Consider the following 139,609-nt stretch of genomic DNA (forward strand, 5'->3'; position numbering starts at 1 on the left):
TTCTGTTACTCATGTGTGGAACTTCTTGCCTTACGTCACAAAGCAATAAACAATATTAATTAAAAGATCTATGAAGACTTTGTGTATTTGAAATGCTTTAATGATGAGGTAGATTGACTAATGACTGCTGTCATGCTGTATTTAGTAACCAAAGGCTACCTTTAGAACCTCCTGTATTTATATCTGGGTTGCAACAGATGAATGAACCTTTCTGCCATCTCTCAAAAAGGCCACTGTGATACCTGTGGTCGCCGTTAGAGGGCAGACGTGGGCAGATGATCTAAAAAAAACACGTGCATGGGTGGGAACAGAAGCACACATGCAGTCTCCTCCACAAGAATGTAAGAGAATACCATCCATTATGCTAACGAGAGGCATAAAACCAGTCTTAAATGGGTTATTAGGAGGGCAGTAGATTTACGGCAGAAACAGCCTTTCAGTGTCATCGTCATCAGATTTTCTAATTGATTTTCTAATGGCTCAGTTTAATACTTTATTTTATGGAAAAATCATCCTTCAGCTATATGAAGAACATGCAGACATCCACAAATGAAAGTATTTTACATTTCCTGTACAAACTCTAAAATGTACTCCGTTCTGCTGACAGTGCTTGACCTCTCCACTCTCTCTTTCTACTCATCTCCATCCCCTCCGTTCCTGAGGGGATATAGTTTATCTGCATGACTCGAGGACCCAAGCCTCATCTGCTATTAGTCTGCCAGAAATCTGCCTGTTGTCAGTCTGAATTAACAGCTGGTCATTGCAGGCATTACACCAGGAAAACCTTGATGCTATGCTGGATTTAACAAGCACAACAGACTGTGTTAAGCGTTTTTGGATCCCCATACCCATGTCTGTTCACTCAGAGGAGGGCAGAGATTGTATATTTATGATGTCCTAAATTATATATAACCATCCATATGGGATATTCAAGTGGGCACAGCAGATGATGCCTCGGGTAAACATTGTTTGGCTGCAGTTACTGAAGACAGGAGGAAACTGTTTATGGTATGAAGTTTGAAAACTGATTATGTCTACTAGCCTTAGTAGAATTTCATTGCCCTGTCTCCTTTTTTTTTTTTTGCAATCAAAAGCTCTCATTACATTTGCTTCCACACACTGTGTCACTCATGTCAACCTTTCACCCAGACATTTAGGTAACCAGGGTTTTTTACTGTGAGCCCAGACCTCTAAAGTGCTTCACTTTGTGAGATGCACTTATGTAGAGTGGCTCTGATTTGTACCTAAAAGGATGCTCGTTCATTTGCTGCTCTTTGCATCCATCTGTTCCTATAACTGCGTACAACAAATAGAATTGTTCACCCAACACTTTATAACACTGTATTTGCTAAATTCATTCATTTAATTTGAATCCTATACTAAAATGCCATTATATGTCTTTAGAAAAAGAAAAAAAAATATGGTGATTTTAGAAGCTGGCAGGGGCAAATGAGATTATGAGGCAGCCGACTGAGCCATATCTTGGCTTGAGTGTGCTTTTTTGTTTTCTTTCAAGTTATCAATTGTTCCTAGAACCAGAAGACCTTGGTTAAATCTAGCATGCCTTTGATGTCTGCCTCATTGAAGCCGAATCTATTGTTCAAAGTCAGGTATATAACTATTTATAAAGCTGACAAGCTGATGGATCAGATGTTGAATCAAAGTTACAGCTGTGCATAAAAATAGCACCAAAATGACCTCATAGTGTCGGTTCTATTTATTCCTTTTTGTTATATATGTATGGTTTTGTTCAATCCATCGCATGACTTGTTAATGTTTAGGTGTCTCACTCTTTAAGTTATGGTATACAAAATATCTGTAAAGCCTGAAATGTTTTTATTGTGGTCTGTTTGCAAATCCAGACGAATGCTGCATTGATCGTATATTTTCAGCCCTAGAATAAGCATTTTCCAGGCCATGTTGTAATATCGAGGGTGCTCAAACTCAGTGGCTCTAAAGCATACAGATATTTTCCAGATTGCATCTCTCTTCCTGTAGACCCTCCAGGTGTTTCAGCATATCATATTGATGAAAGGCATTCCAGGGACATTTAACGAGGCCCCTGTGCTGATTATTTAATGATCCTGATAGGAGATTTCTGATAAATGAACAATTAAGCAGTAGTTGTGCAAAATCCTTTCTTGGGAAAGTGCTTTTATTTCGTCTGTTTCAGTGTAATGGTGTAATGGCAGGAAAGGAAAAACCGCTGTCTTTGTCTTCATTGCTTCAGAGGACTCTGCAGTGGAGGTTCCTCTCTTTTTAATGTAAATGATTATTTACCAAAAAATAAATCAAAAAAACAAAATAAAAGGAGTGGGAGTCAAATGCAACATTGACATATTTCATCTGGATGTGTAGGCCTGCTGAAGCACCGTTTTGTGACAAATGAGTGTGGGATGACCTCAAATGTGCTGCATGTTCTCCTGTGCTTTATATCAGTGACACAGCCGTAAACAAAAGGGAATGTAAATTGTGGCCTGAAGGTAGAGGCAATTTAAAAATGCTATGAAAACAGCTTTAATGTGTGTGCTTTTCAGCTAAAACACCCCCATGCTTAGCATAACGCATAATAACACTTACATAGCCAGGATGTTTTAAGGTGAGCTCTACATTCATCTCAGTTGCCGATGGTCAATATTTCCTCAATTCCCTTCTGCAAAAAAAGATTTTAAATCATCCCTGAATTTATTGCTTTCACCTGTGGCCCCTTCTCCCTGTTTCTAACCTTGTTCTCTTTTTTACCTACAAGACTGTTGCAGCTGCAGCTAACTGCAATAAGGGACTGCAGGGAAGGACAGAATATTAAGCTGGCCAAGCCATACAGCCAACATGTTGATTCGACCCGCCCATGAAGGCTACAGTGATGCTGCAGCAGCTGTTAAAGGACACGTCCAGTGAATGATCATCTGTGAACATGCTGCTGAAAGGAGGAGAATCTTAATGAGCATAGAAATGCCTCATAACAAAGTTTGGACAAAAGCACGTGGAAAGGGAAACAAATGTGCAAATGAGACACATGGGGAAAATAAATGTATCATTGCATCATTTATAGCCTAATAAGCATTCAGTAGATGTGCAGACAACAGAACTGTTTACTTCCACATCAAATAGATTATTTCTCTTGCCTTGAACAGTTATAGCAATATTTGTGAAAATGTCATAACATATTCTATTGTCTTTCAGAAGGTGCTAAATTAAACATATTATTAATCACTGTGGATTAATCAGGAGACCCAGCTACGGAAACAGTTGCATGATGTTGTTTGTGGCTCCAATGGGTATGGGCATATAACCCTGACAATGTCATTATACTCAGATAAAGCACATGATTTGATTGGGATTATTTTAAATTTGGCTCTTAAAGGCTTGAGTAGATAGTTTCAATGACTATTTTGTGAATGGGATTTGAAAGACCTCTGCAGCTACCAGACTTACCTAAAACAAGACTGCCGAGTTACATCGTGGGAATTGTTGATGTCCATAGAGCTTGTCCTTTAACTTGGGACTTAAGTTCAGATCAGATATGAGTAATTTGTTGTCAAATCCTTATGTATTCCATACTTTTTCAGCCTTTTGTTGTCCCTGTTCCAACTTTTTTGGGATATGTTGCTACTACAAACTTTAAAATGAGGTAATATTTTACATGAAATGGAAATTTCATGTATTTGGAAAAAAATATGAGATTTGCAAATCAGATTACGTACACATTGTCCCATCTTTATATATATGTATATATCAATAACAGTTGTCATTTGCCTATTTACTGTACAGTGAGTGAAAATAACTGATTCAAATTTCCTGTCCTGTTTGACCTGACTTGGCTAAATAAACATGATTCTGATTCTGCACGTTACTATGTGCACTGAATTCCTGGAAAAACAACTTTGGTGTGGCTTTCTGTTTTTTTTTAAGGGGACCTATTATGGCATCTAATACCTATTTTAAACAGGCCTTGAATGTCTTAAAAACAAACTTTTGATTGTTTTTGCTAAATAAATTAGAAATTCAGCCTCTGAGACATGTCTTTATCTTCCCATTCTCTAACCTCATTATCTATGAGGGATTCTGAGTGGGCGGGGCTATGATAATGAGGCTCTGTGCTGATTGGCTGCCTGAATGATGCGATACACCACTACGAAAAAAAGGCGGAAGCTCCGGCCAGCGGAGTTAGTTGTGTGCGTGGTTTCACGCATCGGAGGCCAACTGATGTAAATCGTTCCCGTCATTACGTAATGACGGGAGCAGAATCTGAATGGCTCATCCGGGCGCCTGTACAGACACTGCAGAATTTGGTTGCTTTCCTCCTTCTCTGAGTTGGCAGGCTGAGGGGAGACCACTTTATATATGTTAAAGCAAGAAAAAACATGTTTTTCATAATAGGTCCCCTTTAAATGAAGCATGAGTGTGGGGGCTTTCCCACATCTGCGCCCAACCAGTGGGGGCCCGGCCCGTGGTTGATCCGTCCATGTACACACATCCCTCTGTAAAAAAAAAAAAAAAAAAAAAAAAAAGTGGACAAGTTATTTCATTGGGAGAAAAACAAGCGATATCTTGTGGTTCTAAGTCCTCCTTTGTACACGTTTAGCTTCACTGTGAAAATTTACAGAAAAAAAAAAAAAGAATTCCATGTACAGTAAGCATCCGCTCCAGTAACGAGGGTTAAAAAGTAGCCCTTTCACGGAGTGAGAAAGGACACGTGTGGAGGCTGGGAAAGCACACAAAGAGTCAGTGTGTGGCCGCTGGAGCGGCGACGTCAGTGTCTGTGTGTGTGAGCTCTGAGCGGAGCCGGTCAGGGCAGCAGCGTCACTCCCCGACGGCGGCATCGCAGCAGCGCGGACGGACTCGCTCGCTCTCCCAGCCCGGCGGAAGGACACCTCGCAGGGCAGCAGCGGTTCTCCGGTGCGGGGGGACTCAGCGCTCCTGGAGCTCAGGTGAACCCGCAACTCTGCTCAAACGTAAAAGCTTTAGTTCATTTTTTGTTTTTGTTTTAATTTCAACAAGCAGCGTGGAATCGCGCTGGTACCAAAACGAGTAAACAATGACTAGTAGCAAGCTGTCCGTATTGTCCTGTAGCCATTAAAGCCTGAATTATGGTTCCGCGTTTAAATCGACGCAGAGGCTACGCCGTAGGGTTACGGCGTAGGTTACGCGGCGACGCGCTCCGTACGTTGCGCGTCGCCGCGTACCCTACGGCGTAACTCTGCGTTGGGGTAACGCGGAAGCATAAATCAGCCTTTAACTGTGTTGCCATGGTGCTGCCGGGCAACATCCCACCTGCTGCTGCCGTGACTGTGTGCATTTCTCACACCTGTCAAACACGTAGGAAATGTATAGAAACAAAGCCTTTACGCGTGCTAATCAAACACTTATTTTAAGAGGGCGTGATTTTGTTTAATTTATTTTAGGTTGTGCTGTTTGACTTGAATCATCGTGACTCTCAGTTTATCTAAAGTGGCTCATATAAAGCTGTACAACACAGTGCCATTTCCACTGGATCACACGACACGCCTGTCTTACAAACTGATGTCTCGTTTGTTCTCATAGCCTGCAGGTGATACCCAAGACCTCAAGACTTGAACAAACACATAATGGTGATTTCCAGAGTGGCATCCCTCAGAAGGACATCGCTGGCTGTGCACACAGAGATCAGATGTTTGCATTGAAGGTGCCTAGTGCTTGACAGTGATTTTCTACCCTTGGGATTGCATGCCGACACCAGGTCTTGTGTACAGAGAACTTCCATTATTATCCTATCTCTTGTCTGCTGCGACCGAGAGGGAAACCACCATGCCACGCTTTCGTCAGACCAGGAAGGAGGGAGCTGTATGAGTCAGAAGAGAGGAGAAAAAGAAAACTGTCCTTCTTAAAATCCGCCTATAAACTCTAGTTGACATGCTTATTTTAAGAGCAGCACTAGATGTCTCTTTTTCCCTTGCTGTTCATATGGCATCTACAACTGTAGAACACTAAGGAGATCTGGCATGCTCTCACTCTTCATAAATTATTACCAAAACCTTTTAAACCTTTTACGTTAACTGTGACTTGTGTAACAATTCTTATATTACACTTGACGTTTTGAGTGAGCGCAAATGTCAGGAGGGAGCTGTACCCAAGCAAGGCTCTGTTTCTTGTATGTTAGTTTACACACCTCCTTATCTGAGCTGTCAATGCAAGGGGATTCTGTTCTACAGTAACTTACCCAGAGCAATATGGATAGATAGTGTCAGGGAAAGGAGGGGAGGGAGGAATGAGAGCGACAGAGAATGACTGTGAGGGAGTGAGTCTGCTGAACCCAGCCTTTTGGTGACTCTCGTGTCCAAGGACAAAGGTAGCAACGCATCTGAACGCCGCTCTTAGCCCACGGACTGCTGTGAAGAAATGAGACGGACATATAGGCTCTTTGCAGCGCTCATGTAGACTCAACAACCTGCTGGCCCTGCTTCACAAAGCCCTTGGGCTTTGATGCATCTGTCTGGAGTGGCAGGGCTGATGACTGAGCAAATCATGACCATGGCTTATGTGAAAGTCATAGGATAGAGTCATGTAGCTTGAATGGGAGTTTCTCCCTTTTTTTTTTTTTCAAATGTCAACTCATTCAAACAAACCATAATAACAGTTGTTTTTTGTTTTTTAAATTTGGTCTGTGTCATTGCACTTATATCAGCCCACGTTTGCTGTATGTATTTGGCAGAGGAGCACACGGGAGAGGAGGTAGTAACAGGTGCCGCGTTCCAAGGTGAATTTGGAGGTGTGGGAAAGAGCTGAAGACCATGGGTAAATCAAACAGCAAGCTCAAGCCAGAGGTGGTGGAGGAGTTGACAAGGAAGACTTACTGTGAGTATCTAATTTCACTTGTTTCTACAAAAAAATAAGAGAAAACTTCCAGAAACTTTTTTCAGCTTTATACATGTTAGTAATATTTTGACTACATGTACAAAATTGTAATAACAATAACTAATTTTGGTTTCTAATCACATTTTCCATCCACTGTGCACCACTGAGGTTTTACAGTAAATAGTTCTGCCTGTTGGGACTCAAAACCTCTCGATATTGGTAGAACAAAGCTGCATCTAAATGTCAGCAGATGATAAGTTCCCCTTTTGGTTTTAATTTACATTTGAATGTTGTGTTGCAAATGGATATTAATTAAGGTCAGGTAGAATGTTGCAATAAGCAATGGGGGTGAGGAGATTTATAAATATGGATGTGTGTCAGCTGACATGGATGATGGGGTTGGAAATGCTTGTCCAATGACTTTCTGCATGTGTAATATATTGAATTTGTATGGGTTCTTACCAAAATGATAAATTACATTGCTGAGTGGTAGAAATGTACAGCAATGGGGACATGAGGGAATGATGCAAAATGTAAGAACTTCACTGAGTAAATATCGCTTTTAGTGCATCTTCTTTGCCAGCTTGTTGATATCTCCCACAGAACAAAAAAAAAAAAAAAAATGTTTTTCTTCTCATTTTTTTCTGAAAGGTTTGAATCAAATTTGAGCGGAAATGACATTTATAACAACCGCAACGGATGTCATATTGGAGAGACTATTTTAAACATTTGCGTGTTATTTTTGCAGCCCTGTGTATTATTATTATTATTATTATTATTATTATTTGAGCAGTACATTTGGCAGGTGTGGGTGGGAGTTGACGTCTATTTGCTGCTTAATGACAGTGTTATTTGTGTGGTGGGTCTCTCCCCAGCAGAAGCAGGGAAGGCTGTTCTAGCAGCAAATTGCTGTGGAGGAAGATTAGGCATCATGCTGGGTTGGAGCGCTTGCTGCTGTCCTTCTCTTTGGCTCTTACCCTTTCACCCCGTCCCTCTTGTATTACCCCCTAATTGCCCTCTTTGAGCGAGGAATGGAATAGTATAATTAGGATCCTATCTGCTTCACATCGCTCAGAGGGGCTCCACGCTTTCTCTCCCCGTGTGATCAGTCTCCCTTGTTCTGTTGCTTAACTTCAGACGCTGTCATTTGTGCCTATTTTCTTCCTTTTGCATCTTTCTCTTACTCTCCCACGAGATGCTTTTTCTGCCATTTTAGTCAGTGCTTTCTTTTGGTTCTTGGCAGATAGGGGAGCTAAATTTTTCTGTGTGGAAAAATGTCTCTTTTTCGGTTAGTGGGAGATTAGGCATCATGTTTTTTTCAGCAAATAGCGCCTTACACGTTAACAGACAGCCATCAAGGCCAGGCCAAAACTGAGGCCTGGTCATTTCAAAAGACTGCAAGTGCGGTAAATATATCTCTACTGCTTTGTTATTATCTTTCAAGGCTTCTTAACCAACTGAGATTTTATATTCTAGATGCTACATTTAGTAAGTAAAGGCTGTACGAATGCAGTGGCTACTAGCACACAAAGACTTTCCTTATTTATAGTAACCGGCACTTTTTAAAGAGCTTAGTTTCATCTTGAAATGCTTCCCCGAGTGACTGCCTGGCATCATATGGAGAGGACAGCAGTCACGCTAAGAATCTCTGCAGGACGCAGAGGAGGGCCAGAGTTTTTTTTTTTTACAAGTTGTCAAAGAGACGATGTCACTCACAGTGACAGAGTCACAGGCTGGACGTGTTCTTGCAGCCCCTGCGGGGCCAACAGGCTGAATGGACCCCGCACTCCAGCGCAGTGGGCTGATTGCTTTATTGCTCATTGCCTCTGACTGAGTTACATAAGACTTTTTTTCCTTCTTTTTTTTTGTTGCATTAAATCATGACCATGGTAAATTGCCTCAATTTTTGACTGCATTGACATTTGAGGGCAATTTAATGGTAGCTTGGCTCTGCAGAGCGTCGTGAGATTGACCTGACGTTTATTGCCCAGGAAGAAGTCGCATGATGGGTTTCACGGGGGGACGCTGAGAAGAACAACCTGAGATGGAGATGAAATGATCCATGTAATATATTTTTAACCTTCACAATAAAAGGATAGTTTCTGTTTTTGATAAATCTACTGCAAGATAAGCCTTTTTGGATAATGGGTATTGAAAAGTATTTTTCTCTTCTTCATTTCTAATATGTTTACCTTCTTCGTAGCCATGACTAAAAGTGGCTTGAGGTTAAACATTACAGTAGATTAAATTAGTGATTAACTGACATGCTATGTGCTGTGTTTATAAACCTCTTGCTTTGCTCCGGGCTCAGTCTGGTAGCAGACAAGATACAGTATGTGCTGAGACTTCAACAGCAGCAACAGCAGGGTTTCGCAAAGAATCTCTCTAAGGACCACCTGGTTAAACTAAAGTTATTGATTTTAAGGCCTCGTTCTCAGTAGTAACCCTGGAGGCCAAAAGGCTGAAAATTGCTTTGGTTACTTTAGAGAATGTAAAGAGTCAAGGGAGAGCCGTGTGGGATTGGTTGATTGGATACCAGCGGATAGCGGTGCTTGTGTGGGCACGATAGCACAACATGCTGCCTGAACTGTTTTCCCTGTTAAGTCTGTGGTTGGCCTTCATCCTCTCAGTCGTGTTTGTCTTTTACTGTTTCCCACTTGTCTACTAAAATCCTAGCCAGGAGAAGTGATTCTTAGTCTCCTTTGGTATATTAGAGTCTATTACCTTTTTTCTTCGGTGAAACAGTGCTTCTTTCCAGGAGCTGCATGTTGACCCTGCTGGATTTTTGTTCAGAGTTTATGTGCTGGAAAGGATTAGGTCAAGATGATTAACTGCCAGGCTGCTTTTTCTAGGACAAACAAAGTTTTCCTCTGAGCTAATGCCACTCTTTCCATCTCTTATAGTTACGGAGAAGGAGGTGCAGCAGTGGTAAGTATGTACATCCATATTTATTGAGTATTTTCTCAATTTTTTGATATACAAGAAAATGTGTCTTCACTGATAGAATTTACACGCTGTCATATTGATCCACTTGCAAAAGCCACCTCAATATATTTTCCCTTGGAGGTGGTTTCTTGAGTCTGTCGACGGCGTATTTGCAGTGGTTTCATAGATGATTTGAAACAATCTTCTTCACACTTCCCTGAAGACAGATGAGTTCTGAAAATAGAACAACTTTGAAGTCTCACTGAGACCAAATGACTTTAAGGGCTGATAATACAGATACAAACATTTCCATGATGCATTCCTCCAAACCTTTTTGCTCTATTTGCAAAATGGATGTCTGATAAGAAAGGAATGGTGGTGGTGGTGGTGGAGGGCAAGATTGCTTCACTTTCAGGCTTTCATGACTGTATGACCGCGGAGCCTTCACAAGGCTGCAGATTAGTAATCTTTCCTGTCAGATTTCATACCTATTAGTAAGTGTGACTCTTAGCATCGTGATGCAGAGACTGAGCCTTTGTTTCACGTATAAACACGATGAATATGATTGGCATTAAACTGGATCTGTGTTATCTGGAACATCGAAAAAATCTATGACAAAATGAGTTGCCAATTAATTTAATAATTGATTATAAGTTGATTGCATCTGTTATATGCTGTGGATTTGAAACTTACAAGACCTTTTCAAGGAGTACTGGTGTGCATGTTTCTTTTAATATCAACAGTCACAGTTAAAAAAAAAAAGTAAAAGAAAAAGCAGATGTTTTTGTCTGTTTCAAGTGGTTGTCGCAAAATATTTTCCGACGTGCTCTCTGTCCGCAGGTGGGAGTTTACTCACGCGTGTGTGAGTGCGCATTAGGGCAGAACTCGGCCGCGAGCGCTACAGAGAGCAGAGAAAATTGTAAACGCGTGACCGAAAACACGTTTGGCGTGTTTTTTCTGAGACTAAGGCCCAAATATATTAGTAACAGTTCTCTAAAACTCTCCAGAACCCTGGGTCGCCCCGGGGTGCAGTTATGGTAATGTCTAGTGAACCATACGCTCCACCATTGGAAAACTCTTTTTTTTTTATAACTTTCAGAACCTGTTTAAATATTTGAATTTGCACCGACCACCTAGTAGTAACTGTAGTAACAAGCCAACGTTACAAATGTATGAGCATAGATTATAAACACGCTGGTGAACCTTGTCTGTGGTTGTACTTCAGAAGTCCTGGGGGGGCTGTATGGATTCGTATATGCGCATAAAGCTCTGTTTCTCTGCTTTCCCGTCTTTTCTTTACGGCTGCTCCTTTCAGGGGTCGCCACAGCCAATCATCTGCCCCCATCTAACCCCATCCTCTGCGTCCTATTTTCTCACATCAACTAACTTCATGTCCTCCTTCACCGATGGCAGTTTTTGAATTTTCTCTTAACTGGTAAATTTAAGTCTTAATATCTTAAATGGTTTAGGACTTATAGTTACGAGAAGTAGCCTACTCTGCCGAATCTGGTGACAAGGGTTTGATCATAAACGGGTTTTAACTTGACCCAACTTTGTTTAATTTTTATAGTATGAGCAGCAAAGTTTGTTTATCACACAAGTTAAATAAATCCTGTAGTTTTCACTCAGTATGTTTACATACACCTACAGAAAGTCGAATTGTTGCCTTAATTTGACTGATGTCGAATTTTTAAAGGCCATGTATACACATTAGTCGGGCTGTAGTCAAACAGAACTGAAGCTTTTGAGATCGGGCTTTTAGTGACAGATAACGCGGTCCTAATTTGAGTTATTTCGAACGCACCTCACTCAATAATCGATTTCCTTCTCGTGCATGTATACTCAGATTTATCTGAAACTCCAGTTTAATCCTTAGCTAGATTGTTGCCAGTAGCTTGATTTAGATATATATGTAACCGCACTGATTGACTAGATCACTTTTCTGATTTGTAACTTGCTTTAAAGAATCTTAGGCTAATTTTTAAACCTAATAGCTCAACAAAATGGTTTAAATTATTGGACAATTCTTAATCCGATTATTGGATTAATCATTTCAATAATCGATGGATTAATGCATTATAAATGTAGTTGCTAGTTTCAGCCATAGATTAAGAATCTTTTGCCCGGGTAACTTACGTAAATTTAGTGAGAGTGATCTGTCCTGCTGCAGTTTGAATTTATGGGTGTTTTTCTGAAGGGACACCCTTATATCCCCTATTACATTGGCGAATACCCAGCGTTTAACGACGCAGATCTATCATTAACAATTTACATTGACCAACGTGAGGTGTCCTGTCGACCTGCCCCACGAATAACTCGCTTCCGAGGGTAATCTTAACCGAGGGTCAGGTCTAATGTAAACAGAACTAACGCGTGGTGGCAGGCCGTGGGAGGGTTTTGTCGGTCACTTAACCTGAGTACAACCCACCAGGACAGTTTTATTTAAATGTATTTATTATTATTATTATTATTATTATTATTATTATTATTATTATTATTATTATTATTATTATTATTATTATTATTATTATTATTATTTTATAAAATAAGGAAACAGGTGATGAAAGTAACAGTAGCAGCAGGAAGTCACAGGTAGGATCTATATTTACATGATGGGTAACTGGGGAGACAAGGAGACCTTCAAGCTGCTCAGCCTCGGAGCCGAGGACGCCATAAACCAGCGTATGTCCAGAACCATAAACGATGTTCCATTGTTTGAACAACTGGACACAAAAATGACAAACCAGGGCTTTGCAAGAAGCAAAACTCAGCCAAAAACCGCTCATCCCGATGTTCACCCATCGTTTTGAAAGCTATACCTGTCTGACTCTGCATATTACCCTGTTGATGTAGGGACAATATGTCATTCTACATGCCCACACAGGTTACGTTATGTTACGCGGATAACGCCTCCTGACTGGCCTACCCTCCCCTCAACTCGCCTTCAGGCACGAGGTGACAAATAACACGCCTTGCGTTTACATTGCTAACGTGCGTTAAACACGTGTTCATCACCCAGCAATAATAGCGGGATCCAATCTGAAAACGCCTAAAGCATCCTCAACACGATGGACAGTCTTTGCTTTTCTTTTGTGGTACTCCGCTGTTCAAAGAACAATGAGGGACCTCCGTAATAAAGTGATCACTTTTTCATGTTCACACTTGAGTTCTCCTGCTTTGGTTTTGCATTTCACAGCTTAATTCTGCATGCATGAGAGGAGCGCTGCCTCAAGAGCTAGCTGCTCTTCTAGCTCCCTGTTAGGAGCTTTAATGGGAGGACTGAGCCAGGGTACGTTTCACAGAAATATGCATTGGTAGTAGCGCTATCATTAGATATCACTAACGGTTGGCAAGTGCAGAGTCTTGGAGCTCGCCTGTCTCTGGCTGCACTTGGAGTGCACTAGGGCGGAATACCCCTCTATTACCCCTGTTGAGCCACTACCCGGTCAGCTGCACATCTAGCTTCCAATCACTCTCACTGGCTTTCACAGGAAAGTTAGCGTGAGTTCTCACTTGGAGATGAGCGGCAATCAACACAACCGAGTGTGAGGAATGGGAGGGAATTTTACCAGGGGAAATACCAGATGGCGTGTAATTAGAGCACAGACACAGAAGAATTAGCAGGGTTAGATAAATGCCTATGTTGTGCATTAAATGTGTTCCTCTTTCTAATTCTCCTCTAAGGGAACATCATTAGTATTTCCAAGGCCTACCTGAAATCAATAACAGAATCCCACGGCTCAGTGATATTCCTGCCAGTGAGGCAGGAGCAAAAGAAACGTCCCGCACAGCTCTTTAGCGAGCTACCGTGGCCGATGCCAAGAAGAGGTACCCAGTGCCATTGATAAGTACTTTATCATCATGCCAGCTTGGCACTGTGCTCTGATGTTACATCTGCCATGTCCCTGCAAGTTACAATATGACACCACTTTAAGCACAGGCTGACCGTGAATCTGTTACCACGGAGATCTCCTGTACATGATGTGTTGCTGGAAAGTGATTCTGACTTCAGATCTGAAGTGCCTGCGGTCCCCACCCCCGGTCGTCCCGTTGCTGCTTCCACCTGCCTGCTGTGCTGTTGCCGTCCCCGACCCACCAGTCTGGCCCTCGGCAGGAGGGTCCCCCCTGATGAGCCTGGTCCTGCTCAAGGTTTCTTCCCTCCTAAAGGGGAGTTTTTCCTTGCCACTGTTTGGCTTAAGGTTTTTCTCCCACTAGGGGAGTTTTTACCTGCCATTGTTTATGTAATAACTGCTCGGGGGTCATGTTCTGGGTATGGGTCTCTGTAAAGCGTCTAGAGACAACTCTGTTGTATTAGACGCTATATAAATAAAATTGAATTGAATTGAAAAAATTGAGTGTGGCTAAGACTGCAAATCTGTTTACTCTGTGGTACAGTGCTTATTGTACTCACCATACCGGCCGTGTGAGAGTGTGCTCTCTATCCAACTTTCAAAATCAACAAGCAGATTTTTTTAAATAGCCCATGAGGCTGATCAATATATATTTACTTCAAAGCAAATAATGTTGTTGTTTACTGGCAATAACCATGTCTGAAAAATAAAATGGACTTTTGAAATATGCAGACTCCAGAACATAAACTGCGCTGAATCATAAAATGTATTGAAAGAAAAACAATATGGTGTTGGCGAGCCTTTACAAGAGTGGTATTATTTTACTGTAAAGCAAATAGCCAGTCTGGGGTTTATAGGTCAAAGTCAACGGCACCAAACTGACACCCAACAGTCTCCTTACAGGCCGTATAGTCAGCTGAACACATCTATGTGAGCTGTGTACTCAAAATGAAAAGTGCATAACTGTCTCCAGTTCTTTTGATTACTATTATTATTAATATTATTACTTTATTATTATTAGTGTTATAAAATACATCTTGTGAAACAATGTTGAAAGCAATATCTAATTCACTATATATGCTTTTACATAAATAGTCCTTAGGTTGCTCTTAAGATACTATGGAAACAGAACTCAGTAGTTTGGATTAAGGGAAAAAAAGGGAATACTTGAGTGATTTAGCTCTGCGGTTTGGTGAAACTCATTAGTAGCAGAAGGAGTCGCCAAAATTAAAGCTGCACACAGCGATTTGTCTCTACTTTTCCCATAATTTTTCCCTCCTGCATATTTTCTGCTTTTTTTAATTACAAGTATGAGTCTCAAATTGGCCAAAAGAGACTTTATACATAAAAAAAAAAAACAAGTTTGGCAAACTTAAAAATGATCCATTATGTCCACAAGAGGGCACACCGGTACAGTGGGCGAAGTGAGTAAATGTATCGCTATATTTATTCATATATATGTGTTATAATAAGGATCTACATGTTGTTGCTCTGGTACTAGAGTGTAGTCATTTACACACATTCTTTCTTGATGTGCGTTAGTTTGCTAACAGGTATGCTGGGTGAATGCTAGCTAAAGTGGTTTGCACACAGCTGTCGCTCTACAGCTTCAGCTCACCCAAACCAAAACTAAAAAGGTCTGGGTTGTTTTTTTGGGACTTCGCAGAGTTTTTGTAGGCCCACAGAACATTTGTTTTCACAAACTAAGAAGTGATCCTCATCATGGATGGAAGCCATATGTAAAATAGCTTTCATTTGATGGCTTCAGATGTACACCATTTCACAATCAGGATGCTACTAGCTGTCCTGCTTGTATTTTCATATGGTCTGTGTTGTATTTCTAGGAATTTGATTATTCTCTCATTATTTTTTTACATTTTTTCTGCTCTAGCTGTTTCCCCTCACGATTTGATTTTCCATAGTTGCGTATAAAGAATTCAGGTGAAATGGGCTGATTGTGGTTCACAATATGTTTTGTGTGTTCCTCTAGCCATTGAATACCAATAAGGTTTCACTCTGCATTAGTGTGAGCTTGACTTTCACTTCCCTGCATATCTCAAGGTACTTCAAATGGGAGAATTACATGGTTCTGCTGTCTTCTAGCGTCTTTTCGCTACATTTCTTTTTTAGCTGTTGCTCAAAGCCAGCTCCCATCTCTGACTTTAAGCAGCTGGCTTTTTTTATAATCAAGGCAGATTAAAAGTAAAGAGTTTAAGGGAAGTGAGGAGCCAGCATTTGCACTGAGAAGCTCTCTTCTGTCTTTCAGTCTTCATCAGAACACTCTCCCTCTTTCTCTCTGGCCTTAATTATAGCCCAGCCCTTTCCCAAATAGCCTTAACTGAATCTGAGATGAGCATGCTGTGTCCCCTTGTGAGTACTTGCATCATTTTTGCAATAGCTCAGAAATAAGACTAGAAAGTCTTTATTTCTGTGCTATTTACTTCTTCTTCTGCTCCTCCTCTAGCATGTATTTTCGTAGAGATGAACATCTCTTCCCAGCTCCCTGGCGTGTTAGTTAAACCCCACAATGGCTGTGTTTTCGCTCCAAAGTCGTATAAGGAATACGCCTACCTTTGAGTGACTGTGTTTCAAATTGCTTCAGAGATGCTTCTATATTTAGGTTAATAGAGATGTTAAGGCGCTTTTTAGATACGGCACTTCCAAGGCACGAGGAAACTCGCAGGCTTATCAATCAGCTATGCATATTATCAGAAGAGAAGCAGAGGAATTTGAGTTAACCACGCTAGGCTTTCTATTGGATTGCGGCGATCATCCTGTTTGCGAATGAGACAAATAGCTTTGCACCTCATCTTTTTGATCATGCATGCTTTTTTAAACTGAATCAGGAATGGATACTGAAGAGGAGAGAGAACTTCAGTTTTTCATCTTTCCACACTTATATTTATGACTTTCATAGCACTATTGATTGTTTGAAACTTTTTAAAAAAAAGAAAAAAACACTAACTGAGATTTTGTTTTTTCAGGTACAAAGGCTTCATTAAGGATTGTCCAAGTGGGCAGCTGGACGCCGTGGGCTTTCAGAAGATATATAAGCAGTTTTTTCCATTCGGAGATCCAACGAAGTTTGCTTCATTTGTCTTTAACGTTTTCGATGAAAATAAGGTTTGTAATGAAGGTTTGTACGTTTACTGACTAGTAAGTGATAGAAGATGTGTTGAGAGTCAGTGTTTGAATGCAGGAATGAATCTGAAGGTCTGTTTCGGGGTGAGGTCAGTTTGTGGCAGCAACGGTTCGTTTGATCAGTCAGGGTTTAAGTTAAACCGCAGCATCTTAAGGAAATCCCATTCATTTAAGTTTGCTATCGTTCTATTGACCATTTTCATTAGATTTTTTCCCCAAGACTGGCCTCTTGGGTTTGTGTGTGTAATGTGATAAATTCAGGCCTCTTTTCCAAGGAAGCAGTTTGTTTAGATTATTAAAAATGAAACTAATTCTGATGGAAAATGTAGCTATAATTTACTGGCTTACAGTTGTCATATCTATTTCATTGTAGGGCTGTCATGATTTCTCCCTTTCATTTTTTGTGGCCAAAAATTGTACTGATAATCGTGTCATTGCATGAGCAGCACGGTGGCTGGATGGTTAGCAATGTTGCCTCGGTCCCTGGTTCAAATCCAGGCAGGGGCATTACTGTTAGGCCTTTTTTGTAGTATTTTGTCTCCATTTGAGCAGTTGTGAATCATAGCATCAATTGTAACATATAATTGCAACCCTTAGATGTGTGCACATCTAAGACTTTGCCAAATTTTTTTTCCCACGTGGTTTCCAAATGTTTGTATGATATTTGTTGAAATGAAAGCCTCATTTCTTTTATGTGGGCTCATCCGCTAAGAATTTCAGAGCATGATGGCAGAGCTAGTTTTATACATTATCCTTTTGTCTGAGGTAATCTCCCTCATCGCAGCTGCACACAATTACTCAAATGAGCTCTCGACAGATAAACTGTAGGTGAGCCGTTCCCGGGACATGGGTGAGCTCCTGGATGTTTATTGACTTCAATTAAGGGGCTTTGTGTCAAAAGGATCAGACAACCCCCCCCTCTTGTCAGATGTTTATCTGTGACCCTCATTAGCATCAGGCACCCCATAGTTAGAGAATGCATTGATCTTAACTTTTATCGCTTATGTAATCGACAAAACGAGGCGTCAGCATTTTCTGCCCTCGGCAGATGTCTGGTAGTGGTAAATTTAGCTGACCCTGGGAGCCAGGAAGAATGCCTGGCCTTTCTTTCTTTTTTTGAAAGAAGTCTAACGACCAGCGGGGGTTTCAGGTAGTCACCTGTTGTATAAAACCTGAAACATATGATATCTGATGATAATATAAATTGATCTAAACTCGGATGGCCGACAGAATATCAATTTATATTATTTTATAGTCTTTGCTTCTGCTCCACAAACTGTTGTTTTCCCTTCGAATTTGAGTGGAATTTCTTTTATAATGGGTTGCAATTTATTTGTTACATGCTTTTCTGTTTTTTTGAGTCCTAACTTTATGAGCTGGTTTTAATCAAGGACATTGCAGTCAGATTTCGTTTTATATATTTGATTATCTTTCACGGCATCAGACTTCTTCATGCACAGTGTGGCCTCCCAGAAAGAGACCGGCGCACACGATTTTGGGACGTTAGCTAGAAATGTTGGTGCGCTTCAGTGCACTGGATTCTAACAAGGAGGAAATGATGTCAGAATGGAAAACATTTGCACCTTGTTGGACAGAATTATCTATCATGCCCATTTGTGATGTGAAATGATTGGAAAATATGAAACGCAGCATGCGTGTTGTGGTTGTGTTTTAGATGATGAACCAGTAGCATCCATCTTACTAATGACTGGAGGTGACATATTTCAGCCTCCGAGAAAGCCAGGTGCAGGGCAAAAATAGCACCTCACTTGAAGCAAGTGTGTGGCCCAGTTTTCAGAAGAATACAGCAAGGGTATCACGAAGGAGCTGGAACGAGTTCATGAAGCTAAAGCTACAGCGATTGTGAAGTGAGATGGCTTATCTTGTCTCTTTTTCTCTCCCTTTTCCTTAGGATGGACGCATTGAGTTCTCCGAGTTCATCCAGGCCTTGTCAGTGACCTCCAGGGGAACTCTGGATGAAAAACTGAGATGTAACGACACTCTTTTTGAACATTTAAACGACAGAAATTACGTCTGATTACCATGCATTCCACATGAAAAAGGACAGGAGGGTTCCAGAGATTACTAAACAGGGGTATTATTAACAGAGTGCAGCAGCAGTCTTCTGCTAACAAGAGTGACCAAAATGTTTGACAAAAAAATATGACAAAAACATGTCATTTAAAAACATTTAACTTAAGCGTCCTTTGTAACAAATGTATCAACCGTCTTTTTTATCAAGCATTACCACTGGCGTATTTTCAAATCCCAGTAGCTTTCTGACCTCAGCACCATGCTTCCATGCCAGGAACATTTTTTTGTCTAATTAGCAGTAAAAGCCCTATGTTTTCCTATTTTGTCTCGTTTACAGGGGCTTTTAAATTATATGATCTTGACAACGATGGCTACATAACTCGTGATGAGATGTTGAACATCGTCGATGCCATATATCAAATGGTGGTAAGTTTTACAATACTTATCAAGTATTGTCCTGAAATATTTGAATGGTCTGCAATCTTAAGGATTTGATATCTTAGGGGAACACTGTGGAGTTACCAGAGGAAGAAAACACACCAGAAAAACGTGTGGACCGCATTTTTGCAATGATGGACAAGGTGAGCACCTGACGCAATAAAGACAAAGATAATGCTGTAGATGATGTCACATTAGATATGAGCGACAACAGTTCAACATGAAACTATGCTCGACTTCACCACAACTGCAGTAATAATTGCTAGTTTAGCTGTAAGAGGGCAGAGTTTCCTTTGTTGCTGCCCTTGGAGCTTTGATACAGGCCGTGTAAAGTTTAGAGCTGTTAGCCATAATCATTCCAGCTTCACTAATGGTGCCTGCAGTCTATGAACTTGGGTTATAATCACCTCCACCACTACACCTCAGTGCACGCTGCATCAGCTGTGTGAAAGATGAGACGCAGTTTGCATCAGTTTACTGCTCCATAGGACTCGCTGTGCAGCACATAGTGATTTGTACTCGTACAGAAGGGCCATCTTCTGACTGCACTGAACCAAGGATCGGCGCAGAAGAGAAGGAAGATGATACAGCCGGAGAACCTTGTTTGCCCTCTGCTGGTAAATCTGCGTCAAATATCACAAGGCCTCAACTTCGTTTTGCTTCACGTTGCAGAATGCAGATGGGAAGCTGACACTGCAGGAGTTTCAGGAAGGTTCAAAGGCAGACCCCTCTATTGTTCAGGCACTGTCACTCTACGATGGACTTGTGTAGACATGTCAGGTGAGTGGGACATTAGTGAGCTAGTACATGCACACTTCTCAGTGAGTCAGTGAGAGTCAGTCCCAGGTCCATTCAGCTCCATATATCAATGCTGTGTAATTCTATTTCATCAGAACATAATGAATGAATTTTATGTGGACCAAAGCGTGGAAGCCACTTTCTGTTCTCAGTTTGTTTGTATGAATTATTCAAACTGCCTTCTTGATTACTGGCAGCTTGGTTCTGCAGTGCTGAATGAAGACGGCCTAATGTAATTCACTGGCTGCTGCTAACTGTTGCTGACATCCTGCTCAGTGTTTTGTCAACTGTGAAGTGAGCTCGTGAAGACATATGTATTCTAAGTAATCATCTGTTTAGTTGTTTAATATGCTGTGAACTCATCCATGTACTCATTGTCTGCAGTTTAAATGGTAATCACTCTTATAATTTCTCAGATGAGTCCAGTTCAGCATCCTGTTGCCAGTCAACATCATCACACCTGTTCTGGGAGGAAGCTTCATGTATCCCATCGCCCACAAGTGGACTACAAACCTGTGCCGCATGGCCGTATGACATCTGTGTCACTTCTTTGTTCATGCATATTTCCAGTAAGGACAGTGAACGAAATCGTTACCTGATGCTGACGGAGGACTCAAGCGTGTCATCTATCTGTGCTTTGTCAACTATGTAGCACACCATTGAGTGTCGTGGACAGTGTTTGAACAACTCTGGTGTTTCACTACTCCCATCGACAATCTGAGGACATTTCCACAAAAGGTTTTCATTCGCAACTTGTCCATATGCTGCAAAGCATTAGATGCACGTGACGTGCTCAGAGGAACTGCTGCTTCTTCCCCACATGGAGAGTTTTTAAATCCCTTTCTGCAAAATGTGTAACTTGGTGGTAATATGAACAGTGACGAAAAAGTTACAAAGCAGTGTAGTGTACATTATACCATGTAAAAATAACGGTAATTTATTTTTTGCTTTGCTGCATTTATGAGAATTTCCTCATAAATATGGAATTGAGTTTTATTTTTTATCAAAAGTGTTGAAATGTATTGCACTGTATTTTTTTCATTATTGGATTCATGATTGGGTTGTTACTTTTCTCCTATCATGAAGGTACGTTTTCTCGAGAGAATAATGCTTGTTTGAAGGGGAATGTTTAGATAGTTTTATATGGATTATTTTACTACGTTTGCGCCCCCATTGTTGTCTTCCCCCTTTTCGCATGAGTGTGTAGTGACGGCCGCGTTGCACAGTTACATCCTGAACGACACGACCACAACACAGCAAATTCACAACTTTACATCAGAATTGAGGCTGAGGGTTTGTTTGAGTGTGTCAAACAAAGCTCCGGTCGCTGAGGCTCTAACGCACATCCGTTCAGGTTATAAAGCTTTTGCAGGTGATGTGGTCGTGGCTTTTCTGTAAGGTATTTGCCCTATGTGAGGGCAGCGCATGTCATGATGCCATTTCTATTTTTTAATGGATTATTTGTTTAGATGTTTATAATCAGCTTCATTGATATTTCATGCCTTATGCAATCTATGATTTACTTAACTTAAAAGTGTTATCTGTTTAACGGTATAAGAGCACAGATTAAAATGCATTTAAGTGGTTAACATTTCTATTACTGTATTTTTAGTTTGATAGAAAGCAGTGTGGCATTATTATAATTTTTTTTGTATAACAGTGTTTTGGATCATTTTAAGAGGCCAGCTTTGTAGAATAAGTATTGCTCACATGTTTCTTTGTAAAATTGGACACTTCTCTGAAGATAAGTTGCACAGATGGTCATACATTATACTATAAATGAAATCTTCTCTCAGCCCAGTGTTCAAGTGTCATACACCACTATTAATGAAAGGTGTCATGTCAAGCTGTAGTGCCTGTAAAGCTTTGCAACACAGAATCTAACTGGCCATCTTGCTCTGTGGTGTAAGCCTGCACTGTATGGATCTGTAATGAACAAACTACATGAAACTGTGACGTCTGGGCATCGATGGGAGACTTAATGAGACTGGAGGGCATGTGAAGTCGTGGGACTGACTGATCTGCCCAGACCTGCCTCTCCTTGTCTTATCAAGGACAGATGCAAGTGATATGAAGAGGACGCATCCAGAGTTTTGACCGGAGACTGTTCTGTCCTTTGGGAACAACCTTGATTCTTTTTTGTATCTGCAGCATGTGCTACTAAAAGTGCAGTAAATCACAAGTGTGTTTTGAAACGAGCCACCAACTTCTCGTCTAAAGGTTTTTTTTCTTGCCCTCTGAAGAGGGTTATTTACATTTATAAACACAATTTCAAGCTCCACTCTTCTCCACGAGATGTGGTTGATGCTCAGCAACGCTTGTGTTCAGATGACCAGAAAGCACAGTGACATTCATAAACCAAGTGGCTGATTCTCAACACAGTCTCTTGTGTAAAATTAGACTGGTGTCATGCTGAATATAAACCACGGTTATTTATAAAAAGGAGGCTGTTACTGAGACAATGTTGTCAGCATGTCCGAAATACAGACTGCAGTCCCCTCTTCTAGTGCGGACAAAGCTGTTGAAAATCTCCGTCTCCAGGGGCCCGACGCGATCACACACACTGGGAATCAAGTGAATGGGGGGATGTTGGGCAGGGTTAAAGCCCCGAAGTCACAGTGGGGTCGAGTTACACACATTCACACGCGCAAAGAAAGGAAAAAAAAAAGTGGTCGGGTCTCGGGAACCTTTTAATACCCATCTCCGCCCCTGTTTGAAGCGTCAGAGCACCAGCTCTCCTGGGGTCCTCCAACTCCGAGCGAGTCCACACGCCGCTCCAAGCTTTTACGCACGGATGTGCTCCTGTGGAGTTACTCACAAGTTTAGTTTCATCTGTCTGAGCCGAGTCGCCTTGTTCCAAATTACTTTTCTATCATCTGGACGCTTTCCCAGAATTCCTTTGAGATTTATAGTTTAAATTTTTTTTTTTTTTTTTATGTCATTCGACTGATTCCAGCAAACAGATGCAGTAAAAATCTGGAGGAGAACTATGTCGTGTGCCTTATTGAAGTGCTTCGTCCTGGCGCTGTGGATGAGCGCGCACAGGCTGCTGGCGGAGCCCCCGGTGGCCCCCCGGGCCGGGCAGGGGGATGGATCCGGGGACAGCGCCTCCACCCTGGCCTTTGTGTTCGATGTCACAGGCTCCATGTACGACGACCTGAAACAGGTGATTGAGGGAGCCTCGCGGATCCTGGAGAAGACCTTGAGCCGGAGGACCAGACCCATCAAAAACTTTGTCCTGGTTCCCTTTCACGACCCAGGTACTTTCTGACTGAAAACCAGCTTGTTCAGCCAAGCTGTAGAAGAAAGCTTTGCTGGGCATGTGTGACTAAATTCATGATTTGTATGAATGAGTACTTATTCTTACACTGCAAAAACTCAAAATCTTACCAGGAATATTTGTCTTATTTCTAGTTTAAAATGTCTCATTTTCAGTCAAAAAAATCTCATTACACTTAAAACAAGAGTCATTACCAGAAAAATAACTTATTTGACCATTTTCACCTGTCTCACGTAAATTAGCACTTGAAATAAGTAGAAAAATCTGCCAGTGGGACAAGATTTATCTTCTCATTACAAGCAAAATAATCTTGTTCCATTGGCAGATTTTTCTTATTTTAAGTTAAAATCTACTTGAAACAGGTGGAAATTGTTGTTTTTTTCCAGTGATGAGTCTTGTGTTAAGTGTAATGAGATTTTATATTACTAAAATAAGACATTTTAACTAGAAATAAGACAAATATTCTTTTGAGTTTTTGCAGTGTAACATTTATGGCAGTAGGGTATTCATTCAGACAAATATAAATAGATGTTTTGGCATCTCCAGGCCTAGATTTTTATTTCACTCCTTCCTTGACTACAAAGTCAACATAGTTTGTTTTTTTTTTAAGTTTGAAACAAAATAAATACTGTATATCAGGACTGTAGCACATCTGGTACTGCTAAAATGTTTCAACAGAAGTCCACTTCTCTGTAGCCACACATGAAAGGTAAAATGATGCAAGGCATCAGACAGGAATGTGGAAGCTTGTAGACAGTAATCTATGAAGCAGGTAAGCTGCTCTACCTGCCAACCTCTGTCCTTCTTCGTGGTAAAGGTTCAGCTTGAAAATAAGATCACCCCAGTGGTGTTTGGGCACTGATGAGAAGCATATGCTTTCTGCTTGTGTGTAATTACCCCAATCACCCCTCCATAGTCACCCCACCGCTCCTCCTTCACCCTCCGGAAAACCCTTACAGCCCCCCCGGTTTAGCCGGCCTGGGGTGGGGGGAAGCTAACCCCACACATGTTGTCTGTGTTTAATGTGCCCTGCCCTTAGGGGACCTTGTAAACTTCCAAGATTGCAAAGGAGCCACAGTGGGTGACAAACAAAGAGGCGTGCCGGTGCTGTCAGTGTTTTACAGGCACCAGTGAGGAGGAGACGAGGGGCTTTGAAAGGCACTACTGGAGAATAGATTGAGAACAAGTGAGAAATGTCATCGGCTTGACACACGTCTGCGGGCTCTGTGTCATTTGTCTAGCAGAGATATATCAAAATGATTTGACAGTTAGAATAACTGTCAAAGACATGCTGAAGTCATGCAGGGCTCCATCCTACCTGATGACAGTAGTCTTTATAATAGTCCAGAATAGTTCATATAGTCCGTGTGTGTATGGACAGCAGCGTTCTGCAGCAAGAACAATGCATTCCCTGCATATTGGTTTATGTTGACTGATCTCAGAGGAGTCAAAGCAAGTCTCAGGCTCTGACATGTTCCTATCTGTCATGCTTTGGATGGTCGCTACTTGAGATCCAAAAGGTCATCCAGATGAAAGTACTGAGCACAGCTGCACAGAGTGATCAGTCTATCATCATCCAAGCTCTGGCTTAATTTATAGAACTTGCTCTAAACAAAACCTGAATGCGGTCATTCTTTTCCATACATCCGTCTGCTCTTGCTGTGTGGCATGCACAGTTTAGATTCATGTCTTGCACAAAGGCTACAGGGCATGATTTGGATCCAGTTTAATTGGAGTGGCGACTTGTCACGGGAACTGATGATGTAGATCCTCATTACCGGACGCTCAGCTGCTGGGAGACGGCAACTAAATCCCTTATTCTGATATAAGTGTTTTGTTAAAATTGAAGCAAAATCAATCATGTTACTAAAACAATTCATTGTTGGAGGTGTGCACGAGGAACCAGGGCAGAAGCAGACCATACTGAGCAGATCTGATCTCATTTCTTTATCTTATTCTTCATTTCTTATTGAACTCTTTTCCAAGAGCAGTTTGATAAAATCAGCAGCCAAGAATCCTCTCTGATAAAAGAAAGAAGATGAGATAAAAGAAAATAGCTCTTTAAATGCTTGTGATATGCACTTGAAATCTGGCAGATATTGGCCCTGTGTCCATCACCACCGACCCAGAGAAGTTCCAGAGGGATTTGCAGGAGCTGTTTGTCCAGGTGGGAAACAAAACACACAAACTAATTCATCTTTACTTGCAGAAAGTCTGTATTGTTGCATCCTAATTCAGATAGTTAGACTACATATACTGCTGCGGGTTAATAACAGCTACCGTTTCCACAGAGAGCAGTTAAGAGATTACAGTAAATTCTTGCAAGACAGTTGGAGATGAAGTCAAAAAACAGTCAGTAATATTTTAACTTCCCAAAAAGTTTCTGTTTTTCTTTCTCCAAACGTTACCAAGTGTTGCTTTGATGGTCACTATATTTGAAATACTTCTGTGCAACATGTGTCCGGGATGGTATGATGTTTTCCAAACTACTGTCAGTGTTGTTCAAGCACTCCGCAAACCTGAACCAATATGAAAAACAGATATTTAGAGTCTATTTCTTCCCTCAGTGCTTGATCATGTGAGCTTATGTCACACAGGGCGGGGGTGACTGCCCCGAGATGAGTATAGGAGCCATAAAAAAGGCCTTGGAGGTTTCCCTTCCTGGATCCTTCATCTATGTCTTCACCGACGCCAGGGCCAAAGACTACCGCCTGAAAAGAGATGTTCTGCAGCTGGTGCAGCTCCGTCAATCACAGGTACGGGACTGTTGCAAGGTTGTGCAGGATCCGACAGATTGTGGAAAGATTCATGCACGCATTTGCTAAAGGTCAGGGCCTTCATGATGGAGATCTAAATTTATAGTATGGAATTTGCTACATAAGCATTAGTTCTGGTTGGAGTTCATTTCATCTGTAATGATGTAGATGCTGCGTACCTACCAGATGTGATCAGGAATTTAGTTCAATCCATTGCCATAATCACAAGCTGCAACTTGCAGAGTTTTGAGTACTGTTTTGTTTATTACATGCTGTAAAAAAAAAACAAAAAAAGGAATACAATGGGAAGCTATAAAACATCTACATTCCAGTGACGTCCACAAAGTTACCTCAGTCTCAGTGCCTACAAGAAGCATGACAATGAAGATTAGTGTTACCTTCCAAACCAACTGGAAACAAGTCAGCGCAACGCAAACACAGAGTAGTAGCAATCATCTCAGTTCTTTGCCCTTTTTCTTTCCAAGGTTGTATTTGTGTTGACGGGGGACTGTGGGGACCGCTCCCAGCCCGGTTACCGGGCGTACGAGGAAATCGCCGCCACCTCCTCTGGACAAATCTTTCACTTGGACAAGCAGCAGGTCAACGAGGTGAGACAACGTCATAGCGGGCTGCAGTCGCAACCAAAACTTTGTTAAATACGTACTTTTAAGGGAGATGATGAAGTTAAAGATGACATGTGTCTTCCAAAGCATGACCAATTTGTTAAAAAAAGTAAAAACGTAAAAAAAAGGCATACTCACAGATAACTTTAACAAGTTGTAAGGACTAGAGACATTTGAGACGTTTACAAAGATCAAATATAATCCTGTCATATCCAAATTATGTTCCTATTTAGTCTGATTGATTGATTCATGCCTAATCCAATTCATTCCAATTCATAATCCACCTCATAGTTCAATTTATTCCAAGTAAATCCAAAATTCTTGTTTTTATAATTAATTTACTATTTATTTTTTTAGTTATATTTTTCTTGTAATGTGAGTTCATGAAAACAGTCTAACCTTTGGTGCAATCGCCCATCCTGATCAAGCATGAGGTGTCAGTGAAGAGGAAAAAAATACTAACAAGTGCAAAAAAACCTGCAGCAGAACATGAATCAGGGAGGGAAGCCATCACCCTCGACCAGTTGGGGGTCTGAGACGAGTGCAAAGAGACACAATAACAACATAAACATATTAGAACAGTAGGCACCTTTCAACAGTGAAGTTATCCTGAACTAGAAGGCCTGTCAAAAAAAAGAGCTATTTTAAAAAGGTACAGACGGCTCCTGCTCCCAAACACTGACTGGGAGCTGGTTCCATAAGAGAGGAGCCTGATAGCCGATGGCTCTGCCTCCCATTATACCGTTCTAGGAACTACTGTACAAGTAAGCCTGACGTTTGTGAGTGAAGTGCTCCATTGGAATCATAAAGAACTACAGTTTAAGTAAGATAAGAGGGCCCGTGAAATTTTAGATTTCTACCCTGAATTTGACAGGAAGTCAAGGATGGGATGCTAAGATCGGGTAAATATCTCTCCTGCAAATCCTCGTCAGAACTGTGATCGCAGCATTTTGGATCAGCCAGAGGTAGTTCAGCGCCATCTTGGTACAACCTGCTAACAAGGAATTGTCGTGGTCCAATCCTGAACTAACAAAGGCTTGGGCTAGTTTCTCTGCATCTGAGATAGGATTGTCCTTGTTTTTACAATATTACAAAGGTAAAGGGGGCAGTTCTGGAAACTGGTTTTATGTTGGATTTAAAGGACAAATCCTGGTCAGATGTAACTCTGAGGTTCCTAACAGTACGACTAGATACCAAAATAATGCTATCCAGAGTTTCTAAATGGCTAGACATTGTAGTTCTGAAGTATTCAGGTTCAAATACGACAACCTCAGTCTAAGCTGAGTAAAGTAACAGAAAATTAGCAGTCATAATGGTCTTTATTTCACTAAGACGCGTTTGCAGTCCAGTTAGTTTACAGATCTGGATTCATAGATAGCTCGCTGAATATCATCTGGATAGCAACGAAAGTTTATGCCACACTGCTTAGTGGAAGCATATGGATTAAAAAGCAACAGCCCAAACACAGAACCCTGGGGAACACAAGGGATTGCTCTGGGGTATGAGGAAGACGCCCATTAGCATCAACAAATTGGTTTGTGGCAGATAAATATCACTTAAACCAAACTATTTCAGATGTTTTAAATCCCAATAACATGTCCACGCCTTTGTAAGCGAGTGTGATAAATTGTGTCAAATGCTGCATTTGAAATAAGAGGAAAGGATTAGACGCAAGTCCGCCGTCTGAGTCCATGAGGAGATTGTTGGTGACTTTTCCCAGTGCTGTTTCTGTCATCCAAATCCTTCTTGTCATTTCTGTGAAAACGATCAATTAGTTGACTTGCGACAAGTGAAGTTGAGAGGTTTGACTGAAGTCACGGTGCACTGTTCTAGTGTGCAACACCACCTCGGAGGTGCCCTATGATGATGTGATCATCATAGAGGAGTCATGTTCTTTCATTCATAAATGAATAAGTCACAAAAATCAGCGTGAAAAGTTAGAGAAAGAACATCTAAATACAATCTATTTTGGAAGCACATCCTGTGGACTCATTCAGTTAAAGAAAACGAAGGTATCTCTAGAGATGGAAGGGTGGAGACTGTGCATCAATCTCCTTTTCCTTTTTGTTGTTTTCTAAATGTGAAAGAAAAGTATCATGTTTATCTTGAAGCATTTTAGGAATCTGATGACATTCTATTCATAAGGCTATATATAGTAACAAAAGCTTTTAACAGGCTTTTCCAAACTTTACGTGGCATTTCCTTAGCCGGGTGAGGAGCAAGAGCAGGACAGTCACAAAGGCTACTTGACCCGCTGATCTAATAACAACGATTTCATTTAGTGCAATCAGACGATTTCAGGGCTGATATTCAACTTCCTGTTCATACGGTACGGTCCAGTTTACTGTCGGAAGCAGCATGTAACAGAAGCCCTGCTTCAGAGGCCAAAGACAGCGGGGTTCACTTCCCAAAGTAGACGTAAAAGAAGCCAGAGTTTCCTCTGGAAGAGACACTGGTATCCTGCATGTCAACACAGGAGATGGCTGGGCAGTGCTGAGCCAGAGCCAGCAGCTCTGCACGCTGGTGGCCCACTGAACCTCTGAACCCAAACGTGTGTGTGTGTGTGTGTGTGTGTGTGTGTGTGTGTGTGTGTGTGTGTGTGTGTGTGTGTGTGTGTGTGCAGGTCTGTTTCCTGTCAGATCATACTTGTATGTAGTGAAGTACACCCTGCCTGTGTGTGGGGCAGCTCAGTTCATTATCACTCCATAATCCTGCCAGCTGTTTAAGGGGAGCTCTCATGTCATTTGTTTGTGATGTTTTAGAGTCAGTCTAACCTCACACATCAACTCCAGACGGCTTTCTATAGCCTTACTTGTTCTGGCACATCCTCAGCATACAGCTACTTCTAATCATTCACAGTTTCATGAAGGTTTTCTTTTTAAATCTATGATTTATACTCAGCTACTATGTGTTGCTTCTTCGTACCTCTGTTACCAAAACTCTCGGATGGCATACTTTTTTATTTTCATTTTTTTTTACAAATAATGCAAATCCCCAGGAGTGGCACAAACCTAACCAAAATATTCTCATTTTATATCAGTTTAACAATGTGCTGCCAGTTGAAATATACATTTTTTTTTCTTTATGGTCTTCAGGGGCGAGCTGAGAGAAAGCAGACTGCTTATTTTGCTCTCTAATCCCAGGATATGATCTGTCATAGTTTCCCGTCTTCCAATGCAGCTGCCCAGTTGTATTGGCGCCAGCTCCTCATACAACAGCTCATTGTCATCTCTTCGCATTTTACCGATTGTGATCAGTAGTGTGAAGATGAGAAGACGAAGTTAAGGGGGAGATAAAACTATATAAGTTTGCCATGGTTGAGAGCATGTATTTATGTGTCTGAAATGGTAACCAAATCAAAAACGCTGGCATAGTTTGTTTGAAGCAACCTGATTCTGAAACTATGTAATTCAGTCAGCCCCCGTAGCCCCCCCAAACTTCACACCATGGAGCATTTGCTGCTCCTTTGGAGCGAATGATGCCAAACTGAAATCATTTTTAAAATCGTGCAGGCTTACTACTGTACATCATCCCAAAAAAAGCAGCTGCTATGAACAGAGCTGTCAACACATAGTTTTTAAGGGAGCTGTTGTACTGTATCTCTGTGGTGTTTTGACCAAATACATGTCAAAGACAGTTCATTAAGGCTTCAAGATACTTTGAACAGCCTTTGAAAAAAAGAACATAATGCGTGTTCTGTTAAGTGCTGTCCTTCTTATGATCTGCAGTCTTTGTAGCAGCAATACCCGTGTTCATTAGGAGTCTAAATTCAGAAATAAGGGCCGCAATGTTTTGGCTTCCAGATAACGGCTGCTGTGATGTCTGCTTACAAACAGAAGTGAGAGCTTCAAAGACGCCCAGAATGCCATGTGGGCAATATGGGTACAGAGCTGCAACCAGCAATTCCTCCTTATTATTGAGTATAATGAGTTAATTCATTCTGTAAAATATTAGACAACAGTCAAATAGGGCTGTTCGATTTTGCCCAAAAATAAAATCTCGATTTTTTTCTCTCAAAATCCGATTTTCGATTACGATTACGATTATTTTGTGAATTGACAAAAGGCAAAGAAATGATTTCAAATATGCTGTTTTTTATTGAACATTTGCCCCATTGGGCTTTAAGTGCAAACTTTGCTCTTATTAAACCAAAAATGAATGAATAAAGTGCAAAACTCTGTAAAATAAGTTGAAAAAAAGTTTTAAAAAATATAATAAAATATAAAGTTTTATCTCTGAAAAAAAAATCAGCAAATCAGCACTTACAAACATACAGTAAGTTATATTTCCAATTAAATAAAACAAGACATTTTCTAATTAAACTAAACTGGGTCTTTGCATGCTAAATAATAATGCAACCCATGAAGGAGGTAGAGGTGTGTAATGTCAGTCATTACATTTGCTATTCACATTTGCAAGTTTTTTGCAAGGAACACGAGCCGGTCTACCGCATCTGGCTTGAGGGATGCCCGGTGGCATGTTACAACGCCCCCTCCTACACTAAAGAGCCTCTCCCATGGGGCACTTGTCGCAGGTATTTCCATCAATCATTAATATGTGTGCAGACAAGGTAAAAAAAAAAAAAAAAAAAAAAAAGTGAAAAATCGATTTTACGAGTTTCACGTTTTAACATCGTTCTAATTACATAATCGGGATTACGATTTAAAATCGATTAATCGAACAGCCCTACAGTCAAAACGTCTTTGATTGCCAGTAAAAATGTGAGTCTATAAGCTGGACTCACTATGAGTCGCCCTCCTGGTTTCCTCATCATGTGGATTCAGTAGCGGCTTAAGGGGGTGGTAATGGCCCTCAAGCATAAAATGAAATGTAGGTAACGTTCATCCTCAGTCTTCCTCCTGAGTGTGCTAAACAGATGCATTTCCTGTGGCGTAGCTGCGTCCCCCGAGTAAGGACCGCTTATGACCCTAAGAGCCTTTGTGTTTGGAGCCTTCCATTGAGAAGGAGCAGGGGCTCCATCTGGTACTGGGCAGAGGTGGGTAGAGTAGCCAAAACTTGTACTCAAGTAAAAGTACTGTTACTTCAGAATAATATGACTCAAGTAGAAGTAAAAAGTAGTCATCCAAATAATTACTTGAGTAAAAGTAAAAAAGTACTTGGTGAAAAAACTACTTAAGTACTGAGTAACTGTTGAGTAACGTCTGATTTTTTTTTCAACACAACCATTCAAACAGACAAAAGTACAAAATAATCATCTTCAGGCAAATTAAATTAATAAAATAATAAAATTAATTAAAATTAATAAAACATAAAAAAATAGCTTAAATTAAAATAATCTTAAAGTAAATTCAAGTACTTTAATAAATAATAAAATAATAACAGAATAAAAAAATTAATTACGCACAAGTAGCACAAAATTTCAAGCCTTTGTACTTTTCTTTTCTTTTTTAACCAGGCAGAACTAGAACAAGCCCATGAACTCATAGAAACTCTGTGTTTGAGTCTGTGTAAATGTGACAAAACATGCAAAAACAAACATTTTCCCCAAAGAATCACCCAGTGATTCCATGAGATTGATGCGTACGCAGATAAAAGGGATAAAAGAAAAGTAACAGCTCAACGTAGCCTAATGTAGCGGAGTAAGAGTAACAGTTTCTTCTTCACAAATATACTCAAGTAAAAGTAAAAAGTATAGTGATTCAAAACTACTCTTAAAAGTACAAAATTTCCCAAAACGTACTCAAGTAAATGTAATGGAGTAAATGTAACTCGTTACTACCCACCTCTGGTACTGGGCCACTCTATTTGTAGCGGGACATCCAACCGCATATGTTTGTGTTTGCAGTGTTTAAAGCTGAAAAAAGACTGGGCTGACCCTGGCCCACTGGGACGTCTGGAGTCTGGGCTGCTTAATCTCAACATGTTTCCTCTTTCAGGTGGAGTAATGTAGCTACCTGGAGGAGTTTAGGGAATGCAGCATCACCCCAGTCTCTGCTACTGCTCCTTCTCATTCCCATCCGTCACGCTTCTATGAATAGCAGAGGGGGGCTGGGAAGGGGTCTTTCCTGTCAGAGCCCCGTGAGCCTGTGCATATGAGACTCGCAGTATGAGGTTTCATAGGACTTTAACTGTGGGAGTGGCGGCGGAGCTCAGTGTGCTCTTCCAGGCTCACGGTGGCCAGGACGGTGAGGCGTCCCCTCTCGGCACTTAGCTTCCTTTCATCTGTGCGCCGACACCAGATGAATGCCTGCTCCTCGCTCCTCTCTTGCATAAGAAACAGACGCTATCCTGGAGCAGACATAGGTCACTCTGTAGCAGTTTCCTGCTCTGCCGGTGATGGCTGCACATGTGGCAGACATTACAGCTGTATCCAGTTGTAAAACAGCGAGAGGAACCAGCTGCTGTCAGCACTCGGCGGTATTGATAGATGAAAAGTGCAAGCTGAATGATTAAATTTAAAGGTTTTCCTTGTTTCTTTATTCGTAAATGTCTTTAAGTGTGTTGCTGTTGGCTCCTTCACCAAAGGGTCCCTTGTTTCTTCGCAGACGCAGCTCAACCATATTGCCTCTTCATAGTGTAAGAGGTCAAAACAAATACTAGACAGCAGTTGCTTGCTAAACATTTGGAAGTTGGAAGACATTTTCTTTTCTGTTATGGTCCCTGTGGTGAGGTTCAATGTCAACGGCCTTTGCTGCTCGTGCTTTCATTTATGAGAAAACAAAAGGTTTACTGTATTCATATTCAGTGCCATGGTAATGGTTATACATAGGAGGTTAAGCAGCTGTCAAAACTGAATGCCTATATGCTTAGACACGTCTCCTGAGAGCCACTGAGTGATTTGATCTCCTAAGTAATGACTGTTTTTACCATTAAGCATGACCAACCTGTCTGTGGTTATTCCAGCCTTTCGGTAATCTCTCTGCTCGGAGTTCTGCAGTGACTAATAAGTGAGCGCCATGCAGCGTGTCACCATTTGACCTCACCTGGTTGCTTATTTAACCCATTCCACAGAAAAAGTGTTACACATCCAGCCATTTTGGTTCCTGAATTATCTTTGCTGATAATATTTAACAGTTTAATTTATTTAAAAAAATAAAATTAAACGATTTAATCAAATTCAAGACAGCAATAACAATGTACAAGGCACACAACCAGATGCTCCCACACTGTATCCTGGAGTTGTTCCAGGTGAGGGAAAGCAGGCACAACCTAAGGGGCTATGGCATTTTTGAGCAGAAATGGCCAAGAACAAAAAAAATGTCAAGGTGTATCAGTGTCGAAGGGGTGAAACTGTGGAACCGCCTGGATGAGGAACTAAAAAAAAGTAGCTCAATTTATAAATTAAAAAAAAATTATAAATCTAAAATAATGGATAAATATAGAACACAAATATAAATTCTCTTCATATTAAACTGTCTAAATTATGCAACTTTCCTCCTGCAGCTATCCTCAAATCGTGAGTGACCACATTTATTTTCTTCTCTTCTTTGTTTATTTTCTTGTTTTGTTAGTTCGTTTCGTTTTCTTCTTATTAGTATCTTTTGTTTCTGAAGTCTGCCTTTGTTGAAAAGGATAGGCAAAATAAGCCATGAGGCTTCAGCCTATACCTTTTTGGTCAAAAAAAAAAAAAGGAAATGTGTACATATATATAATATATATATTTATACCTGTGTGTATGCTGTACATATACAGTGTGTATATGCAAACATCTTAAAATGTAAATGACCAAAACAAAATAAACTAAACTAAACTAAACTAAAATTTTGAAAACAGTGCAAATAATACCGCCCCCACATCGACTTTGTGATCCCTGTTCTGAGGAACAAGCTATGTGATTCATGAAATCTGTGCCGTAGAAGCGAGACTACTGCCTGACGAGCTTCCACTGTGAGAGACTCTTCTGGGAATATATGCTTGAGGGTGCAGAAAACAGTATGTTATCAGTTTGACAGTTGATCTGTTTCACATTTCCTTTGTTTAGGCAAAGCCCCTCTGAGGAATACTTTTGCAATGAAGGAATAGCTCAAAGACAAAGAGCAGGGGAGGATAGGCATGGCAGGGGCTTTCAAGGACAGCCAAGAGTCAGGCCGTTCCTGCCACTGTCTTGTCTTTCTAAGTCGGGAAGCGATCCTTCAGTTTGCCCCACGAGCTTTTTGTGGGGCATGTGTCTCTTACAGCGTGACGTACTGCATTTGTTTGACTCACTGTTGCTGTTTTTACTCCTCATTGCAGGTTTTGATGTGGGTAGAAGAGACAGTTCAGGCGATGAAAGTCCACCTGCTGTCCTCCAACCATGACAGTGCCCAGGAAAACAAATGGGAAGTGCCTTTTGACCCGAGCCTGAGAGAGGTCACTGTGTCACTCAGTGGACCGGCGCCACAAATAGAGCTAAGCGATCCCTCTGGTAGCCTCGTGTTTTTGCTGTCGCTCATTTTTACATGAATGAAATTCTACAGCGTCACTGCTCGATCCCCAAAACCAACGGAATAAACACCATAAACTAAATGATACGTTTGTTGTCCTTTCTCAAGGTCAAGTGGTTGGTCTGGAGCAGGGACTGAAAGAGCTATTGAATATTCCTAACTCTGCTCGTATTGTCAACCTTAAGTTTCCCCGACCTGGAGCCTGGAGACTCAAGGTATTTCTCCTGGAAATAATCCATGAACATGTTTCTGTAATTATTTAATGGCAATTTGATGAATGAATGTACTCTCTTTCCTCAGGTAAGCTGCAGTGGGCGTCATACTCTCAGGGTTACAGGGGTCAGCAATCTAGACTTCCGGGCTGGCTTCTCCACCGTTCCCGTTTCAGAGTTCAGCCACACCAGAGAGAGACCAGTTAAAGGTGAAAACAGGTTTCGGCCAGCTTCTCGAGTCTTATTTGATAAACAAACTCAAACAAACAAACTTTCTTTGTTCCTCAGGCCTTCCGACTCACGTCATGCTGAAATGTACAGGCCTGAAGCCGCCTGGTTATCTGAGCAATGTGGAGCTGATGTCAGGCTCAGGTCGTTCCCTACGCACCATCCCCGTTCCTCTGCCCTCTGACCTCGGCCAGCAGGGGTTGTGGAGTCTCCCGGAGTTCCGCACCCCTCCGCAGAGCTTCTTCATCAAAGTAACGGGCGAAGATACAGAGGGCTTCCGCTTCCAGAGGATGTCCAGTGTCTCCTATACTAACATCGTCCCAGGCGAGACAGCCCACTATTCCCTGCAGACGCATCCCACCGAAACCACTCTGCAGTCTTCCACGCACCTCATCAATCTCCCCTGTAAACTTTAACCTTTGTTTCCTGCCTTGTGTAGATCCCCCAGTTGTGAGCATGCCTGACACGGTGAAGGGCTTTTACATGCAGCCTGCCGCCATTGGCTGCTCAGTGCAGAGCGACATTCCCTACAGGCTCCGATTCACCAGGAGCGGGATCACGCTGGGAGAGGAGAAGCTCTTTCAGTGAGTGTATTCCCTTGTTTGCTCAGCACTCTATTGCATTTGGCATGCCTCGCTTCAGCTTCCTTCAGGTGCTCCACCCATGACCTGCTACAAAGACACTAACTAAGCCGCTCACGACTCTTTCCAGTGAGCACATCTGTAAAGCATTAACACTGCCTGACTGCTCATCTATCTAGAAACTAATCAGGTAGTTTAGGAGACATTACGTATCCATTGCATCATTTAAAAAAAGTAAACTAAGCATCTATTATTTTGCTTAGAATTCCGTCTACCACGGACTATAAATATATATAAATATATAAATATATATACCGTATTTTCTGGACTATAAGCTGCACCTGCACATAAGCCACATCTGCTCTATTTAAAAAAAAAAAGATATGCAAGCTGCAGATATTTATGTTGTTAGATTAGATATTTACTACATGTACAGAAGATTTTGAACTGTAAATGAGGTACATGTTTGTACCTAAATAGATCCTTTCCTAACAGTTTCTTTTAACACGGCAGAAACTTTGCTGATTTAAAACGAGACAGAACCAAGAGAAAATAACCGGTATTTATTTATCTATTTATCTGTTTGAAATCTGCTTCTACCTACTTCTATCTGCTAAAGAAGAAGTAGGGTATTCTTCTTTGCATTTATTTTGTCTTAGTTTTTATTCTAATTCCGGTTAGAGCGCCCGAGCGGTGGAAGAAAAATCCACAGAATAGCCGCACCTTTGTATAAGCCGCACGGTTCAAAACCTATGAAAAAAGTAGCGGCTTATAGTCCAGAAAATACGGTATTTATAAATATATATAAATATTCCAATCCTGTAACTTTTGTACAGACTCATATCCGGCACTTTAAAACCTCATATTGTACATTTCTGTTTATACATTTTATTTTATCTCTTATATATTTGTTTTCATATTTGTATATTTGTATTGTATTGCACCAATCACCACAACAAATTCCTTGTGTGTGTTAACAAACTTGGCAATAAACCCTTTTCTGATTCTGATTCTGATGTTTAGCAGGTCTTTGGTAAATGTGACAATAAATATGACCATGTTGCATCTCTGCTTCAGGAACTCTGCCTTTGCATCATGGGATATTGCTCATGCGTCAGGTGACGATGAAGGTGTGTACGAGTGTATAGTACAGAGCAGCGTGGGACAGGGACGGGCCTTAACGCAGCTAAGTGTTCAAGGTACGCCACACACGCCGCCTCATTCTGTTAGCATGCATTCACGTCTGTCTGAGCAATTTTCCAGTCCTCCTCTTTTTATTTCTTTTTCGTGACCAAAACATCAACTCAAAGCAAGCCAGAACAAACATTTGGTTTAAAAGGTAAACTATTTCTGTCCTGTTTTGCGCACTGCTGATAACAGGGCTTTGATGTTTTGGTCGTGTTTCCACAAAAACAGACCCCCCTCCGGTCCTGAAGCCTGCGGCGAATGTGACTTCCTCCGTGGGCGGTGTGGCGGTGCTGTCCTGTCAGCTGGAAGGCTCCATGCGTCACAACTTGACATGGCACCGAGCGGGTCGTACCATCCGGGCCCGCGCGGGGAGAGTGAGGCTGCTGCCCGACTCGTCCCTGCAGATCGGCGGGGTTAGGGCTGAGGACGGCGGAGAGTACCAGTGCGTGGCCACCAATCCCCACGGCGAGAGCAGGATCACGGTGTGGCTTCACATCCCAGGTACGGCCGGACAATGCCCTGCGAATCATCTGCTTAAACACTTAAGCTCAGCGGGGCCTCATGGCTCCTCTCAGCCCCCTGTCATCTGGTTTCCATTACTGGCTTAACCTCCTCACAGTCAGATTGAGACACTTCCTCCACATAACAAAATCTCATCAGAACAAACTTGATGTCTGTTGAAAGAGCGGCTTCTTTTTGTGGGCATGTCGTCAGATGTTTGTAACGACTTCCCAAAACAGCTAAACAAAAGTGAAGCCTCTCTGCAGTGTGCCATGATGTCAGGCATGAGGTGCTCAAAAACAGCAACTAGTTTACTGGTTTTAATCTCGTGATAGCAAAGTTATAAATGACATCACACGGCCTGGACAAGGGCCCGAGTCGTCATCTGCTTCTTTTTTTTCCTTTGCTGATGTTCTTCCCCCCACTTTCAGAGGCTCCTTCTGTGGTAGTCCACCCTCAGACTCAAGTGTTCTCCCGCGGGGATGAGATCCGCTTGGTCTGTTCGGCGTCCGGCTCCCCCCCTCCCCGACTCTCCTGGAGACATGGAAACATGCTCCTAACTAATCGGCCGAGGTAAGGGAAGTCTCAGCCCACTCAGCACCTCTGGCACAGACGGCTCGGAGAAGCAGTGCATTCCACTTTTACAGCATGCACAGTTGCCATGTCTTGTTTGTGTCGGTTTGGAAAGTTAAACCCGTTCATGTTACTTCCTTTTGCTAAACAAAAAGTACCCAACAACAGAAGTAAGACTTGTTCTTGTTAAGTTATGGATATCTACTTGTCATCATAAAGCATCTTAAATTCTGTGGATTGTTTGATGCAGGTTGAGTCTAAACCATTACGGAGATTTGACCATTAGAGGGGCCGTCCCAGAAGATGCTGGGAACTACACTTGTCTGGCAACCAATGAGGCTGGGTCTGGCTCCCAGTCTGTGTCGCTGACTTATACAGGTAGTCTGCCCATGCAGTGATCACAATCCACTCTATCTCACAATATGAGACATTTCTCTCCTTGTTTTGTAAGCGCAGGCAGTTGTAGACATGAAGTTTGAGTCAGAGCTGTCAGTCAGCGCTCGAAAAAAACCTGAACATTGATGAAGAATGGCATCCTCTTCCTGGGGTGCTCTGGTGTTGCACACACTTTTGTCTTCAAATGTCATTTTTAATAACAACGACCTGTCAAATCAGAGACAAGCTTGGAAGCTCGATGAACTCATCTGTTCAGCTCAGCCCAGTTGTCAGAGTGAAATTTAAAGCATTTTTTACTTGCATTTCCATCTTGACATCCGTGCTGTTTGACAATTTGGTATTTTACTGTGTAATTCTTCCAGAGGTGCCGAGACTAACGGTGGCCCAGCATGTTGTACTTGTATCTGTTGGGGGTGATGCGACTCTGGCATGTCAGGCCACAGGTATTCCTGCTCCCCTTGTCCACTGGTTTAAAGGTAAGTTAAGACCAGACACATTACTCAGATTTAAAAGAACATGGAAATGTTCTTTAAAAAAAAAAAAAACACGCCCCCTCAATTTTCTTTTTTGTGTCCAGGTGAGCTCGAGCTGGGCTCTGCTCCTTTTGTGGAGCAGGATGTACACCGGGGCACCTTGCACATTCGAGGCGTGCAGGAGGTTGACGCCGGGCAGTATAAGTGCGTGGCGAGCAGCTCTGCCGGCACCTCAGCTGGCACGGTCAGTCTGCAGGTTGGAGGTGAGACCACCCTTCAGTGTTTCCACACCAAACCTGTTTTTCTCTCAAGTCTATACAAAGGAAAATTCATCTTGTGCCCTTCATACCCGGACAGCGGGGCCATTGTTCTCCGAGGCGCCAGCTGATGTGACGGCTAACATAGGGGAGAACATCACCCTCCGCTGCAGCCCCCGCGGTTACCCGCAGCCGACGGTGACCTGGCGCAAACCGAACGGCAGCCAAACCCTTGCCGGGACAGACAGCCGCAGCAAAACAATACAAATGGAGAGTGGGCATCTTCTAATTCAGAGTGAGTTTTCTACTATTTATGGCAAAGAGCTACAACCAAGACGGCTTCATGATTTACTTGCACATGACTCAAATCTAAAGTGAGTATTTATAGTAGAGGTGCAGCCTCTCACAACAGGTTCAGCTAACATTTTCTTAAAAGTGGGAAGCAACAGAACATCACAGTCACTGGTAGAGTTATAGTACACAGAAGACAGAAGTATGCATCCTGCTAAAAGTGCAACTTGTGGTCAAAAACTCTGCTTTATGTCTTAGATACAGTTTATCACCGCCTAAGTTGATGTACTGCGTTGTGAGACTCAGAGAAAAGGGAATACACTTAGCCCTTTCAGCCTGAAATATGTCTCATCTTGGCCAGCCTCATCCTTTGTTCTCGAGAGACTAAATGTTTACAGTGTGTAATATAAGACTTGACAGCTATGGACATATTTGCATGGGCTGCTTCTGTCACTGTTGCAGTTTGTGGCTCTCTTCTGACCTAATTATTTTAGTATCTCACACATGGCTGAAGCTTTTACTTGCCATTGTTGCAAAAACAATCTCTCTGTCTATATTGTGTAACACACAAATCAACCCGAGCCTCACCATCCTGCTTGTAATGTTTTCACTTTAATGTTTTATGTCTTGTCATTACCTATTACAACATTGGCCGGACTAGCTAAACACAAGAATTGAATTATAGGTCGATGTGCTCCGGGGAGTTCACTGAGTGGGACATGTGTGTCAGCTGGCTGGCAGCTGAACTGAAACCATTAATCCTGTTATTTTCTATTTTTAACTTGTAATTACAGGGTACTCAAACCAATAATACCACACGATATTGAAAGAGGTCTTAACTGCTATTAGCATGGACTTTAATATTCGACATAATCAGTTTTCTTTATTAACATCATTGTAAAGATGCTCTTCTCCTGCATGCGATGTGCTTCTTCTGATGTGTGTTTGACTGTAGGCGTATGGCTGGAGGATGAAGGACTATACATCTGCGAGGCCAAGAACCAGTTTGGGGCCATCGAAGCTGAGGCCAGAGTTAGTGTCATTGGACTGGGTAGGCTTGTCAGCTTTTTGTGATCTCATATTTAGTCATGTGAAACAGAAAGCATACTCGTTTTATTTCCAAGGCTTAACACATAACTTGACATAGTGGAAACAAAAAAAAAAATCAATTAATGACATATTGCACTGTGTCAGTAAAACTAAGCCAAAAATGCAGAAGCAGTATGTGAAAAACTATGGCTGCCTTTACTGGTTCTGTCGCAGAAAAAGAAGATAAGAAGCAGCAAGATGCTGCTAATGAGACACACTTGATTAGTTGATCATCAGCAAAAGTCTACTCCACAGGGTGGGCCTGCCTGCTCGCCACTTGTCACAAACTACAGAGTTCACGCCGAGGTCAGACTGTGCAGTGCTTAAAGAAATTGTTAAAATCCCAGAGAGATACACATACCAGTCAAAAGTTTAGGCACCCTCGTCCATACAAATGAATGGGAACGTGTGTCAAAACGTTTGGCTGGTAGTGTGCATATGAGACTTTATAGGCCTCGTTTTTAAATGAAAAAGTTAGTTGGAGTTAAAGACACGAGTGTGGCTTGTTTGGAAGAGTTGGCAAGGGAAAGCCTCTTCTCTCTTAAAAGGACATGGCAACATACTTTAGGTTCGAAAAGTTGCATTAGAACAAGCGAAAGACAAGTGACACCAAAGTGGATGCAAAAAGGTTGGCGGTAACCCAAACACAGCAAAAACACCTATCAAGCACAGTGGGGGAGGAGTGATGATTTGGGCCTTTTACCTTGGAATCAAAACCTTTTGTAACCCCTCTGTATGTCAAAGTATTCAAAGTCAAATCAAATGTGTCACAACAAAAATAGCTCAAGTTGACTGAAACTTGGGCCACAGCAGGACAGTGATCTCAAACAGAACACCAACTCCACATCGGACAGAAATGAAGGTGTTACACTGGCCCAATCATAGTGAGACCTCAAACTGATTGAAATGCTTCAGGGGACCTTACGAAAGCTGTGCATCAACATATGTCTGCAAACGTCAATGAAATGTAACAAATATGTGAAAAATAGCAAGCCAGATAATAGCAGACCCATAAGTTATTGCAGCTAAATTCAGTTCTACAAGCCAGTGAATTATGAGGTGCATGTAGTTTTTCCCCAAACTGTTTCTGAAGTTTGATCTCATTTCTGTTAAATGAATAAAGACAACTTGTAAAATGTAATATGTTTTGTTCATCTAAGGTAGTATTTACGTTTTTAAGACCTGGTAAGAATGAGTGTTAATTTCTTTCCTGATACATAACACCTTAGAACTGGAAGGAGATGAATGCATGTAATTTAGAAGCAGGTACACCATCTCCATTGGCAGAAGTGCCTTGTAATACTTTTTTTTCTTTGCTTCTCCTAGTTATTGTTTGATTTTATATATCTTTTTCTTGCAGAGCCCCCCGTTTTGGCCCAGGCTCCCCCAATCATCACCACTGGCATTGACCAGTCCCTCAGCATCCCTTGTATGCTGCTGGATGGAATACCTCTTCCAGAGAGACACTGGTCCAAAGATGGAAAACCGGTAGGCCTGGCTGTAATTAAGTGAAATGGCATTTGTGAAATGGATCCACCCTCTGGTCAGTTTGTAGAAGAATATATATATGCATATGTACAATGTTTTTTATTATCTTTTTTTGTGTGTGTGGACAGGTCCAGATGAATGGAAGGATGTACCAGAGGAGTGATGGCAGTTTGTACATTGAAAAAACAATCCCAGAGGACATTGGGACGTATGTCTGCACTGCAGTGAATGTAGCAGGCTCCATGAACATCACTGTCAGCCTGGAGGTCCACGGTAGGAGACTAATGAAACACTTAACCCTTTACAAAGCTTATTTATTTCCATACCAAGAGCAACAACCATACTGTATATGAAGCTAGACCCACCAGACAGACACCAGCAGACCCCCAGCAAATGAATGTAAACTAAAGACTGTAAAGCACAGGTTTAGCAAATATGTGTGGAATATAATTCCTCAGAAAAAAAACAGGTTCCATCTGATATGTAAGGTTACTGATTAAAACATTCAGCACCTGTCACTTTGCATCACACACACTTCATCACACACTATGATTATCCAGGTTTGCCATTTCCCCTGTGTCCACGTTTTATACTACCGGTACCATAATAAGATCATATTTCCTTGATCTAGCATTTATATCCACGTAGGCTAAAACAACTCATACATATTTATTTATTACAGTTAAAAAAACAACATTGTTCCGAAGTTGTTAACGGGATCCTATGAGCTGTTGAGTGCAGCTTCTCATTACTGGACTTTGGCAAGTTTGACCGCAGAGTATAGGCCACAAAATGTGCTGACTCAGCATGGAATCACAACGACATGTTGAGGATTTGACCACCTGCTCCCATCACGTCCAAGGAGTTCATTTACTCCATGCTTTGATGAATGGGTGATTCTGTTCGTGGGCACATAATAACAGAAAGGCCAGATTAAGGCTCATCATCAGTTTGTAATGAAGACATGCCACAGACGCTGATACTGTTGGCAGATTTTGGCCAGTGCACACTTTGTGTTTTTTTCACGTTCAGTCAGACAGCTGTGTTTTATGACCTTCTTCCACCTCAGTGCCCCCAGAGATCGGTGATGGTCCATACCACTATATTGCCAACGAGGGTGTAGCCATCACACTGGCATGTGAGGCCAGTGGAGTTCCCAAACCAAATGTTGCATGGTCCAAGGTAGGAAATCACACTCACCGACCAAATCTATTTTTTGAACGATTGCAAATGTTGCATCTCATATACTCATGCGTGCCCAGCTGGCTAGTTCTAAATCCGGCAGCATTATGTAAAGAGGGTCACAAAGTATTATGACTGCTTTGGAAATAGGTGTTTGATGGTAATAAAAACAAGGTAGTTACAGTCAAAGACAAGTAAGGATCTGATCTAAGGCAACTGAAGCCAGCAGGGTAACTATAGCAACACCTGTATGTGTATATATATATATATATATATATATATATATATATATATATATATATATATATATATATATATATATGTATATATAAATAAATGTCATCTCCTTTTAAAAGAGTTGAATGATTTCTTAAACTACTACTACTGTCATTTAGCAGACACTTTTATCCAAAGCGACTTACATCTGAGAGAACAAACACACCACTTCACCCTGGAGCAAGTAGGGTTAAGGCCTTGCTCAGGAGCCCAGGGTGCTTCATCTTGGTTGCCATTTCAGGGCTTGAGCCTGGGTCCTCCAGGCCCCGGCCCCCCTCTGTAGCCACTAGACTACCACTCCCCCCTACTACTATTACCTTAATATCTCATAAATACCCTTTTTATAAATGCAGTTATTGCTTTGTTTATTTTCCGGGACATATTTTGTCATAAGGACAAATCCTAAGGATTATCAAACTTGCATTACAATTGTACATTGTAGCATGAGAGCACAACCCAAACATGCATCCACATAAAACATGTGCCAACATGACCACGGTGTGCAAAGTGTAAATGTTATCATCTTATCATTATTCTCATCACAATGACTCCTGACTACTTCGTTGTTTCTGATAATGACAGCAATGTGAGCAAGTCATGAAAAGCAGTGGCTCAATTATGCCCATAAATAACCAGAGAGACCCAAACATGTTAGAATGAACCCAGCACTTTTACTCTTACTCTGTCTACATTCTATGTGGGGTCAAATAAAGCTGTTCTTGTTGCTGAACTGATTTGCCTTCGTGACTTTTTCCTCGGAGTGGTACCCTCATGTCAAGTGAATTTGTTTTCTCGCCAGAAATAAGTGAATCTTCAAGTAATTTTATGTTCAAAGCTTGTGCTTACAAAGCAGGGGACATTCTTGAGCGCTCAGATTGCATATAGACAGCATTTCAAGGGGTGGTCTGTAATTACATTAGACATCAAAGGCCGAGTTGTAAACCTACAGCTAAGCTTTGCGTCTCAGCACTGTTGTGCGGTTAACATTTACATTCTAATACTGAACGGTCTTCTGTCTGCCTTTCTTCCAGGGGAGGCAGCCTTTGCTAAATGACCACTCCTCCCTTCAGCTTGATTCTGACAGACACCTGCACATCCCCCACCCCACTGCCCTGGATGCAGGCATCTACATGTGCACTGCCACCAGTTCTGCAGGCTACGCTAGCAAGGAGATTCAGCTCAGTGTCAACAGTAAGCAAAATAAATCAAAAGTTGCCTGAACATGTACATCCCCGGTCCCAGGAAGGTTGGGACACTGAAAGATAGTGTCAACGAAATCAGTTGCCAAAATCTGCAAATTCATACTTTATTCACAGTAGAACACAGAAAATAAAGTAATTATGAATTTGATGGCAGCAACTCAAAATTTCTCCCATCCTTCTCCTGTTAGCATGTCTTGCTGAAAGATGCAAAGCCTTCCCTGAACAGACTTTTCTTCATGGAAGAGTATGTTGCTGTAAAAGCTGTATTTACACTGTTGCTCATGAACCTGGAATCATTTTGTTTTCAGGAATGTTCTTTTCATTTGCATCATTTCATGAGAAGAGGTGAAACATGTTTATTCAAACTTTATGGGCAACAGTTTACATTTCTAACATTGACTACGTCTTTCCTTTCCATATGTGCAAGCATCTCCTTCCACATTGCTGTATATATAGTATATATAAGAGATGTAGGCTTTGGAACTGAAATAATAAACTGGATAGTCCTGTCTTCTCCGAAGGTATAAGAGGATGATAGTCTGGAGGACATGACATTGGTGCTAAAAAGATCAAATTTCTTTGTCACACCACAGGAAAATTTCATAATTCAAGAGCTTTGGCCCAGAGAAGATGGGGGCTTTTCTGGACTGTGTTGACATATGGCTTCTTCTTTGCATTGCCGAGCTTTGACCTGCATTTGTGGTCGATAAGATGAACTGTATTCTTAGCGATTTCTGCAAGTCTTAATCTGCCCATGCAGTGATTTTGAATACAGAATTATTCCTGTTTTTAACACGGTGGCATCCAAGAGACCGGAGATCACAGGCATCCCATACAGACTTTTGCCTCGTCCAAAGTGCACAGAGATTTCTCCAGTATTTCAGAATTATTTGATATTATGTATCGCAGATATTCAAAGTATTGGCAAATATATAGACGGACAGTATTCAGATTTTTTTTTTTTTTAAGGTTTCGTAGATTCAATTTTTCACATCTTTGTAACCTCATCATCTGCTCATCATTACCTCTGAAATGCTCTGCTTCCATAATATGCTGTTTTTATACCCGGTCATGTCACTGACCTGCTGCCAATTATCTTAACTAGCTGCAAGATGTTCTTCCAGGTGTTTCCAATTTATATAGTACCACTTACTTTCAGGCCTTTTGTTGCTGATCCCCTATTTTTCTTTTTTTACAAATGAGTTGTTGCCATCAAATTAAAAATGACCTAATGCTTTTCATGACATGGTTAAAACCTTACTTCCAACATTTAATATGTCTTCTTGGTTCTATTGTGAATCAAATCCTGTTTTATGAGTTTAGCCAATCGTTGCATTCTGTTCTTACACCGACCCAATTGTTTTTGGTTCGTGGTTGTAACACAATACTCATGTCCAGACGGTGCCGTGTGGACATGACATTCGACAGTTTCCTGTTTTTACGCACAAAAAGACTTCATGGTTTTCTTATAACTTGTATGTCTTTTCTGCAGCAATGCCAAAGGTAATGGGTGTGAGTGGCCATGACAACGTTGTAAAGATGGCTGCAGAGGTGGGAACTGAGGTGGTTCTCCCCTGCGAGGCTCAGGGAAGTCCTTCTCCTCTCGTCACTTGGAGCCGCAACGGGTATCCCATCCCCCCCGTCACGGCTGGGTAAGAGGAAGTCTTAGCTCACTCCGGTAATCAGCATGCAGTAAAATGAAATATCAAGAGGCAAATGACAAAAGTTCTCAGCATTACCATACTCCTGACTAAGCCAACATCTCACTCAGCTTTTTACAAGGGATGGCTGCCATTCAAAGCTGCCATTTGAAGTGTAGTTTAGGCAGAGGCGGCCGATTCTGCTGACAAGCTCATGTGCCGGCCTCACCCACGAGTTAGACTGAAGAGGAACATCTGGTCCTACGTCCTTGTGTGGTCACTCAAGGTGCAGACAAGCTGGCTGATCGGAGAGACGTAGTGGATAGATAACACGCAGACTCCCGTGGCTCAACACCAGACAGAACAGTTTAGGACAGAAAGGAGATTGACAGGGGAGTTGAAAGCTGTGGTGACTCAGATAGAGCATGACGTACAGTGTGTGAGGCCGAGAGGAAGGAATTAGCGGGGATTGAGTGGGGGATGCCGGGAAGAGGGGTGGAATATGAACTAAAAGAAAAAGTGATACAAACCCTGTCTGCCTTACATTCGGACTCCCTGCGGTGTTTCGGTAGTAAAACAACATGTTGACTCTTTACTAGTCCCGTTTGATGAGAATACCACATCTCCGTGAGCTACCCCCACGTCTCACGCTTTGCATATTCAGGACCTGACAACAGGCAGCCCGTGTAAATTAATTCTCTCCAGCTAAACCCCGTGGGTCAGAGGAAGTGACCAGGTGGTGCCGATTGTTGAGACAACCTGAAACTGTGGGTGATAAGATCAGTGTTGCAGACGGAGGTCAGAGGTGGACAGAGTACTCGACCCCAGTACTTGAGTAAGAGTACAAATACTACTGTTCAAAACTTACTCCGTTACAAGTAAAAGTAGCTCAGTCAAAATATTACTCGAGTAAGAGTAGAAAAGTACTTGCTTTTAAAGGTACTTAAGTATCCAAAAGTAAATGCTTTGAAATTTACTTTAAGTAAAAGTAAGAGTAAGAGTAAATTTCAATCAGTAAATTACTATATTTTTTCTAAACTAATTTAAGGATCTTTTAACTCTTGTTTCTGAGAATTAACTCTTTGAAACCAGCTGCACTGATGCGCTGCTTTTAGAACCACAATGTTATATAAAACCTGCAGAAACACCAAAAACAAATCAAATGAATGGGATCATAAGAGGACAGCAGATGATGCAGTTTATTAACAATCATGAACTGAAACCAAATGAACCTGCACCATCCAACTAAGTCTTGATCCCCCTCAGAGACCACTGCTTTGCAAAAAACTACATCTCTGCTTTCAATAACTCAATGTTGTAGCCATTGTTGCGGCTCTGTCTAGACTTGTTGCTCAGTCTTGACAAACGCAGGCTACTTTGGCGGTATCGTTTTGAGGAGGCTTGACGTATTTCCGCTTTACGTACATCCCAGTGGAGAGCGTGCACTGTGATAGGTCTCCTCCTTTGACAAAAACAGCTTGTGTCCAATAGGATTTTAGGGAAGAAGAAAAAAGAGCAGACCTGAAAGTAACGAGTATTTTTCAGCCTTCCTAGAAATTTACTCGAGTAAAAGTAAAAATATTTGTCTTGGAAATGTATTCAAATAAGAGTAATAAGTACCAAAGAAATCTAATACTCAAGTAAAGTACAAATCCTCTGGATATGTACTTAAGTACAGTACTCAAGTAAATTTACTCCGTTACTGTCCACCACTGACGGAGGTTAGTGAAGACACAGACATTCAGCACCAGCTCAATGGATGTGTTCAGTCTCAACCTAATCCTGATGAGGACAATTTGTCCCAGTTAGTCTTTGTGGCAGACTGTGTACACACAGAGCGCTTGACACCAGTGTGGGGAGTGATGGATGAGAGAGAGGGTTGGTTCTAGTCTAGTCTGAGCGCTGAGTGCTGCTGAGCAGCGCTGCTGCAGCCTGAGCGCAGACGGACCAGTGCAGAGGCAGCCATGTGGTTCATGTTGGATGTTTCTGCTGCTCTTATGGCTGTAGGGTGGTGGGGGGAGTGACATTACACCATATGGGTGGCTGAAATAAAGAGCTCTTTGTGCTTCCAGCCCTTTTCCACTTTCATGAACATGTTATTGTTATAATTCAGTTGCTTAGCAGATACACTTATCTAAGATAAATTACAGAGGTGTGTTTACTTTTCTGTGTATTATGCAGCTGCATATCTCTGGTGTAATTCACTTTGCTACTTTGTTTTCTTTCTCTTTTGCATCACTGACCTAAATTTAATTTCTGTAACCTACATTTAATTGCTCTTGTAGTTTTTTGCTACAAAGCATTTTTGGGTGGAGCGTAGTGCTTGTGATTGCCACCATCTGTCGACTTGTTTGTGACAAACACCCATAAAAAGACTGGTTCTGCATAAACTTTTCTTTGTGTGGGCCTCTTCTCCAAGAGACATGCATTACATCACTTTCACTCCAGCCAACACTCCGATTTTCACCCCTTCTCCATGCTCACCCCTTATTGATTGAGGGGTTTTCATTCCCCACAAGAAAAAAACCCACTGACCCTCATTTTTTATTTATTTATTTTTTAGTCTGTGACTTTTCCCTCAGTGATATCATCAGGTCAGACCTCGCATAACCTTTCACACCGCACCTACTCCAGACTATCGTAATTGTTAAAGTTACTGTTCACTGGGGAGGTTTTTAAACCCTGGTTATGATCCAGACTAGCTTGTAACCTTAAGCCCTCACAGATCCATTCTTCATCATAGCAACAAAACAAAGCAGTGAATAAGGCAATTACCAACTGTTTGACACCATAATTCAGCCCATATATCCTCCCCGCATTCTGTCGAGCTTGTTTATATTTAGATTCCAGCGAAACACAAAGAATGTTTCACTACACCCTAATCTGTTGCATCTTGAGACCAACGACTACCGAGGTTGACATCAGTGTATGCATTCGCATCAGCGTAAGGCATTTCTGGCAGCTCAGTACTCGTATGAATCTCAATTTATATTCTTCTGTTTATGTTCTCATTTCAATGTGTGAATTGCTCCACAAAAAGTAAATAATAAATGAACCAAAACTTCAAATAGACCTGCAGTGACTTCTAAAATGTTTTTTCTCCATCTCTCTACCTTAAATCCACCCCCACCCCCAGGTTCACTGTTTTGCCTTCAGGCTCTCTGAGGATCACTGATGCTCGCCTTATTGATAGTAAACTGTACACGTGCACTGCAGAGAACCCAGCAGGCAATGTGTCCCTGAGCTACGATTTACACATTCAAGGTAATTCACTGAAGCTTCAGGAGTAAGTTCTAATGAAAATGGAAAATGTTTTTTTTTTTTACTATTTATGCGGTTTTGTCGCTGTGTTCTATTCAGTAACATTACTAATGTCAATTAATATGTAAAAAAAAAAGGGCATGTAGTAGGGATGGGCGGTATGGACTAAAAAATGTATCACAATAATTTCTGGCATTTATCCCGAATAATAAAATAAAATAAAAATGACGATTAAAAAAAACCAATTCAATTCAACTCCACCTTTGTAACTATAAATCTATCACCATATTCAGTCTTTGGAGCCCCCAAAACACCGCTCTAAAAGAATACTAAATACTACTAAACTACACCAATTACATTGAATTAATAAAAACCAATTAACACGTCATCAACAGGAATTGATCTTTCTTTCTTTCTTTCTTTCTTTCTTTCTTTCTTTCTTTCTTTCTTTCTTTCTTTCTTTCTTTCTTTCTTTCTTTCTTTCTTTCTTTCTTTCTTTCAGGCTCAATTGTTTCTTTCTTTCTTTCTTTCTTTCTTTCTTTCTTTCTTTCTTTCTTTCTTTCTTTCTTTCTTTCTGGCTCATTTCTTTCTTTCTTTCTTTCTTTCTTTCTTTCTATCTTTCTTTCTTTCTTTCTTTCTTTCTGGCTCATATCCTTCCTTCCTTCCTTCCTTCCTTCCTTCCTTCCTTCCTTCACGTACATTGTGCGTGGATTTAACACAAAAACGTCATCAACGGGAATTTATCGTTTTTACCGCGAGATGACAAATTCTTACCGTGGGGAATTTTTTTGACGGTATATCGTGAACGGTAAAGTATCGCCCATTCCTAGCATGTAGCTGAGTTGTAGTTCACTGTGCTTGTGTTTTCAGCAAAGCCCAGGATCCAGCCAGCCCCCTCCCTCCTGAAAGCGCTGCTGGGACAGGCCGTGACTCTGCCTTGTGTGGTCCAAGGAGAGCCCAGCCCCGAGATCAGCTGGTTTCACAATGGGCAGCCTGTTGGCGTGAAGAACGTTACGCCCCTGAGGATCCAGAGGGTCAGCTCGGCTGACCAGGGAACCTACCAGTGTGTGGCCAAAAATAGTGCCGGACAGGAGACCTTGGAGATACTGCTAGAAATTCTTGGTGATTTTTTACAACTTCAAGTCTTTCAAACCTGTTTTATTATTTTAAGAATACATATACACAAAAAGAAACAACACTTTCCTAGTTTTAGGTTAGAAGTGGATACCGGGCCTGTTGTAAAAAGAAAAGATTGATATATTTACGTGCTTATAGTAAGTACTCTCCTTAAGAGAAACACTTGAAGGCAGAGTGATAAGTTGTCTGCCATAAAGGGTAACTAAGTGACATAAGTAGGATTTAAGGAGTATTGCATCTTGATCTGGGCTGAACATGCGAGGAGAACATGTCCAAAGCTGGTTTACCTCATGACAAGCTTAAATGGAGGAAGATAAGCATAAACATAAACAGCTGTTTAAGCTATCAGATATGGTGAACCACAGGGGCTTATTCTTGGTCCTTGACCAATTACATAAAAATAAATGTTGTTGTACCTTCTAGTTGGAGATAGTTCTCCTTTTTTATTTATATGCCTTTCTTCCTCTGCAACTCCGGCTCCTGTGCATCCTCAGCCTGCCTTTGATACTTTTCAGGATACCCACATAATCATTTACTTGTTTTTAATGCTAACGAGGCCAAATGTCTGACATGAACTTTGGCAGAACTTGTGTATGGCTTTCAAAAGGAGGGAAATTACAATTATTTTTTACATCTTCTCAAGATTTCTAGTCTTTGTTATCTGTTTTTTTTTTGTTATTTCCATGACTATTGTAATTCATGTGTTAATTCTGTTGATCGGACCACTGATGCGTTGTTCTTTTGTGCAGATGGTCCGAATTTGTTTTCTGGCCTCTCCCAAAAAAAAAAAAAAATCAATGTTTGATTTAATAAGGTCCTAATGAGCTCAGGCTGTTTTCTGGCTGATCTAAATACACACAGAGTACTTGCAAGTTGTCAAACTTACATCCTGAGATGTTGCTCAGGTCCCCTGAAGGCTCTGTCTTGCTTCTGTGTTTCCACATTATGAAATTCAGATGAATTCTCAAGACAATTAGTTGCTCTCGCATATTGAACATCCATCTAACATGTTCCCCTGTCCTCACAGAGGTGCCGTCCTTTGCAGTGCCTGGAGATACCATCATGGAGAAAACAGCAAACAGCAAGGTGATCATCCCTTGCCGTGCTGAAGGTATGACATGATTTGTCGATTGACTGAGACAGATTGAAAAAGCTCAATTTCCAGGGTGTAACTAAATATTTTGGAGCCTAAAATTAACATCTCTAATTTTATGGTTGAATTTGCAGCATGAACATGTATTTGGGTACCATCGAGGGGATGTTTCTCTGCTTCCGGGGCTTTGATTTGATAGGATCTTAGTCATCCTACAAACTCATCAACTGTGCTAACATGGTAGCATTCATAGAGCTTAAATATCAGTGCTTCCATTGTGGATGGACTGATGGAGACTTACTGTCTGACAGCCCCTTGCAAACAGGTACTGTTTGTGTTTGGCTGTACCATGGAAACCAGCTCAGTGAAAGAAGGTAAGGTCTGTGTCTAATATGGAGCAACAGCTGGAACATCAGTCTGCCTAGTGCCGCATCGCGCCACATCTGCTTTCCTCTGCATCGCAGCCTGCTGGGAGAGGAATCCTAATTACAGGCTGCTGCTGGCAGATGAAGGACAGAGATGTCTGAGTTGCACCATGAGGCAGAGGAAGAGGAGGGTGAAGCCACACTGCTCCTCTTTTCATCCAGGCCATGCGGGCAGACAGACAGACAGCACCCTGGTCATAGAGAAATGCTCCCCCCTTCTTTTGACTCTCTAGCCACAGTCAGCAGCAGGAAATGAGATTCCCCTCACCATTCCCGCGAGTGAGAGGAGGCAAGCCTCTGCCAGAAGGATATTATTAATTGAAAAACAAGCACAATTCTTTTGATGGAGGTAATTATTTGAGAAACACATGGAAAAGATAATCTCTTACCCTAAGCAAAGACAAAAATCAGTGAGCTGATGAGATTTGTTAGTGTCTAAACAGAACATCTGCTTGCATTTCTCCTCATCGATGAGATAATGAATTTACTTCAGAGCTTTATAACTGCAAACATGTGTTCAGAGGAGCAAGATGTGATGACACTACCGGCAGTGTGATTGCACTGGTCTCCTGTGGTCAGCCTTTCATGGGTTGGGGGAGTCGGCGTGTTTGACTTCCTACCTCTTGTGTGTTTACTGTATGTAACACCTCTGTAAATAGAGAGGGCTGCGTTTCCCTCAGGACTGCTGCTCCGTCATGGCGACTCACTCTCTTGTGTTTTGGAACAAAATCCTTCAAATGTCCCCCATCCCACCACCTGGCAGCTGGTTATTTCAAACTATTTTTCCACCCAGTAATCCTCAGCACACATCTGTTTCAGGCTCAGGAGTGAAGGTGCCCGCGCCTTTGAACTGCATGTTCAACCACTCCTCTTCTTACAACTCAAGACTCTCATTTCTGCTTTTGGCAGTAAATCTTGAGGCCTTGCGTCTTAAATAATACATCTCGCGTCACTTCAGTGAGCTGTGTATTCTTTTTTTTATGTGACTTTTATGCCTGCAGGCCACAAGGACTCTTAGCATTTTGGCATTCACTTCCCTGCCATCCTGCGGATCAGCAAAGAGCTGGCATTTTTTAATCCGGGCTGCTTGCCCAATTAGTTGTCCTACAGAGAATCTGAGATGAAAGTAACTTTTCTTTCAATGAAGTTTTTTATTTTAACTCTTTCAGAATCCTTTCTTCATCCCTACTTCTGCAGGTTCACCTCGTCCCAAGATACGCTGGTTCAAGAATGGCTTGGAGATACACCCTGAACATTCAGAGTTCTCCGTGGCGAGGGACGGAGCTCTTGTAATTAGCAAAGCATCTGCCAGCCACAGTGGGGACTTCAAGTGCGTGGCAACAAATGAGGCAGGCTCTGTAGAGAGAAAGACTAGGCTAAAAGTAAATGGTGAGAATGTATTTATAGCCATGCAGCTACTTTCTGTTCTGTGGCAGCACAAGTATACATAGTGATGACACACATCCCTTTCTCTTGTTCTCTGTCAGTTCCCCCAGAGATCCAAGATGACGGCCAGCCACTGAATCTCACTGTCACCTTGAAGCAGCCTCTCACTCTGGGCTGCGACGCCTTTGGGATCCCCTCCCCATCAATCACCTGGACTAAAGATGGTCATCCTGTGAGTGTGCCGAGTGTATACAGTAATCTCTGGCTGTCCAATGCCACCGTGTGGCTATGGTTCCAATAACATAGCACGACGAGGATTTACTGAGGTAATGGCTCTGTGTCCAGGTGGACAGCCCTGGGGTGTATGTGCAGAACGGGAATAGGCTGCTCAGGATCTACAGAGTTCAGCCTGAACATGCAGGACAGTTTGCCTGCACGGCTCAAAACTCAGCGGGAGAGGCACGGCGACAATACAATATCGTGGTGGAAGGTGAGCTCCCAAACCCACTTTCATACTTTCATACTGGCAGTTAAACAATATGAGAACATAGGAAGTAAACAAACCAACCACACTACATCTTTTGCACCTTCTGTTTAGTGTCTGCACCAAACTCAGGTCATAAGACACAAGAAGGATTTAAAGTGTCTTTTTTAGCTCCTGCTCCAGACGACCACCTTTGCTACTATCAGGGAAACATCTGTGACACAAGTCTGTGGTGACTGGTCAAAACAATATACAGTTTCAAAGTTTATTGACGGGACAATGCATATTAATTCACACTACATTAAGCAGTGTAAATACACCAGGTTTTAGCAGAATTGCTAGTTTCCACCCGCAGTCCCCACAAACAACCAGACACACACACCTACGGGCAATTTAGAATCACCGATTAACCTAGCATGCATGTTTTTGGACTATGGGAGGAAACCTGAGTACCCGGAGGAAACCCACGCAAGCACGGGGAGAACATGCAAACTCCACACAGAAAGGTCCTGCTGGGCCTGGGAGTCGAACCGGGAACCTTCTTGCTGTGAGGCAACACTAAGCCACCGTGCTGCCTACCGTATACTGGGTGGTCCAGAGGATGTAGATGTACAGTAAGCACAAAGGAGTCTTTTCCATGCTAAAATACCAGTTTCATTCAAAGAATTATCATCCATCATCAATTATCACTCTTTATAGTATTATGTCACTGGCTCAGGGAGCTCCTGTGAACATCATGGCAAATGGTACTGAAAGATTTAAGAGAGAAATGATGGAAAAGAAAATCGAGTTGGAGACCAAAATAAAACTAAATCTTGGACAGTGTTTGTAAAGTGACTTAACCTCCATGCCTATATGGTCCCTCTGAGCTAAACATGGCTGAAGTTCCTTTGTGTCGCTTCAAACATGTGAGCTGGAACCTGGCATGGCGGGAAACAAAATGTTGTAAACATCTGCAAAATTAATTATGATTTATGGTGTCAGTTTTTGAAATCCTAAAAGAACACAGGAGAACGGAGCGGGTGTGAAGCCTCGGAGTCTGGGACTGAAGTGATATGGGACAGAGAATACAACATGACTTTTACTTGTGCGCCACCACAGCTGGCTCTTACATCACTTCAGCATTGCTATCTGTGATGTAAACAAAACCAGCGAAAAAAACAACTAAGATGAATCATTCTTCTTGGAGCTCTGCAGTTTACATCGCCTGAACTGTTTGATCTGAATACACTTATTAAAGGGAATATTTCATCGTCTCAACAATTCACTGGTGCATCTTTGTTATTGATGTCAAATCTTTGCCACACTTTGCTCGTTTTGGATTTGTAAATTATTTAATAGTTACTGCATACCTGATTTGTTTTTTGTTTTTCTTCCTCCCTCCAGCTCCACCAGTGATCTCAGGAGCATCCCAACTGCAGGAGCTGACTGTGTTGCAGGGCCAGGAGGTGGAGTTCCTCTGTCGGGTTCAAGGACGACCAGTGCCCCGAGTGGAATGGAGCCGTGATGGAGAGTAAGGGTCACCAGCGGGGCATCCATGGGATATTTAGCAGTATGCACACTATGGTGTATTGGTTGCATTGATGGGATGATTAACCTTTTCTCCCTCCCTCTCCAGGGTTCTGTCCCGTGATGGGGACCCTCATGTGGAGTTTCTGGAAGATGGCCAGGTGTTGAAGGTGAAGTCAGTCAGGCTGAGGGACCAGGGGCTTTACCAGTGTCTGGCAAGGAACAATGCAGGGACTCAGATGCGCCAATTCAGACTCACAGTGCAAGGTGACACACACACACACACACACACACACACACACACACACACACACACACACACACACACACACACACACACACACACACACACACACACACACACACACACACACACACACACACACACACACACACACACACACACACGCGCACCATACTACGACGGAGTATTAGGGCCAAACTAAGACAATAAAATTACGAGAATAAAGTCATAATATTACGAGAATAAAGTCGTAATATTTTGAGAATAAAGTCGTAATATTACGAGAATGAAGTTGTAATATATTATAAATATATAAATATAATTTACAAGATGCTCAATATTCCTCATTTTAACACAGGGAGAAGAAGGTCTTCCTGTTAGAGTTCTCAGAAATTACCACTTTATTTTCATAATATTACGACTTTATTCTCATAAATTACCACTTTATTCTCTGAATTTTACGACTTTATTCTCATAAATTACCACTTTATTCTCGTAATTTTACGACTTCATTCTCGTAATATTACGACTTTATTCTCGTAATATTACGACTTTATTCTCGTAAATTACGACTTTATTCTCGTAATTTTACGACTTTATTCTCGTAATATAACGACTTTATTCTATTACGACTTTATTCTCGTAATTTTTACGACTTTATTCTCGTAACTTCCAATTTTTTTTTGTCTTAGTTTGGCCCTAATACTCCATCGTACCATACAGTGTCAAGTTAGAAAAATAATTTAACATTGTATTCATTTGTTATTTATTGATATATATTGATTCTACACACAGACTGGTGTGTGAACACATTGAATTCTCTTTCTATAGGACTCCAGTGACTTCTCTGTCACCTGAAGTTTATCTGCTGTCATTTCCTACTGCAGTATCGTGCAATTTATGTCTGTTTCATAGGGTCTCCTGCACAGAACAGATCAAGCCACCTGGGATCTATTCGATCTGTGCTTTGGTTCAGTAAACATCCTAGCAAGGTTGTTAGACATTATGATTATTATTATGTTGTATGTCTTTTTTTCTAGATCCCCCCACCATCAAGGGGACGAACAAGACCTCGGACATATCAGTGGTGTTGGGATTTCCCACAGTGCTCCCCTGTGATGTTGAGGGCTCGCCTACTCCTAGCATCACATGGCTGAAGGACAATCAGCCCATCGTGTCCTCTCCCCAGCTGACCTACAGTCGTGGTGGACAGGCGCTACGCGTGGGCTCAGCACAGGGAGACAGCAGCGGCCTCTACACCTGCAGGGCCACCAATCCAGCCGGCTCGGCAGTTAAACACTATTCTCTCAGTGTTTTAGGTAAAACATGTCTTCACCACTCAGACCTTATATTCTCCTTTACACACACACACACATATATTTAGTCATATTTCCCTGTTTTCTTCTTCTCCTCAGTCCCACCACAGATAGAAGGAGACTCCTCATCCTTTACATTTGCTGGTCAGGAGGAGAAAGTGCGCATAAATGGGAGTTTAACTTTGTCCTGCTTGGCCAAAGGTTTCCCCGAGCCTGACGTTAACTGGTTCAAAGATGGACAGGTTGGTGTGCCGTTCTTACAGACTTGTAAACCACTCATTTCTTTTGGGGTTTTTCATAGAGCATGCTTTGAACTCTGTCAGCCTCTACTGGCAGCTAGTGTGAATTACAGCTGTCTCGACAGGAAGGGATTATTCTGCACAAGCCACAGCCATGCTCCGGTGATGAGTAAGAAAGTTAATTATAGCAAAGCCATACTCAAGAAGGATCCATTAAAATAACCATAACAACATTCCCGTATAACACTCTTTTTTTTCTATCCACCTACAGCTTAATATGTTGCTGTTCAGTATTCACATTTAGCATTTACCGAATGTTGCACATTCTGCTTGATGCGGTTGATCGTTTTATTTCTAATGCACAGCACAATACATTTGGGGGATTTTTCTCTGAAAAGTCTTTTAAATTAAAGTTATTTGTCATTTAACCGTTCAAATCAGCAGATTGCTGTGACTCATATTTCACCAGGACTTTTAAATGTGACATATTCTCTGTGCTTAGTTGCTGACTGGAAGCAAGCATGCCGGCGTTCAGGAGAGCGGTTACTTCCTCCACATAGAGAATGCCATGCTGTCCCACGAGGGGCAGTACACCTGTGTGGTCACCAACTCTGCAGGAGAGGACAAAAGAGACTTCCGTGTTACAATTCAGGGTGTGTTCACATATTTTTTGACTGGTTTAGACTTGAGTGAAACCCTGTTATACAAGACCTTTATTGTTGGGATTTAACATATTTTTGAGTTACTCCAACATGATCTAAATGGAGAGTAATGTTTTCTTGCCAGTGCCTCCAATCTTCCACCGACTGACCAATAGAGAAGCAGCCTGGAGTCTGGGACACGAGGGGGATGAGAACAATGACGAGATGGTAGAAAAACGTGAGGTTGTCTTGGGGCATTCAGTGACGCTGACCTGCGAGAGCAATGCCATTCCTCCACCGAAGCTCAGCTGGTTCAAGGATGGACGGAAACTCACCTCTGCGAATGGAGTGGTGTTACTTCCAGGTCAGCAGCAACTTCTTCGTGTGTGATCCCAGTTTTAACACATTCGCTTGGTTTTTGTATGTGACTCGGACCTAACTGAGTATTTTCCGTATAAAGTTGCTGTCATGTGCTCTGGCTTATCCCGTCAGGAGGACAAGTGCTACAGATCTCTCGCGTGCAACAGGAAGATGGTGGAAAGTATACGTGCCAGGCCGTTAATGAGGCAGGGGAGGACCACATGCATTTTGAACTGGATATTCTTGGTAAGAAAGCACATCTACTTCTTTCATTTGAAATCAAAGCAATAAAATATATAGACTGAATAATAGGGCTGGGCGATTAAACGATCTCGATTTGTGATCGCGATCAAATTAAGTTCGATCACGGTGATCAGCTGTGGGTATACTTTCTCGATCACGTGCAAAACATGCTGCAGCAAAGTGCACGACAACCAATCACAACCCGCTTTCCTGGCACCGCGCTGTCTGCATTAATTGATCGTGCGCATGACATGCCGCGGCAAGTTGCATGACCATAGGAGCACATTTTCTTTTAGCCTCTGGCGTACCGGGACTTTTTACGGCGTACCGGGACTTCTCATGAGCTCACAGTACTCTGTTCTCTCCTTGCGATTTTGCTACAGTGGCGTCGCAACGCGACTGCCCCTCGTGAGACGTTCACTCGTAAAGCCTGATTTATGGTTCCGCGCTAAATCGACGCAGAGCCTACGCCGTATGGCACGCGGCGACGCGCAACGTACGTGCGCGTCGCCACAACTAATCTCTGGTTTCTTTCTATTTTATTCCAGAAGGGAGGGGGGATCTTCTGATTTAAAAAAATCGTGATTAAAAATCGAGATCATTCAATATGGGAAAAAAAATCGTGATCACTTTTTTTGCCATATCGCCCAACCCTACTGAATAATAAACAGTCCTCCTGTTAAATGTTAATCTTTCCAGTCCCTCCTGTGGTTATGGGAGCATCGGATTTTATGGAGGAAATGGGATCGGTGGTCAACAGCACTGTGGTTTTACACTGTGACGTGACGGGATACCCAGCTCCAGTCATCTCCTGGCTGAGAGACGGGCAGCCGGTACACACAGACTCCCAGCATCGCATCAGTGAGGACGGGGCTCAACTCCAGGTTAGTTTCTGCTGGCATGAAGACCTTTACCGGGATGTAACCAGATCACACCGGGATGTTTTCTGCAGGGGAATAACACTTGTATCCCAACCCTCAGCTCCTACATGTCCAGGTTTCAGACATGGCTGCGTACTTGTGTGTGGCTGAGAATAAGGCTGGGACAGTTGAAAAGCTGTTCAGTCTGACTGTGCAAGGTGAGAAACCACTTCCTGTGTTCACTCAATTTATCAGTTCTAATATATGCTACCTAGATGTTCTCCTATGACACAAGATGTGATGACTCATGCCTTCTTCCTGCATTATCCAGTGCCTCCTAGAATAACAGGCTCAAAAGAAGAGGAGGTGAGCGTGCTCGAGGGCCACATGGTATCCCTGCTGTGTGACGTGCAAGCGTATCCTCCGCCAGAGATCACCTGGACCAGAGATGGGCAGCTTCTCCATTTCAGCACAGGGATTAATATCCTGCCAGGTCAGCCTCTTGCCACCTGCAATACCCACATCATTCTTACATCAGCAGCATTTCCTTTTTTCAAATCTAATTCTGTCACTGCTATTACATTTCGTATATATACATAATGTATCCAAGGTGGCCAGATTTTGCAGTTGCCTCGGGCGAGACTGGAAGACGCAGGGCAATATGTGTGCACTGCCAGCAACTCGGCGGGGCAGGACCAGAAGAGCATTCTCCTCAGCGTTGTCGGTGAGCAAACACGATGACCCGCAGTTCAGCTTCATATACAGATGATCAAATCTTAACACAGTGTCCGCACAAAAGAAATGATGTTTATCCCGAGCAGCTGTGACTGAGGACAGTTATGAGGTGAATCATACCAATTCTAAATATATCAAACGTCCCACTGCGTGTGTGTGTGTGTATGTGTGTGTGTGTGTGTGCACACCAACAGTGCTGCCCACCCTAAAGCCCCTGCTTGACACCGAGTCAGACTCAGTCACCCCTCAGGTCGGCTCCTCTGTCACCTTGCGGTGTGAGGCCCGCGGCGTTCCTGAGCCGGAGGTCACTTGGTACAAGAATGGGCTGCAACTAGCGGCAGGGAACGGGCTGAAGATGGATCATCACCAGCTGGAGATCATAGGAGTTCAGGTTAGCGAAAATTCACGACTTCATCCCTGTGTCAGGCTGCAAACAAAACAAATCCTTCTAAGGATTTCAAGTGGCTCTTAGCAATAACAAAAACCAAACACACATAGCTCATGTCTGGCCAAGGCCTTCCTCACCACGGGCTTCTGTCTCCCGTTTCCAGACCACAGATGGCGGTACATACACTTGCAAAGTGTCCAATGTGGCTGGACAGGTGGACAGGGCGTTCAGGTTGATGGTTCATGGTAGGAATACACCTGTGATGCACGTCAACATTTTAAACAACTGTATTTGAAAGGAAGTGGTCTGCATATTTGGACTTCCCACACAAATTTATTTCCACAGTTCCACCGATTCTTGACGGGCCTCCGCGGGAGTTCGTGAATTACACTCTAGGTTCCCATGTGGCCCTTCTGTGTGAGGCAACGGGAGTACCTGTCCCCAGCATCACTTGGCTCAAGGATGGAACCCCCATCGGTAATTGATAGAGGGATTATTAATGGACTTTTATGGACTTAGTATGGACTTTTCTTATGTGACAGCGAGACTGAGTAAGCGTTTGCCTTGCAGAGAGCAGCCTGCAGTGGCAGTGGTCCATTCGAGGTAACAGGCTGGAGCTGGGCCCTCTCAGTCTTTCTCATGCTGGGACGTACACGTGTGTGGGCAAAAACAGTGAGGGCCAAACACAGAAGGACTACACCCTCGTGGTGCAAGGTAAGGTGTAGGAGCAGTTTTCTGCTCATTCCTGGGTTGTTTTTTTTGTTGTTTTTACTTCATTGATGTAGGGCTGTGCGATTAATCGATTTTAAATCTAAATCGGATTTATTAATCAAGACGATGTTAAAAAAAGGAAAATCGATTTTCCTTTTTTTGCAGCTGGCTGCATTACAGACAGAGCTCGTCTAGTCATCTTTTTTTGGTCAAGAAAATTGTAAATGTTGTCACTTTACTAAACTCAAGGAGGATTTACAGTATCTTTCAATTGCACTTCATTCCCAATAGGGAAATTTGTTTGCTATTTTTCTTTAAAAATAAAGATGAAATATTTGAAACAATTTATTCCATTGTCTTTTGTAGTTTTACCAAAAAAATCGAAATCGAAAATCGGGTTTTCAGAGAAAAAAATCAGGATTTTATTTTTGTCCAAAATCGCCCAGCCCTACATTGATGTAACGAGGAATGGTCCTGAGTGTAACTTTGCTGCTCCTAGTATCCCCCACCATTGTAGACTCCGGCCAAACATCTGATGTGAGTGCACCCACTGGGGAGCAGCTGACCCTGGAGTGCAGAGCCAGTGGCATCCCTACGCCCCATCTCAGCTGGCTGAGAGACGGAGCCACTCTCAAGGAATCAGACACCCGTCACATCTCGTAAGTCATTCGCAGTCCCACAGCATGAACTCTTAAGTTAAGTATTCATAAGTATTCATGATAATGATGAACTAATCTTGATAGCACCTCTGTTCATTGAACATGTGTAAGAATCTCTTAACACCATTCCCTGAAGGTTGGAAAAAAATGACAATATTCATCTTTATGGAGGATAACAAGCATGACGGAGGGATGCGGGACAGACAAATGGTTTATAGTCTGTTGTCTAATTTCATTATGAATCCCAAAGCAGCTGTTTTACAGCTGTTCAGAGGCTGATACGGTCATTACACCCGCATCAGCCAGGAAAGGCAAAACAACACAGATCACTGTGTGTTTTATGTGTGAGAAAGTCGGGGGATGATGATGATGATGATGATGATGATTATGATGACAATGAGAAAATCTAAAATTCTGAGTGTGGTGGTTTAGAAATGAAAATGAATGATCAAATATTAAGAAAACTCTTAACCCCTGCAGTGCCACCCCTGATGGAAGCAAACTGACCTTACTGAAGCTTAGTCCTGAGGATTCTGGGACATACACGTGCCTGGCCGTCAGCCCGGCGGGCCAGGAAAGCAAAATCTACAATCTCTTTGTTCTAGGTCAGTTTTAACATGCCGTCCATCTTTGTTCAACCTCAACGCATATCTTATGTTTCACCTGTGATCTGTGGTCTGACACAGTTCCTCCATCAATTTCTGGGGAGACGACGGTCCCCAGAGAGGTGCAGGTCACCCAGGACAGCGTTGTAACGCTGGAGTGTCAGGCGGCAGGAAACCCCCCGCCCCAGATCAGCTGGCTGAAGGACGGCCACCCTCTGCTGCTGTCTCCTCGCACACGTCTCCTCTCCGGTGACGCCCTGCTGAGGTCAGTGTGGATAATTGCAGCTGCTTTGTTTGCACATTACTTCTTCATGTGGGAGGTCATTTATGATGCCTTTCTGTAAAACAGGATTTCTCCGGTCCAGCTGTCTGATTCTGGAGTTTACACATGTGTGGCCCGCAGTCGAGCTGGTCTCGCTGAGCTCAGCTACGATGTCCAAGTCCAAGGTACAATCGCAACAGCCTTTTCAGTGAGGGTTCAGATGGACACAGTAGGTTAATGTTCAAGTGTGGGTGGACGTTGGAAATAGGAGTGGGGTTTTTCCACAAGATTAAACAGGCAATCAATCTTCTTTTTGCCTTTTTAGTACCTAGAGGCATTAAAGCCAACGGCAAAGCTCTTCCATTTTGATTTCTTCTTGGCTAGTTTCTCAATTTCCTTTCAGCTGTACCCCATTTGTCTTGTGTCTGCCCGGGTATGTCACTGCCAGGTGTTCTTTGGCCTTCCTGTGGTTCTGTCATGGGTTTCCACAGACTGTGACCAATCCACTTCCCCTTCCACCTAAGGATCTCAGCCTTAGTTGGGGCTTGTTCAGCTCTCCATAGATCTAGATTTAGGACGTAGTGGCTCCAGCGTGCACAGCACCACTATGTATTTATAGCACCACTGACAAATGCTTGGATGTGTTTCATAACGGTTTTTTACACTCCACCATGTCTTTGGACCGCAGATTAAGGCTCCGCTCACTATTGTAGTTCAGCTTTTTCAGCAAAAAAATCATGTATTTAGTACGCTTAGCTAGAAGAAAGTCCATGCTCACTTGATGTCCATGTTGTCTCATCGACATCAGACTTGAGCAAAAGATAGAGAGGAAATGTGGAAAAGGTCTAAACCTGATTGGACAGATTAACTCTTTTATTTCCTGTTTTCCAAGGAGATCCTTCCTTTGGTCTGTTCGTTTGCACAACAAGGTTTTGGAGGAAAGGTTGGCACGTGTTCAAGTGAATTGCACCATCAGGACAGTCACACCAGATTTGATTGTACCAAACATGTTAGTTCTGAATACTCCTGAATAGGGCTGGGCGATATGGACCAAAAGTCATATCTCGATATTTTCTAGTTAAATGGCGATACTCGATATATATCTCGATATTTTTTCTGTGCCTTAATTGGGGTTTCCCCCAAAGCATTATAGCATAGCATCTCTGTTAGCTTCATGTTTTTCTGAGGCAAACCCTTAAAAAAACAGTCAGTTTTAATACAAAGCCTCGTGCCAAATGTCACACAGGTACCTTTATTAACAGAGGTCTGCACAATATCAAAATGTATAAAACAAATGAAATAAAAATAAACTGCCTGCATATATAGAATAAAAATGCTTCATGAATAAAATAAAACAAATATCCCTTTCCTGCATAACAATTAAATTAAAATACACTGTGCAATTAACACAATGTAGACAGTAACAGGCAGACTTTTCCACTGAGGTTGACAGTTGTGCAAATAACAAAACATTTGTGCAAATCTCAAATAAAACATTCAAGTCAATTTGTCACAAAATAAGCTATATCAAAATCATTAAAAAAAAAAATGTAAAAAAAAAAAAAGATTTTTTTTTTTAAATCGATATAAACGATATTGTCTCATACCATATCGTGTTTGAAAATATATCGATATATATTAAAATCTCGATATATCGCCCAGCCCTACTCCTGAATACTCTTGAATACTTTCCCAGTCCAATTCCCCTTCAACATCAAGACCTCATCCTCAATTGAGGCACTCACAACTACTCAGGCAATTTCCGTGGCAAAGGCCTGAAGCGCAGTACATGTGAAACATAATAGCTGAAGCGTTCATTGAGCGTGTGTTTCCGGTCTGCAGTGCCCCCTGGCGTGGATCACGTTGAACCAGTGGAGCCGGTTACAGTGGTCCAGGGATCCTTGGTGACGCTGACCTGTGAGGCGCGTGGTGTTCCCCCTCCCACACTGACCTGGATGAAGGATGACCAGCCACTCTCTCTTCACCGCAACCTGTTGCTGGATGGACAGGAAACGCGTCTGCAGCTGCCTGACGTGGCTCCTGCAGACGCAGGCCTCTACAGCTGCGTGGCCAGTAACCAGGCTGGAAGCAGCACCAAGAGCTTCAACCTCACTGTGCTCGGTAGAATGATGCTTTCTTTCTTTCTTTCTTTCTTTCTTTCTTTCTTTCTTTCTTTCTTTCTTTCTTTCTTTCTTTCTTTCTTTCTTTCTTTCTTTCTTTCTTTCTTTCTTTCTTTCTTTCAGGCTCATTTCTTTCTTTCTTTCTTTCTTTCTTTCTTTCTTTCTTTCTTTCTTTCTGGCTCATTTCTTTCTTTCTTTCTTTCTTTCTTTCTTTCTTTCTTTTCATTTACCTTTATCAATCTATCTCATAGTAATGATGTGCTTGGTAGAATCTTTCTTTCTTTCTTTCTTTCTTTCTTTCTTTCTTTCTTTCTTTCTTTCTTTCTTTCTTTCTTTCTTTCTTTCTTTCTTTCTTTCTTTCTTTCTTTCTTTCTTTCTTTCTTTCTTTCTTTCTTTTCATTTACCTTTATCAATCTATCTCATAGTAATGATGTGCTTGGTAGAATCTTTCTTTCTTCTCTCTCTTTCTTTCTTTCTTTCTTTCTTTCTTTCTTTCTTTCTTTCTTTCTTTCTTTCTTTCTTTCTTTCTTTCTTTCTTTCTTTCTTTCTTTCTTTCTTTCTTTCTTTCTTTCTTTCTTTCTTTTCATTTACCTTTATCAATTTATCTCATAGTAATGATGTGCTTGGTAGAATTTTTCTTTCTTTCTTTCTTTCTTTCTTTCTTTCTTTCTTTCTTTCTTTCTTTCTTTCTTTCTTTTCATTTACCTTTATCGATCTATCTCATAGTAATGATGTCAACTCCTTGAAAAACTCTGTTGTGCTTTATGATCTAGAACCTCCAAAAGTAACCAGCTCCAGCTCTCCAGATGAACTTACCATAGCAGTAAACAGTGCTCTTGAGCTGGAGTGCTCTGCTGTCGGAGTCCCACTCCCAACCCTCAGCTGGCTCAAGGATGGTCGCCCCTTGGAGCAAGCTGACATCGTACAGCAGGATGGACACTTTGTCCGGATCAGCAAAGTTCAGGTATATCGCATATGCAGTTAAAAACAGTACGTTTGTGGAAGAAGAACCTCTTCTTTCTTCATTAAAACAATCATGCTTCAAAAGTGTTTTTTCAATTATGATATACATCTGAGATATAAGATATAAAGACAAAACCTAATATACAAAATGTTAGTGAGTGTATTTATGTTGATAAATTTGATGCTGAATGGGAGATGGAATATTGAGAGCATCAATCCAGACAAATTTGTCACTTTTATGGCGGAGCCACTCACACTGATTAATCCACTCTCTCTAAAGGTGGAGGACGCAGGTCTGTACACCTGCTTGGCCAGCAGCCCGGCTGGAGAGGATGGAAAAAACCACTGGGTCAGAGTCCAAGGTGACACAGGCTGCCCTTGTTAGATTTTCAACACACGCAAAATATATCATGTCCTTAACTTCCTCCTCTATGTGCACCTGGGACTTGATGAGTAAAGCTCTGTGCACGTTCAGGGGTGAAACGCTGTAAAAACAGACCTCCACAGCATTTTTACTCTGCTTGCTGTTGCAGTATGCACGCAATATGATGGACATGCAGTATAAGGTAATTTGTGGGTTTTTGACTGGTGACTAAAGTTTGATTTATGGCACACAGAGCAGTGCACATTTATTCAACCTTTTTTTTCCATGCTATAATAGGATGTCACTTCTTTAAATGTAATTACAAAGTGCTCTTCAGAACACTGAATAGCTTACTTGGAGAAATGCTCTTGGCAAAGTAAAAACACTCTTTTCATCACGCAAACATATCCAGCTCAGCTCAGCTGGATGTGAATCTTGTGCAGCAACAAACATTTTTGCAGCACATCCATCTTCCTGAATGCTGAGTAGACAGCTGAGCTGGTTTTTAGTGCAAACACCTGCTTTTTAAAGATGTTCCAATTTATCTTCTGATTTTGTTGGGTTTTTTGTGCTATTTTTATTTACACATTTTTTAAAGGTTGTATTTTTTTCTTGTCACACGCCTTTTAGTGTGTACGGTGGAGCCTAATTGTTGATATGAGATGCTTTGAGGGATTGATCTCAGTGAGAACCATAGAAGAATAATCGCTGCTTGTGTTTCAGTCCCACCGATGCTTCTTGGCTCTGGTGATGTGAGGACATTAACAGTTCCAGTGAATGGACACCTGACCTTAGAGTGTGTGGCTGACAGTGACCCCCCCCCTAACATAGAGTGGTACAAGGATGAAGTCAAACTGCAGGTACAGAGTCTGAAAAATAAACAACAAACACAGACATGTTTCTGATATTGTTTTAAATTCCTCTGACAACACTACGTTTTCTTCCCTCCTGCTGTTGCTTCAGCTGGGCGGTCGTATCCAGCGGCTGGCTGGAGGTCAATACCTGGAGATCGAGGAAGTCAGGCCTGAGGACAGCGGGCAGTACAGCTGCGTGGTTACCAATATGGCCGGGAGCAACAATCTCTTCTTCACTGTGGAGATTGTCTGTAAGTCCATATCTAAATACATGTTTTGTATTTCATCTTTCAGAAATATCTTTTTTATTGATATTTGGTGGCAACTTATTCCACTTTCCATTTTCATTTTCTCCTGAGTACGGGGGTGTAGAAGGCGGGACGATTTTGCATTATCTAGAGATCATGTGGTGCTCCATTCAGCTACTAGATATTCTGAATAATGTCAAGCGAGGATGTTTTGAGCATTTTAATGTTCCCCAGTTGCGTGCATTAAGAACTCATCGATCATTCTTGCGGTCTGTTATGCAACTGGTTTGCTTTTGAAAATGGAGAAGGGATGATGAATGGAATAAGGTGAAGAAATAATAGTTACAAACTGGAAACTGAATGTAAAGTCTGCAGAACGGAGCCAAAGGAATGTTAGCTTGGCGTGATTTGTGCTCGGGATAATTACTGTAGCAACGTAGGAGAAAAGTATCCAACAGATGGTTTTTTCTTTATCCACCCTCATGATAATGAAGCTGTCATGTATATTTTTTTTTCTTCTGATAAAATAATACAATACTACTGGCAACTGTACTACTGGAAGAGCTTTTATTTCCTCTTTCAGACCTCCTCCCTTTATTCCACATTAAGAAACAAACATGTTAGTAGTGTCACTTATTTATTCAGATAGAAGGAACATTATTAGCACAACACAAGTTAGTTATATGTATTTTTTATGTTGTTTTTTTTAGACCTGAACTACGAAGTCCATCTTCTAATTTCTGATATCCATGTATTCACTTGATTGAGGGTTGACTTTTTGGCGCGGCTAAACTTTAATACATTTATGACTTTTAGGGTTATTATTATTATTTATTATTACGTTTATTGAACAGGGACAAATGTATCAAACATTATTTCATAAAAAATACAAAACAGATGTCATACATACAGGTTTCTAGCCAGAGCTAATTTGCAACCCCTGTCCCTGGTTAGGCCTTTACTTAAAATTCGAAAGCAGAGTTAAAACAGTACAGAACCATTAAAATACAAAACATGCAAAACAGAATAAAGACAATACAAAGACAAGAAGCAAAAACACAAACCAGAAGGACAGAAAACTAAAATAATACAGTGGTACAGTATGTTAAAGTCAATGTTCATTGATAGGGTTAGGGTTAGAGAGGCTGAAAAAAGAGCTGAGATAAGGTTTAAAACAAGCTGAAAATTAAAATCTCCCTAAGTGCTCCTGAGAACCTGTTGAAGGTGAAGACAGAACTTTTGTTTGGTATTACTGAATTAATTCAGTTACATTTATTTGTGAGACTGAACAATTTGATCTGAATTCATGTCACTTGTGAATGATAAAAGCACTTGACTTTGAAAGTCCTGAAATCTTGACTTTGCCACTTTATTCCCAGTGCCACCAGTAATAAAGGACAGCTCTTCTGTGGTGACCGTACATCTCGGCCAAGATGCAGTTTTACCTTGTGAAGTTGTAGGGGACTCATTGCCTGCAGTCATGTGGAGAAAGGACGGCCTCATCCTGCCTAAAGATAACAATAAGTATGCCCATCGATAACTATGAGGCCCCCACATCATGGCACATTGCACACTGGACTGGCCCAAACGCACAGATACAGTTTCACTCTGATATGTATATATTCTTTGAGTTTGTTCACATTTTCACTAATGAATTGTTTCAGGTTCACAATGCTGTCAGAAGGCTCCTTGCAAATACACGGAGCCCAGGTAACTGATGCTGGCCGTTACTACTGCACAGTGTCCAACCAGGCTGGCTCCGATCACCGGGGAATGGATCTTCGTGTATTTGGTACTACAGCTTTTCTTTGGATTAAAAGCGTCCCTATTTATATTTTATCCATAAAATGGTTAAGCTTAAACATAGACTGTAAACACAGCGGCCATTGTTTAGGTTGATCTCAAGCTGTTCTGTCTCTTCATAGTGGGTCCTTCAATCAGTCCAGGTCCATTAAACATCACAGTAAACACAGGGATCAGAGCTGTGCTGAGCTGTGAGTCAACAGGAATACCGCAGCCTAAAGTATCCTGGAAGAGGAATGGCACTCCACTTGATATTAGCCAGCAGCCTGGTGAATATAGGTGAAGACAAAGCTCCGGCTGTGCTCTCTTTTGATGCACAATAAGTATGGAACACATTGAACAGAGCTACACATTCTGACTCTCTTTCTGCTTCTCCATCCAGGTTACTGTCCTCTGGGTCTCTGGTTCTTTTGTCTCCATCCAGTGAAGATGAAGGCTACTTTGAGTGCACTGCAGTCAATGATGTTGCAGAGGAGCGTAGGGTCATCACAGTCATCTTGCAAGGTATTGATTTGGAGTTTTGTACCATAACCAGGTTGCAAACATTTATTTCACACATGGAGTCTCTGAGTTTGCTATATTCTCTTGTAGTTCCACCATCTATAGAGGATGACATCACAGCGGTTAAGGCTGTGAAGATGTCTCCTGCAGTGTTGCCTTGTCACGTACAAGGACGGCCTCACCCCACTGTCAGCTGGACAAAGGGGGGAGCCAAACTGAACAGCAGAGGAGGAAGTTATCGTGTCCTTCCCACAGGTGAAACAGTTAGTTGAAGGAACTGTAGACGTTTCAGGGTAAAATATGCCGCTTGCTCACCGAATGTGATATTATACTTGTACATTTTGCTACATTTTCTGCAGGAATGTTGGAAATTACTGCTGCCTTGCCAAGTCATGCTGGCAGATACACGTGCTCAGCCCGAAACCCAGCTGGAGTGGCCCACAAACACATCTCTCTCACAGTTCAAGGTATGGTCTAATGAATGTAGTGGAAACATTTTTCCAGTTATCATTTGCGTGTCTGTAACATATGAACTCGCATGAATAAATACATGCTCTTTCATCCTCTTAGAGCCACCAGAGATTAGGCCAATGGCAGAGGAAGTCCAAGTGGTGCTGCATCACGGAACCGTACTTCCCTGTAATGTCCAAGGCTTCCCCAGACCTTCAATCAGCTGGCAAAGAGAAGGAGTTCCCATAGCAACAGGTAATAAACAAATCGCTCAGTTTTTTTATTTCTGCATGCATCTGCTACTGATATCTGTAACACACATGGTAAAGTGAATGTTGACACAGTGACTGAAGTAGGCGAGGGAAGTTTATTTGTACAGCACAATTTAATAACAAGGTGATTGAATGTGTTTTATAGAGACATTAAAACAGCACATAGGAGAAATAAAAACCATGATTTAAAATGTAAAAGAAAGAACGCACAATAGTTAAAACAGTAGTTAAAATGTGATAAGTTTTGAAACTCAAACTTAAAAGTACCAGTGCAGATTTGGAACTATGTTCAAAGGCTGCTGAAAACAGGTGAGTCTTCAACCTGGATTGAAATAATACTGTTTCAGCTGATCTGAGGCTTTCTGGGAGTTTATTCCAGACATGTGGAGCATAAAAGCTGAATACAGCTTCTCCATGTCTGGTTCTGACTCTGGGAACTGATCCAGATGACCTGAGGGGCCTGGAAGGTTCATACTTGGTCAGGAGGTCACTGAAATGTTCTGATGCTGGTCCAGGACCAGAATACATCAGTCTATCCACTGATTCTTTTTTTTGTTTTTTTTTGTTTTTTATAATTTAAAACATTTTTTTTTAGGTAAACCTGTAAAGATGCTCTTACAATAATCAAGCCTATTAAAGATGAATCTATGGACTAGTTTTTCCAGGTCCTGCTGAAACATCAGATCTTTTATCCTTGATATATTCTTGAGGTGATAGTAGGATTACTTTGTTATTGCCTTAATGTGTTTATCCAAATTTAGGTCTGAGTCCATCAGTACACGCAGATTTCTGGCCTGCTTGGTGGTCTTTAGATGTATAGATTGAAGCTCTGTGTTGACCTGTAGTTTTTTATATTTAGCTCCAAAGACAATTATCGGTTTTTTGCTGGAGAAAGTGGTGGCATATCATTAAGATTTATTAAGATTTTATCTATTCATTTCAGACATGTCAAAACCATTGTATAGTGCATAACAACGTTAACACTAGTATGAATATATGTATCTATATGCATACACATATACTACACACACATTTTGAACATATAGAATCCCTTTGCACATACATTTATATAATTAAATGAATTTATTTTAACGGAATTTAGATCGAGTCATTAATCTCATCAATGTATTTACTGACAGCCTGTACAGGGCCTCTGTCTCCTGTTGACATTTTAAAATACATCTGAGTGTAATCTGCATGGCTATGGTAGTTAATTTAGTTGTTCCTTATAATCTCTGCTCGTGGGAGCATGTAGATGTTAAACAGAAGAGTCCCCAGGACTGAACCTCGGGGAACTCCACATGTAATTCTTGTCTGCTCAGATGTGAACTTGCAGATTGACACAAAGTACTTCCTGTTCTCTAAGTATGTTTTTAACCAGTTTAGTACAATTCTGGAAATTCGAGTGATCTTAGGATGGAAGAAATGGGAGATTTGAGATCGTCCCGTAGTTTGTCATTTGTGTCTTGTTAAGCACAGGTTGAATTACAGCTATTTCAAATGACTCTGGGAACAAACCTGACATTCAAGACAAGTACCCGATCTTTAACAGCTCTGACTCCAAAATGTTTGAGAATTTTTCGAAAAACCCTTCTGGCAGGATGTCTTAACAGCAAGAGGAGTTCAGTTGACGTAAGATGTCCTCCAGTTCTTTGCTGTTAATGCGATTAATCTGTGTCATGGTGTTTAAAACGGTTTTTGCTGGATGCATTACACATCTTAAACCTGCTGCTGATGATATGCCAACTGCTTGTCTAATATTTTGGATTTTGTCTGTGAGGAATTTGGCAAAGTCATTGTAGGCCATGGAGAAACGAAGTTCAGCTGCCACTGACACAGGGCATTTGTTACCCTGTCAACTGTAGCAACTGTTTTTGGTGATGATGTCAGAAAAGTAGGACTTCCTTGCATTCCCCAGTTGTAAATTATAAGAGTGAAGTTTCTCTGCGCAGTATTTTCAGGGCCTGTAAACATTAAGAAACAGGACTCTTGACGAGGCCTTCCAATGTTTAAAAGACTGAAAAGTTCCAAGAGAAAACTGCTTACATAGAAAGGATTCATTAAAGAAGACCACGACCCCTCCTCCTCCCCTGCTCACTCTGGCCTCACTGATAAAACATCATTTAGGAGGGGTCGACTCCATGAGAACGGCAGCACTGTTATTTTGGTCTAACCAAGTTTCAGTTAAAAACATTAAATCCAGGCTGTTCAGTGATAAAATCATTAATTAAAAATGTTTTCCCAGCTAAAGACCTAACATTTAATAAAGCCAGCTGAAGTGTTTTAGAGGTAGTTTTTAGGTCCCCCATGTTTGGAGCATGTTTTACTTTATTTGAAAATCTTTTAGGATGCATCTCTGTATTTTAATGGCTCACATTTCTCCTTCTGTCACCTAAAAGTACAGAAATGTAAAAATCGAATAAACCGGGTCCAAGCTTATCCTGGGAAAAGTCACGATTTCCGTAATCCTTGCGGCCAGGACCCCGCACACATCAGACTGAAGATAGAACATGGTGATGGTGTGGAGGGACATGAGGGGGTGGGGAACCATAACTTCAGCTGCTCTGGTGGGGGCAGATGGAGTTCTCAAGGTTTCCACTGGACTCTATGAGATAATGCCCCATTTATCTCAGCCTTGGCACCGAGCAAAGATGGATGACACAGGAAGTAAAATATGTTGGAGGTGAAGAGTTTCACCCCTCACTTGTTAAAATTAAATCCATTTGGCTTAAAAAGATGCCTGTGTTCCCAAAGAATGTTAAAATTGTTAATAAAATGCAAGTGGTCAGCACATTTTGATAAAAGCCATTTATTCAGTGCCAACAACCTGCTGCATCTTTCCTCTCCTCCCCTGACGGATGGATCAGATCTACTGATAAATACAACTGCATTCAGAGAGCTCAATGTGTTTAATAATCCAATAGTCCTGTTTCACAACTTCAAATGTTTGCTTGGACACATCGTTTGAGCCTGTAAGCAAAACGACGTTTGTCACATTTGGATATTCAGCCGCAATTTTAAGAATTTTCTCCTTCGAATCTCGGACCACGTCTTTAGGAAAGCAGAGGACTTTGGTGTTCTTATCTCACATCTTTTGCACATCATTTATGGCAGAATCACTCACAATTAGTTCCAGGGCCAGCCTTTAGCTTTCCCTGTGGCCTTGTTTTGTCTTTTGACACGTCTTCAGTCCTTGCCTTTCTTGCTGGGGATGGATGGTCGTCTGGAAGAGATCCAGGGTCTTTCAATAGTGGTGCAAATCTGTCCTGCAGTTTCATACTCTTGTTTTTGAGGTTCGTTGTTAGCCGTCCCATTCACCGTTGCCGTTACAGTCCGGTTTCCTCCCATGTTAAGCGGTATGGAGGACCAAAACTGACATTGGCTAATTAAAAATAAAAGCAGAAATATAAATATATTTAGTTTTTCCTTTTCCTTTTCCTTATACGTGCATTCCTTGTTTTTACATTCTCTTTGTTTCTTCTTTTTACTTTACCTTATGCATTTCTGCCTGATTATGCAAATGAGGATGGCTACCCTTCTTGGTCAGCTCCTCTACTATTGGTCAATAAACAGGAAGGAGCAGGATAGAGCCAAAATTAAGACTTTAGCACCGCAATCTTCTGCAGGAGGCTGTGACAGTCATCTGTGGAGAGGGGTGGCATCTTGCTCCTAGTGAGCCTAACGGTTACCACCTTTCCAAGCTATTTAGCTTTAGATCAGGCTATAGCTGTGTGTAGGCCATGTGGAGCACTCGATATAAAAAAAAAAACTATACAAAATGTTGTGTTAAAAGCAAGTGTCCAGAAACTATCACAGAATCAATTAAAGCAGCAAAGCAAGCAGAGGAAGCGTCCACGCTGTAAGGAAGCAGGAAGTATTTTTTTTAAATGACCAATGTTGTGACCAATAATAAATGGTGTTGCGATAGAAAAAGCTCCAGTAGGTCTCCCTCCACCATTTAGAAGACTGATTTTCCCGCTCCTCGATCACTACAGGTCACAGGATGGCTGTACTCTCAAATGGAGCTCTGAAGTTTTCTCGGGTGACACTTGGTGATGCAGGGACCTACCAATGCTTGGCAAAGAATGACGCCGGTGTAGCTGTAGGAAGAACCAAGCTGATCCTTCAAGGTAAAGTATACTACTGAGCTCATATGGCAACAGAGTAGTGACTTTGACAGGAAAACTGTGACTGAGGTGCATGCAGAACTCCAAGTTCCACTGTGATGAATGGTTACTCCAAATTCCTAGAACTTATTTGGGACATATCTGCTCGCCTCATGTCTTTCCAGTTCCACCGGTGCTGAGCGTGCCTCGTGTGGAGTACAGTGCGGTGTTGGGCCTGCCCGTCAGTCTGGAGTGCATGGCAGATGGGCAGCCTCAGCCTGAAGTTACTTGGCAAAAAGAGAGGAGGCCTATTGTTGATGGTGCTCACATACATGTATTTTCCAATGGAACCCTGGCAATCACTTCCACCCAACGCAGCGATGCAGGGCTGTACACGTGCACTGCCAAGAACCTGGCTGGCAGATCCAGCCATGACATGAGACTGCTTGTTCAAGGTAAGCGAAGACTTTGTCATTTTAATTCAGGGTCACGGTTTTGGTGACTGTAACATATTTGCACTTGTCATGTTGCTGAATTTCAGTCCCGCCCGTGATTCCCCCGGGGCAGACAGAACTGTCCGTCATCCAGGGGTTTCAGGCCCTTCTGCCCTGCGCTGCTCAGGGTTCACCAGAGCCTCGAGTGTCATGGGAGAAAGACGGTGCCATTGTGCCCAACTTCCCTGGTAAATTCACCGTTCTACGATCGGGAGAGCTGATTATTGAGAGGGCTGAGGTGAGTCTGAGTTTTTACCTCACCGGAAACTAGGGATGGGCGGTATGGACTAAAAAATGTATCATGATAATTTCTGGCATTTATCCCGATAACGATAAAAATTACGATTAAAAAAAAATACCAATTCAACTCCATCTTTGTAACTATAAATCTATCACCACATTCAGTCTTTGGAGCCAAATCACTGCTCTAAAAGATACTAAATACTACTAAACTACACCAATTAAATTGAATAAATAAAAACCAATTAAATAAGTTACACCTGTATCCGCCATGTTTGTTACACAAACAAGTATCAACGGGAATTTATTCTTCTTTCTTTCTTTCTTTCTTTCTTTCTTTCTTTCTTTCTTTCTTTCTTTCTTTCTGTCTTTCTTTCTGTCTTTCTGTCTTTTTTTCTTTCTTTCTTTCTTTCTTTCTTTCTTTCTTTCTGGCCCATTTCTTTCTTTCTTTCTGTCCCATTTCTTTCTTTCTTTCTTTCTTTCTTTCTTTCTTTCTTTCTTTCTTTCTTTCTTTCTTTCTTTCTTTCTTTCTTTCTTTCTTTCTGGCCCATTTCTTTCTTTCTTTCTTTCTTTCTTTCTTTCTTTCTTTCTTTCTTTCTTTCTTTCTTTCTTTCTTTCTTTCTTTCTTTCTTTCTTTCTTTCTTTCTTTCTTTCTTTCTTTCTTCCTTCCTTTCTTCCTTCCTTCACGTACGTTGTGCGTGGATTTAACACAGAACCATAAATCAGCTTTACACAAAAACATCATCAACGGGAATTTATCGTTTTTACCGCGAGATGACAAATTCTTATCGTGGGGAATTTTTTGGATGGTTTATCGTGAACGGTAAAATATCGCCCATTCCTACCGGAAACCACACCTGCGTGAAGTTTTGGGGCTGAGGTTCACTTTTGGCTGCTCTCTTCACTCAGCCAGGAGATGCTGGTGCGTTCACATGTGTGGCCACCAACCCTGCAGGCTCTGTCAGACGAGATATCCGCCTGTCAATCAACATGAGGCCTGCCTTCAAAGAGCTGCCAGGTGACGTGACCCTGAACAAAGGACAGAGCCTGGCTCTACCCTGCCACGCGCAGGGAACACCTTCTCCCATCATTTCCTGGACTGTCAACAACAGTCCTTATGAAGGTATTGCTTTCTGTTTTCCAGTTTAATAACTGCTCAACACTGTCTCCTTTTACTTCTGTAACGTAGAGTTTTTGTTTTTTTCTGTTTTTCTTGTGAATTGGTATCTAATCTCGACAGTAAATTGGGATAAACTGTTTATTATTCCACCTTTTTCAGGAGCTACAGTAGATGAGGCCGGCAGGAGCTCAGTCCTCATCGACAATGTGACCCTGAGTGATGCCGGGATGTACGTGTGTGTAGCAGAAAACAGCGTGGGTTCGATTAGAGCACTGTCCTTTGTCCGGATCAGAGGTGTGTATTCCCTTTTCATTTAACCATCGGCACTGGTGATTACTGGTACATCATCTCGATGCATTGCATAACACAAATACATGTGTTCTCTGCACCTCCAGAGCCTCCGGTATTGAAGGGTGAAGCCCACATGTCCCAGACAGTCCTCCAAGGTGGCTCTGCAAAGCTCGACTGTCCAGTCCATGGAGATCCCGCCCCCGTCCTCCGGTGGCTCAGAAATGGGAAACCCTTGCCCCGGCTGCTCCGGACGCAAACGCTTCACAACGGATCCTTGGTCATTTACAGCATCACTGTAATTATAAAAAAATTGTTTTTATCCCACTACCTTTTTGAAAAAATCTCTATTACTGCAGTCTAGATAATGTTGTTAAGCTGAAGACGCGGGTTTGATCGATTAAGCCCATCTGGACAAACGGCATCGGTAAATGCTTTATGTTGGGTACCATGGAGCAGCTTTCCTCCTATCCAAGCATCATCTGCAGTCCCCTTGGATGGAGGGACAATGCGTGACTGACCCACTCCGTCCTGCTTCCTCCCAAATCAGATTGAGCTGAGCCGCACAGGCTAACAGCATTAGCATCAGAGGGGAGAGACGGACAGAGTTCTGGATGTTCCCAGACTCTGCTCTTCTTCCTTCTGCCCGTAACCTTGTTATGGTCGCTAACCGCTGCTATAATTGCACAGCCTGCAGCTGAGACTCAGACTGATGTCTGTCCTTCCCACACAGCCATTTAGAGGGAAATCTCCTCTCTCTGTCGCAATAATGTCTATCTACCATGACAATTCAGGGGAATAAATCAGCTTCCCTGTTCAAATGTCAACTTTTTTGTGATGATATTAGCGTTTTTTTTCTTTGTTAAAAATTATTTGCAACTTAAAGAGTTTTTCCACAAGCTTTGCGATGCAACTGTTAGATAACGGAGAAGCGATTAAGCCAAAGTCGTGTCCTCCTAGGCTGCAGATGAAGGAGAGTACCAGTGTTTGGCTGAGAGTGAGGCTGGAACGGCTGAGAGGACCATTACTCTCAAGGTCCAGAGTGAGTCTGCTTTCATAATTACCCTCATTTCAGTCGGTTATGAAGTAAGTATGAGTAGCAAAATGCACTTCTCCTTAAAACCACAGTGTAAGATTAGTGCAAGACACCAGTCCCCCCTCCCAATCTACTGTACACACATAGTAATACATTTTATTTATTAACGGATAGCCCCTTGAGATGAATCATCTCGTTTTCGAGGGCGTCTAACATAAAACATACAACACAGTACAAAACAGTCACATACAACATACATTATACATAAGGCTCTCACACACAAACCCGCCCATACACCAAGACCTACCACACCTGAAGAGCACAAGTAAATACTGCATATAACACAGTAATAACAACAAGAACAACAATATTAATAATAGTCATTGTCATCATCATTATTATACAATATATGAAAAAATAGATACATTATGTATTAAAAAACTAATTTACTTTGTTTAAACTGAGATGATTTCTGTAAAACAATTGAACTCTTTAATTAATTCTTCCACTCTGCATCAGTCAATGGCGGTTACTCTAACTGGGAGGAGTGGGGTCCCTGCAGCAGCACCTGCGGACAAGGCCATCAAGAAAGAATCAAATTCTGCAACGATCCAGAACCGGCCAACGGTGGGCGATCCTGCAGCGGCCCGAGCGCTGATACCAGGACATGTCAGTCCGGTCTGTGTCCAGGTACGGCTGCTTGACATTTCTTTTAAACATAATTTTTAACTTAATCTGCTGATGTTATGTTGTGTGGGGAAATAAATGTATAAAACTTCCATCTGTGCTATACTTCTGCTGTCAATCTATGATGTTCCCTGTTCCCTCGCTGGTGAAGGTGAAGTTCCACGCAGAACCAGAGGCAGTCTGATAGGAATGATGAATGACAGGGAGTTCGGCGTGTCTTTCCTGGAGGCCAACATTACCGACAACATGGAGGAGGGCAGCAGCACTCTACAGGGACGCCTGGATAACGTCCCCCCCACTGTGGGTGAGTGATTGTCCAAATGTACTGCATGGTTAATATCTTCAGAGGTGGGTTCAGTAAGTCAGATTCAGTTTTTCTTTTTAATTTGTAAAGCGTGGGTTTAGAAAACCTCTAAAAACAGTTAAATGTGTTAGAAGGCACACAGCAGACACAGAAAATTGTGTTTTAAATATGGAAAATAGCTTAAATAAATCAATTTTGACGGTTTTTCCCTTTTTCAAAGCTAATGTTTATTCAGCACTTCCATAAACAGGTTACAGATGTAAATTCAGGGTGAAGCTGGAGATATGCCAGTCCATTTTAGATGTCTTTACAAGCTAAAAAGATTTTAGATTTACGGCTGTGTGTTGCTCGCTAAGATCTGAAGCGCTGTCTGTCTTGTTGCAGGTCCCCTGCTGCGTTCGTTGGTGTCTGTGTTTACGCCCATCTACTGGACCACTGTGCTGCAGAGCGGAGCCGCCAGAAACGGCTTCTCCTTCACACAGGGCCAGTTCAGACAGGAGTCTCAGCTGGAGTTTGACACTGGTGAGATTTGCCCCAGATCAAATTTCCACACGTATGCATCGTGTACACAGGTGCCAGTCGTTTGCGAGGATAACTTTATAGCATTTAATATTTAACACTTGGAGCTTCACAGTTTGCTCAGTCATTTCTTTCATGATGAAAATACGAACTCAATGTAGGTTTTGCTGATCATCAGATTGTTCTTTTTGAGTACTTGAGTACCTTTTTTCCGAGTACTTGAGTACTTTTTTTTGAGTCAGTGTTCCTCTGTAAAACAGACACCAGATGGCAGCACTAACTGTCACTGCCATGCACTAGTTTGCACATGAACCACTGCTTTTTTCACTTCTCACAGGGGAGATCCTTCGTTTGACCCACGTTGCCAGAGGTCTGGACGCTGAAGGAGTTTTGCTAATTGACATTGTGGTAAACGGATTTGTTCCTCCATCATTGGCATCATCTCACCTGAACCTCCAAGTGAGTATGGTTAAGTAATAAGAACGTGTGTTTAACTGTGTTTGACTTTTATCAGGACTTTCTCACAGGTCACCCAGAACAATTTGTTCCTGTCATACTTCAGGTGCTCTTCTGTCTCTCAAATGTGATTTCTCCTCTGTCCCGCAGGAGTTTGATGAGTCATATCTGCAGACAGGCCAGGGGCAGCTGTACTCGTGGTCATCGCAGAGCCATCAGAGAGGAGCAAGTCCCTTAGTGCTGCGCTGCAATCACACCATCATATACGAGGGCCAGGAGGAGCGCCAGGGCCCTGCGCTCCAACTGCTCAAGGTTTCGGGAATGAAGAATGTCTACAATATATTTACCCTCACTCTGGACTTCCATATTACTACCAACCTTCTAATACCAGGTCTGGGGAAAATTATACCTGTTTAAACATCACAGGATTTACAGGATGCAAATGTTCCTACAGCTAACACTGATTGGGCTGTTTACAGATGGTTATGAAGACAGATGCCCTAAAGGTTTCAGTCTTGACGAAGTCTCCTACTGCGCCGGTATGCCGTTTACCTCGTTTGTCTCTCGTTTGTCTTCTGGCAACACTTACAGGAATGTTTGTCACTGTGCCACCGCTTTTATTACTGTAACAAAATGTGCTCCTATTAGATGAAGATGAGTGTGCGTTGCAGTCCCCCTGCTCTCATTTATGCAACAACATCATGGGAGGCTTCTCCTGCGCCTGCCCATCTGGTTTCACCATTTCTACAGACACCAACACGTGCCAAGGTGAGCCAAAATACGGCTGCAGGGTTTATGATTTTAAAACCAAATATACAATATCCGAGGAAAAAAAACCACCATCTGTTTAAGTCCTCATCTTTGTCATTGTCATGTGATTTGTTGCCTCAGTCTCAGATATCATATAACCTGGTTTCGCTTTAAACTATTCAGACATCGATGAGTGTTCCCAAGGCTCCAACATGTGTCACTACAACCAGCAGTGTGTCAACACGGTGGGCACTTACCGCTGCCAGGCCAAGTGTGGAGCAGGATTTAAGCCCAGCATCACAGGAACCAGCTGTGAAGGCAAACCCCCGTCTCAAATTAAGGAATCCATCTCCATGGTAGCATTTTTAAACAGGAAGATTGATAGGGACACACGTGCCCACTTTGTGTTTCAGATGTGGACGAGTGCCAAGAGTCTGCCGTGTCCCCGTGCCAGCATCAGTGCCTCAATACTCTGGGCTCCTACCGCTGTATTTGCCATCCTGGATACCAGCTCTCTGGAAATCGCTGCATTGGTCAGTCAACTCACCATTTCCACTTAGAAAGGTTCAAATGTGTGTATGAGGGTACATGTTTTCGGACACACACTCCGACTGGTCCATGGATAACTAGCATGCAAAGCAGCCCGTTGGAATTATACTTGTTTTATTAGTAGCTCTGTTGTAATATTTGCACTTTTACAGACGTCAATGAGTGCATGAGGAATGTGTGCCCGGCTCACCAGCAGTGCCGCAACACAGAGGGAGGATACCAGTGTTTTGACAGTTGCCCAGCTGGAATGACCACAGCAGAGAGCGGAGCCTGCGTGGGTAAGTGGCTGTCCTACTTTCATTATTTAGACTCTGTTAAATTTAGCATTACACACATGATTTAGATATACACAATATAAACTCATATCAAGTGCTCATAAGTAAGATTTCTCTGAGGACTTTGTCCTTCATCATGTGGGGACATATTAAATGTTTTGTTTGCATTTGTGCTGAAAGTGAAAGGCAGCATTGAAGATTTTTAAGCTGTGCTGAATTTGACGGTACTTTGAGGACAAAAAAGGATCCTGTATCTAACAAAGAAGTTTGAAGCCTAGAGATGAACGCTGCAGAATGTTGATGGCAGGAACTCCAGAGTTTCAACATCACAACAGTAAAAAAAACTGACGCGACCACGGTTGATGCTGCGTCCATTTCACAGAAGCATTAAACTGCGCTTTGGAACCTCTCCGGGGCTCACATTATCCGTCATCACGGGATGCCAATCTTCACACATCTTTAGTGATATATATTTTAACGCCTTTCCCAGGCGTGCAAAGCCACAGTTTTCCACGGCTGCTTGCAAAGGCAACGCTCCAATGAGGTTCCTCCCGCCTTCCTCTGCCAGTTCAAACACTGCGTTTAAAGAGCTCACAGCAGAAGTCACAGAAGAGCAGTGAATCAAAGACATAAGATGCTGTTTCCCATCGGATTCACAGCGGTTATGTTCTGCAGCACGTGAGGGCACGTCCACACTCCTGCACACTTCTACACATCCCTGCGACCTTGGTTACTTATCATTCACTCATACAAGTGACAAGTGGATGAAAAGCTAGACAATAAATAAAGACTTGCTAGCAGAATGCAAATGCATTTTCAAGATTGGGAGGAAGTAGTGCAGGAAATTTTATGGGACTTTGAAATGAAATGGAAAGCTATGGAAATTAGAAAAGCTGTTTGCAACTTGTGTCTTTTGTAATATCGTAAGGTATACATCAATTCCAGATAGATTAATAATTTAAGGATTAAAAACTGCTATTTTTATGGTTTGAAATCATTACTTTCCAGTTTAGTGGAACAGCACCTTTTTTTGTGCTTTGATTGGTGTGTGTGGGGTTACTTTGTCTTCTTTATAGTTTGTTAGATAGCATCAGAGATTTTCTACCTAATTCAAGAGTTTTAGGCTTCGCAGGAAACTTCAGAAACAAATATGCAATTTTGTGCAAAAATTGTGTCATCCGTTTGTTTATTCAGACATTGACGAGTGCCAGGATGGAAGTCACATGTGCCGCTACACGCAGATCTGTCAGAACACAGTCGGAGGTTATGGATGCATTTGTCCCAGAGGTTACAGATCTCAGGGTGTCGGGCTTCCCTGCTTGGGTAGGACCTTGTTTTTCTCTGCCTGATAAAACACTTCAACAGACCGCTAACGGGGACACACATAATAACTTGAATTTTGTGTCACTTTTCAGACATTGATGAATGTCTGCAGACGCCAAACCCTTGCGCCTACCAGTGCCGTAACGTGCCTGGCAGCTTCCGGTGCATGTGCCCTCCTGGGACCTTCCTGCTGGGAGACGGGCGCTCCTGTGCGGGGCTGGAGAGAGGCCAAACCTTCATCAACGGCACCGGCATCAGGGCCAGGCTGCGTCCCCAACTGGTGTCAACTCGCGGCAGGCCAATCCTTTCCCGTTCTCACGGGGTATCTCGAATCACCAGACAGAGCTGTCCTGCAGGGTACACCAACAAAGAAGGCACTTGTGTCGGTAGGTTTTGGTCAAAACTACGTCACAAATAGATTCAATATTTCAAAAGAGTCTTTGTCAGAAAGCGTTGTGGGCATCATGTTGACATCGCTTCTTTATTTTCTGCACAGATGTGGATGAGTGTCTGTTCAGAAAGCCATGCCAACATGAGTGCAGAAACACCATTGGCAGCTTCCAGTGTCTGTGTCCTCCAGGATACCAGCTCCTACCCAATGGCAAAAGCTGTAAAGGTAGAGGTCACTTTCAAGAGTCTCCAAACCTATCAACTTTGTACCTTCCTGTGAATAATTACAACCATGCTCCCTTTCTCCATCATTAGATATTGATGAGTGTGTTGAACAAGGCATTCAGTGTGGACACAATCAGATGTGTTTTAATACCAGAGGAGGCTACCAGTGTCTGGATACACCCTGCCCCGCATCCTACCAACGTGGAGGAAGCCCTGGGTAAATGACATGACTAATGAAGATTGTGAAGTGTTTGAAAACAGTAATTAGGCTGCAGATAGTGCTGAAATGCAGAGGTGTCAAAAGTATTCACATTCATTACCTAGGTAGAAGTATAGATACTAGAGCTTAAAAATACTCCTGTAGAAGTTGAAGTATCATCTCAAGTTTTTTACTTGAGTAAAAGTATAAAAGTACTGGTTTCAAAACTACTTAAAGTATAAAAGTAAAAGTAATGTAAGGGGGGAAAAAAGCCATTAAGGACAAAAGCCATTGAAAATGAATGCATCTTAGTATAATGCAAATATATTAAAGAACCATATATGTGTACTATTGAGCATTAACATGTGTTTCAGAGAGCAGGAGAAATGATGACTAGTTGCCTATAAGTATTGTAATGGTGCAAAAAGTCAAACTTCAGAGGCATGTTATCATTTATCCTAACCTTTATTGGAATGTACATCCAAGTTTAGTTGCAGAAATCTGAGGGAACGGATGTAAGAACAAAACTGGACAAGAACATCTGTGCCACAAACACAACCAAATTCACTCTATCCGGATGGAGCAATTTAACTGGATAGTGGTTTTTTTAAAGGCCCAAATGAAATAGAGTAACAAGGCTTTTTTTAAATGTAAGGAGTAAAAAGTACAGATAATTGTGTGAAAATGTAAGGAGTAAAAGTTAAAAGTCGTCTGAAAAATAATTACTCCAGTGAAGTATAAATAACCAAAATTTCTACTTAAGTAAGGTAACAAAGTATTTGTACTTTGTTACTTGACACCTCTGCTGAGATGCGAGTGAGCTTTTTGTGAGTGACATGTTTTCTCTTTCCGGTTAACTTTTAAAGGACCTGCTACAGGCCCTGCTTGCGGGACTGCGCCGCTGGCTCTCCTCTGCTCCTGCAGTACAAGCTGCTGACGCTTCCCTCCGGCATACCGGCCAATCACAACGTGGTACGACTGTCAGCCTTCTCTGAGTCGGGCATCCTGCAAGAGCGTACATCCTTTTCGATACTTGAGCAAGAATCAAAGACGGGAGTGATGGGCAGAGTGTTTGGCATCAAAGACGAGGCTGGGAGGGGAATAATCTTCACTGTGCGGGCTCTAGATAGAGCTGGACTGGTGCGGCTCAAGGTGCAGGCCACCACTATGTCACTACAGGGTCGCATTACATACCAGAGCATCTTCATCATCTACATCTCCATCTCAGTGTACCCCTACTGATATGACACGCTACTTTGTAGATGACTCTGTCCTCCTGAAGCGTTTGGATACCTCTCCTTCACAAGACACAGGCACAAAACTCTTCACCTTGGACCAATTAGGCTATGCAAAAACCTTCAACGTACGAGATAAGGTGAAGAAGGACAGTGAGTGGATCTCATGAAGATATGTTCTCTGGTTTGTGACTCGCATGTCAGAGTGAGAAAGAAAAAGTCCTGAGGGATGGTTGATTAGATTACAGAGCTGAGCATCCATTAGCGAGGACACCTGAACTGAAAAACTTGCAAAATCCTTTGATCAGAATCAGAGTCAGAATCAGAGTCAGAATCAGGTTTTATTGGCCGAGTCAGGTCAAACAAGACAGGGGATTTGACTCGGTTATTTTCGCTCACTGTACTGTATTGATTTTTGGGGGAGTAAAAATGGCGAGAGTGAGTCTTCCTAATACATGTCTGAAAAATGCAGAATGGTAAAAGTATATTGAATACCAAGCACTGAAGTTATTTAGTGTTTATCAAGAACTTTAAGGTTTGTTTTGTTCAGAATGGTCTGCTACTTGCCATGTTGTATTTTTTTTATTCTAATGCCTCATCAATTTTGGGACTAATATTTTTTATATACATATATATATATATATATATATATATATATATATATATATATATATATATATATATATATATATATATATATATATATATATATATATATATATATATATATATATAAAAATGTATTATCGCTCACACATGGAGATATTAGTTCCCTGCAAATCTTTCCACAGCTAAAAATTGTACAATATTTCCCAGTATTATTTATTTAAGACATTTGGACACATCACTGGGTTAAACGAGCTCCTGTTACGGGGGGGTTGAGTTCATGTGGAGCTGCTGTCTCGATACTGGCACATCATTAACAGTAGTTTGTGACTATCTAGCTCGTGTGAAACCCTGTTTATTCTATTTCACACCTTTTCTTTTTGTACTCCTTATAACATGTCTTGTCACATTGAGTGTAAAAGGTGCTATTGTGAATGTAACTGAGTGTAATGAGCCTGTTCGATTGATTCATGTTATAAAAAAAGATAAAAAACACAAAAAAAATAGCTAGGTCTTTTACAAAATTTAACCGCAGAGTTGAAACTTGTTTCAAAATAGCATGTTTCTTCCCTTGATTCACCATACGGCACACAGTCAAAGTTCAGTCGCCAAATATGAGCCACCAATGTCCGAATCTGAGAGCAAAATTGTGAATTAATCATAATTGCAATAAGATTTTAATCTCTAAGATTAAACAAGCGTGTTCACGTTGATATACAAGTGTTGTATTTTGTACAAATAAAATAACACCTTTTGCTTTTGTCTGTAACATGATTGTCTAACTCAGTCTTCCCAAGGTATGCCTTGCTGCAGCTTAACATTTTGTAAATTAATCTTGCAGCTGCAAACCCATCTTGCTGTAGACATTTATTAGCCCAGGTGGGAGCTCACTGACAAGCTGCTGTCCTCACCTCAGGCAACAGTCTGGCGTTCACATTATTTCTGTTACTGTGCACTTTTACACAAAACCAAAAGAGAATCTGTGCAAATCAACAGATACAGTTAAGTCCAGACATATGTGGACATTGACAGCTGTTTATTCTTTTATAATTTTGCCTTTATACATCAAAACATTGGATTTTAAACTAACCAATATGTGACCAAAGTGTACATTTTAAACTTTATTTTAAGACGTTTCGTATAAATATTAGAAATTACACCAATATTAAGCAAAGTGCCTTATTTTTCAGCAGCTGAAAAGTATTTGGACAAAGCAAGCAATAATAAATACATTCTTACGTTACTTGGATGATGATGTGCCTGATATCTGGAGCCCATGAGCATCACCAAAGCAAACGGATGTGGCCATTGCAGAATATTTAATTTAATTTGGCTTTCCTGTTATTGAATGCCACCAGTGGGTTGCTCCTCTGTATTTACATTCATAACGGCGTCTCTTTATTGTTTTCAAAGTTATATTCTTGTCATCTCCAGAGTATTCTTGACTTCTGTTAATGTTGTGAAGGGATTTTGTTCACCGAGTAAAAGATTCTGTGATCGTCCACTTAAATTGTTTTCCGTGGTTCTCCAGGCCTTTTGTTGCTGTTTAATAATAAATAGTTTTTCCCCTCAGAGATTTCTATTGATTACCTCGGTCACTGGGAGATCTCCTTTGACCTCATGTTGGTAACTCCAGTCAGGCAAGTGCCAACTTGCTTTGATTACATCTTGATTGTTTTGTTTCAAATCCATTGTGGATAAAGTATTATACAACTGTTTTTAATATAGTGTGCTAATGTTAAGAACTTAAGTCATATTCACCCTGACCTAACCTCCACGACTTCACCACATCAGGCCAGCAGGCTAATCAGGCAAGAATTACCGAGCAGCTGTCATCTCTGCTGTCCAGCTCAGGGAAAAAATCAGCTTTTAAATCTGTTGAAACTTTCATATCTAAGGATCTGCAGACATATTTAAATGTCAAGAACGCTGGGTTTTCCAGCTGTTAAAGAGCTTGGAGCCTTGATACAATCCCCCATCATAGCCTGCACGTCACAAGGATGGCTTTATTGGTGCTCGTGGGCCAAAACTAAATTCCAGGTAACAGACTTGGTGAGAAAAAACACAAACTTGCAGAGCTGTAGCGGCTTTGGATGTGTGGCGTTCTTTGCTGACTTTTTGTGTAACATACAGGATGGACAGATCGGAGGTGGGTCAGTCGGATACTCGTACTGAAAACATGACAATTTTACAGGAAGTAATCGATCTTCCAAAGAAAAATACAGCTAAATAAAAATAGAATTTAAGTGTGCAGTTATATTGTCAGTTGAGAGTAAAACATTCATATGTATCTTTAGAAAGATTAAAAGGGAAATTGTAAATAAATGATGTGGCCAAAAGAGAGCCATATGTCCAGTCTGGTGTACTGATCAAATTAATCCGAGATTGAATAAATCAAACCTATACTGTATATGTAAGCAGGTTGGATGTTATAGTTAGTGGTTAGTACATCAGTGTTAGTTTAAAATGACAACTTTAAAGAAACTGTTTATATATTTAATGAGAATTCCTTATATTCAAATAAGGGGTTTATACAAACAGAGAAAGCAGAGATGAGGAAGCTGATTTTATTTCACCTTCTTTAATTTAACAGGATTATCTAATACGGGTTCCAGTGCTGATTTCTTGCCCAATAAACAGCTGCATTAGACTCCAGAAGCCCAGGAAATTGAGCAAGTCATTAACATTTTTTTTTTGTTTTTTATCTTTGGACACAGGAAAGATGGAGCGAACTCATTGCCTCAGGTAATACCTCAGCTCCTCAGTAGGGGGTGCAGGTCTCTTTCTCTCTATCGCTCTCTCATTCTCTCTTCTTTTTTTTTTTTAGCTAAGAGATGATGTATGTCTGATTCAGACACAGATGAATCCTCCTGTGAGCAACTTGGCTGGGAAGTGATAGTTTCTCAGCTGTCACCGCCGTTATTTTTTTACTCCTTAAGCCAGTTATTATAACCGACAGGATCAAACTTCAGAGAACCAAACATGTCTGATTATTTCTAACGCCACGTGTGGCTATTTAATGAGTGAAGAAAGAACGTAAAAAGATTGGAAACTGTTACAAGAAAGATTCTTTTTTTTTTTTGTCCATTTCCCTGAAATGAGTAAGAGAGGAAAGTCTACCGGGAAATTATTAGAACGTGTGTGTGTGTGTGTGTGTGTGTGTGTGTGTGTGTGTGTGTGTGTGTGTGTGTGTGTGTGTGTGTGTGTGTGGTTGTCTCGTGTCTTTTTTATTCCACTGACGTGGACAACAGATACTTGTGCACTTTGGGGATTACTTGTGAGAGCACTTACTGTAGTGTAAGAGATTATCAATGCGTTATCAATGCGTTATCAATGCGTTATCAATGCGTTCTTCTGGTAGTCTATATATACAGTATATATTTACATCCATATGTGAAACCTGTGTGCAGATTTTGGTACCACATGAATTTTATATTAAACGCTGTTACGCTGTATGACATAATATACTGTTAACCCTACTGACCCTCCTGAATGTATCATATTTATTACATGAATTACTGAGACCTCCTAACCACCCCCATAATCAATAAAGGATAAAAGTTTAATAAAGGTTTAATAAAGGATAAATAAAGGATAAATACATAAAATTAATCACAGGAGGAAAAATAATTATTTAGAGTTTAAGTACAAAAATTCTTCTTTTCAATATATTATCAACACTTCAAATAAAAAAAAAAGGATACTTTTTTTGGGGTGTTATTGCATATGCCAGGCATTAAAGGCATTAAAAATGTTGTGACTAAAGATGATATCAGCATTTGATGAAAAAGTAGCATGGTGTTGAAGAGTGAGAGTTGAGGGCCGAAGAACATAACCTCCTATCTGCAAAATTGTCTGACTGGTGTTTTTCACTTTAGATGACATCACAAGGTGGGCTGCACCTATTAAGCCTGTCTGTACGTTATTTTCACCCATATGTATAGAGGTATCCTTAAAAAAATAGCATTCTACAACAAAACAACACAGTTTTTTGTGTTTTCCCAAAAAAGTGACATTTTCAGATACGAGGTTATGTTCTTCGGCCCTAAGCTGCTGATTGGATTGTCAACAATGTGTGTTCTTGTCGTGACAAAAACGGACCAATCCGTCATTGTTATTTGTCCAAAGACACTGTCTTTTGTACTCTTAAGCCATGACAGGTAGTGATTGCTCTGTTGTCAATTGTAATGTCTCTTCACTTGGCTAAGAGGTTGTGTCTCTAGAAAAGCGCGACACTGTGTGCACAACTATTCGGCAAGTGAGGATTTTGACCATATCATCATTTTTATGCACATTTTCCAACTCTAAGCCGTATAAACTTGAATGCTTATTAGATTTAAGTCTATCAGGTGTTGTGTATTTGTATCATGAGGGAGTGAGTGGCGTAATGAGATCAACACCCTATTTCAAGGTGTGCATAATTATTAGGCAGCTTCTTTTCCTCAGGCAAAATGGACCAAAAAAGAGATTTAACTGAACTGATTTAACAAGAACTATATGAAGGCAGATTTTTCAAAAGTTTGATGTACTGATGAGATGAAAGTGACGCTTGATGGACCAGATGGATGGACCTGTGGCTGGATCAGTAATGGGCACAGAGCTCCACTTGGACTCAGATGCAGCTAGGAGCAGGTGGGGCACTGGGGCTGGTATTATTAAAGATTAGCTAGTTGGACCTTTTCAGGTTGAAGATGGACTTAAAATCAGCTCCCAAACCTCTGAACAGTGTCTGAGAGGCTATGGTTGCACAAAACGTTGATCGTCAACAGATGAATAAAACGACAGACTCTGGAAGGCTTGTGACTGTTACTGAAAAGAAGGGTGGCTATATTGGTCACTTCTTTCTTTCTTTTTTTGTCAGAAATGTTTGTTGTGTATGTTGTAAACTTTGAGGTGTTTATTATTCTCACATTAACAGATGAAAATAAACAAGTGTGATGGGGATTTTTGTTTTTCATTGAGTTATTCTGCATACTAATAGTTGCCCAATAATTGTGCACACACACATCCTCCTAAGAAAGCCAAAACCTCATTTTTACTCTTTTAAATGTCCAGTTTTGAGGGTTTATAACATCTTGGATTGACTGAAAGCCCTGTAGTTGTTCAATAATAAATGAATCCTCAAAAATACAATTTGCCTTATAATTTTGCACACAGTGTTTTACGGGAACGGAGGAATCTGACCTCGCTCCTGAGGCTGCCAGAAATGACATAATTTCTCGCAAGCCTCGGTTGGGGAGTTCCTGCAGCTGGTTTTTGATGCATCATCTGGACACGTGAAGCATGTTTTCTTGTGTACGCCACACTGAGAAATGTTGTGTCATTGGTCATAAAGCCGAAGTTGGCGTGGATAATACGGAAGAGCGGAAACATCACAACCGCTTTCTACTGGCACGGAAGCTTGTACAACAACATAAACCTGTTCATTCTGTATGGCAAATTTCACACACACAAATGTAAATACTCCAACATTTTACTTATTTATTTTTTCATCTACTTTTTTTTTCTTGTTCATATTTTATTTATTCAGTCATTCTCCCTACTTCTGTTTAATTGGAATTTTATATTGGGGGGAGCACGGTGGTTTGGTGGTTAGCACTGTTGCCTCACAGCAAGAAGGTCCCCGGTTCGACTCCCAGGCCCGGCAGGAGCCTTTCTGTGTGGAGTTTGCATGTTCTCCCTGTGCTTGCGTGGGTTTTCTCCGGGTACTCTGGCTTCCTCCCACAGTCCAAAAACATGCATTTTAGGTTAATTGGTGATTCTAAATTGCCCGTAGGTGTGAGTGTGAGTGTGCATGGTTTGTGTGTTTATATGTGGCCCTGCGATGGACTGGTGACCTGTGACCCTGAAAAGGATAAAGCGGGTATAGATGATGGATGGTACATATTGGAGCACTTGTCTGATGTTCTTTGTATATAACTTCTTCTCAATAAAAAAAAAGGTTGTGCAACAAATCTTTTTTCCCATCTCCTCTGCAGTCTTAAATAGCAACAGCAAATCTTCCTGCTCTGAGTGTTGTTCCCTTCGTCCTCCACCGACTCAGGAACTTCCATCTCTGCCATTGTGACCGTGTGGTCATTGTGTTGTTTCTGTCAGTGTGTGTGCTGCAATGGGACAGGCCTGTAAGAAGGTCCAGGAGGCCTGCGCTTGGGTTTCTCATCAAGTATGAGATGTACTGGCCAGAACAAACTTTGTTCTTGTTCTCGCTACCTCAAAAAAACCCCCCAAAAAACAAATGTATATCCTTGTTCTTGCAGAGTCTGTAACAACATTAAGTCATAAGTCATCAAAGAAGGTCAGCAACAGCTATTCTATCAAGCTAGCTCATAAAAGTACTGGTGACATCATGGCAGAACCAACTAAGAACCCCCCCCCACCCAAAAAAAAATATATTTCACTATATACACACACGTCAAATTATTTTTTATTTTATTATTCTTGATGGGAGAAGCAAGTAAAACGAGTTTAATATGGTGGCTGTTCTCCAAAATGTACTGTAAAGGGACATCTGTTACTAGGATTTATGTGTCGCTGGCTTGACTTACTGTGTGGTTTGTGTTGTTTTTGATAGTCAAAGTTCTTTTGTTGTCCCCTTGCTTCGACTGTCAGTCGTCATGCTTGCAGCTACAATCCACTGGTACAAATACCAGATCCCTTCACACTACTAAATTATAAATAGAAAGAAATAAATGTCTGTCATACAACAATAGGGCTGTCAGCATTTTACAATGCATTCCTGTAAATCTTGTTTTATTATATAGTTCTGTAAATGCTATACAATCGTGTTCTTATGTCAATCATGCTGCTTCCTTGAAACAATTTTTAAACAAACATCTATTAAGCTTGATTCTTTCTGACTGTGGATCTTGTGCATTTAATGAAAACAATGTGTGTGCCGCATGTACATGTTATATACGTGTAAATAGAATGAGTAATTGCCTATAACTCGTGTAATTAAAAAAAATTGAAAAAATTGGAAGAAACAAGCACTACACATTCTGAGAAAAACAGCAGGACTGAAAGAAAAACCTGGAGGCGTTTCACTCATTAAGATTTCATGAAGCTTCACAAATTCCCTGTAACACATGCAAAGTACTGTAAGGCCGACTGAAAGCTGTTTCCCCTTTTCTATAAAAGACAAACTATTAGTGGAAATTAATGCTTAAGGCTTAGCGATGGCTACAAGTACCATCTCCCCTACTGCTTTACACAGTCAGGATGTCAGTAGAAATGGGGACTTGCTGTGCTCCACTCACTAATGAGCACAACACTGCTGCCTATTAGTAGGTATAAGCAATAGAGCTCAGAGCATAGCCATCATTAACTAATTATATCTGCAAACAAAAGAATTCTTCAAGTCAAAGTCTAAACATTTCACTTTGTTCAACATTCAGCCTCAGAAAGAGTGCCAGAACCATTCGTGTCCAATCACACAGGCTGCTCTGACATCACCAAACATAAACAAGCTAAAGCTGCACATGTCAATATTTACATGCAAATAATGGCATTGCAGTTAATAATTTGTACGGCTTAGATTCTGGTAATTATTAATGCCAGATTATGCAAAGTTGATCATTCAGCTTTTGTGACCCGCAATTTCCTTTTTGCTCGTGAAAATTGTTTCCAGATCCAGGCAGCAGTAAAAGCTGGAAAAAACAAGAAATATATATAATGTTCTTAATTACCTGACAAGTATGAAATAACCACAAACTGTAACCAGTGAAACATTAAGCAGTTAAGGAAACATATATTTCCCTTAGGAGTGAGGAGACGAAACAGCAGCTAGAAGGAGAGTGAATAGTGGGCTTATGTGGTCAGGAGGTCAGAAACCTGAAACCAGATACATGCCACTGGGTGTGTGGAGAGACATTGCTCTGTTAAAAGTAAGACGTCATTTCATAATCTCTCGTATGTCGTTGCCTTTTACATTTCAAATCAGAAGCAAATCCAAAGAGAGAGCGAGAGAGAACAGGCAAGATAAAAATGTTTTAGTTCACCCAAGAAGTTGACATTAATTTCCCTAGAATTCTCTCTTTAGCGCTGCACAAAGTGGTTTCAATAAGGAAAAAGAAAGAAAAGGATGAAGGCATAAGTGTAATTTTTTTCAAACAATTCCAAACCAGTAATGACCATGAGTAATGCCCAATTTCAGACAGCCATAACTCTCGCCTGTCTGAGTGGGGAGATTGAGTAATAGTAAGATGTGGTGACCGAGAACAACAGTAACGATGAATGTGTGGCGTGAGCCATCTCAGAAGTACGACTCGTGCAAAACTGAGTAGACGTGTCGGGAGAGATTCTCTGGACCCGAATCCGTTACTGAAGTTAAAACAAGCTCAGACTCCTGCTCCAGTCCCGTCGCTAATACTTTCGGCTCCATGCGTGAAATCATAAACTGAACCTACTTAGTTTACACATGACGGGGGTCGCCAAAAATGCAAATGTAATCACGTTGCGCACATTAGTAAATGTTTGAATATAAAGATGCTGGCAGCATGTTTGGAAACCAGTAAAATAGATTTTGCTTGTGCGCTCTGGTCAACAGAAATGTTGAGACAAATTTACAACCATGAGGTATATTTTCCAGATGTAGTTTTTAACTTCAGATCTTCCTCCTGCCAATAAATGTGATAATTAATGCACATAAGTGGTATATTCCTACCTAAAACATTATCCCATGCTCTGTTGGAAATAAGTTGTTCACAGTCGAAAGGGATGAGGTGCCAATATTTATTTGTTACCATAGCAGCAAAGTGAAAATAGTGTGAAAAAAATAAGGGGGGAAAAGTGTGGGCTAAGGGAAAAATTTGCAGATAACTTGATGATAAAGGATCTCACATCTTCTTCCTTTTGAAATGTGTTCTGCATATAATATGTATTTGTGTCATTACATTTTTTGTCTGACGAAGAAATGTTAAAAGGGTGGAACCTCAGCAAGGATTAGTGCCTGGGACAGAAGTGTTGGTGCGTGCATGAGCTCATGGAGAGCAGAATTACACAGCCCGTACCGACATGAAAGACTTGTTAAACCCAGTGCTGCCCTCCAAACCGTCAACCCTCTCAGAGGGGCGATAAAACACGAGCATGCTGTGCGGCAGATTTCCTTGACATCATTCTTTTCAGCCAGCTTGACAATATTTCCTGCATACGTAAGGGAACAGCATTGCCAAGAACATCAGTAAGTTTTGGACTGGTGTTTACCTTTGACAGGGTGTCTGGAGAATTTGCAGTCAGTGATATCATCACTGGGACGATGGACTCTAAGAACCACCCACAAAGCTCCCTTGTTTATCATACCTGCTTCCAGGAAGTTCAAAAAGACATCGGCTCATCTGTGTCAAAATAACGCCTTCATGTGCTCTAAACATGGTGGCAGGAATGAAGCTGTTGTGCGAGTGTATATGCTTGGTTCAGCTGAAATGTACGCCAGACACTGACTTCATCCCCACAACGCTCACCACAGTAGTTCCATCAATCCTGCTTCCCAATCTGCCAGCCAAGTCCTGTTTCCTACCATTACTCCCTGCAACAGCAGATGGAAGAGGGGGTGTCGGTATCAAATCAAACACTTGTAGCTACAAATGGAAAGAAGTAGAATGACCACCGCATGCACAGCTCTCTGCTTGCAAATCCATGCAAGTCCCAGAGCTACTGTTTTGGGTTTGGTTTGATATTTCATATCGGTTCACATCAGCCCAGGAGCTACTGCAGCACAACAGACACTGGATTTACTAGCTCCAAATCCTCACACTTACGTTTTGTTCCAATGAAAACGACTTTCCAGGCTTATGTGAATAAAAACTATTATGGAAACATTTGCTGAAGTCGTCTAGCAGAAAGAAAATAAAACAGCACACTGCTGAGTTTGAATATGTTAAATTATACTCATTTTACCTTGGATAACTGTACGAACTGAGAATTATCCCTCAGAGTTTGGCATACAAAAGAAGTTAAAGAAAAGTGAAAAATGGACTTGACTTGGATCATAACACCAAACAAATGCTAATGATGCCCTGTGTGTGAAGATCCCACAGTAAGTCCTTAAGCTGCTGATAATAAGACTATATTGTCTCAACAAGTGAGCTGCTTTCCTCTCCACCACCAAGATAAACATTTGGCAGAACGAACCGTCTACTCTATTAGGGCACAGCTTCTGTTTGCACGACCCACAGTTGTTCACTAATCACTCTGGTGAGACTTAGAGCCCTGAGAGGACAGGTTATTGTCAATCTTGTGATCCCCCTCCGACACAACCCATGCTGCGAAGTACTGATCCCACAAAAAACATTTCTCATGCAAAAGCTACAGCAAAGGCAAGGTGAGCAGCTGAGGGTGTCTATTCAAAGAACAAAAACTTGAAATAAAAGCATATTCTACATAAAGTAAGTTGTTCCTCCTGTGTGTCATCTTTTTTTTCCTAAAAAAAAATAAAAAACCGTTTTGGCATGGTCTATGTAACATAATGCTTTGTCTTAGATCAATAATCACTAATTGGATAATAGGAAACATGACTCTTTTGTGAAACCTATTCAGATGCCAATAACATGTCCTACTTTACAACTATAGACATAGAGACATCAAACTTCACTTTTGTCTCTCATTTTCAACCAGATGCCCTGCTAACCCACATCTGTAATCACACAGCTGTAATCTGACTCCTTATAGTTGGAGTTGTTTGCACAGCTGTTCTGCAATCTCCAGAAATCAGAAAAACTGAAGCATCTCAAGCCTAAGGTAAGATTTAATGCACAAACATCTAAAATGCAATCGTCATCAGCAGGCTGCACCTGACAGAGTGGAACCCCCTCTCCACCTCATAAATTCAAAAAACGCCCTTCCCCTCCCTCCTTCCTTCTTATTTTAAGCACGGACACACCTGTAGACACAGTACATATGCCATTAAAAAAGAGAGAAAGCTTCTGTGACATCCACAGAAATCTGAATGTAGGTATTGCTTATAGTTTTTATTTGCAGCATAGGGAGAAAATAACCATACCATACCCATTCACCTCACAAAAGTCTCATGAAATGGGTTTGGTACCGCTCCCCTTCACAGCTATTCCCAACCAGTACAAAACGTACCAGACCAAATGCAATGGAGCAGGTGTGGCTTTAAGCAATGGCTCATATTCAATTCAATTTTATTTATATAGCGTCTAATACAACAGAGTTGTCTCTAGACGCTTTCCAGAGACCCATACCCAGAACATGACCCCCGAGCAGTTATTACATAAACAATGGCAGGTAAAAACTCCCCTAGTGGGAGAAAAACCCTAAGCCAAACAGTGGCAAGGAAAAACTCCCCTTTAGGAGGGAAGAAACCTTGAGCAGGACCAGGCTCGTAAGGGGGGACCCTCCTGCCGAGGGCCAGACTGGTGGGTCAGGGACGGCAACAGCACAGCAGGCAGGTGGAAGCAGCAACGGGATGACCAGGGGTGGGGACCGCAGGCCAGCACGCAGCTCCCGAAGCTCCGGCCCAATCATCAAGTCCCAGGTTGGGGTGCAGGGTCGGGGAAAGGTTGAGAAGGGGCAGGGCCAGGGAGAGGAGTCTTGAGGGACGAACCTTCTCCCCCGCCCAAAAGGGGCCGTTACCCTGCCCCCCTCACTCCCACACTGCAGGTTCCGGTGTCCGGCAAAGGATGCTGCAACATGGACAAAAGAGAGAAAAGGGAGGAGAAGGGGGGGCCAGCACAAGAAACTACAGGAGCGACTCTGACACACTAGAGTTTACACTACCTAGAGATTTACCAACACCAGCTAGAGGTTTACTAAACACTAACTATAGGCTTTACTAAACAGAAATGTTTTAAGTTTAGTTGTAAAGGTGGAGGTGGTGTCAGCCTCCTTAACCCAGATTGGAAGTTGGTTCCATAGTAGTGGTGCCTGATAGCAGAACGCCCGCCCTCCAAATCTACATTTGGATACTCTAGGAACTACGAGTAAACCTGCACCCTGAGAACGGAGAGCTCTGACAGGAACATAAGGCACTATCAGGTCTTGCAAATAATGCGGAGCTAAGCCGTTTTGGGCTTTATACGCAAGTAATAAAATTTTAAATTGGATTCTGAATTTTACGGGTAACCAATGGAGCGATACAGATCTCATACAGGAGCCTCCAAGAACCACTACTCAAAACAACTGAGATGGCTGCAGCTCTGACCGGAAAAATTACATTATGGGATATAGGATGTAAAGTAGGCTGGTCAGTTCAATGCTGGAAAATGTCCCAATACATTATTCAGTTAAGGTAAATTAAAACTGAGGTGAGAAGGAGAACAAGCTTTATGTTCAATGAAGCTATTAAACAAAATAATTTAACGTTTACATTTAACCCATCTGAAGGCAAGGTAAGGCAAGGCAAGGCAAGTTTATTTATATAGCACAATTCAACACAAGGATCAAAGTGCTTTACATCGACATTAAAAGCGGCAAGACATAATTAGACGGTAAATAACAAATAAAATGAACTAAAATTATGAGAAAAGAAGGTAAAATTATAAAAAGCACAAGTTGCTGATTTAAGAGTACGCTTAAATAACAAATAAATGAAATAAAATGATAAGAAAAGAGGTAAAATAATAAAAAGCACAAGTTGTTAAAAAGTAAGGGCAGTAGAGTACAGCAGGTAAGTATTTAATTTAAGAGTACGCTTGAGTAAACAGTAATGTTTTTAGGCCGGATTTGAAGGAGCTGACAGTTTGAGCAGAGCTCAGGTTTACAGGAAGTTTGTTCCACCGGTGAGGAGCAGAATAACTGAACGCTGCCTCACCTTGCTTGGTTCTGGTTCTTGGGAAACAAAACAAACCAGATCCAGATGAACCTCAGGGGTCTGGGAGCTTCATAGGGAACTAACAGATCCAGCATGTATTTTGGTCAAAGACCATTCAGGTCTTTGTAGACCAGCAGTAAGATTTTAAACTCTATCCTTTGACTCACTGGAAGCCAGTGTAGCGATTTCATGACTGGTGTAATATGGTCCAGTTTCCTGGTGTTTGTAAGGACTCTGGTGTCAGCGTTCTGGATCCGCTGCAGCTGCCTGATAGATTTCTTGTTAAGGCCTGTAAAGATGCCATTGCAATAATCCAACCTACTGAAAATGAATGTATGAACAAGTTTTTCCATGTTCTGTTTGGACAGAATCCCCTCAATTCTAGCAATGTTTTTCAGATGGTAATAGGCAGATTTAGTGATAAACTTTAGATGGCTGTTGAAGTTCAGGTCTGAGTCAATAATTACACCAAGATTTCTGGCTTGATTCGTAGCTGTCAATGACATGGAGCCAAGGTGAGCGCTGATATTTTCCCTTTCATTTTTAGGGCCAAAAATTATCACCTCTGTGTTTTCTGCATTTAGCTGGAGAAAATTCTGGCACATCCACTCATTGATTTGGTGAATACAGTTACTCAATGAGATCAGGGGACTGTAGTCATGTGGTGACACTGAAATATAGAGCTGTGTGTCACCGGCATAAGTATGGTAGGAAATGTTATGATGTTCCATAATCTGAGCTAGGGGTAGCATATAGATGTTGAATAGAAGCGGTCCAAGAATAGACCCTTGAGGAACCCCACATGTGATCTTGGTTCTCTCAGACTCATGGTTTCCAATTGACAAAAAAAGGTCCTATCTTGCAAGTAAGACTTAAACCACTGAAGCACAGTGTCGGTAAGTCCCACCCACTTTTCCAATCTGCTGAGTAGTATGTTATGATCAACTGTGTCGAATGCAGCACTGAGATCCAGTAATACCAGAAGATTTGCCTGCATCATTATTCAGATGAATATCATTTAAGACTTTGATGAGTACAGTCTCAGTGCTGTGGTGTGGCCGAAATCCAGACTGAAATGTGTTAAAAAGATTGTTTTGCATCATAAAAGCATGGATTTGCTGGAAAATTACCTTTTCAACGATTTTCCCCAAAAATGGCAGATTGATATGATTTGGCTTATAGTTATTAAGTGTTGTAGCATCCAGATTTGATTTTTTTAGAAGAGGTTTTATTACTGCAGTTTTCAAGGCCTGGGGAAACTGGACTGTTTCAAGAGAAGTATTTATTATCTGCAATACATCCGGAGCTATTCAGTTAAAAACTGTTTTAAAAAAGTTTGAAGGCAGAATATCAAGACAGTATGTTGTGGGCTTTAATTTTGAAACTGTTTCCATTAGGGTTGTATAATCTAAGAGGCTGAACCCAAGCTATCTGAAGGTATCAACATCGACCACCGGGTAATTTAAACACACATAAACACACGGCCCCAAAGTAATGAGGAATTATAATGGTGGTGCTGAAAGAGCAACAGGGGAGGCTCTGTGCCTTGTTCAAGGACACCTCAGCCATGACTGGGAACGTGTGTCTGAGTTTATTTAAACATGTTTATGGTTTCAAACAGGTTATTGCCCTGATTTAACAAAGACAATTACAGAATAAGTTAGATAAAAGGTTATAGTTCAACATTTCAAACTGGTTCCAGGGTTTCATGAAATTGTTCAGATGTGTTACATGCCGCAGGTTTGACATTAAACATTGTAGTATCGATAAAATCCTCAAGACACCCATCTCTATTGAGCAATGATAGGAGACTAAAAGAAGGGACGGCATGAGTGCAATCACTCACCCGTGTAACTGCAAACACATTATTGCATGACATGAAAAAGAACGGGCCTCATATGGGTCCAATGAAAGCATGCTACACCACATCTTAGAGTCAGTCAACGCTGTATGTTATTTTAGAAGAAGACTGAGGAAACCAAAAGACAGTATCCCACGCTGCAAGTGATGTTTCTCTTGGCAGCATCTTCATTTAGTTATCTCCAGTCCCACATTCACATTTTGTGCTCTGGCTCCATTGGAGGGTTTATGTGTGCGTTCGATGTGCCGGATCAGAGTTTTTCTTATTAGAGGTGGGAGTGCTGGTGGCTCACTTTCAGAGAGATGTGACCTCTTATGTTGTGACCCCAGGAAATCGGGGGAGTTCTGGAGGGCTGAACAGCCATCCATCAATGGTGGCGCTCTGGGACTCATTGTGTGTATCACGGTTACGTTGTGCTCTCTGGCTTTCCTCTCAACACTGACCGTTTCATGCTTCTTGAAATCCAATACAGACTTATATTTAGCCTTTCCTTCCTATATTTTACTACATGCACAGGGCCAACAAATAGTCATGACTTATGAGATCTGGCAGTTAAAGGTGGCTACAGGAAATATTACTGCACACACATGGCAATCAACTGGAGTTTTCTTTGTTGCAACACTGCAGGAGCAAGTTGTCTGATTGATGCCCATCCGTGAAAGAGTGATACATGATTGCTGGTTTGGATAATAAGTCAGCACACCCAGATAATTATATTTTAAAGGTTCAGCTACAATTGCTAATTTCCAAAGCCTCTCAATGTCAGCCCACAAGCACATATCCCCTGTAAATGTTTTTCTTTTTTAATAATTAACAAGCATAATTGTGAATTTTGTGAAAAGAAAAAAAGCAACAAAAAAAACACACAAAGACATAAACAATTATGCAATCTACAGTTTTCCAAATCAGCAATCTACACTACTCAGATAAAGAGTGAGTTTGAGGCATGTCGTTAATCCCTGAGGATAATACATGGAAGGTTAGGAGAAACAGTGAAGCTAAACATGAAGGTACGGATTTAAATGACCTATTTCCAATAGGTCATTTACTGTACGTCCGTACCTGGCCTTCTTCCTCTTAAATGCTTCCTCCATCTGCTCTTCCCAGACAGCAATCAATTCGAGCAGGACCACGTGCACTGATGCCCCTGACACCTACCTGTACGGCAGGTCTGAACATGTTTGTAGCTATGATGCCTCCCAAGGTGAACCTTCAGCTGCCAATTCTGGGTTGTATCCAGAAACCCCTTGCTGAGCTCCTAAGATATTGTATTTTGGCTTTTTCCCAGCCTTTATTAATTTAATATCACAGCATTGTGATGCTAATAGTTGCTAAAAAATGATTTCACAAATAAAGATGCTGCAGGACCTACTAGATGATTATTCTACTCTGATTGAGCTGGACTTTGACACGTGTCCTATTTATTGTGCAGCACTGACAATACGTTCCAGTCTTGGACCAGACTGGGCTCTTTGTTTTTTTGTTTTCTTTTTGAGTGAAACCACCAAGTTAACGTAAGAGTTGGCTTCCTTAGGCACCTGGGCTCAATTTCTCTCAACAAGTACATATTCTTTTGGAAGAACATTTTGAGTCAATGAAGACTAAACTGCACCTCTGGTTAGACTTTAAATCGTGTTTGTTTTTATGATTACCTCTTGGTTGTTAGTCCAAGAGGGAGAGAGAAGGGTTGGAGGAGGACGGAGAGAGAGAGAGTGGAAAAAGAGCAGAAGCAACTTGATGGAAAGGGTGGGAGGAAAGATATTTATCATGCCAAAGCAATTTCTGATTCACCCACGTGTATTGTAACTGATTCCACAGGATTCACATGACAAACCATCATAATCATGTAGCAAATTGTCTGAATTTGAAGACATCACAGTTATTACACTCTGTTTTCTGAGTGGTTGATAAAGGAGGAGGAGAGAGGAAGGTGAATAACATCTGCCTGTTATTTCCTGCATGTGCATCAAATAAAAGTACATAGTTAGCCACCCTTTATCTTATAAAATGCTGTTGCATGCAGCATGTGTCACATTTTATGTCCAACATGTTCAGTACATAAATCAGTACATAAACACATCAGTATTTATAATATATGTTGAAATGTTGTTTTCATGAAGATTTAAATTCCTTTCCCACAGTTTTTGCTTCTACCACATGTTTCAGTTTGAGCAGCAACTGCACGACAGTAGCAGGAGCAATACTTGCTGTAAGTAAGGCATGTTCATGTAGCAGATTGGGTGGCACATTTCATGCACATGCAGGCCTTCACAATAAAAATATGTGATTTGAGTAATGAGGTTCCTGTGCCCCAGTAGAGTTATATGTGTAGCAACACCCCTGGTACATCTGGTAAGCATAGCACATATCAGCCTGATATGCAATGTGACAGCCCAGAGATACTTTAGTAAATTAAATCATAGTGGATACTGGTAAATAGCCCGGCGATGATTTCCAAAACATGTTTTCAATAGTTAGCCCCCCCTCCAGACCAGATTTCCTGGCCAACTGAAGACGTAACTGCATGCTTCAATTTCTTCTTTTCAATAAAGTCACCGTGCCACAGACATTTGGCTAATATCTTGTCATCATTCAGCATTATCCCAAATACTCTGTACAAACATCTGACTCACATCTAAGCTTCTGCCAGATCCTGTACAAGTTCAGCTAGAAGAATGATCTCATTGTTAGACACTCTTTAATATAAAAACAAACCAAGATTGGAAATGATTCGTCAACATTTTCATGGATTTTTAGTAAATGATAGTCTGGGAGAGGCTGAAACATCATCATGGAATAATTGATCGGTAACAACTTTAGAAAATCTACACTGCAAATAAGGCGAGGCAAGTTCATTTCTATAGCACGATTCAACAACAAGGTGATTCACAGTGCTTTACAGAGACAAAAAGCATGTTTTGGAATTTAAAAAAAGACAAAAAGAAAGGAGAACCATAGATAAAAACAGTATAAGCTAAGTTTTCAAACTCAAACTGAACTGGAGCTTTATTCAAATGCAGCAACAGGTGAGTCTTCAACCTGGACTGAATTAAACTGAGTGCTTAAGCTGATCTGAGGCTTTCTGGGAGTTTGTTCCAGACACGTGGAACATAGAAGCTGAACGCATGTCTGGTTCTGAGTCTGGGAGCTGACAAAAACACCGGATCCAGATGACCCGAGGGTTTGGAAGGAATATATTGGGTCAGGACGTCACTGATGTATTTTGGTCCTAGACCATTCAGAGCTTTTTAGACCAGCATCAGAACTCAAAAGTATATCCTCTGACGGACAGGAGGCCAGTGTAAAGACCTCAGAGCTGGAATGATGTGGTCCACACTGTTGATCTTAGTGAGGACTTGAGCAGCAGAGTTCTGAATGAGCTGCAGTTGTAGAACTGACCTTTCAGGTAAACCTGTAAAAATGCTGTTCCAATAATCACGCCTATTAAAGATGAAACCATGGACTAGTTTTTAGTACATGTCCATAACAAAACAAAAGTAAAAAGGTGTTTAAGTAAGTAAGTAAGTAGATTCTGTAGGAAAGTTGACTTCCAGCAGTCCCATCTAACTCTGAAGATAAGACTATACCAATTTTTACATATTACAAGATAAAGATTCCACATGATATTTACAGTTGCATCTTCCCGTGATGCCTTACAGACTCTAGAGGAAGAAAGTTTGCCATCGTATTTATTGCTGAGAAATAAAAACAACTTTAAATTGACTGGAGTTACAGCCAAGTGCATTATCACGAAGTTAAGCCGTTCTATTCTCAGTGTATCATAAAACCTGGCAGACTCAGGTAGGTCTGTAAAATCTAATACAGAGGTGTTGTGGCCAGATTTTAAAATGCCATCCCCTTAACAGTCACTGAGTCACTTTTATAGCCCTAATTAGTTTTCACTTTTGCAATGACGGCATCCCTGAAACTGGGTTTTCTACAATCATTTGATACACACCGTGTGTGCTGACACAAGACCTTTACAAGTTGCCTGCTGATTAGCGCTCCGGTGAGCTCCAGGAAGGCAGAGAGTCAAGACATTCGAGCTGCTTTTCTTTATGTTTATAGGAATGGAAAGTTTTTGGTGTGAGAGTCAAAACAAAACAGGTCAAGTACTCTGACCTCCGTTTTACTTTACTCTCTGGGACATTCCTGCAAGATTACCTCATAGTGGACAGCAGGCCTGGATAGCAATAAAATCTGTCTCTACAGAGATGGCTTTTCCATCAGCTCTTTTGTTTCAGTGCAGGGTCGGGGTTCAAATTTGCAGTGTAGGACCCCCTGTGGCAGCTTCACCGGGGAAATAGGTTCGTAATAACTTAAAGTGCTGTGGAATAGACTCTCACATCTCATATTATTAAAGCTTAACTGTGTCTATGAGTGCAATTTAGACTGCTGGCTGGCTAAAAGGTCATCATCATTTTGGAGCACAGCATATCAGAGAAAAGTAATGGCCTAACAACTTCTCTGGCTTTAGGCTCCACCATCACTCCTTAATGACAAGCCGAGACTCAAATAACAGAACATCTGCAAGTTCTCAAATTTATTTGATTAAAAGATAGTGCTGTTTAAACCTCAGATTGTAAACAATTAACAGTGTGTTCACGCACAAACATTAAATAAAAAAGTGCAACAACTGAAAAATAGTTTCAAAAAAAGTATTTTTAACAAATAGCTTTATCTGATTTTAACTCATTGAATATGTAACAAGCACTGTAGTTGTAGAACTATTCAGTAACCTAATTAGGTCAATTAATTTATCAATTACAAAGCTGACTTAATAATCAAAACATTTCTTTAGACATTCGTAACGTGACAGAATCTACTACTACTACTGTCATTTAACAGACGCTTTTATCCAAAGCGGCTTACATCGGAGAGAACAACACAATCAATAAATCACATAGGAGGGTACAGCTGGATAAGTGCTGGTCAGACTGGTCAGAGTCCAGTTGGACACAGGTGCTGTCACGCCAGTGCTAGAATGTATTTTTTTTTCCCGCCCAACCCAACAGTCCCTTTATACAAGAAAGCTACCTTTAAAAAGACACCATCATGCGATCATCTCGTCACAAGTGCATGCAGCTTACTCAGTGCTGAGTCCTGCAAAAAGTTGGATAAATCTTCCAACTAATTCTGATGAGCAGAGAGGTTTACTAGATGCAGAAGTGCTCCTTAAAAGGCTGAGTCTTTAGCTTGCTCTTAAAAGTAGGTACAGACCCTGTAGATCAGACATAGTTTGGTAGGTCGTTCCACCATCAGGGAATAACGGAGAGGAGTCTAGCTACTGATTTCACACCACGTTGTGGTGGAAGCACAATGTGTCTTTCACTGGCTGAGTGGAGCTGTGGAGAGGGAGTGTAGCTCTGGATGAAGGAGTGAAGGTAGGCAGGAGCTGTTAAGTGTTTGGTAAGCCAGAAGCAGAGCTTTGAACTTGATGCGAGCTGCAACTGGAAGGCAGAGCAGAGAGATTAGCAGCGTGACATGTGTAGAGTGACATGAGCTCTCTTGGGTTGGTTGAAGACCAGACGTGCTGCTGCATTCTGGATCATCTGCTGAGGTTTAACTGAGCACGTAGGAATGCCGACCAACAATAAATTACAGTGGTCAATGCGTGACATGACCAGAACCTGAACCAAGAGCTGTGTTGTATGTTCTGTCAGGTAGGGTCTGATTTTCCAGATGTTATAAAGAGAGAATCAGCAAGACCGGGAAACCGAGGCAACATGGTCCTCAAAGGTCAGCTGGCTGTCTAATGTGACACCAAGATTCCTAGCAGAAGATGTCTTCGTCGGATTATCTAAGGTTACACCACACAGTACACACACATGTAACTACGTGGACATACACACTACGAGTCATTTCTGACAATCACATATTAATCACAGATCCCGTTATCTAGTACAAATATCAAGTACCGTTCAAGGAGGCTGAACGCGAAGATCTTTGAAAGTGAAGCCAACTGTTGTGTTATGTCTTTTTTCCGTGGCATTGTGGATCTAGGAGCTTTATGAGCTCCATGAGCCACATAGGCGGGCTGATAGAGGAATTTCTTCAGTCATGACACAAAAAACAAAACAAAACGAGGTTACAGATTTTAGCTTCAGGTTCATACCTGCTGTGGATGGAGCCGCACTGTCCATAGACTTTTATTAAGAGAATGTCCCTGCCTTTATTGTGGTGTTTAGTTTGTAGAAGAAGTGAATAAGGTTGATGTAAAAAAAAAAAAAAGTGACAAAAGCGGGCCATCCAGAGCTTCTATCAGTGATGGATGGCAAAGCAAGCCCCTTGTTACAGCTCTGTGTGGCTGAGGAAATAGAGAAAGTCACTTTAAGAGACATCAGAGAAATAAATCAGACAGCTTCAGAAGCAGCAAACGTACATTATAATAGAGGAAAAGACTGAGCAGAAAAGTGGAGGCACTTTATGAGGCAGCTGTAAAACATACAAAGGAAAATTGTCATCCTTGGGATGTTTGCAATGATTAGAAGAAACACACACTGCATTTCATCCATACATGAGTGACTTTGCCGTCAGTACCGATCAAAAAACCTACACAAACATTTAAAAGGGTACATATTAACACAAGACTCAGAAAGAAACACTCAGTTCTGACGTCATGCTGGCATGTTTGGCTGGACAGACCAACAGACAGACGAGTGGAATAATGTCTGTCTGGGGTTTTGACCTTTTAAAGGTAGCGTTTCGCCAGGCCAGTGGAAATTACTGATGAAATGTTGGAAAACCTTTCAGGACATAATATCACCACTAAGTACATGGAAGCTATGACCAACAAACTTTCATATTTTGTAACTCTTACAACTTTGACAGAGCTGTAACACAATACAAGCACATTGTTCAGCACTTAAAATAATCTGCAAGGCAACAGGTCCAAAGCCATGTTGTCTCAAATACAAAAACTAATTAACACGAAAGGTTCTTCTTTTCAAAACTTAATCAAATGTGGTATCTCCCATAAACAATAATGCAAATTCCATTTTAGGCTGATTAAGTGTCTGGCTTGAGTAATGGGCCCAAACACAAAGCAGTTTTGAAGTCAACATAAATCTAAGTGGTACCTTAACATCATCCAGGCAGTGGTGCAACAAGAGGGCTCTTGGAAAAGAAATCTGCAGTATTTTTTTTTCTGGAGGAGCAGCTTATGTTATAAACTTTTACTTGTGAGACAACTCATCTGACAGGCGCCCTATTGCTCCAGAGGGAGACTGCCCGCCAGCTCCATGAGGAGAAAGCAATAAATGCTTTCATTTGTTGCCAGATGAAAGTAACTTTTGAGCATTTTCAGCAGACACTTTATATCACATCATGGGGTTCTCAGCAGTGACGTGGTACTATACAAACATCTAAATGCCAATGATCATGACCACGTCCTCTGCTACCAGGAGGAAATTAAACACTTGACATTCTAAAGTGTGTGCTGTATACGTTAAGCTGCAGAAAGGAAGTTGGTGAAACAGCGAAACATTTCAACAGTGAATAGTGCGCAGTTCAAATTTGACCCTGGCTTCACATCGCATCATACTCTGATGAATGTGCTTTTGAGTAGTCATGGTAGAAGGCGGGGTGCAATCAGGATGTTCCTCCTCAACCCGAGGGTCATCACTTAAATAAATCAAAGCTGCAACAACGAAATGGTCAAACGTTCATGTTCGGCAATGTTTCCACGGGGAAATTTCCATTGCCCATGTCCAAAATCAAAGTCCAGACCAAGTCTTATGTGGTAGTCTGAACGTACAGTACAAAGAGCCTGCAGACACGAAGCCAAATTATGATCTCAGCACTGGCCTCTGAAAGCAGCCTGTGCTGAGAGGATACTAAGTGCATACATGTGTTTGTTCAGAAGTGTAGGGTTATTAAGCTTGTCTCGTTTTCTGATGTGGTCCAACAAATGCCTCACTGGTCTACTCAAGCTATGTTTAGGTTGCAGCAGTAAACATTTTGTTGCCAGATTTCACCAGAACTGTAGGACTCACGGTATTAGTCCTTATTAAACCTTTCCCTAAGCTTACTCATTAACTAAGAAGCTTATAATCACAGCATAGGATCACTGAAAGATGTTGAATCCATTAGACTCATATGATGAGCTCTGCATCTTACTTAATTACTAAGAACTTGGCGTCATAAAGGGATGACAAAAGTATCAAGCAGATGTGTTAAAAACTGAAATAAAGCTCTTCCTTGGCAACGGAAGCGCAGCACAACAGATTTCCGTGGTCCATTATCTCATGCAGTGGAAAAAGCAATTCCCATTTGTGGTTCATTTGGTTTTCTCCTGTGAAACTGGGGTCTGTCATTGGAGTGAGGGCGAGGAGCGTGCTTTAATCTGGAAAATATTATTGGGGGTGGAAGAACATGGGAAACAATAACAGTAGAAGGATTTCTTCTTCCATCCTCCGGGTTTTGTGATTCAGAAATTTCCTTTAGTCTGCAATTTTAACTCACCACAGCTACCCGCTTGGCCCCCATCCCGTCCTACTCTTTTTCCATGTCGCTCTAAAGTGGACTTTTGTCCAGGTCAGCCCAAGAGGTACAATGGCTGAACGAGAGCTACAGATAGCACTTTTAGAGGAGTTCATCTCCAGCTAAAAAAAACAGTGCTTTTCCCAGATCATTTGTAAAATTTGAATTCATTCAGCTTTGAGCTGTCAGGTGACTCCACAATCCCCCCGGCAGAACAATTGCACTAGATGATAGCTGTGTTTCATGAGGTCTTGGTCAGGTATGGAAAGCTTCCTGTCTTCAGTGAAAAACGTTGCTCTTAACACATGGAGAAGTAATCACAATAAATGGAGAAGTGGGTCTTTCTTCAAAGCAGGATGATTCCCCTCTGTTTTTGACATTGAGGCAGCCAAACCTTTCCGGCTCCCGATTAACTACTGTTTTCACAAAGGAAACCATAACAAATGATTTGTAAGCTGTTGTCTAACAAAAATTACCTCGGGGACACCAACCTGAAAATCTAATCCACATTTGTTTCCTTCAGAGAAAAAGACGAGGCTTCTGAGTGAAAAAAGAAACGTGAACTGGATATAAAGGAATGCATAGTTTGAATTATACTTAAATAAGATACACACAAATCTTACACAGATGCTACACGTGTTTTATTTTGAAGCAAACCTGCATGCAACTCTGCTTTAATCAGCTTTCTTTTGTGAGGATCCTGTACACAAAAAGTGGGCGTTACGTCCTTAAATCCAACTCTGGCAGATTATTTCAGCAAGGAAGATCAAAGCCAATCTGCATCTTCAAAGTACAGCTACATTCACTGTGTGGTCTTTTTCCCATGTTGCTGACATCACAGGATATATAAAAATTCTCACATACAGGCTTTTAGTGTGCACAAAACACAAAAGCCACAAATGTGTTTATCACTGCAAAAACCACATAAAGTGTCAGAACAATGAGAGGATGTAGGCAAACCTCTCCTAACATGATTCAGGCTGCGGGTGAGACGGGTAACCTGTATTATGGTTGTTACTTAAGAAATAGAATATGGGATATTCAGATTTAGGTTTTAATTAACACCTTAGATGGGAGTAAGTATGGAAAAGAGCCTGTGGAAGCTCAATGATCCTTAATGTCTTAAAGGAGTTTAAGCAAAACCATTCTTAAAAGTCAATTTCACCAGGAATTGTACTTGTTAGTCCACTTTCTAGCAGTCAGTGTGAAAAGGCTTAATATTTTGAGAAGGATGCTTATTTAGATTGCAGTGGGAAGATAGACAGCTCTGAGGTTTCACCGCCCAACACTTGCCAAATGCGTTATCATGGGGCATTACTGGGTTTTCTCTCTGTGACACCGTTGGTATTTGGCCATGTAGATTTTAATCGCTGTTTTAACATGTAGTCAACCGTGAAGTTTGTTTTCATTCATTTTAGTGTGAAGCAGTCTGAGCATCCGAGTCCTGGTCCTTTGCAGCTCAAACTGTGCAGAGTTTGAGTGAGAGCTGCATGCGCTCTGCAGACCTTTCCTGATGTAAAATCCATTGCATGTCCACGGACGTTTAATGGTGTGTTTATTTAACTTCCATCAACCTGTTAAATCTTCACATATCAAGCGAGCACGTTGGTGGTCATCAAATCGCAAATCGATGACATGAAACAGATGAATGCAATCCAGTCTGTTTTACTTTTATTTAATGGTTTAGTGTTTAACTTGATGTAGAGTATATTATTTAACATGCTGGAATTTGCAAACATTTAACAATGATTTTGTCAGCTGCTTCAGAACTGGAAATGTGTGATTTCATATTCTGGTAAAGCCGCCCAACAGCAGCCTATGGTCAATATGGCCAATAAAGTGGTAGGAACCCACAGTGAATTTTCTGTGGAACCCCCATTTGGGAATGAAAGCATTGATTCAAGCCACAAGCCTTCACCAATTGGAAAAATTGTTTGTCAAAAGCAACTGCCCATGTGAAGGCTTGCGGTGGCCTGGCATTTTACCATGACTAACGTGTAACTTTTTCCTTTTACTTTGTCACCTTAAAGCACTTTAGTGCTCACTGGCAGATTTACTGATTGCTCTGGCATGTTTAAATCCTTGAATGAGCTGCCAAGAATCCAATATTTACAGCAGGGTCAATATTTACGGTAAGGTCATGCAAACACACACGCTTTGTTGAAACACAGGGATGAAAAAGGCCACACTTGACTGAATTTTGGTTGCATAAAATGGAACAAGTATTCCTCAAGGGTTTCAGGTCAGTGGCTCCCTCTTGGAAACCTGCTTATTAAGTCAGACTGTTTTAATAAAAAGGAAGGATGGATTAAATTGCGAACAAAAGACACAATTCATACATGAGTTCTGATGTGTGGATTCTGGTTATTATAAGATGCTTTTAAGCATTTTCTCCTCTTTCTTATACATCAGTGAAACAAAAAAAGACACACCAGAGGTCTGGGCATCCCAAGGATTTTTTCTTTTAGCTCACATAAACTTACAAAGGTCTAGACTTTCACTGCCGTATGGTCGCTATTAGGAAAAGCCAAATAATCTAAACTGTTGATGAAAGTTTTACAAAACTGTGCTTTAGTCCAAATAAATTACCTCAACAACCAGAAGCCATGGTCTTCCTGATGCAGACTATCAAATATAATTTATAATAAATAGTTATTATTATTAGAGATGCCCAGAAAGCAGAAAGAGGCAGAAAAAGAAACTGCAGTTGACAGGAGAGGTATACCCTCATCTATGGTCATGGACCGTGGCTAGTGGCCAAACCAACAAAATTGCAAGCGGCTGAAATTGGTTTTCTCTACGGGGTGGCTGGACTTGTACTTAGAAATCGAATAAGTTCCCTCATCTGGGAGTGACTTGGAGTAAAGATGCTGCTCCAAACCAAGAGGAGTCAGTTGACGTAGTTTGGCCATCTAGTGAGGATGCGTGCATAACTCTGAAAAGGCACCCGAGGCAGTGCCAGCCAAGGCACGGTGGTGAGATGGTATTACTGGGCTGGCCTGGGAACTCCTTGGTCTCCTCCTGGAGGAGCTGGGAAAGGTGGCTGGGGACAGAATAGTCTGGATCTCACTGCTCAGGCTGCTCCCCTGAGACCCGCAGCCAGATGAGCAGAAGTCCGTAGATGCATGGTACAATAGACGGATTGTGCAATTGCCAAGGAAACATCCCAAGGGAACCGCATGAAGTACATCTGACCTTCATGGAAGAGTGAAAGAGAGCTTTTCCTGGGTCCTCACTGCAGAAATAGGAAACTAGTCCTGTAAGCTAGTTAAAATGACATTAAATCAAATTTTTGCTTCTTGTGAACATGTATGGAAAAAAAACCTACAGAATTTCAAGAAAGGGATACCTCCAACAGTCGGAGAGGAAATGCTCCCATGAGGCAGGTTTCCTGTCCAATGGCTCCCCTGGCTGTTCTTTATCCAGACCCACAGCCGCTGAAGGTTCCAGGGCTGAACCTAAAGCTCAGCTATTCAACAACATCCTGTTATCAAGCATCAAGCCCATACAATCAGAAGGAAATATAATTCAATTCGTCTATTTCTAAAAATCTACTCAGTGTCAAATAGGATTCGAGAAAATATCCATTTAAAAAACACATGGGATGACCAAGGTAATAAAAGAGGGATGCAAGATCTGGGATTTGCTCCAAGTGTCAATCCTAATCCATTGTGTAAATACAGTACGTGCCTGCTGCCTTCTCTGTGGGATTGTCTGTGTCATATACTGTGCTTGTTTAAAAAAAAAAGACTGCAGGATTTCTTTTCTTTCTATTTTTGTGTATTTTGTCAAATGTTGTCATCTTGAAAGAAACAAAGATCAAATATACTGCTGATATAATCCACAGACTAACAAACTTCACCGTCTCTCAGAAAGCTGAACTCTGCTACCGACAGCCTCCACTAATGACAGCTGCATGTGTTTGTTTTGAAAACTGCAGGACCTTGCAGGAGCTTTTGACAAGCCATCAGGCTGGTTCAGACTTCTTCGCATATAGTATCCACAGAAAACGACCGCCTCTGTCTTCTACGAGCATGTTTTCCAAGCGGGTGGTGCGAACTTTTATCTGTTGTCCTGCACTGCTTTCATAGGTCCCACATCCCAACACCTGCATAAACCTTCACCTTCACAGTTTTTTTTCTTTGGATTCTTTCCAAATGATGTAAAGACGGCCAGACTTGTAAAACATGTCTGGAAACCCGGCGCCAAAATTCTAAGTACTTCTTAAGCACTCGTGAAAAATGGCCTATTTAACTTATTTTTGTAAAGTCATATGTAGGTTAATGAACAGGTTTATAGTATAATGCCTGCAAGAAAAACAGAATGCCAAAGGTCAACTAAGCAGAAAATTTCATAAAATGTTTTAAAACTTCTGAATGTTTGACTATAAATAAATTAGTCACGCGCTGCAAACTTGTGGCCACATCTCTCCGGTGTTATCGGTAACGGAACCCTGGTAAATCACGGCATGAATTATGATGAGGGAATCTCAGACATGGCCACACAGCTGTTCATACTTTCACCATCAGACTAATGAAGTCTGAATGAAATCCTGTTCCTCTGAATTCTCACATGTTGCATATTTACTGGGTCTCATTTGGTGGTTTCTGCAGCAGTTGGGGTGAGCTTGATAAAATCCTGAGGCAGCCCCATTCTTTCCACTCAGATCATAAAACTCAAAATTTTCCTTCCAACAGAACAGCCCTTGTAGGTCCAGCCATCAGGCACAATGAGTTTTACACAGCGAGGCTGTGGAAAACTTAGAGAAATGCTTTCCATGTCATACCACAGATGAAAATGGGAATAGTTTTATTTCAATTTTTTTCTGTTAATGGTACCAACTGATTGATACAAGAGTCAGACAGAAAGCAGAAGAAGCATGTACAGTAAGGTGACTTTTCTTAAGCTTGCTGCTCAAACGTGCACAGTAAGCAACAGTGATGCAGGGAAAGAAATGTGCGCCGACACATACCTGGATTTCAACCATGCTCTCTAAGGACTCGTGCTGCATCCGAAAGGTGGCCCAAATAGCATTTGGAAATCTTCTCCAGTGGAATCCATAATATGGATGAACATCCATCACAATTCTCTCCACAAATATTTCTAAATTGATGCGATCACATGATCAGTTGTGCATGTACAATTACTGAAACACCAAGAATCTCACTTAGCTGAGTTGAAATTCTGATCAGATGCTGCAAACTTTCATCTCACGTTTTCATATTTTTCTTAAAAAAAAAAAAAAAAGAAGTTATCCCACAATACCCTGAATGGCCACTGAGCTCAGGACTGACTGCAACCAGCATTACTTACCACACAGTTTTGATGATAAAAGAAGCACATCATGGACTTTATTTGTCAACTTTAATATACATTTATGTGGAATGAGATGCATTTCAGACTGGAAACTCAAGAGATGGGACATCGATGCGTTAACTGCTTTGTACTGTTGCCATTCCTTCCTTCAAAACTCAACATGCAATTTGTGACTGAGAATACAAGCAGTGAAAAGCTTAATTTCCTTCTCTGTCTTTAGGTCATAACCTAAAGTGAGATTTCATGGTGAGTTTGTTTAAAAAGAACTTTTGCCATCAAACTGTAAGACAACTGGCATGCTGCGGAGAAAAGCTCAGGTCAGGTATTAGAGGTTGAAGATGGCAGATCGTGAACAAGAAGATGGCTGTGCGCTGGTATCATCATAAAATGCGAATCTTTATTCTGGTCCTATGTTGCACTCTTCTGTTTCACAATGATCTGTTTTTTGCTTATAAGCCTTTGTTTTTCAAGGAAACCTTTGAAGGTCTTCCTCCTCACAATTTATTACATGGCAAGCTATTTTATTTGTATTGCATAATGATTTGTTATATTCAACTGGCTTGAACACAATAAAAAAAAAATGATGTAATGGTTCTCTTTTTCCACACTAAAGAGGGCACTGAGCATCAGTTCATGGAAAAATACAATAAATAAATATTTCCAATGTTGAAGCAGTTTTTTTTAATGTTGTTGCACCTATTTGAAAGCCAAACACTTTTCTACTTGCAGAGAGCTACATCGTTCAACATCAGGATACTTTAACTTTCTGATTACATAGCAGAATCATATTGTTATTATAAGATCTCAACAATCTGATAATACACCAGTGGATGAGCTGCAGGCCTACCGCTTGTCTTTTCTTTTCACTTCCTTGGAGCTCTGCAAGCTTGTTTTGCGTGTTGCTGCAGAAACCCAGAATTGCATTTCACTCGTTTGACAGCAGTTATGTGACCCTTATCTGAACGGTCAGTTCAACATTTATGATGCAATAGTTGAAGCTCACATAGTGTAATCATAACACACGTTTTTTCCCCTTGCTAAGCAACTGGCCAGCCCTCTCAACATATTCATTCATTAGCCAACATAGGAGCTCCATCTGTAAAACATTTCCAACCTGAAATTGCTCCCCGCAATTTTTCACATGTGGTGCTTTAAATCGCACTTATTCATTACCATTTTAACATATGAGTAACTTTTTCCCCCTGACGTTTTTTTTATGATCCACTGTTTCTTTCTCTGCTGACAACTAAACGATGGAAAGAGAGCTCATCACTGTACCAACACTGGTGCCACATGACACTCGCGGTATTCTTCACAGCTGTACCCGACATTCAGGAGGAGCACAGTAAAACAGTAAAATAAAAAGAAATCAATATCATTGTGACCTTCAGTTTAATCACTTTTTTTTATGAAGAGTGTTTTTAATCGGGAAGTCTCTGAGATGAGCAACTGATCATCAGTCTTTCATGGATGTTATGTAATTAATTTGTCCACTTTTGACTAATCCAGCATCTTCTGGCAGGAACTTATCCTAGAAAGCCAGTTGTACATTCCGCAGTGTCATTTGGGAAAACATTTAAACAGTTCCATTCACTAAAACTCAATTGACAACGGAAAAGACAGAGCAATGTGCTTTTAACTACTGAACTGCTTATGAGCCATACAAAGAAATCATACATGAATCCCTAATGTAACATCTTCCAGACTATCCTTGGTACAGTTAAGAGGTTCTTCACATGAATCTTTGTTTATTTTTCGTCTTAATAAATGTAGTTTGGGGTTGATCTCACGACTTTAACAAACAATAGTTTTAAAGCCACTTTAAAACAACACGTGGCTTTAAAGCTTTATAGCCAGCTTGAAGAGGAGTCCATGTGGAAATTGAATATAATCCAGTGGAAACGTTTATTGTCCAGTACCCGATCAGCAGGACACCACGAGCTGATGCAAATAAACTAGACGACAGAGGGGTTTCGCTTCCTTATTCGTTCTTGGTCTATTTGACATCAAAATTCTGAAAACTGTAAAAATGCAAGTTACAAGAAATGTGGTGAAGAGATCGAAAAATTGCATAGAACTGGAGGTTTTCAGACTGATTGATTGGAAATTGGTCTTGGCAGATAAGAGCACTCTGTATGTGCTCTTCTAGTTTGAAGTAAATTCATACTACAGATGCGACAGTCTGTAGTTCAAAAATCAAAGAGGTCGTGCTCAAATACGAAGGTTACTGACTCGATACGCAATTTCTGCCGGTCACATGTCAAAATGTACTCGTGGAACAAACTGAAACTCCCCAGATGTGCATCTGGATAATGAAAAATTGTGGAATTATTACATTGGAAGATCTCAGCAAATCACTTATGCTTTCATTAAGAAACCTGAACTAAGGATGAAAATGCCGTGATCTTATTTCACAAGAAGAGCGATGCAGCTGAAATGCTAAAAAAAAACAAAAAAAAAAAACAGTAACACAGCACATCTGGAGCTTACACCATACTGTAGCTGACAAATAAATGTTGGACACCATCTGCATCATATTTAAGGCCTATATACTCCAGAAGAGAGAATCCCGCATCCTGTGCATTGCGAAAAACAAGCTCCACAGCTACACTTAAAACGCTATTTAACCCAAAGCCACTATTAACTGAAGTTATATGGGCATAGTCTTTTCATAAACACTATGTAATAAACTGAAGTATGAAAAATTTACTAATTCTAGGCGTGGCAAAACGATAACCCGTTTTTTATGTGTTGGTACAAAAGAAAACTAAAAACAAAGTCATTCATAGCCCAGCTGTTGTTAATATAAGTTTACTGTAAGCAATTTGTAGTCAGTTTTGTTATAACAAGTTATTGAATTGATTCTTACATCTGCTAAAGATCCTCTGTAATTCAGCTTTTTCAGATTGAACTCTATAATCTTAAAAAAAAAACCCATAACAATTATGAAACACTTTAATTTCATTAGAAACAGGATGAGAAATAGGAGGAACATCAAAAAGAATAGAGGACAGAATGAAAGCCACGTCTTGGCTTAAGAGGTACACACTACACGATATCAGAGTGTTTCATTTCTTCCTGTCCACCAAAACAAACACAAGCACACGCAGCTACACTTTTGAGCTAATGACGTAATCCTCTCTTTTGTACCATTTAGTTGTCCATGCGGAGATACAGAGTGTTTCAGACACCCTTCCTCCAGGCTATAAACTTGGGTCAACAGTCGCAGACACAGACACCTGGACCCGCTTCCTATCTGTCAATCTCTTTCCGTCTCTCACAGAGCAAGCGTTCATTCACGCCCAATTAGGATCTGATCAGTGTAGCTGTCCACAACCAGAAACAAAAAAAAAACCCACCAGCCAGAAATAGTGGTGGTGGTGCACCAGTGGCAAGGGGGCAGGGGGTTTTGGAAATTTGAGCAGTGTGCATCTGTGTGTGTGTGATTTGTGTTGTGCATGCTTGTGGATCTCTTTTGTGCCATGGGGAGGAGGGGTGGAGAAAGACTGCTGTTGCTTTAAACAAGAATGTGTTCATTTTAAGGGAGAGGGGCAGGCTCTGCCTACCGAAAAACTGCTTGAGCATTTTTCATCATTTGAAAACACCAAGGAGGGAGAGTGAGAGAGGTGCAGTTGAGAGAGACGGCCTCTTAGAGCTCTGAGGCAGAAGTGATGGATTCAGCCCACAGAAAAGTGACAGTCTTTTCCTAACAGGCCACAGGCAGAACACAACCTGCCCTGGACTCTACACCATATACCAGGAAATTACCTCCACTGCCCAGCCTGGGAGCACCAGCTGACTCTGAACGCAATTTAAGGACAATTTCTGGCACAACTTACTCCATGTTTGTTGAAAGCTTTCATGGGAAGTTGAACTTCTTCTAGAGAAGTGACAGTTTTTTGTCGTTTTTTTTTTTTTAATTACAGGCTTTAAAACCACTTCTTCTCCACTGCTGGAATGGACTAACGTGACAAAAAATAAGTGACTGGACAGACAGAGTGCAGAAAGAGACAGGACAACACAAGGGTGAAGCTTTCACATTTGGGATGACTTTGTACCAGAAGATACTTCAAGCAGCTCTGGCAGGAGGGCAAGGCAACTAAGGGAGCCTTATCAGCACGGTGCAGTTACCTAGTAAGCATCGAATAACCTTATTCTGTTGATGAATTTCCATTTTAATGGTTTATATGCTGTGGAAAGTTTGTGTGCACATTACGGTAAGTCAAAAATGACTTCAGGTTGCAGCAATGGGTCATTGGCTGCACTTTTAAAACAATGATGACATGATGAGCACATTTGCTCAGTCAGCCCAGAGACACTTCTAATGCAGCAGTTACGCACTTAGATTGTCATTTTGTTATGAACTCACACTCTGGCTGTTCACTCAGTCTGGTGAACACTGATTCTGATTAATGTTACATTCAACAGTTGTCATGCAGCATCTGCTAAATGACTCACCCCTTGGCACAAAGAGGCTCCACAAAGAGTAAAGTGAACAAAAGGGGTTCAATTCACCACAGGGGGCTTGATGGAGATGAGAATGTGCTTCGTCACAACTAGTTTTAGAAAATGTTTGGCAGTGGAGAAGCTGTGTAAAATGTTGCAGGCAATAAGGTCTTTGAATACTATTTGCTTCTGTTCACATTATCTCAAAAGAAGCCATTCACCTCGGGGAAGGGTAGTGGTGGTGGGGGGGAGAGGGGGGTGGGGGGTCCTTACTATGGCAAGTAGACAGCAGCTTCAGGATGTTCCCCTGGAAGCAGAAGGACATGGCAGCAGGCTGTTGAATCCCGTCTTTGTTTCTATTGCCAGAGTAGTGTTTGGATTAGGGGGCTTTGGGGTACAATGCTGGAACTTATCGAAACAATCCCCCAAGACCCCCTGTCTCCCTGTCTGACATCACAAGCGAGGCAAAGAAGAGCACATCCAAAAGCAAGCGAGGCACAGAATGAAACATAAACGTAACCACAAACTTAAATTCTGCAGCTTTGTGGACAGTTAAAGCAAAATCTGTAAATTGCATTTAAGTGAATCATGCTTTCATGGTAAACACAAGGATTACCTGAGGGGAGAACAAGATTGCCTTGAAGGTAAAGTTATGGTGCAGTTTAACAGGAGCCGGTTAAGATCCACTCTGACTGCAGGAGAGTGTTCTCACTAGAGCTGGCACCGGCGTGAACGAGCAGCATGAAGTGTCCTCGTCTTTTTAACTGCACGGCCAAGTTCAGTTCTGCGTAGTTGTGTTGCACTCTCCCGTTGCTAATGATGATGATGTGATCATGAAGCGTTCACACAGAAAGTAGGACAGTGGGAGCGAATTAGGTCAGAAGATATGTCTTATAGGTACGGCCAGGATTGGAAAAGGTAGTGTAGTGTAGTGTAGTGTAATGGGGGGGAGGTTCCTTCATCTAGGGGGTCTGTCTGCGACTGCCAGGGACTCTCCATGTGAATATGGCAACTAACTCTAATGAAGTGACAAAGAATGCGAGGAATGCCATGCTCATGCTGAAATGAGAGGGGCTGGGGTGAGAGACGTGAGCCAGTCTGAGAAAAGCTGCCCACCCTCTAATTAATATGTGCTGAACATGACCAAAAAAGCTTGAGCACAGTGCGGGCCAGAGACACAGTGACCTACCTGCTACACCAGCCTCTCATACTTGATTAAGCACTGAGCGAAATCCAGAACAGGGAGTCGTGTAAACATGGACTTACCACCTGAAAACAGCTGAACCAAAACATGTTGGTGTGAAGCTGACTTAAAGAAATGACCAAAGAAGCCCTGCTAATCACAGCGCAATGAAGACTTAGTCACTTATGCACGTCAGTCTTCACACCCTGAGTCGATCGGACGCGTGTGACACTTCAACACCTGTTAAACACAAAAGCCACGGACTGGTCGATAGCAGCTTGTCCAACCACACCGGTTTCACAACAGTAATGATCCACAGGCGCCGTCAACTGCAGGGGAAGAGTTGAAGTTGTTGTTCCCTCTGGCAGACTGCGGATGAGTTAATAACAGGCTGTCTCTGCCGGGGCAGATGGGACCTTCGGGTCCCTGGGAGACAGAGCCCAGCAAGTGTTGTTATTTGAAAACACACAAAAACACAAATAACAGTCACAGATATGTACACATACTGCACACACTCACAAACACATATGTCATCACAGGCTGCAAACAGTTTCCCCTCAGCTTTGAAGTGTAGTGAGGCCTGGAGCCGGAGATTCCAGGCTAACGACGTCCTAACTGGTACTCCTCCTCCACAGGGGTAAATCACACACGTTCGTCGGAGACGGCGCTCATGTTCCAGGGAGAAACCACAGAAGCCAAACACAGTCATCAGCACATTACAAAGGCCCGATGACTGTATCTGTAACTCTCTGCTTGCGGGCTCACTTGTAAGGTATTATTAGAGATGAATAATCCATAATGTTTAATGGGCTATCTCTTGAAAGTCTGAGAAATAAATTATTGTATTTGTAGAGGTGATTAGGCTCTGTCAGCTGGATAAATACTCAGACAGACAACATATTGTGTTGGCAGAGGGTAGCTTCATGCTAAATTAGAAACAGAAAATAGTTTTTCTTTTCTTTTTTTCCATTCAATTATTCATAGCAGTTACAACTCTGCCAAGAAGTTCTTTTAATGAGGTACCAGCATCAGTCTTTTGCACTGTAGTCACATGTTTCCTGCGCACGGTAAACTATGATATTAAAACATCTTTATTATGTGGAAATTTCCCAGCAAGAAATGTGTTTACACATTTGATTCTAGACAGATACAACCAAAGGGTTCGATTGTGCCAAGGGTCATGTTCTTGGAGAGCGCTGCATTTCTCTTCTCCATGTCTCCTACCTAATGTGCTGGCTGCACGCCCGGATTAACAAGACAAAAACATTTCTAGCTTTCCTCCCCATATTCTGCTGAGTGTAATAAGGTGGAACATTGCTAATAAAATGTGAGGTAAGCACATCTGATCATTGTAAATATCACTATGTTGCATTATTTTTAGAGAGACTCCTTCGGACTCCGGAGAGGTGTTACACAGGAAGCCACTGTAATCCAATATGCTTCACTTTTCAATTAAAGTGCCCCAGCAGGTCAAGACGACGTACTTACTAAGACGCTGCAGCAGTCAGCGGCGTGTCTTCTACTTCTTACAACAAGATGTATTCAAAAACCACCTGTTGTTGATATTATTATTTTGAATGAAACAAGATTTTTCCAGGCCAGACAGTTCAGCAACTAACTCCCCCATACTCTTAAATAAAGCTGTACATTTGGTCTAAAGCTCTGGCTGCAAGGAAAATATGAGCAAGGAGAGCCTGAAACATGAGACCACATCTCGGATTCAATCTTGGATTAACGGTGAGATCGACAGGGATAAAAATAATCCCTTAATCTTTGAAATGTCCCTCGGGCGTGCAAATTATGATTAATTATCTTTCAGTGCATTCCTCTTGGGGAAGGAGATACAGACAGGACTGATGTAACACAATCAATATTTTAAGCAGTTCCTTGAATAGCATCATCTGGAACTGCCTCAACTTTTCCATCAGCAAAGATGTCCAGACCTGCAAGGGTGAAGAGATAGGAGTGTTTTCTGTGTGGAAAGGACAGGCCGTGGCAGGCGCCCAAAGGGAACCCAAAGCCAGGTCACGGCCTGTCCTAAGCTAAACACTTCAACGGTGATGTAACAGCAAAAAAAGACCAGAAAAATTGAGGACAAAGGAACAATGTGCCTTGGCTTTCAAAGAGCACTGTATTTATTTGATCTAAGCTCGCCAGGCTCAAAGCTTGATGTGTTGAATGAATTAGACTCCCAAACCACAGCCTTGATATGCTGTCATGATAAGCACGGATGCAGCGGCGTCTTTTTTTCTTTTGGTCAATAAATCATTCTTTGCAGGTCTGCTATTTCAGTTAAGATTCTGTTATTTCCCTTAAAAACTGATCATTAACTGATCATCCACATCAGGTAACATAATAAAACAGGGAAGGTAAAGAAGACTAATTTTACCTATAGCTTCTAAGCCTTTATTTCACTTTGGGCATACTCTTTTAAGTGATGGATTAAATTTGTTGTCCTAAAGGTTCTGCTTCTTTTTGTTCTTCCATGGTTGAGGTCTTCCTTATATAACATGCAAACCACTGTCTATGTGGCTTATTCACAGTGTCTTATTTCTACAGTGAAAACAAGCTTTTTGCTTAAATTTAGATTTTTCTGCAGTTTATACCGATGCACTTACTGATAATCCCCAATACATCATTTCTTGGGGCTGTGAATGTGGTTCATTTAGTAATCGATGGGGCAAAAAAGATTTATTGGTATTCCATATTTATGCCATTTATATTTTGCACATGAATACCATGGCATTCCTGCAATAGCCACAGTTGAAAAGCAAGAGAGCAATGTCATGTCACTTTTAATTTTGTTCTGTGGAAACCCAAATCTTTGAAGTCTGCTGTGCCCCTTTGCTCTATCATGAGGAGATGTGCATGCACAGGGTTCTGTCCGTGTACTCAGCGAAGGGGAGAACCAGTGTACCCTCACAGTTAACCTTTTGGTTCTCATAAAGCATGTCAGAGAATGACTCAATTTACCCATAAGCAAATAAGAAAACTATCTGATCCTTTTAAATGTTAAGTAAAGACTAAATGGTAATGCATGCAGCTCATGAAGCCATCTGTTTAAGCATTGCAACACTGATTAACCGTTGACATTTTATAACAGTCTCAGTGTTTCACTCCATTTTTCATTTATCCAGGATTTGAATACTTGGACACTAACTCATGGAGGCCCCTTCAATGGTCCTGCTGTGCGTACTTCTAGTTTATGGACTAGTCTATGGTGTCCAACTGACGCAGGGGAGTCTGATGGACAGCAGCCATGGCAGGGACAAGACTCAAGAATTCGGTAGCAGTGAGGACACTCTGGAGAGAGAGTTTCTCTATGCTGGAAGAAGCAAACGTGCTCCAGCGGACCCACCGCAGGACAAGTGCTCTTACACTTTCATTGTGCCTCAGCAGAAAGTGACTGGAGCCATCTGTGTCAACTCCAAGGAGCCAGAGGCTATGCTGGGGAACCGGGTCAACAAGCAAGAGTTGGAGCTTTTGAATGTGGAGCTGCAGAAGCAAAAGAGACAGATTGAGACACTGCAGCAACTGGTGGAGGTGGATGGAGGTATCGTCAATGAGGTCAAGCTTCTGAGGAAGGAGAGTCGAAACATGAATTCAAGAGTCACACAGCTCTACATGCAGCTCCTCCATGAAATCATCAGGAAGAGAGACAATGCCCTCGAACTGGCCCAGATGGAAAACAAGATCCTGAATCAAACCTCTGAGATGCAGCAGCTCACCAGTCGATACAAAGATCTTGAGCACAAATACCACCACTTAGCTTCTCTAGCAACAAACCAGTCAGCTGTGATTGCCTTGTTGGAGGAGCAGTGCCAGAGTCGGCCTCCTCCGCGCCATGTGCCTGTCCCGCAGCCCCAGCCGCAGCCGCGGCATCAGCCTCAGCCGCAGCCTCAGCCTCAGCCGCAGCCGCATCCACAGCCGCAGCCGCGGTCTCATCCTCAGCCTCAGCCTCAGCCACCGGCACTTTCACCACCTCTCAACAAGCCCTACCAGCCTCCTGTCCCTCCACGCACAAACAATCCAATCAGCAATGAAATCCAGAGCGACCAAAAATCTATACTACCTCTTCTGCCAACAATGCCTGCTGGGACACACAGCCCATCCACCACGGACAAGCCCTCTGGTGAGTCTCAAAGTAAAATAAGACCATTCACTTTTGAAGCCCACTCTTTAAAATATACCAATTCCCTTTTCAAGTGCTAATCATAAACAAGGGACAACACTATGTATCAGTTATTCCACTTATGGCAAATTTAGATATTTCGTCGCAATTCCCATATTAAGGCTGTAATCTTCCACCTTTTTCCAGATGCATATCAGCAAATTACTGTGATTTAGGCCACAAAAAGCCCAAAGTGCATTTGCAGGGTAAATAGTTATGTCTAAATGTACAGCTGCCCTGAAGCCCAATAGTCTTTTGAATATGTGTTTGATTTAAAAGTTAATGTGAAGGGTGCTTTGCATGGCTTATTACGATTTCTTTTTCATCAGAAAATTATGTTTTGGTGGGAAAAGTTGGATAAAAGAACACACTATTTATAAGATGACTAGTGGCAGTTTTTTCCATTGACATTTAGCTCTAATGCTTGCCATGAGAACAGTAGCCTTTGTATATGGCTACTTGAAAGGAGGCAAGTAATTTCCTGCTCACAGCCATGCAACTAACACCCATAAAACTGTACAAACACTTAGTGTGACGCGAACAGAAAGCTGCACAACAAGCAGGTCCTGAGTTCGGAAGACGCCGATGTGCAAAAGAAACAGAGAAAACCAAGAGATGGAGTGCAAAAAAAAAAGGGGGAGGGTATAAGTGCAAACAGCGAGAGAGATACCCCGGAGTCAGTGATGTCATTTGTTCCAGTTGCACCAGGCAAGAATCAGTCATATGTTCCACCGAAGGAGCAGACTTTATCAGGCAGAACAGAGCAGGGCACGGCAGGGCAACTCTCTGACTTGTATCTGCTCAACAGAGACATTCCTGAGAATAAATGCATGGCTGAGCATGGCCCAAGAAACAGATATCATCCAGGGAGAGTTCATAAAACGTAACAAAAATCCGTAAAGTATATGTATAATAAGTATATTGTTTTTGTCATTTATAAGCCTCCTCATTTTGTTTCACCTCTTGTGAACCTTTGATATACACCCTCTGTTACCTCTGCCACTGCATGACCCTCATTACCTTTTAATTCACTCCGACTGTATTTAAACACTTTCCAGAGCTTGCCAATTGGCAAACCACACAAATGCAAAAGCTTGAGAACCTAAACGCTTTCGCAGTCTGTTGTAGCCGCAGAGCAAGGACTGTTGCCTTTCCCATAGTGGCCAGTGAAATCAAGGGTAAAATCATGCTGGCATACAAAAAAAGGAGATTTCAGTGATTTGCACAATGAAATCCAATAATAATTGCATATTGGAGTATAACAAGGAAATTGTAACTGGTCCTGGTTCCTTTCACTACAGATTAAACCAATGTTCAAACTGTAATTATGATAGAAGCTATTTTGGCATTTTCCAGAACTTACTGAAATATTGAAATTAAGTTCATCCTAAAACATGATGCCATACCTCAAAAGTGGCACTTGCAATCAAAATGATGTTTATATGATGCATAAAGATGCAATAAGTGTAAGTGAGAGAAGTCCAAGTACAATCCTGCCCTTTAACCACCACACTTGACTAAACCTGCTACTGCTGTTTCATCACTCAGTAGTCAAGATTTCCTCTGCCCTCTTGTCAGTGTTTCTTTTGGCTGCACACTCAGCAGCCATTTCCATTGCGGGAGGATCAGCCAAAGTCAATTTTACAGTTTGGATGAAGAATTTTGCTGAAAAATGGGATTCCCTTTTTGCAGAGTATAATACCCACTTGTGTCACTTTGGCTTTTCTCTATTTCCTGTTCTTAACTTATGAGCTACTACTGCAACTGATTGAGTTTTATGAGCTGCACATGTTTCCCTGTGATCTGCCTATTTAGGCCCATTCAGGGACTGTCTGCAGGCCCTGGAGGACGGACATAGTGCCAGCGGCATGTACTTGGTGAAACCAGAAAATGCCAACCGCCTCATGCAAGTGTGGTGTGACCAAAGACACGACCCAGGTGGCTGGACAGTGATCCAGAGGAGGGTGGACGGCTCCGTCAACTTTTTCAGAAACTGGGAGACATACAAGGTGCCCAAACCTCACACCAAATCAAGAACCTCATAGTCTGAAGGGAAGCTGGCCGCTTATGTAAGGTGTTTTTAAAACTAACCAGAAGTGAGCAAGTAATGAATAGATTATTGTTGAGCTTTCAAAGCATCGTATGTAGTCCGATGTGGTGCTTGCCTCAGTCGCAGTGTTGTGACTCATTAGTTCCACCAGCATCATTTTGCCTGAAGAAACGGCGTCAGCCTTGAAAATGAATACAGAAGTGAATGTCATACAAGTTTATAGTGATTCCTGGTGTGACATGGACATAATAACATTTCCCATTACGTCAGCGTATCTCTTTAAACACATCATGTTTTCCCAAGGGAAACTATTTTAGTTATCTTTTGAATGGAAAAGTCTTCTCTCAAGGAGAAAGAATTTGCTGGTAAACAACAGCTCACAAGGGCCCCGATTACATCTTTGTTTAGGACAGAAACAGAGAAGTTTCTCTGACTTTAGCGAAAAAACCTTTAAAACCACACCTAAATCCAAGATACTTTCATACAGTCATCAGTAGGTGTGTCCAAAGTTTACAGGAGCAGAGCCAGATCGAAACGTTTAACGCTCAGTATGTTGATTTTAGTAACAAAATAACAAAAGAAATCTGTTCGCCTCATGCAAGTTATAAACTTGATTCAAAGGCTCGGTTTACACTAATGTTCCTTGATGATAAACAACCCCACAGAAGTTTAAGCTTGTAATTACACCCAGAAAATGAATAAAGGACCCTCAGCAATCCCCGACAGACTTCCAAACTAACTGTTTAAAGCTTTTCAAATAGCATTCTGGAAACGTTTCCTCCACCGCATTGATAATGTTTTTCTTATCAACCTGGTTCGCAGCAAGGATTTGGCAACATTGACGGCGAGTACTGGCTGGGCCTGGAAAATATCTACTGGCTGACAAACCAGGGGAACTACAAGCTGCTTGTCACGCTGGAGGACTGGTCTGGTAGGAAGGTATTTGCAGAGTACGCCAGCTTCAGGGTGGAACCTGAAGCCGACTTCTACAGGCTGAGGGTGGGCCGTTACCATGGCAATGCCGGTGACTCCCTCACATGGCATAATGGCAAACAATTCACAACACTGGACAGAGATCATGATGCATATACAGGTAATAATAATAATTATTATTATATATATATATAGTCAAATTAACAAAAACCATTGCCTCGTGCCTTACTGCTGTATCTGTCCGTCATGTTCCAGGAAACTGTGCCCACTACCAGAAGGGAGGCTGGTGGTACAACTCCTGTGCTCATTCAAATCTGAATGGGGTTTGGTACAGAGGAGGACACTACCGCAGTCGCTACCAAGACGGCGTCTACTGGGCAGAGTTCAGAGGAGGAGCCTATTCACTCAAGAAAGTAGTCATGATGATCCGTCCCAACCCCAACACCTTCCACTAATCCTACCAGGAAAACATACTGTACTGTATCTCTCACTAAACAATGGTCTTTCCTTTTTATTGTGTTTATTTTCCTTCTCTTTTGTTTACGGAGTGGCACCCAACAGTCAGATATCAGAGAGAAAGATGATGCTGGAAGTGCAATATTTAGACATCAGGGGCGATTTAGCAAATTTGTGTGTTGTTGTTGTGTGTGCGATTGTTTTGCCCTTTTACATATAAGACATGCAAAGATGCACTCATTGCTCAGGAGTTATGATATGAAACACACTTTGGCAAACAAGAAGCTTAGGGGACTGTGCCCTCATCTGAGGAAGAACGTAGCTCTGCAGTGGGAACCCTACAGCACATCTTCAGTAAGTAACAAGCAAATGAGGCTGACACAGGAAATATATCCGGTGATTATCTTTTAATTTCTGGCTAAAAACATTTTTCAATAGTTATACTGTTTTTATATTCAGCCATTTTCTCAAGTCTAGTAATATGTACAATACAAAGTACTGCTATTTTTTTTTTACTTTTCTTTTTTTTTTTTACACTAGAACAAAATGCTTAATAGAAATATTTGATCTTACTAGCAGTTTCTTTAAATAATAATAATAATTATTATTATTATATTAATAATAAAAAGACAAGAATCAACCTGCAACCAAATTTTTATGAGGTGCATTTTCTCTCTCTCTTTTGTCTTTTTTTTCAATACATGTTTTGAAATAGTGAATTGCTTAACAGGTATCCACTCATTTGCTTGTATGAATCAAGCTCTGTATTTACTGTATAAATTGAATGGTTTGTTGATGTCAATAGATCCAGTACATCGCGTTTGTACATAAGATATTTGTAATATAATGTATTAAAACTTTTTATGCCAGTATTAAGTTGCAATAAAATATGTACAGCCTGCACTTTTTTGTCTTCTTTGTGTCCCTCGGTAAAGGACACAGACCAACAGGAAAACCCTTTGTGCTTATACAGCCAGAAACGTATGCCACAGCAACTGAAATTACAAGCTGCACACGCTGCAGCTCACCTGGCGGAGAATGCGGAGAACCCAGCTGTAGCTAATGAATGTGAAGCTGATTGAAGAACGGTAACATTAAGATACTTTAACACAACAAGAGAATATTTTGCAGCTCCTCAGTATCATACATAAGATGACTCGATGTGCTAAGGGTTATAGTTTTTAACACTTTGATAATGGCCAGTGAGCTGCATCTATTAAAAAATGGTCTGTGGTGTCATAATCTGTGCATCGAGAGCAGAATTTCACAATATAAGAACAGGTTGGATATATTTCTTACTTTTAATTCCAGCAAGGACTCACTCAGAAATGACCTCCACTTTGATTCAAATATTTCAGGCACTGCATATCCGTCTCCTCCAGGAATATGTCTGAGCCGTAATGTCCATGAGAAAATGGCTTAAGCAAGACTTGCAAGTGTTACAGTTGTTTTTTTCATAGTAACTTTTTAAACATAGTCTTAACAAAATGTCAAAGTAAATATGAATATTAGTGACAATGATTACCATTCCTTCTCATGCGGAAACCACAGCCAGCCTTTGCTGACATCAGCAACCACAACATTTAGAAAATCAGCTTTTGTCTAATGTTCAAAGGTATGACACCCACTTTTTATGTTTTGATTTGAACAACCAATACCAACACCTTGCACTGAAAATAATAGTAAATAGTTAGACTTTAAAAGCATAATTACATGTAAAAAACAAAAAAACAAATAGAGAACAGATGGTTTCCGTTACTACAAAGTTTGAGGTGAAAACATGCAGCCTGAAAACTGCTATGCTGCAAACACTGCGCCTCACAGGCCACGGAGCTGACCTACGAGAGAATGACTAATGAAATGTGACAGGCTTAAAACTAATGTATCCAGCAGTCCTCCCACGGACAGGAGAAACACTTTGACTTCACAATATGTCAATGAGACATCCAAATACAGCTGGAAAATGAAATGAAATACCTCAGAATTGAAACTAACCACACACCATTAATATTTCACTTTAAGACCAAATTAAAGTTGAAAGAGGTTTTGACTGTTTAGAGAACATCTGAGATCAAAAAAGGACCAATTACTAATAAAACCAAACATGCTGTGTGGCATTTCAATTCTCTTGTGCTAAAATTGACCATGTTAGCATTTTAAGCAGAGCAATAACGTATGCTTATGTAAAAGCAGCCGAGACACTTGTGCTACATCACAGTGACAAACAATGATTGTTTTATCTGGCTCATGATGAGTGAGAAAGTAAAGAGGATTTCTGCTGCATAACAAAGAGGCTTTGGACAGGACGAAGGAAGATATTCATCACAGGGCCTGTCACGCTTTTCGGCTGTGCTTTTCCTGAAGATGAATGGGATATTGAAATACATGCTGCTACGAGTCGTTCGGTCCTACAATAGACAGCAAGATTGATAGCAATTATTTTTTAAAACCAGGTTAAGTCTGCTTTGTCAATTAGCCTTATCGTGGTAAAACAGGAGATGGTGTTTCTTCGTCTCCATAAACAGAGACCACAGACTCTTTGGATGCCTTGTGTGTCTGAGGACTCACCACGATGGAAAACCTTCAGTAAGGGTGGCCTGTTCTGCGCCCACTCCCCAACCAACATGGAAAACCCTGAGCTGACATAATGCTCACTCAGCTCAAAAAGAACCACATTTCCTGAGCCTTCCAACCTTGTCCTTCAAACTGCCCTGCATTATTGTTTCACATCTGTAAAATCTGTCTGTGCAATTTTTTATAGAGGGATTTTTAAGTTTCCTGTTCTTTCACAGAGCTGTTTCATTTCACCATATGACTACACGTAGTCAAACCAGGAGAGACCACAGGTTTCTAGGGTCCTGAACCACAAGCATCTCTTGCTTTTACTGTAAGCAAAATAGTGGCATCTGCCAAGGAACTCAGAATGTCACATAACTTGTAATTATTTTTAATTATTTAAAGCTACGCTGCATTCAGTGAATGAATTGTGGTAATTTATAGACCTATAAATAACTTAATCACATTTTCTACTAGTACTATGACATTTCTTCTTCATTTCTTCAGAGGTGCTTGAAAGTTTATGAATACTCCAAAATACGCAGAACGGCATAAATGTGGCATCAAATGAAAAACGAGTGGTAACGAGTGCCCTGGTGATTGGAGGGGCTTCCGTGTAAGTGCTCTCCAGCTACGAGTACCTGGGTGTACATCTGACCAAGGACCCCACCTGGAGCTGCAACACTTGCAGCTTGAGCTGAGTCCTGAGGAGCATCTACTGCTGTGCGGTGTGTGGAGCGTCCTCCGTACTTGCATCACCGTGTGGCACAGCAGCTGCTCTGCTACAGAGAGGAATCTATATGTATACAAGCAGATGCAGGAAGAGGGCCATGCGCATCATGAAGGACCCCACCCACCCCGCCAGCAGGCTTCTTTGATGCAGTCCCCCTGTAGACACTTTTTTACTTCTTCTTCCTAGACATATAGGCACTCAGCCAAGGTGACTCCAAAGGCACAACACGGAATGCTTAATGAGGTAAAGAAGCCACAAGTAGCAATTAAAGGCATCAGTAGGACTGGAAAACATCTGCGTTCATGGGTTTACCGTATGTAAGTTATTAGACAGGCAGAGTGTCAGCAGCAGGAGCAGGAAGTCGCTGTTCCAACATCACTGCATGCAAGAGGTTGGCCAAAGAGCACCTTGGCAGTTTACATTTCTACTGAGAATTCTTTATGGACTGATGAAACAAACGTTGAATTGTATGAAAAGAATACTCAGCACTATGTAAGATCCAATAAAGGGATAGATTAACATCATCAAACCATCATCCCAACGGTGGAGTGTGCAGAGGGGAAACTGATGACTTACTTTGGTGCCTCAGAGTCTCTACTGCTTGTCATCATCTAATATCCTCCAGGATAACGTCATGGTGGCTGAAGATAGTGATGCAGTTGAGATACGACCCAAAACTCTGAATATTTCCACTGGAGAAAGGCTTGAGGAAGAAGAAAGTCCCAGTCAGAGCCCAGTCCTTGATACCACAATATCCTCAAGAGAGCCATTCGCATCAGACATCCTATAAGTATGTCCAAGCTGAAGCAGTTCAGTAAATAATATGGGTAAAAAATCTCTCCTGAGTGTTGTGAAAATCTGATCTAGAGCTACCAAAAGTGTTTGCTTAATGTCATTCCTGCCAAAAGAGGCTTCACCAGTTAACTCCAACAATTTAGTTATTTCCTAATCCAGCATTTTGAATGTTTAATAAGAAGATTCAATAAAGAAGTTAACAATTATAATTATTTATTTGTTATCAGGTTAAAGATATTTGTCTGTTATTGTGACTTAGATGGAGATAAGATCATATCTTATGGTTAATTAATGCGTAGAGCCAATTACTGCCAAAGGATCCCCATACTTTTTCTTGTCACTGTATGTCTGAGCGGAGAAGTGAGTGAACTTTTTTTTTATAATGTCATGTGATCCCCTTTTGTAGCAATAACAGTTTTTAGCACTGTTGAACTCTTCTGGACATCTGCTTGGAGGAATTTCAGCCCATTCCTGTGTACATAACAACTTCAGCTCTGGGATATTAGAGGGCTGGCTCACAGGAACTGCTCTCTCCAGACTTACGCAAACCATTTATTACTGAATTAGGTGGAGAAGCAAATTTGGCCACTGCCCCCTCTGTCCTGAAGCGTAGCCACGCTACACATAGTGCTGTGACAACTGGAGGGGAACATTTTTCTTTAGAGCTCAAAGGGGAATCAAGTAGCAGGTGCGTGCTTTATTAAGATTAACCTTTTAATGCAGCATGTATCGTATTTGACACATGGATTTCTGAGACCCCTGCACCACCCCCCTTATAAAAAAAAAAAAAGTTTTATTCTTGAAAAAACAAACAAAAAACAACTACAAGGTATTCATAATGATACAAAAAATATATTATTTAGTAACTGGTGCAGATTTAGGACTGCTTGTTGATCCCAAGTTCAAATGTTTTACTGTCTAATATGAATTTAAGGTCCAGACACAGCAATGGCACACTGTATGACTGGTGTGATTGCTGTCTCGTTGCAGGGCTCATTAATTGCTGGATTTTCGTTCACAGACATAATTTCCTCCCATTTTCCTTTTGAACCCACTGTACCATCAATGACAACAAGCCTCCCTTACTGTGAGAAAACAAAATTGTCACAAACCACGATACTACCAGAGGATTTTCCTCACAGTTTCACAGTTCAAGGTCTAAAATTGGATTGCATTGAGTAAACTAACTGAACATGTCACACATTTTAAGGATATTTACCGTTTGTTTCCACAGCGTCATAACATATAACCCGTCTGAGTTGCAGGATGACCGATCCAAGCAACAATCTTTCCTGACCTACAGTGGAGTTGATGGAAACATAGAAAAACATCAGCCCTCTAACTGGACAGTATGAATGGAAACAGGCTGTTACTGTTATAGGTATAGAGACAGGATAATTGTTTGTTCTGTAATTTTAGACGCAAAACGTGTACGTAGAATTGTTCTACCGCAATTGTTACACTTCAGGTGGAGCATTGATAGGACTATTACACACACGCACACACGCACACACACACACACACACACACACACACACACACACACACACACACACACACACACACACACACACACGGACATATATATTGGCTCGTTCACCTGCATGCTTGTAGTTTTTGGGGTTAGTTAATCGCGGTAGCTTAGCTAAGATTGTGATTAGATCTTGAGATTTGGGACAGTTGCTGCTCGTGTTTTGGCTGGTTCTGTGCCGGTTTCGTGTCTGTTCTGTTTTTTTTTTTTGTGTTTTTTTTTTGCAGATTTCCAGTGCTCGACGTGCGCCTCCATGTGTGTTCTCGCGTCCTGGATTAGCAGCGGCTGTCAACCCCCCCCCCCCCCAAAAAAAGGGTTTGTATGTGTATATATATGTATGCTTATGTATGCTTATGTATGCGTATATATATGTACATATATTGATGTGATAAATATAGTAACAATGCACATATATATGCCTTAGGTTCTTACCAGCATGGTAACTATTAATATATGTGCAGACAAGGGAAAAAAAAAGTATTATTCTTAAATCAAATTCCTCTCTACATATACACTAATTGAAAACTGAAAGGAGATTTTTATATATGAGCAAACTTGGTTTAAAACTACAATATCCACAATTGCCCAAGGGCTTGAATGTACAAGCTTTCTCTCATAAACTCACCAAAAGAAAGTCACAGTTGACCGTGGATATTTCACAGGCAACTATGAGCGATAGTCGAAAGTGGAAGTGTTAAGGAACAGCAGCAAGAACGGGGTCAATGACTGCTAAGATGTCAATACTCTGCTGATTGCATAGCTGAAATGTCCCAAACTTCCACTGGAATTGATATAAGCACAGAAAAATGTGTGATGGAGACTTCAATAACCAAGCAGCTGCATGCAAATCTCACATCACCAGGTCAAAGCCAAGAGTCAGATGGGGTGGTGTAAAACACACTCACACTGGACTGTGGATCAGTGGAAAGGTGTTCTGTGAAGCAACAAATCAGACTTGTCTGCTGGTAGCTACTGGCAATCAGATGAAGGAGTCTGGGTTTGGCAGATGCTGGGAGAATAGTACCCGCCTGACTGTACTGTGCCAACTGTGAAAGTTTGAGGTTTTAGGGATAGTAGTACGGGGCTGTTATTCTGGGTGTGGGCCTTATGTCCAGCGAAGGACAGTCTTGATACTTCATTGTTACAAGACCTTTCTGGCAACTTGATGCTTTATATTTTGTGGGAACTGTTTGGGAAGGGTCCTTCCCTTTTCTAGCATGACTGCACCACATCATACAAAGTCTATAAAGGGGGTGTTGACAGGTTGCTATCTGGGCGCATTCTTGGCATGTCGGGGATGCCGTGTGGCTGGCTCTGTACTGTCTTCGGGTGTCAGCTGTCCTTCCCATTTTGCCGCCGCTGTCAGAGTGCATGCAGGTGGTGGTCTTTGGGTGATGGCCCTTCTGGGGTTGGTCACGTCGCCCTGGTTGTTCCTTCCTGCCTCTCTGCTTCTATGCCATCTTCTGCTCCCTTTGTCTGATTAGTGGAAAATGGACAACAGGAGTGGTGTTGCTGCCACTGCTGCGTGGGGGAGAGTTTGCTTAGTTGGTTGCCTATGGCCAGTTCTGACGCCGTAGATGGGGACATGGTGGGGATGGAGGGGGTGGGGGTGGGGCAGGCTTCCTACAGCCTTTGTCTATGTGGCACTGCTTTTAGTTGGCAGTGGTGCAGATTCGGTCCTTCCTGGGCTGGTACTCCCCGATTGGTGTCACATCCTGTGCAAGTGTGCCCAAAGGGGATCTGGGACAGTCTGATATGACGAGGATGTTGGTGGCAGTAACCAGTGATGATAATAACTACCATTGTTATTGATAGAAACCATTGAAATCATTACTATTATTATATGTGGCCCTTTTTTAAAACCTTTATTTGAAAATGTGACAGAGCAGACTTTGTCAGAGTAGTTTCTGCTGCTTATTATTTTTTTTAATGTTTTTTATGAGCAACAAATATACATTCATGTTATTTATGCTGTATTGTGTGTTGTGAGTTGGATTTCAGTCCCACAGAAGGTGCACATTCTGTTGTGACATGTAATCTAACTACTTGTGTCTATCCATGCAGATGCAGTAATTGGGGAGCGGCCATGATTGCCGGAGCTCTGATTGCTTTATGGGGAGCATCTTGTGTGTATTGTAATTATGTTGTGATTTGCTGACTGCTTATCCAGGGGTGGAGTCAGGAGCAAATATAAAGGGGAAATGGTTCAGTACAGGGAAAGCTGCCATGGGGAGAGGTTGATGCCAACACCTCTGCTTAATTATGATTTCTGTTTTTGAGTTGCTTTGTTTTTGTTTATAGACCTAAGTTGTCCAGGCCTGGAACCACATTAAAACTTTACTTTACACTTGCAAGCCTGCCTCCCGTCTGATGTCATTTAAGGGTATTTTCTTACTGACAAGTACCGCCTTACTGCCTTTTACAACCCTCTTGGTAACAGAGTCTATCTATCTATCTATCTATCTATCTATCTATCTATCTATCTATCTATCTATCTATCTATCTATCTATCTATCTATCTATCTATCTATCTATCTATCTATCTATCTATCTATCTATCTATCTATCTATCTATCTATCTATAAGATGCATGCACATATATTTCCATGCATAGATAGCGTGTATATTCTACTTTCATGTAATCAGTATGACTGGCACCGTTGTTGTATTCAGGCAGCCATCTGGGCTGAACCAGCACTGATCTGAGCAAACTTATAGTCTAAGGTGAGCAAAGTCTGCAATCCTGTACAAAAATGAACACAAACATGCGAAAACCAGGAAACCTCTGCACAATACATAGCAGCACACATCGAATGAATTTATTCAAATTATGATTTTGGCTGCGGGAAAACATCATGATGTGTAGGGAAGTTATTAGATGCGCCTAAAACAGAAGTGTGTGATGATGAAGCAAGACTTCTCTTCAGGAGAATCGGTTTTTATTTTCAAATATTAATTATTGATTATCTTTCCATTCCCTAAAAAAGAAGACGGTTGAGGTGGTTTGTGAATCTGGTTAGGATGAACCATGTGGGTAGGCATGTCCAACAGGAAGAAGCCCCCAGGACACATTCAGGACATGCTGGAGACTTTACATCACTCATCTGGTTTGGGAGCATCTTGGCATTGACCTGAAGCAGCTGGAGGAGGTGACTAAGGAGATGTAAATGTTGACCTGCGGTTCCTGCAACCTGAACTCTGATAACTAGAAGTTCATAGAGGGATTGATTACCCCAAAAAGTTGGCATTTAAACTGACTGCCAAATATGAAGATGTGCTAATGGAGTTGTCGATGCCAGGACTACTGTTTCATGCTTTTTCAAACTGCTTATCAAGTGGAATTTTTTATGTGTGTGTGTGTAAGGCTTTTGAAAAGCTCTTTCAGCATCCTTTGTATCATTAAGAATCCTTAAGTGACACCACTGTTTGGCATGGCATTTTCTTCAGTGTGCAGCTTATGTCCTTTATGAGCCAAATTCTTTTCATTCAAAATGTTCACTTTCTAGCTATCCTTTTTCAATAGTTGCTGAACAATGCAGTGTATGATGGCAAATACAGTATATAAAATCTACTTGTACCTTGAGTGTTAGAAATGATAAAAAAAACTCAGTTTCATGTAGTGAATTGCAACTATTCTCTGCGCTAACCAAAATCTCCATGCGTCATGTGTGTGAATTAATATCAGTAGAAACTGAGATTGAGAGTCAAAGTTTTTGTAATTACTTTTGCTCTGAAAAGATTAAGATGGTTTACAATGAGAACTTCAATTTATTTAAAAATAAACACCATCACACTGACCAAAAGGAGTGAGTCTATTTCATGTTATGGATCTATAATACGTATGCAGAAAGAATTTCACTAGAGCATGAGATGCTTTTAGACTGGAAGTCAATTAAGATATATATATATATATATATATATATATATATATATATATATATATATATATATATATATATATATATATATATATATATATATATATATATGATTAATATATACAAAATGTTTTATATATGTAAAATACTTATATAAAACACACACACACATATATTTATATATATATAGTATAGTATAGTATATATACTGATAAATGTATGTACATTTCTAAGTTTGCATACTAGTACAAAAGAGTTGTGGTATTTGGCAAGTTTCCATACAAGTCCATATAAATCACTTGTCAATCTCAAGGCCTGTGGCCCAAATCCATCCTTTTACCAGACCCACTAGAGCATGCAAAGACGAATTCATAACTACCATACAATTCTATACCGTTTTAGTGTGTACGTGGACTTCTATAACTACATATCCCACAAGGCATTTCAACCTCACTCCCCGTGCCATGATGGTATCTACACACTACATGTCACTATTTCAAATGAAGTAACTTCCTACAGCAGTTTAGTGGTTGGTTGACTTGTTAAGAACAAGACCAAGTTACACAACTGCAGCAGGAGTATCTGATGGTAACTATTTTTTTTGTTTTTGGAGGGTTGAACACAATTAATCATGATATATGAGCCCAGTAAAATCTTCCTTATCCTTCAGACTACAAAAAATATACAGTATCATCTTCTTACACTCATTTGTTTACTTGAATATATAACATTATTGTCTTCAATGATCTTGCAGAAGGACCCTAATTCTTCAGCCTTCTCCACTCTCGTTTTTTCCAACTTTTCGAGTGTTGGAACATAATGAAGGAAACCTTGAAACTGTTGAACTAGACCAAGAGGTTGCAGCTGCCCTCACTTTTGCTGGGCCACAAGATGTCCATGAAATTTAGCTTGGAGAAATGGAAGATCCTCCTCCTGGAGGATCAGGAAAGAGGCCAAGGGAAGGGGGATCCTCTAGCATCATCATCAACAGCAATAGTGATGCTGACACAGACTCCGAGGATGACTCAGTGATCTTTGGACCAGTGCCTGGCAGATACTGGAAGAGGATGCGAGAGGATGATCGCAACCCTGAAGCTACGAGCAACGAGCTGTTAAGCTGCGTGCATAAAGGAAGCCTTGAAACTGTTGAACTAGACCAAGAGGTTGCAGCTGCCCCCGCTTTTGCTGGGCCACAAGATGTCCATGAAATTTAGCTTGGAGAAATGGAAGATCCTCCTCCTGGAGGATCAGGAAAGAGGCCAAGAGAAGGGGGATCCTCTCGCATCATCATCAACAGCAATAGTGACGCTGACACAGACTCCGAGGATGATTCAGTGATCTTCGGACCAGTGCCTGGCAGATACTGGAAGAGGATGCGAGAGGATGATCCTGACTGTGAAACAACGAGCAACGAGCTGTTAAGCTGCGTGCATGATGACTTTGACACAGACGGCAATGGAGATGCATCTTCTTCATCGTCTGCTTCCTCTCTTTCACTACATCAAGGACCTCGGAAAAGAGGGAGGGAGGAGAAAGATAAAGACGATGGGAGAGGCAGCAAAAAATTCAAACTCTAGTTTGAACAATTTGCTGACAGATTTCAGAAGTCCTGAAATGCCAGGAGTAAGAAACTATTGTCTGTTTTCTAAAGTCTTTTCAGATATGCACTGTTTTCTATCAGTCTCCCTTGTTGACTTGTACCCATACAAAACTGGAGCATTTGGGACTTCCACAAATGCTAAAGCCACTGCAACCAGACATGTGACATGGAAAGATGAAAAGAAGACTCTTCAAAATTATTCTTGGAGATCTGTGCTGCTTTGGCTTTTTATACTGTATATGTTGTAAAATAATTTATTGCATTTTGTTAATTCCTTTACTTCATCCTCATTACAGTAAAATCAATCAAAAAGGTTTTCTGAGTTTAACTGATGAGGCATTAAATGTGCAGTTTTGACAATGCTTGGTTGGCATTCTTGATAATAATAGTCACAGTCACGTGTCAAAGAAATGAAACCATCTTTAATTTGTAACGAAACATAATATTCTATGGTCTTCACAGGTAATAAAATGATGCAAGTACAACCCAAGATAAAGAAAGTATAACATATTTCAGTGTGTGTGGAAAAACAAAGTTCCCCCTTCTGATATGATCTTGAATCAATAATTTGAACCAATAATTTTCTATGACAGGTATGTTGATTTTCTTTTTTCTTTTGTTTTTTACTGGGCCATTACAGCATCTATTTTAGCCACACTGTTGTGCATTAACTGGTGTGTCTTTTTCATGACTCAATTTTAGTGAAGCAACCTATTGAACAGATGACTGCACCCTAACCCTTACATGCTTCAGTATACAGATGACTACGTGGTCGCCTCAGTGACTATAAGGTTACCACAACTTGTGGCTGAAACAAAAAACACAACTTATCTCATGTACAGAACGTGGCAGTTGGTGTGTTGTGTTTGGGCTAACATGCTTTGTTTAGTTTTCTCTAAATGTGGCACCGTTGATTATGACCATACATCTTTGGTTTGTATGTCAAAGAAAGGTTGTTCCAGAAGTCCTGAGGTTTCTTCAGAGGGAGCGTTACAAACCTTACCCACGCTGTCATGTGGTGACAGTCATGTGGTGTGGAGAGGCTTTCTTCTGGCAACCCTTCCAAGCAACCCAAAAAAACACTAGTCTCACATTCAACTCTTAGGTATTTTCCAATTTCTCAGAAGATACCGTGGATCAGTCTGTTGTTGAGGTAAACTGGCTGGGACGTCCACTCCTGGGAAGATTGGCAGGTCTCCTGAATGTTTCCTGATTTGTGAATGAGCTCCGTTACCTTAGAATGATGAGCCGTATTTGTCTGGTACTGGTCAGCT

At 41.4% G+C, this 139,609-nt stretch overlaps 3 protein-coding genes across 7 annotated transcripts; all 3 read left to right on the plus strand.

The window, feature by feature from the left end:
- The first annotated feature begins 4,650 nt into the window (after positions 1-4,650).
- LOC133451583 (neuronal calcium sensor 1) lies at positions 4,651-22,215 on the plus strand. Of its 4 annotated transcripts, none has more exons than XM_061730765.1 (10): positions 4,651-4,955; positions 5,545-5,665; positions 6,692-6,834; positions 9,738-9,762; positions 16,595-16,733; positions 18,664-18,742; positions 19,123-19,211; positions 19,289-19,366; positions 19,896-20,003; positions 20,438-22,215. In XM_061730765.1, exons 3-9 carry the CDS (start codon positions 6,771-6,773, stop codon positions 19,992-19,994), a joined length of 573 nt encoding a protein of 190 aa, XP_061586749.1. In that variant the 5' UTR covers positions 4,651-4,955; positions 5,545-5,665; positions 6,692-6,770; the 3' UTR covers positions 19,995-20,003; positions 20,438-22,215. The 4 variants fall into 4 exon arrangements, with proteins under 4 accessions (XP_061586749.1, XP_061586751.1, XP_061586747.1 ...); XM_061730767.1 differs by having other exon boundaries at positions 5,552-5,665; XM_061730763.1 differs by having other exon boundaries at positions 4,651-4,931.
- A 544-nt stretch (positions 22,216-22,759) lies between these two features.
- Positions 22,760-85,628, plus strand: hmcn2 (hemicentin 2). Its single transcript, XM_061730768.1, has 81 exons — positions 22,760-23,281; positions 25,398-25,468; positions 25,899-26,057; positions 26,543-26,665; positions 34,874-35,045; positions 35,173-35,279; positions 35,365-35,485; positions 35,565-35,828; positions 35,944-36,088; positions 37,163-37,284; positions 37,502-37,774; positions 38,206-38,347; positions 38,598-38,725; positions 39,106-39,219; positions 39,321-39,479; positions 39,574-39,768; positions 40,720-40,815; positions 42,214-42,341; positions 42,470-42,614; positions 43,411-43,523; positions 44,831-44,990; positions 46,494-46,653; positions 49,778-49,905; positions 50,773-51,024; positions 52,067-52,150; positions 53,755-53,946; positions 54,045-54,175; positions 54,289-54,433; positions 55,814-55,940; positions 56,046-56,203; positions 57,221-57,499; positions 57,596-57,738; positions 58,238-58,388; positions 58,522-58,740; positions 58,869-58,982; positions 59,679-59,863; positions 59,961-60,057; positions 60,171-60,332; positions 60,450-60,563; positions 60,769-60,965; positions 61,126-61,207; positions 61,308-61,439; positions 61,533-61,676; positions 62,173-62,332; positions 62,813-62,937; positions 63,019-63,202; positions 63,287-63,384; positions 65,042-65,320; positions 66,093-66,283; positions 66,563-66,644; positions 67,370-67,506; positions 67,610-67,751; positions 69,128-69,272; positions 69,413-69,540; positions 69,674-69,830; positions 69,934-70,055; positions 70,143-70,307; positions 70,412-70,519; positions 70,623-70,757; positions 74,770-74,904; positions 75,066-75,335; positions 75,422-75,612; positions 76,524-76,737; positions 76,894-77,028; positions 77,130-77,320; positions 77,983-78,064; positions 78,578-78,748; positions 78,897-79,049; positions 79,434-79,571; positions 79,906-80,027; positions 80,175-80,415; positions 80,504-80,563; positions 80,673-80,792; positions 80,958-81,092; positions 81,188-81,307; positions 81,476-81,601; positions 82,793-82,921; positions 83,014-83,307; positions 83,418-83,537; positions 83,627-83,753; positions 84,602-85,628. Exons 1-81 carry the CDS (start codon positions 23,011-23,013, stop codon positions 84,975-84,977), a joined length of 12,612 nt encoding a protein of 4,203 aa, XP_061586752.1. The 5' UTR covers positions 22,760-23,010; the 3' UTR covers positions 84,978-85,628.
- A 31,930-nt stretch (positions 85,629-117,558) lies between these two features.
- On the plus strand, positions 117,559-128,143 carry angptl2b (angiopoietin-like 2b). 2 transcript variants are annotated; one of them, XM_061730769.1, is made up of 5 exons: positions 117,559-118,137; positions 122,770-123,764; positions 125,619-125,812; positions 126,676-126,946; positions 127,042-128,143. In XM_061730769.1, exons 2-5 carry the CDS (start codon positions 122,795-122,797, stop codon positions 127,239-127,241), a joined length of 1,635 nt encoding a protein of 544 aa, XP_061586753.1. In that variant the 5' UTR covers positions 117,559-118,137; positions 122,770-122,794; the 3' UTR covers positions 127,242-128,143. The 2 variants fall into 2 exon arrangements, with proteins under 2 accessions (XP_061586753.1, XP_061586754.1); XM_061730770.1 differs by lacking the exon at positions 117,559-118,137 and adding an exon at positions 120,257-120,404.
- The last annotated feature ends 11,466 nt before the right edge of the window (positions 128,144-139,609 follow it).

Source organism: Cololabis saira, chromosome 9 (assembly GCF_033807715.1).
Source record: "Cololabis saira isolate AMF1-May2022 chromosome 9, fColSai1.1, whole genome shotgun sequence".
Taxonomy (NCBI): Eukaryota; Metazoa; Chordata; class Actinopteri; order Beloniformes; family Belonidae; genus Cololabis; species Cololabis saira.

Bases quoted from the DNA above. Each gene is read 5' to 3' on its own strand.
- hmcn2 (XM_061730768.1), top strand. From the start codon at position 23,011: ATGTCGTGTGCCTTATTGAAGTGCTTCGTCCTGGCGCTGTGGATGAGC. The intron at 36,089-37,162 runs GTGAGTGTATTC...TCTCTGCTTCAG, and splicing joins GGAGAGGAGAAGCTCTTTCA to GAACTCTGCCTTTGCATCAT. The intron at 46,654-49,777 runs GTAAGAGGAAGT...CCCCACCCCCAG, and splicing joins ATCCCCCCCGTCACGGCTGG to GTTCACTGTTTTGCCTTCAG.
- angptl2b (XM_061730769.1), top strand. From the start codon at position 122,795: ATGGAGGCCCCTTCAATGGTCCTGCTGTGCGTACTTCTAGTTTATGGA. The intron at 123,765-125,618 runs GTGAGTCTCAAA...CTGCCTATTTAG, and splicing joins CACCACGGACAAGCCCTCTG to GCCCATTCAGGGACTGTCTG. The intron at 125,813-126,675 runs GTGCCCAAACCT...CCTGGTTCGCAG, and splicing joins GAAACTGGGAGACATACAAG to CAAGGATTTGGCAACATTGA.
- LOC133451583 (XM_061730765.1), top strand. From the start codon at position 6,771: ATGGGTAAATCAAACAGCAAGCTCAAGCCAGAGGTGGTGGAGGAGTTG. The intron at 9,763-16,594 runs GTAAGTATGTAC...TTGTTTTTTCAG, and splicing joins GAGAAGGAGGTGCAGCAGTG to GTACAAAGGCTTCATTAAGG. The intron at 16,734-18,663 runs GTTTGTAATGAA...CCTTTTCCTTAG, and splicing joins ACGTTTTCGATGAAAATAAG to GATGGACGCATTGAGTTCTC.